The 144179-nt window shown below is 38.1% G+C and overlaps 3 protein-coding genes and 1 pseudogene across 3 annotated transcripts; 2 read left to right on the forward strand and 2 right to left on the reverse strand.

Moving 5' to 3' along the window:
• The first annotated feature begins 3267 nt into the window (after positions 1-3267).
• LOC149846350 (uncharacterized) lies at positions 3268-6388 on the forward strand. Its single transcript, XM_089996313.1, has one exon. The coding sequence runs from the start codon at positions 3615-3617 to the stop codon at positions 5169-5171; it is 1557 nt and encodes a 518-aa protein (XP_089852439.1). The 5' UTR covers positions 3268-3614; the 3' UTR covers positions 5172-6388.
• Positions 6389-21339: 14951 nt separating this feature from the next.
• LOC149846351 (uncharacterized) lies at positions 21340-36315 on the forward strand. The gene is made up of 9 exons (XM_089996314.1): positions 21340-21642; positions 32002-32193; positions 32367-32446; positions 33128-33181; positions 33958-34218; positions 34296-34358; positions 34628-34696; positions 35811-35856; positions 35946-36315. Exons 1-9 carry the CDS (start codon positions 21609-21611, stop codon positions 36005-36007), a joined length of 861 nt encoding a protein of 286 aa, XP_089852440.1. The 5' UTR covers positions 21340-21608; the 3' UTR covers positions 36008-36315.
• A 5000-nt stretch (positions 36316-41315) lies between these two features.
• On the reverse strand, positions 41316-109666 carry LOC149846352 (uncharacterized). Its single transcript, XM_089996315.1, has 11 exons — positions 109459-109666; positions 104508-104683; positions 102173-102354; positions 101358-102032; positions 100978-101034; positions 98814-99138; positions 98453-98649; positions 97574-97650; positions 41870-41971; positions 41606-41789; positions 41316-41522 (listed from the first exon to the last, which is right to left on the reverse strand). Exons 2-11 carry the CDS (start codon positions 104680-104682, stop codon positions 41427-41429), a joined length of 2070 nt encoding a protein of 689 aa, XP_089852441.1. The 5' UTR covers position 104683; positions 109459-109666; the 3' UTR covers positions 41316-41426.
• Positions 109667-131468: 21802 nt separating this feature from the next.
• LOC149846353 (exocyst complex component EXO70B1 pseudogene) lies at positions 131469-133190 on the reverse strand (annotated as a pseudogene).
• Positions 133191-144179: the final 10989 nt, after the last annotated feature.

A 144179-nucleotide genomic window follows, 5' to 3' on the forward strand; every position in this document is an offset into this window, starting at 1 on the left:
GAGGGGCTTGACAATGATGTGGTGGAGTGTAGGATTGTCAAACAAAGATCCAGAGTTGGTCTAGAGGCATGTTGAGGCTGCCATGAGAGTAGATATTGGCTTAGCATCGAGCATGTTGGTCTGCATTGAAAGATCCAAGATGTATTTTTGTTGGGAAAGAAATAGGTCATTGGAATTTCAAACTGCCTCAAATCCAATTCAGAAAATAATGTCCCCAAGGTCCTTTAAAGCAATTTGCAGACAAAGATATTTGACTTAACTTTGGTAGGAGAATTCCCTGTAACCAATATATGGTCAGCATAGACTAGAACATGCATAAGAAGTTCACATTTAATCATAAAGAATATAGCAAAGGATCCAAAAACCATGCGACAGGAGAACGAATCTAAGATACTGAAAAACCAAGCTTGAGGGGCTTGTTAGAGGTCATAAAGAGCTTTACAAAGCTTGCAAACATGGTTTAGAAGGTGAAGGTTTTGGAACCCATGAGATTGAGCCATATAGACAGTTTCTTCTAAGTCACCATTAAAAAATGCATTGCTAACATCTAATTGGTGAACTGATCAGGTATGTCTCACAACAATAGTAAGAATAATTTTAGATGGTGGTGGGCTTGACAACACTGGTGAAAGGTTTCAAAAGCCATCTACTTGACAATTGACTTTGTACACCCACTTGCAACCAGCAAGATTTTGAGAGGGATGAGCTGTGATGAGGCTTCAAGTTTGGTTGTGGAGAAGAGCATCATACTCGGTTTGCATAGCGGCTTTTCATTTAGGGTCTTGAGAGGCTTGTTTGAAGGTGCTAGGTTCAAATTCAAGGTGAGTTAATATATGTGGTAGGTTCAACAATATCATTGTGAGAGAGTGTGATGTCACGGCTTGGGACTGATTAGGAGAGAGGGCAGACCGGTGTGTGTGGTTGAATAGGAGGGGTCGGGATGACAAAAGGAATAGGTGGAGTGGGTAAGATAGGTGGGGAAGAACTAGAGGTCTGATTTTTGCAAGGAAATAGAGTTTCATAAAGAACATGACGACATACAATGGTTTTGTTGGACTTGAGGTCCAAACAGAGATAACAGCTGTGAGTAGAATTATAACTGGTTGTCTCCAAGATTTATCATCGCAAAGAGAGAATGGAGCACTATCACATCTAATGAATGGAGGAGACACTTTTGAAATTGTCCACCCTGCACCCACCCCCCGAGTATATGATTCAACATGAATCACATAGGCCCAAACTTATCACAAAGCTGGCACACACAGGTATGCGGTTCTGATCTGAACCACTGGCTTGAGCACTACGTACGATCATAGGACCGATCGACTAAGAAACAGACCAGAAAATCTCCCTGTGTTCCTTCATATGGATATCGATTAGAAGAACCACCTCTATACCCTCTATTGTTTCCTCTAGAACCGTTACTTTTCTAAATAATATTGGCTTCCACTTGCTCCGGTTTTTCTTGACCATCAAGAAGTTCTTCGTCATGGGAAAGCAAGAGGTGATGGAGTTCATTGAGGGTTATGCGATCACGCCTAGTGGAAATGGAAGTATGGAAGGCAGAATTCTCCCAAGGAGGCCCTCTTAATATGAATGCCCTTAGATCGTCATCATCAGTTGGCTTAGAAGCCATAGCCAGTTGACGAGATATCGTTTTAGCCTTTTTGAATATGTTCTTCTTTTGTCTTACCAGCTTTTCTTCATAGTCACCTTGGCTCGAGAAAAAGCAGCGTAGGACTCCTTGAGTGCCTGCCAAACTTCAAAAGACATTCTCAACCCAATAATTTGGGTGTGCAGTCTCAAAAAAGACACGAGAGAATCCAGCTCGGGAGGAGTTGAACTCTTTATTTCCATGAATCATAATCAGGGTTAATTAAAGACCATCGAATGATCACCTTGTTTGATGAATTGTTCAGGACAAGGGTTCCAGTGGTCAACAAATCTTTGCAGATCATAGAAAATCAGCAAAGGTTTAAGTTGTGATTCCCAGATCACATAATTTTCAGCGGTCAGTTTCATTTTCAACAAGTATTGTATTGTAATGCATGAATGAACTTAATTATTTTGTCCGTATTTTGATTGTTTATTGACTGTGATCCATTGGTAGATGCTATGCTTTGCCCAGGTTGATGTTCTGATACCATAAATGAGCATCAGGTGATGGTGATCACAAGCACACACGTTAATGCACGCAGATGAGGACAGTGATCGCAAGCACACACGATATCGCACGAGCAAATTAAGGGCACCACACTTTTACGAGACTTCAAATCTGAAAGACTTTGGATCTGGTTCTGAACTGTAGGATCCAAACATGCTGAATTCATTGTCTTGACACTAACCCCCTAGAAAGTGAACCCTCATATATATTTTAGATTTAGATCATGTATGAATCACCCTAGCTGCCGTTTCATATGGATCAGATTCAGGAAGCCAGATCTGAACCGATCCAACTTCCCAATGTATTTTGGGATCCGAGAGATTAGATCTGTTTGCAACACTACCCTTAGCTGATCTCTTTGCATCTCTAACCTGATCCCAATAGGCAGTGTTGAACAAGGAACTAAGTAACCTTACAAGATTTCTATATCCAAAGCAGGGACGGTATTGGACATGGAAAAACAAGCCAAGATCCAACGGTAATGTATCGGGAATCCGGACCCGGATGAGATCTCAATCAGCCCGAACCGTCCGTGATTCTCGCGACTCCTAGAACGCAAATCGCGGACCTCCTTCCCCTCATCGACTACGAGCCTGGCCGCGTGGGGCCCACCACCTGCAATATTGTACATGTAACTTTTCTTTTTGTATTTTTTTTTTTTTTGAGTGAATTCCTTTTGTATTTTCATGTCAGACTTTCTTAACACAAAGATTTGGTTCAGACGGTAGAAATAGAAAGTTACTTCTTCTTTTTTTCCCTTATTTTTTAATAATGATATGACAGCCTGTCACGTGAAAATATAAGCCACTATTTATCGATTGACTTGCCCTTTTAGAATTTTTTTTTTTATTTTTTTTATTTTTTGACGTAACTTAGTCCTGTCAATTTTGGGTTGCTGCTTGTCATACCAGTTGTTGCTCTCCTTTCCGTCAATACAAACTGTATAATACAACATTTTACACTGATACATAATACGGAACACAACCACCACGTCACCCAACAAATCCGCTTACGGTTACCGACCCCCGAGATACGTATTATATTATAAAGTATGATGCCTTACTATCCTTTCCTTTCCCTCCCCGCTTTCATAGAAAGAAGAGAAAACCAGTGAAGAGAAATGGATAGGTGATAAAAAGAGAATCAGGGTGGGAAAGGGAAATACCATGGATCCCTTTTGCCTCCAAGCCCTTCTCTGGAACCGAATCGCTTCTCTTTCCCACCTTCCTTCTTCTCTCGTCGGAGCCAACCACACATCCGCTCGTTTCTGCTCTCGATAATCCTTCTTCCTTCTCATTTTCCTTCCCCCTTCTTGTGAATCCACACACACAAACAGAAAAGAAAGAACCGAGAAAGAAAGGAGAGAAACCCGATTCTTTTCTTTTCCTTTCCAAACGGTAATATAAAGAAATTTTGTGTTTTTTTTTTCTTTCTCTGTGATTTTGGTAAAATGGAGCCATTGGGGGGTCACAGGGTGACCAGCCCGCTCAGGAACGCCATTGTCCGGGTCCTCCTCTTCGGCGTCGTCGCCGTCGTCCTCCGGTTCGCTTACGTTGTCTCCACCACCTCCTCCCTCCGCGACGCCGTCGGCCTGTCCTGCGAATCCTGCTTCCTCTCCGCCTCCCCGAAGCTCAACCTCGTCGGGGACGGCGGCGACCGGCCCGCGGCGGAGCAATTCTCCGTCGATCCTGCCATCAGGAAGCTCTGGACCAGTAAGGAGTGGAGGCGGAGGATCGATGCGCACTCCGCCCTCTTCCAGAACCTCACTCAGCAGGGCCTCCTCTCGCCGCTCTCGAAAGTGCTCGTCGTCTTCGGCGGCGGTAGGGAGGAGGCTGCCGCGCAGCAGGTCCTCGCATTGAAGGAGATTGGGGTCTCCGATTCGATCGGCGTCGGGAAGAAGCCGTTCCGCCCGCTCGTCATCTCCGGGGACCCATTCGGCCGGCTGCCTTTCGAAGATGGGGCGTTCGATCTGGTGTTCTCCGGCGAAGGCGGGATCGATTCCGCACCGAAGAATGCGGAAGCGTTAGTGGCAGAGATGGGAAGGACGCTGAGGCCAGGCGGCATCGCGGTAATCCGTGCCCTCGACGCTAATGATGTGTATAGTATCAATTCTTTCATAGATTTGTTCAAATGCTGTAAATTTTTGAACAGTAGGAAATCTGGTTCTTTTACGGAATTCATTTTGAAGAAGCATTCAATTGGTGGCGATCGCGGCGAGGCCGGAAAATCGGCCGCCCGCGGCAGCTGTTCGGACAATAAGAGCAGCATTTGCTCTGTTCCTCTGTGGAAGAAAGAACTCGTCAAAAAGGCAGAGCCTTTGATTATGGAAGAGCCATTGAAACCATGGATCACACTAAAGAGAAACATCAAGAACATTAGGTACCTCTCATCAATGGTGGGAATTGCATATAAGCGTAGATACGTTTATGTAGATGTAGGAGCTAGATCGTATGGTTCGAGTATTGGGGGCTGGTTCAAGAAGCAGTACCCCAAGCAGAACCGAACATTCGAGGTTTTCGCGATCGAAGCAGACCACGCATTCCATGAAGAGTATGGGAAGAAGAAGGGTGTGCAGCTCTTGCCGTATGCCGCGTGGGTGCGGAACGAGACGCTTGTGTTTGAGATCAGTGGTGGTGGTGATGGGGAGAAGGGGAGGGGGATGGGTAGGATTCGGTCTGGTGGGGAGGGGACAGAGTTGGAGGAATCAAAGGAAGTGATGAAGGTTCAGGGGTTCGATTTCGCAGAATGGTTTATGGGGGTTGTGAGAGAAGGGGATTTCGTCGTGATGAAGATGGATGTGGAAGGAACTGAATTCGATCTCGTGCCGAGGTTGATCGAGACGGGCGCAATATGCCTGATCGATGAGATTTTTCTGGAATGCCATTATAATCGGTGGCAGAGGAGCAGTCCTCAGAGGACTAAGAAGTATCACAAGACGTACTCTCAGTGTTTGGATCTGTTTACTTCTTTAAGAGGGAATGGTGTTTTGGTTCATCAGTGGTGGTGAAGGCTTGGTCGGAGAAGATTCTGCCCTGGCATGATCCTTTTGATGATAACTAGTGTTTCTCTGTTATTACTGGAAATAGCTTGTCAGTTGTATCTTCCTTTCTTTCTTTTCTTTAAACTTTTTTGGTACAGATAAATGTGCTGATGTTAAACAAAGCTTTTACATTCCATAGAATATAATTCCTGCTTCATTTGTTACGTATTTTGTATTTGTTATTCCACACGTATCAGCAAAGAAAAAAAGAGATATGCCTGTTCATTTTAATTTTCTGAATAGATTGCCTGTTGAATTTGATTCGAAGCAATTCACAACTCACACTTGTCAAATATGCATCTACTTATGCCATTTCGAAAGAACCTTCATTCTTGGTTGAAAAGGTTTCCTGCTTGAGGTAACAAAATATTTTGAGAGAAATCAGGTGGAGTGTAAGTTCTGTAGTCATGTAGCAATGCTGTCTTTATATGTTGAGAGGCAGTTATAGCTTGGAGCCTTGTCAAATACTTTCTTGTCTCAGTTGCTTACTGTGAAAGTGACGACTGTTCTTTTAGTTCCTTTTAAAGGGCCTTTTTTATAATGGTGATGACAATGAATCAGTGACTCTATATGTTTCCCTTGTATGTTTTGAAAGAATTCATTTCAAGTACATCAAAGTTAAGCAAGTTATTGAATCTTCTGTCCATGAATATCTTTCAAGTGTGAAATCCTAAAATAACATAATTAACTAGTTCATATTGTTTCTTATTAATTTCTGAATTATACGTCACTTGGTGCCTTTAACTGGTTGGCTCCGGAAGGGCTTGGTTGTCGGTGACCCCATCTGGTATTTACTTCGCACTGGGCGGGGCCCGTTAAGTAACTCGGGGGCCCTTAAATAACCCTAATCATCAAAACAAAAATCTTGAACTGTTCAATTTTTTGTAAAAGTTGCCTGCTGCTAGTCACCAAATAAGTGTGTTTTTTTTCTCTCTTTTTTATGAGGAAGAAAAACCCTCTCCTATAACCAGGTCACTTAATGGGCTTGTCTCCCTGCGAGGTGAAACTCCAGGTTAAGGACACCAGCACCCACCCAGTCACCAAATACAAGTCATGGATACCCAACTGTTCAGAATGCTGTAGTCTGAGATTTGATCATGTGGGTTGCTGTTTTATCATTCTGTTTTCGTCTTCATTAAGTGGGAACACCCCAACTTAGCCTTTATAACTTGTGTTTAACTATACACTCCCTCTAGTCATCCTGCGGCAATTAATGAATCACAACCAAGTATTATCTTTCATTTGTTTATTTGATTCAGCTAAACTTATTTATCTACTTGTGATTTTGAGATTCATGCAATCTATAATTAAACTGAAAGTGAAGCGGAAATATACAGACATTCACTGATGTGAAATGGCTTGGCTCAACCATGCAAAAGTTTTATTCTGGATACTGTGCAAAATTGGTTACCACCGAGGTGGTATCCCATGTGGTAAGTGGTAAGCGGGGTCCTGTGCCAAGGCCCAGGTTCAAATCCCTCTGCCACATAGGGCTTAAGAGATATCTGGTAGGGGTCTGCCTAACCCCAACTTGCCTATCAAAAATAAAAAATTTGATTATAATTTTAAGTTTTTTTTTTTTCGCTACAGATTTGCTCCCTTTTCCTTTTTTGACAAGCAAGCTGGGGTTATGCAGACCCTTACCAGTTATACAATGATACCATTGGGATTTGAACTTGCAACGTCCCAAAACAAGCACTAACTGCTCCTACCAGACAAGCCGAGCCCCGTTGGTTTCCTTTCGCTTTCTTTACCCATTCCTGACTTTCTGGGTATGAAAAAATATTCTAAATTGTGCCCAGGGATAGCATATACATTGTTGTATGCAAGCAAAGGCAGTAAATAATGCATTTGGATGTTTCCATGGTTGATCAAAGTTTACAGGTATTCATGTCATTATTGACAAAGACGTGGCATAGATATCTTCTTCGAGGATGACAAAACATCGATTTGGCTTTTATTTGGTAATTTGGTCTAAATTCTATTGGACCTCCATACTCAATCAAAATGAGCAAGAATACCATTTCTCCAAAATGAGAGAATCGGGTCAGAGGCACATCTTACAGTGGCTCATTGTGTGAAGACCATCACCTCTTTATTTTACATGCATTTTCGCCCAAATACATCCTGTCTTTTGACCAAGGTAACTTGGATATGTAAACCATCAAAATATGTAAACTGTTATGCACCGAGATTTTCATAGCTTTTTTATTCATTGATTTTTCTTAACTCAAAAAACCCGATCCAAGGTCGATTCCCACTAAATCGACCATGATAAACACATCTATAAGGTTGGATTGATTCAAAACAACTTCAATAATGAGATTCTAATTAGATTGTAGCTACAATCGAATGTATTAACTATTAAATGTATACTCATTAAAAAATGGTATCCAAATAATCATCCTTTTGTCATACTTTTGTAGCCATGGCCCATGGGAGCATATATATATAGGTTGCCAAAGACAGCAAAAAAGAGTTGGAACTCTCCATCTCTCCCCTGTCAGTGGGGTCTTTGGAGGGGTGTTCAGAGTCTTTATCTTGTAGCTTCTTTTATTTACTCATAAAAGAGAAAAGGAGTTTGAACTCTTCCCCTAGAGAGGAGATGTCATTCCCTAACTCCACTTGAGATGCTTTTTGAGCATCTTCTTATGCCAACCACCATCATTCAACTGCCTCCAACCAAGCCCCCTCTTTATATTTATGGTGTATAATTTGCACAATGCTGTGAATGTTGTTATATGTGGGCTTATTTTTCCTAGTTATCCAGGGTGAAATTGTTGAGTGACAGGTGGGGACGAACAATCCCAGTTGAGAAAGTAGCAGCTGTGATTGTTGGTCACAAGGTCAATTTTGTAACCAACTTTCACAAGATACAAGAGAAAAGCAATTACAGCTGGCAATGACAATCACAACTTTATACTTTTTCATGTTTCATTAACCTTGAGAAAGTGTTGTGATTATAACGTAATCTTGAGAAAATTCAAGAATCACATACCATTGCAAACATGCCCCCAAAAGAAAAATGATTTACTGTGATGATTTTTCTATCAACTCAAGGGGTTGACAAATGAATTCAGTGCAAAAGAACTGACTTGAATCCAATTCCTGCAATGCCTTTGCGCCTATACTTGTTCACTGAACTCTTTGAAAGGCACGAAAACTCTTAATTTGGATGAGTGAAGGAAATACGAAAATCTTTTCTTAATTCCCTTTCTCCCAAACACCCTCCTTGAATCCTTGTATTCATCCAAGACTCTTCTGGCCAGTGGGCACCTTCCTAACAGAACAAGCCCCTGACTTTCATTTCATGTTTTTTTTCGATAATCAAACAGGTGCAGCCCGCATGGAATTTAAACCTAAGACCCCTTGGTTGTGATAATGCAACCCAACCATGCATCTTCTAGTTCAACTTCAAGCTTTGTTTCATTGTCGATAGATGGAAAAAAATTGATGGATCGAAAATTTATTATTTGGTGAAACAAATATTCATGCATCGTCTATGAGCCCACGGGCATGGAAATTGACAGCCTAACTTCCACCATTCTATTCCCATAAAGCGATATTGTCTGGCCACACAAAAGTGATGAAATGTAGACCACTACTTCGTCAAAATTTGACCCATATATTGTTGGATTCCTGATTGAGGAAATCATATTTCTTGATTCCTAAATTTGTTCATGCTAAATCATTGAAAAGATCAGAAATAAACAAATAAAACATAATGCGGAAGCGTACCTGAATCCATTGTAGCACCAATAGATCTTAATAGGTTAGATCTTTCAAAACCTCTATAGGTGGGCTTTCCTTCTTCTCTAAACCTAATGAGAGAAGGACAATTTTCTTTCTTGATAGGGAGGAGAAAGAGAACATCCACTATATATGGTTTTGGATACCATAACCTAATTGTAACCACCCTATAGTCTTATTTCCAATTTTACCCATTATAAAATCAAAAATTAACATGAGGGCACATAAGGTATCTAAACATTAATATAATCATACTTTATAAGATGTCATATAGCCGAAGATCACTTTATATGGGCCTTCACCTTAAACAGTTATAATGTGTGATCAATTATATATGTAGGCACACATGAAATATCTAACAATCTCTCACATGGGCCACAAATGTTACCATACAATCACGCATTATACAATATCCTTACGAGCTTAAAAACATTGTCTTACCTGATGATATTTTCAACAATCTGGTCAATCGATCATGTCATCGTAATTAGACCTATCAATGATCATGTATATTAACATAACCAACGATATAGATCAAGTATGGATGTAAAGAATGAAAATTACATGTGCTCAATAAGCAAACTTGACTATGGTTTATGTCACAAACATGGGCGAAAGTTGACATATTCTTTAAAAGTGCAATATTTTTCAAAATTATCTCTTATTTTGAAAATAGCATGTTTTTATCACAAAGGAATCCTTAAAGTCTCCCATTCATCATCAAGGCAAGATCACGCATTTTAAAAGGGTATTTTGGAGATCCCATTTGTTAAAATGCATTTCAAGATATGTTTCTATAGATTTTCGGTATTTTTTGAGTATTTTTGAAAGGTAATTTGGTTTTACCAAATTTTTTATCTTTAAGATAACATATTCAACCTCTGTTAACCAAAATTAGAGATATTTAACTTTTTAACGAGCCAAAAAATCACTTTGATATGATGTTAGAGTGGAAAGTTATGACCAAAACATGTTTTTGGTTTAAAAATAACTTGTTTGAAAAGTAGGGCCCATTTTAAGAGCATTTTTATCCTATTAAATGTTGAATTTGTTTCAAACATAAAAGACTGATCATAGCCAAAGGATGTTAACTTATAAATGCCATAAACTGTTTTTCAAATGGATTAGTAAATCCCAAGATATAGTCATTTTTTCACAACATATCTGATCAAGACTACTTAATCAGTTCAGGTTTTGACCCGAACTTGATCTAGACCCATTTGGGTCAGAGCTAGTTTAATAGACTATTGCAGAGACCTAGGTCTTCATTAGTCAATTCAAGTGGCAAAAATCCTGAGGATTAGATTTGGTTCGGATCTGGACCTGATCCAATTGGATCAAACTTGTTTGGGTCTGTGCTAGTTGGATGGACAATCCCACTAGCATAGATCCTTTGGGTAAAACCTGGATAAGGTTTTGAACCCAATCCGATTGGCCTAGACTTAATTGGGTATGCACCTTATGGAGTGATTGGCACACACCTTTTGGATAACTAATACAATCCTGATCCAGGGGAAGAAGGTCTACACCAGGCTTTGGTCTACACAAAATATCCTATTTGGCACAAACCTAACTATGTGCCAGACAACCTATCTGGTGAAGACCTTGAGAGCTTTTTGACATAGAAAACTATAAATACCTCCTTTGTGACCCATTTTTTATATATTCTAAGTTTAGATGAGCTCTTCTACTTGAGTGTGTTCTCTGGTGCAAAATTGGGAGTGTCTACTTTCTTTCTTTTTGTCCTTCATTTCAAGGAGCAACCTCTTGAGATAATTTTCTCTTTTTTTCTTCTAGGCTAGGTAGATTTCCTAAGCTGATAGTTTTTCTAAGTAGTTTTCTTAGATTAGTTTTTCCTACTTAAGTAGCTCTCAAGTTAGTAAAAGAGTAGGGTGTCTATCACTCTACAATATATAGGCTAGTTTGCTTTGTCGCTTTGTTAGAGTAGTTTTTCTATGGAGAATGCCCTTCCCACATAAGAATTTCGGCTAGAGAGGGGAGACTTTGCTGGATTCAAGGCTCATGGTTGAGTGGGGAGACTCTGTCGGCACAATGAGTCAAGGCTAGGGCTTCACGTAGCCTAAGTAAGTATTCTCTCACTTTCTTTTCCTGTTTTTTTTTGTGAATTCATTTTCTATCTGCATGCACTAACTTGCTCACAATGTTTTTATTTTGTTTGAGCCTTAGGTGGATCTACTGGCCTAGGCTTATTGCACAGGTGTTTGAAGGAGACTAAGGAAGCTCATTTTCTCAGAAAATCTCAATCGTGATTGGATTATCTCTCACCATTTGGGGAGCAACGATATGGCCTCGTACCAATGAGAATCCCACAATTGTTTTGTAAGAAGTCAGTTTCCAAAGATAGTATTTCTCAAATAAAATCTCTTATTTTTGAAAGGTGGGATTTCACTCATATATATATATATAAGGTGCAGGTAGCTGCTAACCATCATGCTAATCAGGCTTTCAAAAGGTTTTTTCCATGTGTTACTTAAATCTGACTGTACAAATGTGTTAAACATGGTTAATTTTCTAGGAAACGATAATTGGATCATGTTTTTTTTATGAAAAACATATTTTTTTAAGCTTATGTATGAAAACTATGAATGATGTTTGCTAGGATTGAAATTTTTATTTATTTATTTTTAAATAACATGAATATTTAATTAGGTTTTAGAGTTTGTTTGTTTTTTTAATAGCATTTAGATTTTTATTTTGTTTTTAAATAAGATGAATATTTAATTTAAGTATTTTTTGTTTTTTAGTTAACATTATACATGATCCATATGCTTGAATTTAGTTAGAAATTTAGAGGTTTTGTTATCTTTTGTTTCAATTAGCTTATGTATGAAAACTATTAATGATGTTTGCTAGGATTGAGGATTTTATTTTATTTTTTTAATAGCATGAATATTTAATTGGGTTTTAAAGGTTTTTATGATTTTTTGAATAACATTTAGATTTTTATTTTATTTTAAATAAGTTGAATATTTAATTTGTGTATTTTTGTATTTTTTAATTAACATTAAACATGGTTGTGCATGCTTGATTAGCATAAATTCATAACTAGAATTAGGGTTTTGATTTTGTATTTATTTAAATGACATGAATTTTGGATCATGCTTTTACGATGTTATGTATTTTTTCTTTTTAATTAGCATTAATTATAAATAATGGATACTTAACTTTGGTTAGTACTTAAAATTTTAGGTTTTTGTTTTGTTTTAATTGCATAGATGAGAATTTTAGTGCTTTCCTATTATTTTTATTATCTTTTGTTCATTGGATTAGTGCTTTCATTTATTAACATTATGATAAATTTAAATTGGTGAAAAACATAAAATTTATTAAATATGTTTGATGTTACCTTTAGTTTTGAGTGTTTTGTACTTTTTTTAAAAATATTTATAAAACATTTATGATGTTCTTTATAGATTTTTTAAAACATTAACTAATTAATTGATTATTTATTTGTAGTGTATTTGTCCTGTGTCGCATCTTGCTGAATTCATTTTAAGATAGAAACTTGAACTTAGTAACACTGCATTATTCATATAAAGTTTTTTTTTGTCTTTATATCAAATAAAGCTAAATTTTAGAGTATACATACATGTTATTGCGATACTTTGCAGATCTTAAATATTTTTTTTGTTTTTGAAAAAAAATCTGTATCGCTGCCTGATTATCACAGTGCATTTTCAATAAAGGTTTTTAATTATGAATACGATACTTTGTAGTTCTTCAAATGGATTATTTTCCTTTATGACTGGTGGGTTAGGGACAGGTGGAAGCTTCAAACACCCGTGGTTGGACAAAAATATGCATTACTTTCTCATAGCTCTGGCAGATTTCTATGAATATTTGATAGCTTACCCCCTGAGGGTTATACTGTCGCTGTCTTGGCTTTATTCTGTTTAGGAGGTTTCTTACTGCTTCTTGCTTCTTGCTGGAAACATCAATACACAACAGGCTTCAAAAGGAAAGGGATCCAGCTGGTTAACAGATGCCTTCTCTGTCTCAACAATCTAGGTGGCTTGGATCAAACATATCCATCCTATGTGAAAGGATGGGATCATATTTTTATCCCATACGGGGGCTCATATCATGTGGGGTTGTTCCCAAATAAGGGTGCAAATAAGGCTGGTAAACAAGCTGAATAAACCCAAGGGTGGGTGTTCAAACCATAGTCAATTTTTTGATGAGGATATTTCTCGGAGAGATTTTCAAAAGTTGATAAATCTTGGGAATATCTCAAGAGTTTAAAAAATTAAAAAAATATCAATAACAACAAAAAAAACTAAGAAAATAATAAGTTTTGAATCATTTTTCTTTCAAAACTATAGAGAAACATGTTTTAAAGGTTTTAAAATATAAAAGAAACAAAAAATAGGAAATCCAAACTTAAATAATAATAAAAAAAAGAGTTTTTCCCAAAAATATCGCTATATTATTGCGATAATATGTGAGATATTACCTTTGATATCTGTGACCTTAAAATATCTTTATTTCTCACGATATTTTCAAAATATCATTGATATCAGTGACAGTGGTTCAAACTCGGCTCATTCTTATGGCAACACAACCCAACCTCAACCTCATGGTGAGCTCAAGTTGATCCAGCTACGTTCTTTTTGAGAGAAAAGGCAAACGTTCTTTATTGATTCATACTCCATCATTTTTTACATAATACAGAAATGAGAATGTTAGTACAGTTGAGTTGGTCAATACAGAGGGAGTCGATGAACACTCTTGGATCCTTAACCAAGTTAGGCACACAATGCGCAAAGTAGAGAGGCCGATGTTTAGTGTTGCGTCGATGCCATAGTTGCAGACGTCTCTCTGAGCGCCTTTACTATTCTGTGCTGTAGTATCGGTATATTTGGGACCTCTCCATCGAAGATATATATATATATATATATATATATATAATGGTCTGGCGGTGGCTGGCCGGCTGCAGTCGGCGGAGGTTGCCAGGGAAGAGAGCATAACCTCTCTGCAAAAAAAAAAAAAATCAGGGGGTTGTCTCACCTAAAAAGGTTTTTGTGTATTCAATAATGGTGGCTCGAGCCAAAATGATGGACCTAGAGCATATTTGGTTGGCTCCAAATGAAAATTAGTTTTCTCGTAATGGTGAGAGAAGGATTCTTATTTGCCTCAAACAAAAAAACCAAACCTAATAGGATTGCGCTTTAATTGGCCCCACCCTATAATGGAAACTCTAAAAGAATAAATCGGCCCTGCGGGGTTGCAACTTTGACCTTATGAGAAAATCGAACTCGTAATTTATGGGGGTTTGGACATCTTAACACACCACCCTAACCAAATAGGCCACTACGCTTGAAGAGAATCTCAATGCTTCACCACTTGATTCATTATAAATTATAAGTTACCTTGTAGGCCCATTAAGTGACTCTGTTCTCGAGGGCTTTTTTTTTTTTTTTAAAAAGGCAAGCTGGGGTTAGGCGGACCCTACCAGTTATACAAACCGGGATTTGAACCTGCAATGTCCCAACACAAGGTGACGTTCCCTAGGCTGCTCCTACCAGACAAGACAAGGGGAAACCCCTGTTGGTTTCGACGATAGGTCATAAAAACAAAAAATTACAATAGTTAGAAGGGAAGGACGTGTCCTTAGATGAATGTATTAACCATTGTTTTTTACAGAGAGATAGACCAATTTTTCCACACTTTTGGCAATGTTGTCAGTTCGTATTGCATCGTATTCGGCAGAAAATCGATATGCATTACTCTTGAATCGGTTACTTTTAAAAATACTTAAATTTATTTTTTAATATTATTTTAATATCTTTAACGCGTGTCAGGTCTGATTGACATGTAATGTTTTTAAATTATTTTTTGGCTGATTATCGGTATCAGTCCATTCACCTGAATCGTTGGCCAAACGATAAAGGGCCGATACCAAATACTGACAACATTGCTTTTGGGGTTAGCTGACTAGAGCTTACCAACCCCGTGGACCCAAATATTTGTCCCGTTAATTTCTGGTAAGAAATTAAGAACTTTTATATTCTTAGTTTTTTTTATCAGCAAAATAAAAATATAGAAAGTCAAAAAATACTTGAAGAAAAGGTGATACACAATAAAACATGTAAAAAAACATAGTTGTTTTTACTTTTTACCCCAAGATATCGGGGATAAGAACGTAGACATCGGTTATCGCAATAAAAAGCAATGTTGTTAGCAACGGTGCATATGGTATTGCCAAAAAATTGATATGATTTATTTTTTAATAAATATAAAAAATAAATTCAATAAATGTTTTAATATTATTTTAATGGTTTTAACAAGTGTCACCTTCTGATTGACGCATAATATTTTTTAATTATTTTTGGCCAATTCAAAATGATACACTTGAGTTTTAATGCCCCAATATTTAAAACTTGAAAACACGAGGATTTTTTTTAAAGATTACACAACAAAAATCAATTATTTGTTTTGGTTAAAAATTTTGAGCGGCTTATAGATATCATAACTCAACATGAGTCTGTATCTAATTCTCGTATTGAACTTGGGTTCAACTTCAACTCATGATTCGGTTCTTACTTAAGAATTTGATATTCGAATAGCAATTAAGCAATAACATTCATGAATTTAATTAAAATATTTAAGAAACATAATCAAATTAAATACAAGTAAAAAAATCATAAATTGTTTCCAAAACAATCCAAGATCTAAGAATTTTTATCATTGGCACCCTCCGCCATCGCTTCAGCTTCCTATTCGTTACTTGAACATTGGTAAAGTAGGGGGTCAGACTTCAATGAGTCTCAATAGAAAACACCATAACTAAGCATGTGTATACGAAACTAAGCAGACATAAAATCAAACATCATTTAGAACATGCATACTACAACAATTAAATCACAAATCAATTATCAAAACATGCATAACCAATATTTTTATGCAACATGCCACAAAACAAGAACAATTTCATAAGTATGCATCTGAATTATTAGGGCATATTTTCATGTATGTTTTTACAAAATAAATTAATGTGATCAAGTTTAAGACATTATATTTCTCTTTATTAATAGCAATATTCATTGCATTTTATCACATGTACCATTAAACATTTAGCCCTTGGCCAAATAGTTCAAGTATCATTGGTTACCACTCTAGGATAATTTTTTAGCATTGCCTTTCTTGGCATAAACATCCTACCCCCGCATGAGGTAGTTTGTAGTATACTTTTGCTTACCGCTCAAAGTTATTACCTTTCATAGCATGTACACCCTACTCCTGCATACCGCTTCAGAGTATTGCCTTTCAAGACATGAATATCCTACCTCTGCTATAATACTCACAATTTTTTTTTGGAATTTTTAAATAATAAAAAAGAAAAATTTCAGTAATTATTCTGGCATTTAATTCAAATTATAATAAATAACCTTTTTTGGATAATTGATTAGCAATTATGTGTCGGTTATATTTAATTGATGAATTAAATATTTCAAAGAGAGTAAATGTAAAATTATCTAATTTGGATCTACAAGGTTGAGAGGGGTATTCAGATCTAGATCTTGGTAAGGATCCGATAAAATATCCAATTATAAACATTGAATTTATGAGGTTTTGAACAAATCAATTAAGCTTGGATCTTAGTAAGGATCCAATAAAAATTGACCAGCGTTATTTTTGAGTTGAAAGATCCAATTGGATACACTTGGGCTCATTGGATCTCAAAACTCTTTTTAGGATCTGAATGGATCAATACACTTGATTGAGATTGGATCTCAAAACCATTTGGATACGGATCCTAGTGGAGATTCAAGATGACCAACCCAAATAGGTTAGTTTTTGAACCCTGATAAATAAGGATCCACACTATTTGGATCCTAGGGTTCTTGGATTTGGACCCAATTCACACAGATATGCACTGATTTAATCCTTCACACCCTTCATATTGGATCTATTTAGTGGATCCAATCCGTATTAACAAAATAGATTATAATATATATACATATATACTTGGGATATGGATCTATATCCATTGAGACCTAATTGGATCTCATTTCAAACCATCCCACTAACTCACTTGTGATGGGTTTGGATCCAATTGGACCCAACCTAAAAAACCATCCCTTCACCTCTCACCTTAGCCGCATACACCCCTTTTTCTTCTTTAAATCCCTCCCTCCCTCACATCACTCCCCTCTTTCACGCGCACCCTTGAACCCCCTCTCTCTATAAAACCCCCCTCTCCCCCCCCCCCCCCCCCCCCATCTCTCTCATGTCACTTGTATCTCTCACTCTCTCATTGTGACAGAGGGAGGTCAGTGCCAATGCCACCTCCTCCTCCTCATATTTGGCTGCCGATGGTAGTGAGAACCACCACCATCGCTACCTTGTTTGTGCCAGCCACCAGAAAACACTCCCTCTCTGTCGCAACTCCTTGTCGGACATCACCTACTTTCCCCTTTTGTTTGTTGCAGACCTCCTGATTATTGCCTAAACCACCATCATTCCCTCTTTTCCTCTCGGTTTGGAAGGCCATCAGAAGGTCCACCTCCCAGCGTCTTGGTCCAGCTAGCCAAGTGGCTGACACCACTGCTAACATCTCCCTTCTTCCTGGTCGATCTCCCTTGTTTGCAGCTCCAGTCGAGCACAGGCCAGCCATGGGCGCAGCCTGGCGCCGCCACTGCCCACCTGATCTTTGTCGCCTCAAGCTGGGAGCTTGATAAAGCTCGGTCTTCGCTACCTTGGCGCCGCCTTCACCACGGCTGCCTTCACCACCTCAATCATCATAACCATGTGGTGGTGGACTGCACGCACTGCCACTACCCCACGAACTCCGGTCGAAGTCACAATCCATCATATACTTTTTCTCTCTTTCATATTTATGACATGAGCACCGAGGTGCACGCTAGTCCTCGCCTGCGTTTGGACCGTCAAAGGACGTGATCCATGCCAAGCATTTCTGGAAGAAAATTCCTTTGGATATTATGGGATTTTTGCTTCATGAAACCTCACAGATTTTGAGGTAAAGAATTTCATGCTAATTATCGGTAATTATATAATATTAAAATATAAATAATCACATAAAAATACATAAAGTATATACATATGAGTATATATATTCAATAATAAAATCTAATATTTATGTATGCATGTGTCAGATACTTTACGTTCGCATGCGTTGAATATTCTTCAAATATAATATAATATTTACATTCGCATGTGTTGGATAATTTATGTTCGCATACAATGAATATTCTTCAAATAAAATATACTAGTCAGGAATAACATATCAGTCATCACAGATTTAGATTTCTCAAAAAACTTTTTTATAAAAACTCTTTTTAAGATCATAAAACCTTTAAAATCTCATTATTTTAGATTTGATCAGATTTAATATGGATTAACTTATGAATAACACCATCAATAATCAAGATATGAGTGAATCTAATACAAAACAATGAAGAAACCCTATTTAGGCATGTTTTTCAAAATCATTTTTATGTAAAACTCATGATTCATTCTCTTCGAATCCAATAACAATTTATTCAATAAAGAAAATATGTATAAAAGATCAAGACATGTAAATATACTGCTGAAAATAAAAAAAACTCAGATATGCATGCTTAATGCACGTAAAAAGAATCTACTACGTAAATCTTATAAAAAATGATAGATCTTGAAAACAACAAGGATATTGGGTAGTCCAATCTCTACGCCACCACAACCACCGAAGTATGTGCAAGTTCAATGGTTACACAACCCTACTCCAAACCTCCTAGTCGTTTCAGGAGAAGAGAGAAAGTAACAAGTAAAAAGGAAAAAAGAAAATAGATAGAGAGAGAGAGGGGGGGGGGGGAGTATTTATATCCTTTCTCCACAGCCCTAACCTTATGAGAAAGGACTCTCCCTCTCCAAAATCGTGTGGAGGGGGAGAGGAGTCCTTTATAGAAAAATTTCTAACTTCTAGACTCCAATTTTTTACTTATTTGATTTTTTCTAATTTTATTTAAATAAAATAATTAAGTTTGATTATTCAACAACCAACTCTAGCATGTTCAAACTTATGTGGACCCTTCTAGAGGTGTGGGACGTCCCACCCTCTTAATCTCTTTAATTATTATTTTAAAAATAAGTTTAAAATTAAAAATCTTAATTATCGCATTTTTTATTTTTATTTGATTTATTGGTATGAATTTAAAACTAGAAGATATTCTAATTCATATGGACTCCTGGATCCAAATGGGGGTCCACATAGGGTGTCCCCTACGAGGGTCCAATCGATAAAATTGGATCCAATTAATATTTAGATTGGATCCAAACCAAACTGCACCCCAGATCCATCTTGGATCCAAATGACGATTTTGGATCTAAAACTGAAGTTCAAGATCCAAACCACACCAAACTCATATAATCTCCACAATTTATCTTTTTCAATTATTCTTGAAATATTATTCATAACCTGAGACAAAGGTTCATAATTAATCGAAATCAAGAAAATAAAAAAAATAAAAAATTCACAATTATAGCCATACTCGCTTCAATAATCCATTATTTATTCATTTTAATAATTAAGAAAACCCCAAGTTTTATAACTTGGGCCCACGTGAATTAAATGCAAGAATGAGCAATTGCATTACATTGCTTGTTTCAAAGTATGTTCATTATGATTACTATACCTCAGGATTAGGTGTTGATATTAAACTGAATGTCATTAATTTGTATTTCGAATATATGTCAAAAGTACAAGGATTGTCAGTATAACTTTGAATAATGTTGTATAATATTTATGAACTTCATGTGAAATTATGATTGATGCGAACAATGCATGATATCATGTTATATTGTTTTCGAATACACTGTCCCTTTTGTCTGATTGCGTTTATGAATATCGGAATTGATGAATGGTAGTATCATTAGAGTGTATGTTTTGATGTTGTGTAATTATTTGTGATCTGGTGTACCTACCAGACTTTCACAAGTCTAAGCCCTTTAAAATTTTAGATATTGATTAGTTGTGATGATACGATGATGAAACTTTGAACTAGACTTCTATTCATTTTGAGGTTTCTTAGGACTTGTTTAAGAAAATACTTTAAATATTTGGAAACTATCAAATGAGTTTTCACGACATTGGTATTGTCAGTTTTATGTTTAAATTGCATGAGTTTAAAATGGATATGAATATCTTTTCCTGTTATGATTTGGAATTTGATTTGTAAATTTAAATTTACTATGGTGAACCTAAATCCAAGTTCTAATGGAAAGTGGATCTAGTCCTACGTTATTGATAAACACCTGAAACCCGCCCAAGGTTTTGCTAACTTTGATTAGTTAAAAGATTTCTGTGGTGCTATCATTTTGGTTTTAAAAAATCAATTGCAAAATTTAAATTTTTTTCTAAATTTTTCAAAGTTAAAAATTTTGGGATGTTACATCCGCATACTGCACTGAGGTAGTCTTTAGTATACCTTCGCTTACTACTCCAAGGTATTGTCTATCAAGGCATGAGCATTCTACCTCCGCTTACCGCTCTAAGTTAGTTGCACATTTTTATATGCTTACTAAATTTGGGTTTTTGATTAACTTAATTAGAATAAGGTAGGTAAGAGGGGGCATATATACTCCTCCCTTTTGGATTTCTTAACTAACTATGGTTCACCCTAATAATGGACCTTAGCTCCAAGAAGGGCCCAGAGAGGGGGGCGTTCCACCCTATGGATCCACTTTCTTAATTAAATACAAATTTTTAATTTAGATCCAAATTTTATTTTAGTTAAATCTATAAGCGATCTAAATTCACATTTAATTAAATATAAATTCAATTAAATTCTAAATTTAAAATTATATTTAATTTAAATATAAATTAAATTAAATTTCAAATAAAATTCAACTAAAATTGAAATTAATTCTCAAATAAAGTTCAATTACAAATTGAAATTAAATATCAAATAAATTCAAATCAAGTTGAAATTCAAACTCAAATTAATATTTTAATTTAAATAAAAATTGAAGCTAAATTCAAGACATGAAAATTCATCATTAATTATTTAATAATTATAAAAAATTTATAGGTATTACGTGAGTATCGATATAGACTGATCTACATCTATCGTTGGCCAAACGATTCAGGGCCGATACTGATACTGACAATAAGTAAAAAAATATTATTTACAAAATGGTACCTGTGCCACGTGTGAAGTTACACGTTCATGTTGGGCTTTTGCTGACACCTTTCAACTTTTACCTCCAAATAGACCTTCGCAATCTGCACGTGTGGCAGCTCATGGTAAATGGTACTTGATTTTTGCGTGTGCTTGGATTGCCTTTAGGACGATCCCATCAATCGGCTCCTTCAAGCGAAACGTAACCGAGTTCATAAATTATACGATAGAGAAAGCTGGAATTCGTGATCTTGGTCATTTTACGTAAGCCCGAAAGGCCAGGTGGGGAAAGGGCCAAAGGGGGCTTTCAATTGGCGGAGTTTACGACGATTAGCTCAACCGTTTCCTCTCTCTCTCTCCAGAAACCAAAAGGAGTGAAGGGTTTTGTGATCCATTCCTTGATACCCATTTGAGGAAGACGTAAGAGTAAGCGAGAGAGGGGCGAGAAAGGGGCGAGAAAGGTGGTTAAGGTTTCTCTCTCTGTCTGTCTCTGTGTCTCTCTCTAAGATCCATCATGGAAGCCTCTGCTGCTCTCTCTTCAACTCGCTGTGAGTCTCTCTCTCTAAAAGAAAATGCATGATCTTTCTCCTTTTCCCTGTTGAATTTGTTTTGGGTACATGGTAACTGTGTTTCAGTCTTTTCTACTGATCTGATTTGCTTTCTCGTGGATTTCTCTAGCTACCAATCTCTTTTGGCCACATCTCTTTTCTATTTCACAGTTGTAGCAAACGAAATGGATAAGTTCTTGGAGTAGAAACGAACTGAAATAGATGGGTTTGTGTTTCCTTTGTCACACTTTGATTTAGCACATATGAAAAATGATTTCTGTTATCCATTTTAGATATTCTAGATGTTTGCATGAAAAATATTGATTATTAGTTACTCTCATTGGAAATCTTGTATTCGGTTGGAAAACAAAGATAATTTGGATTGGTACAAGATCTGGCTTTGTAATCCAATGTTCACCAAAGGTGTGATTGGTGCGCCACTGATTCAGATGAAAGGGATAAGCTGGCACTATGCTATCTTGCCCTACAATGCAGTACCCAGTTCATCATGTTTCTCTGGATAAGTCTGTGCATCCGAACAATGTTTAGGTGCTATTATTTGATTCATTGGGGACATGGTCGGGGCACAAAATGGCATTGCTTAGGAAATCATACGGATGGTAAAAATGCATCCGCTTTACTTATCACGGTGGACCTTCAAATATTGACTTGAATGACTATTCTTCGGTTGATTATGTAATAATCTACTGCTATTGCATTGAACCTCTCAATATTGAGGATAAACATGAATAGGATAGTGTCACTTTGAACAAGCTGCGATGGTGAAATTGGTAGATGCGTTGTTCTTAGGCAGCAGTTCTAGAGCAGCTCGCTTCGAGTCTGAGCAGTGGCAGCCTCTAAAGCTAAAAGACACAATGGATGATTTAATTTGATCCCGTTTTGTCAACAGACACTCTCTGCTTTTCTTTGCATCCTTCGCCTTAAGAGAGAGTTAAATTACTCGTGCGATGAGAGTGACTGGAACTTGACATCTAAGACTGGTTTTTGTAGATAACTGTGGTGTGCTTATTTTCTAGTCACCTTGGTAATTTCTCCTTTTCATTTTAAGGGTTGTTCAGGTGCAACCAGTGAGATATGTTTCTGGCCACATTCAATATCACTGGAGGTTGGTGATATTGAACCTCAACTGTTGATCAAACTTCACATAGATCCCACCATTGCCTTGTGCAGCTTCACTATCAAAGTACATTCTACAGATGCTACCACTATCAACTAATAATGGCTAATAACCATTGAGATTCAATGTCACCAACCTGTGGCAATGCTGAATATGACTGGATCTCTTGTGCGAACCCACTTATCCAGAGAACTAGGATTTGTGAGGATACTGCATTTTACTGCATTATGGAGTATAATGCCGACACTATCCTGTTTATCTGGGTAAGTGACCAAACAATCCTTTTAATATGTGTTATCTTATTACAAGGAAAAGCTGCTTTGCTTTGAGAATATAATTTTTTTACTGTTCTACTTTTCAGTTTTTTCATTTTTGCTTTCAAAATCTCCTCTACAACCCCCATCACCCCACCCCCCCCCCCCCCCAAAAAAAAAAACAAAGGAAAAATGAAAACATTGCACCATATTCTTGTATTAAATTGTTTCAACTGATGATCGATTTCTTTTGATTTGGTTGTGCATGATAACTATTGAATAATAAATTTGCAGTAAAAGCATGTTGTATATTGTGCTTTTGTCGAGGTTTTTCATTTGTGATGTCATCGTTGTTGGACTTTCATCTTCCAAGTTGTTTAGTTCTGCTTATGTTGGTCCAACCAAAGAATGCAAATTCCCATCTCATTATAAAAAAAAGGGTGCCCCTTCAGGTTTTGTGACTTTGGCTGGAACTTATTATATTTTGGTTTCCCTTGCCACAATGTTGGCAGGGGATTACTCATCACAACCCAATAAGAAAAAGATGATAGAATCTCAAACCATGGGAACATTGGAAATTATTGTCATTACCATAAGAGTAATATGAACTCCGCCTGTGTAGTTATACACTGCCGGTCCCAAGCCCGGATAAAGGAGGAGGGTTGCGGTAGGCCTGTGACAGCCAGCATAAAAACTTTGTCATATCCTATGAAAATGAACCAATATGAGAATTTCGTTGGGGCGTTCCCTACTGAGCGACGCGCTGTACTCTCTAGGCCCGGAGGCAGTGATAAATGTGCAAGGGTTGCTAGGTCGTCGCCCAGAAGCGACGCGTCACACCGGCGCCCGGGTGTGGTGTCAAATAGGCAAGGGTTCCCTCACTTTGTTGGACGGGTGGGGGTAAAGAAGTTAGTCCAAGACCATAAAATTAGGTTAGCCACTTGGAACATAGGGTCTTTAACTGGTAAGTTGGTAGAGTTAGTAGATGTTATGTGTAGGAGAAAGATTGATATTTTATGTCTTCAAGAGACCAAATGGGTAGGTGAGAAAGCTAAAGTGATAGAACCTTGGGGATATAAGATTTGGTATACATGAATAAATAGGAATAGGAATGGAGTAGGGATTGTTATGAGTCGTCAGTTTATAGATAATGTAGTTGAGGTCCGTAGGAAGGGTGATAGAATTTTACTTATTAAATTAGTATTAGGTACGGATATTATTAATATTATTAGTGTTTATGCACCTCAAGTAGGTTTAGATGATTCCATTAAGCATCAATTTTGGGAAGATTTAGATGGAGTAGTACAAGAGACATCCTATGGAGAAAAGCTTTTCATCGGCGGTGACCTTAATGGACATGTAGGCATTAGTAGGGATGGATTTGAGAATATCCATGGAGGCTATGGTATAGGAGAAAGAAATGAAAGTGGAGAAAGGATTTTAGATTTTTGTTTGTCCTATGATATGATCTTAGCAAACACTTGGTTTAGGAAGAGGGAGTCTCACCTAGTAACATTTAAAAGTGGGGTTAATACGAGTCAGATAGATTTTTTCCTACTTAGAAAGAGAGATAGGGGTTGTTGCATCGATTGTAAGGTTATACCAGGAGAAAGTGTAGCTACACAACATAGAGTCTTAATTTTAGATCTTAGAATTAGACAATGCCGCAAAAGGGATAGACATAGGATAGATCCTAGAATTAAGTGGTGGGCACTGAAAGGAGCTAAACAAGGAATGTTTGTAGAGCAGGTAGTTAAGGAAGTTGATTGGTGTCTCGAGGAGGATTCAGAATCAATGTGGAATAAGATAGCGGGTGGTATGAGAAAAGCAGCTAAGGAGGTATTGGGTGAGTCTAAAGGCGGTGCACCACTAGGTAAGGATACATCATGGTGGAACGAGGATGTCAAATTAGCTATTAAGGTTAAAAGAGAGTGTTATAGAAATCTAAGTAAGAGTCGTGATAATGAGAATTTGGAGAAGTATATGATAGCAAAGAAGGAAGCTAAAAAAGTTGTTCGAAACGCGAGGGCTAAGGTATATAAGGAGGTTTATGACAAGTTGGATACCAAAGAAGGCGAGAAGGATATTTATAGGCTTGCAAAGATGAGAGATAGGAAATCGAAGGAGTTGGGTATGGTTAGATGTATCAAAGATGAAACGCAAAGGGTTTTAGTCAAAGATGAGGAGATTAAGGAGAGATGGAAAGATTATTTTGATAAGCTATTTAATGATAGTCATGCTCAAGATCTTGGAGACTTCTCCATTCCTTTTCATGAGATAAATCGTGACTTCATGCGCAAGATTCAAAAGAAAGAAATTGCAGAGGCTTTGAAGAAAATGAAATCAAGAAGGGCAGTTGGCCCAGATGGTATACCTATCGAGGCTTGGAAATGCTTGGGAGAGAAAGGTTTAGAATGGTTGACAAATCTTTTTAACTTGATTTGGCGAACAAATAAGATGCCTAATGAGTGGAGGAAGAGTACTTTGGTGCCTTTATATAAGAATAAGGGTGATATACAAGATTGCACAAACTATCGTGGTATAAAACTCATGAGTCATACTATGAAACTTTGGGAGAGGGTGATTGAGTCTAGGTTGAGGAAGGTTGTCATGATATCGGAGAATCAATTTGGTTTTATGCCTGGAAGATCAACTATGGAAGCTATACATCTTCTTAGACAACTTATTGAAAGATATAGAGAGAGGAACAAAGATTTGCATATGGTTTTTATTGATTTAGAGAAGGCATACGATAGAGTACCTAGGGACGTTCTCTGGTGGACAATGATGAAGAAAGGTGTTTCTCTAAAGTACATTAGTATAATTAAAGATATGTATGAAGGAGTAGTAACCAATGTCCGCACTTGTGGAGGGGTGACAACCAATTTTCCGATAACGGTTGGGTTACATCAAGGATCTGCTTTAAGCCCTTTCCTATTTGCGATAGTGATGGATGAGCTTACGAGATCAATTCAAGAAAATGTACCGTGGTGTATGTTGTTTGCTGATGATATTGTTTTGATTGATGAGTCTAGAGCTGGGGTTAATGCTAAGTTAGAATTATGGAGACAGACATTGGAAGCTAGAGGTTTTAAGTTGAGTAAGAGTAAGACTGAATATATGGAATGTCGGTTTAGTAAGCAACGAAGTAGGGATGGGAGTGTAGTGAAGCTTGGTGAGCAAGATATACCGGTGAATGATTATTTCAAATATTTGGGATCCATCATTCAAAAGTATGGAGAAATTGATGGAGATGTAAATCATAGGATAAAGGTTGGGTGGATGAAATGGAAAAGTGCTACTGGAGTGCTGTGCGATCGTAGAATGCCATTGCGGTTGAAGGGAAAGTTTTATAGGACGACTATTAGACCCGCTTTACTATATGGTACGGAATGTTGGGCTGCCAAGAGACATCATATTCAAAAAATGAGTGTAGCTGAGATGCGGATGCTTAGATGGATGTGTGGAAATACAATAAAAGATAAGATTCGGAACGAAGAGATACGTAAGAAGGTAGGTGTTGCACCCATTGAAAATAAGATGCGAGAGAATCGTTTACGGTGGTTTGGACATATTCGGCGAAGGCCTAATGATGCTCCAGTTAGAAGGTTGGAGAAATGGGAAAATATATTAGTTAAAAGAGGTCGGGGTAGGCCTAGGAAGACTTGGATGGAGATGATAGGAAAGGATATGAATGCTTTGAACCTCACCGAGGACATGGCGTTGGATAGAAATGATTGGAGGAAAAGGATTCATGTGGAAGACCCAAAATGAATTTCTTTTTTGGTTCATATCGCTGACCCCAATTGTTTTGGGATGAAGGCGTAGTTGTTGTTGTTGTTGTACCATAAGAGTAATATGCTTCATGACATGGTGATGCCAAGGGGGTTCCTTGAAACCAATGTTGTGAAAAGCGTTGAGGCGTAGCGAAGCGCTCCACCAAAAACGGAGGCGAGGCGTAAAGCATAAGCCTCAATTTTTTTTTTTGAAAATTTAAAAAACTTTAAAAAATATCTAAAAATACTAATAAATAAAAGAAATATTTTATTGATAAAGCAACAATCAATAATATATATAAAATCTCAAATAAATATCGAAAAATATGAGATGGACATTTAAAATAGTAAAAGTAACATTAGTGCAACAACTTGATCTATGTAAGTATCTAAGAAATAAAATATGAGCATTCAATAAAAAATTAAGCAAATAAGGATCCAAAAAACATATAAATGCCCATAGTCCTATGATATGAATTAGGGCTTAGGCTCTTCTTGTGTCTCGTCATCATCAATATCTAAGCCTTCAATGTTATCATCTAAGGAATCCATATAAACAAGTTCTTCTTCATCCTTATTCTCTGACACATCATCTGCACTTTCTTCCTCTACATCCTTAGTCACTTCTTTTGCTTTTTTTCTTCCTTCTATAAGAAATCATATATTAAATACTTATTGTATATAATTAAAAATATATATTTATATTCGTAGCTAGGTAAAAGGAATATAGCTTTACCTCGAGCTCGTGAAGACTTGTCTTGCCTAAAACTACTTTGTGAATCATGATGTGAAGTGACTTTTCAATAAGCGTTTATGTCGATGTCCTGGTCCAACCATGAATCCTCCAACCAATTGGGATCGCTAGGCAACACTGGATCTTTCTTCTCCATAATTCACTCATCACCTGAGTCTATATGATCTAGACATATAGGGTCTTTGATAGCCCTCCTCATATTTTTCTTCCTTAACTTCATATTGTACATGACAAAAACCAATGCATTCATCTTCTCTTGTTTAAGTTTATTCCTTCGTTTTGTATGCACCTATAATTCTAAATCATTGGTAATTAATTATAAAATAATTAAATTTATACAAATGTATTTCAAAAACAAAATACAAAGTCACATACCAATGATAAGGTATATCAATTTCTCTCACAGCCTGGTGCACTACACGTCAAACTTAAAACTTGAATTGAAAAATTCATCAATTCTGGATTTTTATGCCCAAATGAACTCCACCAATCAGCTACATTCAAATAAAACAATAAAAAATGATAAAAACATTAAGAATGTCACAATTAACAAAAAAATTAAAACATAAAAATAATATTAACAAATAACAACATAATTGCAAACTTACCAGAACTTTTTATTTTCCTTGTTGTAACGATCGCCTCTCTACTAAACAACCCCTTTGCCTTTTTAAATACATCGATTTGTGTTATAATTTTCAATCGAACATTTACATTAGAAACCAATTTTTCAACACAATTATAAAAACCACTCATAACTTCTCCATCCGGATTGAAGTTGTCAACATAATGAAAATGAGGATTTAAATGATAGGAAACTGCATGCAAAGGCTTATGGAGTTGCAAGTCTCATTGTCTGTCAATGATGTCCCAAATAAATTTATATTTTCTTTCAACATTATCAAGATTTAAAGCAATTTCTTTTTTTTCTTCTATCCATTGCCTCGTACAAAAATCGCATAGTAGGTTCATCCGCATCCACTAATCGCAATACTTTCACGAGAGGCAGCGTAGCTTTAATTGCATATGATATGATAACCCAAAACTTATGATCATTAAAAACAATATAAGCAATGTTCTTAGCATCAATTTTCTTATAGCAATTAGATGATCTAAAATTTGAAGACAAGAACATCGACTTCAACTTTTTTTTGTAACATCTAATACTACGAATAGTGAGATATGATGTGGCAAAACGAGTGACGGCTGGACGTAAAAGTTCTCTCTTCTTTGTAAACTTTCTCATCAAATTTAATATCCATGCATCATTATAGATATATCTTATAATTTTCTTTGCTTTTTCTGTTGTATCTTTAAAAATTGATATCTTTTCAATATCTTTTAACATCATATCCAAGTAATGTGCCGCACATGGTGTCCAAACAAATGTTTTTTCTGTTGTTAACTGTTACATAATTTGGTACATTATTTGTAATGAATTGTACCACATTCTTTTTATCAACTTCTTTAACAACTTCTTCAAACAACTTACACAAATTTACAATAATTTTTTTCATGTCGCTTATGTCAACAAACTTCAAAAATATTGTCCCTGATGAGCTGTTCACAAGAAAATTAATTAAGTTTTTTTTCCTTCCCATCTATCCAACCATCTGCCATAATACTTCTACCAACTTTTGACCATTCTTTTTTTAACTCTTTTAAAATTTTATGAGTACATTCTACCTTATCCTTCAAAATTCACGTTCTGATATCGTGGTAAGAAGGTGGTTTGAACTCTCACCCATAATTTGCAATAGATTCTACCGTTGGACCAAAATATGGATTGTTGCAAAGATTAAATGATAGGGCATTGAAACAAAAAAATCTCTCAATGGCACGACATACATTTTTTCTCTCTTTCCTTTTGAATGCAGTGTTTATTGTGGTTTATCAGGTTTATTTGTTTACAAATTGGTCCATGGGACCAGCTGTTCTTGTTTTTGCAATACTACATGATCCACTGGCAATCATATTATCACATGTTCATGATCCAAAATAAACACTCCTTCCAATTTCTAACTTGCTTTGTTTTTCGTCTTGTTTTTTTCCTTTTAATCCCTTAGATGATTCTGAAAAAACCTTTTTACATCAGGTGAAACCTTTTGGCACAAGCTTAGACCATGTTTTGTGTCAGCTAAGTGATGTTTCAACCTTTCAACTTGTAAATGCCTCGTGTAGTTTCTTTATAACAGTAATTGCAAATTACATGTCTTAGGAGTTTGAGATCTTTAGTGGGATTTGGAACTTTAGTACCATGATCCCATCTTACATCTCTTCCCATTGTTCAACTGCATAAAATACATATATATATATATATATTAACAGAGGAATTTATAAAAACTCAAAGAGTTAAAAAAAAATTGAGTCAATGCTTTATATAATCCAATGAATTCAGATTCATATTCAATAAGAATCAACATATATTTCCAATTAAACATCCAGTAAGAATTTCATGTTGAAACAGATTATATAACTGAGAAATTGATTATATAACTGATAAACTGATTATATAATTGAGAAACTAATTATATAACTTAGAAACAAATTATATAGCTGTGAAAAAAACTAAAAAACTACACAATAGGATTGACATAAAAATATAACGTCTTAAAGTGTATGTATATCTGTTTTTCAAATAAAAACACAGATTTATATAATTAATTAAATATAATATATATATATATATATATAACTGAGAAATTGATTATATGATTGAGAAACTAATTATATCAGTATCGCTTAGAAATAGATTATATAGATGTGAAAAAAATTACACAGCATAACAGGATTGACAGCAAAATATAGTGTCCTAACGTGTATGTATATCTGTTTTCCACACAAATACACACAGATTTATATAATTAATTAAATATATAACATATATATAACTAAAAAACTGATTATATAACTGAGAAACTGATTATATGATTGAGAAACTAATTATATCAGTATGGCTTAGAAATAGATTATATAGATGTGAAAAAAACTACACAGCATAACATGATTGACAACAAAATATAGTGTCCTAATGTATATGTAATTATGTATATATGTTTTCCACACAAATTTATATAGTTAATTAAACATATAACATATATATAACTGAAAAATTGATTATATAACTGAGAAACTGATTATATGATTGAGATACTAATTATATGACTTAGAAACAAATTATATAGATATGAAAAAAACTACACAACATAACAAGATTGACATAAAAAACATATTATATAATATATATGTAATATACACATGTCCAAACACAGAATATATATGTATATAATTGAAAAACAGAAACTGAAAATGGAAAAAAGAAAAAAGAAAGGAAAAAAGAAGAAGAAGAAAAACAAAGAGAGTGGCAGGCGAGAGCTTAGAAGAGGAGAAAAAATAACAGGAAGAAAAAAAAGGGAAGGGAAAAGAAAAAGAGGAAAAAAATGAAAAAAAACTATGTACCTCGGTTTGATGGGGTCCTTCTCGCAGTGAGAGGAGGGTCGAGAGAGGCAGTGGCTCAACTCTGGTCCTTCTTCTTCCTTTTGACCTTCCTTTCGGCAGAGAGAGAGAGAGCTGAGAGAGCAGTGAGAGACGGGAGAGCAGTGAGAGACGAGAGAGCAAGGAGAGGCAAGAGAGTAGCTAGAGACGAGAGGGCAGGGAGAGACGTGCACCTCAAGGCACAAGGGCCCTTGCCTTGAGGCGAGGCATGCTTTTTACGCCTTGAGGCACGTTTTTAACATCACTGCTTTGAAACATTAGTTAATATGTCAAATTAGAAGGGATGCTACATAGTTCTTCAACTATATTTTATTTTGAGAATCTGAGATGAAGTTACACGAGGTGAATTGAACAATAAAGTGGATACAACAACAACAACAACAACAACAACAACAACAACTACGCCTTCATCCCAAAACAATTGAACAATAAAGTGGATCTGGTCAGATATTTTTAACTGTGATATATATCGTAACGATTGTATTATCATTGCTTTCTAGATTTTCATAATCATGAATTTGTTTTTTCTTTCTTTGACAAGAGTACCACCTTTAGCTTCAGTGGCTTCTTAGTACCTGTTTTTAGAAGGCTGCAGTTTTTCTGTGGGTTGACACCTTTGTGGGACGCAAGATTCTTTCCATGCGCACTTCTCCACCACCAAAGGCCCCAACTTTCTCCTGGTTCATATGTTTTTTTTTCCCTTTCATTATGCAAACTTTCTTAGAGGGCAAACCGTAGTTTGTTAATGCATCTTATTTTCCTGAGTTGGTCAAAGAAATCTGGCATCCATGGATAACAGTATCTCAAGTATCTATCTTCTCATGTTTTGTCCGTTGTCTATGTCCAGTTATTGTTACTGCTTTCTTTTATTCATAGTGAAATTTTGGTAAACTAATGCATTACTGCCATTTGTGGCTTGTTTCATTGACTGGCGAATCACAGGGTTTTCTGTGACTAAATTACATTCTTTTTCACTCTATGAGAACCCTAATGCACGCCACATATTTAAAGTTGGGTCACATAAGCCATCCCAGGGTTTCGGGAGTTTGTTGATCTCTTCAACAGTGAACCAAAAAAGGTCATCCTTGTCCTATATAAAGGCTTCAGAGACTACACAAGGATTGGCATCTGGCAGTGAGTTTCTTAACCTTTAGCTATTGCAATCTAATTTTCGTTAAAATTCTCAGTGTTCTAACAATGTCCATTCACTTGGGGCTCAAGCATATTTTTTATTCTACCCTACAATATATGGTGGAAAAACTTCTTAGTAGTTCTCATGGTGTCTTGGTCATTCAATCTAACTGCAGAAGATGTCAGAGACAAGAGTATAAAGGGTGAAAATTTGAATCAAAACCTGCACATGACAAAATTTCCTAGTGGGTTTGAGGTATGTTGTGTTTGCCAAATTATGTTTTACTTGTTACTGCTCACTAGTTTCAGCAGATGATCATTGTGATTTTAGTTCTGTCAATGTCCAAACTGTTTAGTTTATGAGTAAAATGTGGTTGAATGACGTAATGACTGGAACCTTAAGCTTCTGAATCTTGAACATATTTATACATCTTCTCAATAATATTTTACCCTTACATAATGGAAAAATATTCATCATTATCATCCATGTTTCCTTCTCTGAAAAACATACAATATTTTCTCAAAAGATCATACACTTCTATCTGTTGAAGTAATCGTGACAAAAACTGATCTGTGATGGAGTTTTTAAGTTTTGTTTGTCATTGCCCATTAATTGCTATAATCCCATGTGAATGTGACATTAGAAACGTCCCTTTTGGGCCTTCATGGTAAGTCTCAGCATTTCTTCAATGTGATTTATTATATATTCAGAAATGAGGCCAGGTAATAGGCTAGGGGTGAAAGGCAGAAGGAATCAAATGTGTGAAGCAACAGCATCTGCTCCTATTTTTGAGTATAGCATACTGCCATTTGTATTGATATAATGTTATATTTTAAAACTTCATTTCATGTTCTTTATCTGTTTGTTCTTCCTTTGTTTCTTTTTTTACTAAAAGCTTCCGTGAGATCTAATTCACATGGGATGTTTTCACTGCAGGCATTGATGATGGAAGTTTGTGATGAGACCAGTATTGCTGAGCTTAAATTAAAGGTTAGTTATTTGTTTACATGTTTTGGCTTCATATGTTTTGATATACCTAATGGAAATAAATGACACCAACTAAAATGACAGAATAAAAGAGAGGAAACAACATTGTAAAGGTCAATTGGATATTTATTGTATAAGCAGGTAGTGTGTGACTTGGATCTCTCTGGTTGTCAGTATATTAGGTGAAAGTAGCATCTCTGCTCAAGATGTTTTCTTTTGTCGCGTGACGATTTCTGGAAAGTGAGTTAAGAGAATAGATAGACACTAGACAGGAAAACAAAAACACTATTTGAAATAGCTATCTTTTTATTTGGCATTCTGAGCTGTCATTTTAACCTTATCTGATATGCATTAGTTGTCATCCGCAAGTCAATCTTATAGAGTTTGTTGTACATAAGACATGAAAAAGTGATACATAATCTTGATTGCTTAAAGCTGCTTTTACCTTGTGAGCTACATACATAAAAGTGAAATAAATAAAGACAAATATACATTCATATGTACATATATATAGATAAACATACTCTTTACTTCGCTCTGTACTTCTATCAGAAGTGAAAATGTTCTACCTTCATCAGTGGTCCGTCTTGGGCCTCTGAAAGCATCCTCTGCAGTTTTCTGTTACAAATCACTGAAGTTTTATGTGGATATAGCATTATTCTGGTTGAAGTTACTGGAGGTTTGCTAATAACCTTATATATTTTTATTCTTAGTAGTCAGCATTTCTGATACCAGTATTCTATTTTTATCATGTTCCAAAATCTTATAGTTTTCTTCAGGTGGGAAACTTTGAGATGCATCTTAGAAGGAGTATAGCATCAACAAAAGCTCCACCACATATTGTGTCCACTTCAGCTCCACTACCTGCTCCAACTAAGCCAATGGTAGAATCTGTAGCTTCCGCACCACCAACTGTACCAGGGAAATCCTCCCCATCAACTACAAATCCATTTGCCAATGTCTCACAAACCAAGACTTCCAAGCTAGCAGTTTTAGATGGAGTTGGAACTAATGCATATGTCCTAATACATTCTCCTACGGTATGTGATGTGTTCTAACAGTTTTCAAATGTTGACTGACCCCAAATATAAAATTGTGTACGCTTCCACCTTATTAGGTTGGCTCATTTCGTCGAGGGAGAACAATTAAAGGGAAGAAACAAGCCCCCATATGTAAAGAGGTATTGCTGTCTGTACTTTTTGGTTGCAAACTTGCAATAACTGTAACCACATCACTACTAAGTACCAATTCTTCATCTAAGTATATGTCAACAAAAAATGTAATTCTTCAACTGGAAGACTTTTCCAGTTTTCCTTTTCTTGAAAGATGATTTGAAGAATACTGGTTTACATTTCAAATTTGTTTTTTGATCTTTCCTGTTCTTCTTCACTAATTACTAAGGAGTATTAACTTTTGATTTGTCGAATTTCTTTTGCTTTAAATAACCAGGGCGATATGATCAAAGAAGGACAGCTCATTGGATATTTGAACCAGTTTGGCACTGAGCTGCCTGTGAAGGTGATTTTCTTTCCCTTTTTGCTGCTCCATGGTGTCTCTCATCAGTCAACAAGGTCAGTCGATGCTCTGGTTTTTCAAAAGTGCCCATCCATCCCTGTTAGATGATGGTAGGAGAACTGGCCCTTTACGCTAACCCATTTTATGCCAAAATGCTTTTTATGCCTGTTTCTTTTGTTGAACTCATATTCCATGGAAACAAACTACTGTTTTGACCCGTTGGCATCCTCATTCAGCCAGCATTCCTGGCTGCCCTTTTCTCATTTTTGTGGACATGAACATATATTCAAATAATTCAGAAAGACTGAAAATTTGAAGTTCCTGAAACTTTTCAGTTACTTTCGAGTTGTTGCTGGGCAATTTTGGTTCCCTGTGACTCTTTAAAATTTGGTGAGATATATGCCTATTCTGGAGCATGATACTCATCACACTAAGAATTGAAAAGGAGATGGTAAGAGTCATTTCACACAAAATTTGACTTTCAAGTTAAAATCACTTAGAAGCAGTATGGGCATTTGAAAATTTTCCTTAGTTTCCATTAACAAGAGTGATGGAGCCGGCCAAGCAGAATCTAAGCGAGGATCCTATGGATCTTCTAAAGGGTAGTAGGACTGCTGTCTTTTTTAAAAAAAAAAAAAGACAAGTCAAGAAATTTAGGATCTGCTGTTTCTAAAGATTTGGATAGATATGGGTGTTTTTTTCACCAAAAACAGGAACATGTATTACTCTAAGAGTAGGAAATGCAGGTTCTGACAGAAACTAGGACCAATATGCATCTCTCTCTCTCTCACACACACTTAGAAGCAGTATGGGCATTTGAAAATTTTCCTTAGTTTCCATTAACAAGAGTAATGGAGCCGGCCAAGCAGAATCAAAGCGAGGATCCTATGGATCTTCTAAAAGGTAGTAGGACTGCTGTCTTTTTTTTTTAAAAAAAGACAAGACAAAAAATTTAGGATCTGCTGTTTCTAAAGATTTGGATAGAGATGGGTGGTTTTTTTCACCAAAAACAGGAACATGTATTACTCTAAGAGTAAGAAATGCAGGTTCTGACAGAAACTAGGACCAATATGCATCTCTCTCTTCAAATGCTAATATTTTTTCTACTTCTGAGCAGTCAGATGTGGCTGGGGAAGTTATTAAGCTTCTGTACAAAGAAGGAGGTAATCATTGTAGACCTATAACATTCATTGGTGTGTTCTTCCTGTTTTTCCATTTTTCACTTTTCACTTCACTTTTGAATCGTTTGCAGAGCCAGTTGGATATGGTGACCCTCTTATTGCTGTCTTGCCTTCCTTTCACGAGATTAAGTGAGCATACATCGGAAGGCCTAAGAGGACTCTCCATTGTTTCATGAACCAGGAAGGCCATCTAAACTTGATTTTCATTAATCAATTGTTCTGCCTGTCAGTCCGTTGTTTATCTTTATCCGGCATTTGTTTTAGTTCTCTGAGGTGAAAGTTTTGATTATCCAAAACAGTTCATGAATTTTTTTCATATTACAATCTTAAACTATCTTATTCGAAGCGCAGGTAAGTGGGATATGTGTGTGTGTGCGAGCAATAGCATGCATGTGTGTGCATGTTTATCACTGTTGTGGCAATACAGGGTTTCTATTTTGTTTCGTGGATACTGGTCAGTTATAAATTTGTTCTTTTAGCTGTTGTCATCGGTAATGGTTAAGATTTGGATGTCTGCCCATTGCCATCTCTTAAATGCATGGTTCTTTTGTAGGCAGTTCAATTTGTTGTTTCCAATATCACCTAATATCGTAAGAAGGTTTGCCAACCATAGTTAAGGCAGTGCATTGACTTCATCTAAAAGGACTGGCCTCTGGAGTGGGGAGCTGTCTTACTCTAGGTTGTAAGCACGTTTCTTCTTATTCATGTCATCAATGATGCAATAGGAGGCTGATAAATCCCAAGCTCGACCATCAATGAGCATGGGGAAAATGGACTTTGCAATGTACTTTATATTGGCTAAAACATAGTTTTGGTTTTGCATGGCATAAGCCTTGATGCCAATCCTCTTTTTGACAGAAGCACTGCGGTTTAGCTTCCCATTGGTATTAGAAACTGTGACCCCTTGAAGGCTTCCATAAAATTTCAGTTGTTTCTTACAACTTTTGTGAAAATTGTTGAACAGGAGATAGGAATTGGAACCTTTTCTTTGTTTTCTCTTTTTTTTTAATCTTATTTATCATTTATCTGCGGGAGTTAATTCCATTGGTAGTTGATACCGTCAATCCTAATGAATAGACATATGAAGCAATCAGTACAATTTTATTTCTTCTGACATTGTCATTGTATGCTACTTAAAAAAAAAGAGTTTTCTTTCTTATCATCTATTTGAACATGAATTTGTGCACAAGTCCACATCAAGTTAAAGACAGTTATGACATGTATCAGGCATATTAAGTGAATATAGGGATGGTAGTTTAGTTATAAGTTATAACAAAGCCTTTGCTTCCCGAGTGTCGAGGATTTATATCATTTGTGAATGCCTTTATTACAGGAAGCAACGTATCATCATGAGGCAAATTCTGAATCAACTCCGTCAGATTGTTAGTTCATTGCCAGAATAAGGTTATCTATATTCTCAGTATCATTGGAACTACGCTGTAATTGGTTGGATTTGCTTCGGATACCCCACCTGAACCCGATTACCCAGGTATATGATGAAAACTTCATACCTGGATATTACTGAGGTTGACTTGAACCCAACCCGAGCAACATAATCAGGTTCGGGATATAACTCTGCTCCGATATCCAACCTGACCCTTTTGATCCAAGTATTTTATAAGTATCTTTTAACTGTAAATATACATATTTTAAACACCCTTAAATTATATGGTTAGGGTTTGAGGTTCATTTTCTTGACCTGACCTGTCAGCTTGTTATTTGGGTGTGTTCGAGCAAACCCTGGTGACACAAACCCGACCTGTTGACAGCCCTAATTGGATCACACGCAAATAATCACTCCACACACTGTACCAACCATAAGGTTCTGGCATATGATATGTTTAAGCATGACCTTCACAGGACTCAGAAGGTCCATAGGGTTTGTAAGACATCCCATGAAGCCAAGGTTAACCACCCATAGGCATCTGCCACCGGCCAAATACATGAATGATAATAGAAGTGTTGGACGCGGACTTGGTGCCTTTGTTTGCTACATGAGATCCTCAATGTACATTTTTAGCTTTTCTGCAATACCGAAAACATAGATGCAGCAAGGTTGACCATGACCATGATCCAAGAAAATCCAAGAAACTTTGGGATTTTCTATGGCATTCTGCGGCCCAAAATCTTGTAGCTGTGGTGATATAAATTTTGAGCAATCCATTAGCAACAGCAAGCTTGAGAATATCGGTTTTGTAGAACTCATCAGAATATGTGCTTGCAGGATTTACACCCATGCCCACAAATAGGGGTGTCAACGGGTTAGGTTTACCCGGACCAAACCCTACAGGCTCTGGGTATGGTGAAAAATAAGAAGACCCACCAAGACCCAGTCTGGATCCGAAGGTCCTGTTAATACGTGGATTCGGGTATACTTTGTTAAATTTTATACCAGACTCAAGCCCGACCCAAGTTCCGATTAAGACCCATAAATTTTTAATGTAAAAATGATAAAAATATTATTTTACCAGGTATGGTCCAGGTCTGGTTTATGTAGTTCTTATCGGGTCCGGGTATGGTTTCTTTTATAGTAGACCTGATAAGACTCGTGTCCGGACTGGTCCAAGTCTGTTCCACCTGGGTCACAACCAAACCTGACCTGTTGAAACCTCTACTCACAAAGAAAGACTTGTAAGAGAATTGATTGAAATAGAGCCTCTGTTATATGAGCGCCATGCCCAAACCATCCCATTTTTCGGATTGATCCATTTCAAATATAGGTAAAGGTTGTGGCTCGAAGAGCTGATTGGAACTCAACCAGCGTTGTAGGCTGTCAAGTGGTCAAGTCTTACCTTTGCTCAGCCTAATATGCTCATCTGATTAGATGAACAAATTTTTTTTGACAGTCCAATGGAAAAACCGCTCTCATAATTGACCGCACATTGGTTGGCCTACAGTTGGTAAAACCCTTGAAGTCTCCCCTGCCCACCAGGGGAGTACACCCAGCTTCGGCCTTGTACAAAGGGATGTCACCCATGGGTAGGGCTGGTAAACGAGCTGAACAAACCAAACAGGGCATGTTTGGGCTCGGATTGTTTACCAATGAAAGGAGCTTGTAGCTCGGCTCGTGCTAGTGTTTAGGCGAGCTGAGCTTGAGCTTGGCTCGTCCCTGAATGAGACGAGCCCAACACGAACTGGCCTCGTGTAAAAACATTTCATTTTATTTAAAACAATTTACATTAACACGCTGACTTTTAGCTTATTTACAAACACGCTCAACGTTTGAGTTATATTACGTTTAACCGCCTGTTTTAAGAAACTATCTTGCAAACAGCCACTCTTGCAGTTTGAAGTTTGTGACGGAAAGTGTCATTTTGCACGTAAAATTACTGTTTTAATCCTCTGCATAATTCTTTGGTTATACCATCAGCCATTGAAGTACTGAGGTCTGGTCGTTCTTGCTATGGTGGGGAGCTTAATCATTCTTGGGGCGCTCTATTTCTCTTGATCGGAAACTTAGCATGTTTTGCAGTCTTCTGATCCTATTTTATGGCGAGACTTGGTTGCTGTGTAAATCCACCGTCTTACCATCGGAGTGACGTTTCATTCCATGAACCATTCATGGAAGCCAAAGGATCCCCACAGCACTTTTACCCAAAAGCTTGAATCCCTAATTGCCGCTTTTCTTCATCGACATTTTGATAAGCCTAGGTTTCAAAGTCTACACTGAAAGTGTGTGAGAAGACTGGAAACAGAAACAGGGCAAGCAATGAAAAAAAAAACAAATTTGGTGGAGTGGTCATCCAGAGCATGTTTGATGAAAACACCATTTTCTTTTCTCTTCTTTCCCTAAAACCCTAGATTTTGAAAGCTATAAGAAAAGATCAGAACTAAATGAGAGAAAAAGTAGGTATCTTTTGGATGACTACCCTTGCAACCCAGAAAAGAACGAGTACGAATCAAGAAAATTTGGGCAACATTTCTCCTTCGGATTCCTGATTGTCTGTATGAGAGGGGAGGATTAGTGATTGGAGAACTTAAGAACAAGGAAAAAATAAGTGAAAATTCTATTCAGTTTTTCCAACTGCAGTGAAAAGTTTCGGGGTTGCTACTCAGGAGAATAAGAGCATTATGCAGAGGGTAGAACAGTAATCTTACATGCAGCAGGACACTTTCCGAGCAGGTGTAATCTTACACGCAGGACACTATGCAAGCAGGTGGTTAAACGTAATATCTCAAACGTTGAGTGTGTGTTTGTAAATAAGCTAAAAGTCAGGCGTGTTTATGTAAATTGTTCTATTGTTTATATATGGGATACATATATTTTTTACATATTACACTTATAGTATATATTTTTTATATATTATACTTAATATGTATATATTTTCCATGCATCCTCTTTGTATATATATTCTATGCATTCTTTTCTTTATATATTACACTTAATATATATATATATATATATATATATGAGCTCTCCCAAGCCGAGTCAAACACCATGTTCAGGCTCAACTCGTTTAAGCTATTCGAGCTGCTTGTGGCTTGGCTCATAGCTATACGAACCGATAATGAACAAGTTTGTGACAAGCCGAACTGAGCTGAGTCACGAGCTGCTCGGCTCGTTTACCAGCCCTACCAGTGGGTTTCGAACTCCATCCCATCAACCTGGTGACATAAACGATTCGCCCCTAGCCCCTACCAGATGAGCGGAGAATTTGTGGGCGGATTAGATGAATAATTACTAGACAGGTATTTATATTGCTATGTGCATGTTTAGGTACAGCTACTATGAACTACAAAGGAAGATCCACATCAAATGTAGATAAAGGTGATGGATGAATTGGTCGAGAGCCTCAAATGAAGCCCAACCCGATAATTGGATCAGAATTTAGTATCCTTAGCTTAGGTTGTCAGTTGGTCAGGTCTTGACTCAACCAGCAAAGCTGGTCTTAATTAGTTGAACAATTACCACGCAGGTTGGATCTAGTCTATCTGTTCCAAATTAGAGATGGATCTGTCCAAAATTTGAAAAGATGGTAGGGCATCAACCAATGAACCGTACAACCAATCAACCAATGGTCAATTGCACAGAATTGCAAACAAGTACTTATCAGATTCTAGAAAGAACCAATTTTTTTTAGGAAAAAAACAACAGAGTTCCTACTCCAAAATCCGAATTCCTTACCATTTAACCTATAGTTGTCTAGACATGGAAATTTTACTCATGATCTGCTGGGTCCAAGTAACAGCAGTAAGAGTAACCCCAGTGAGATAGCCACGCTTGATACTCCTAAACAAACACTCAATATTTTTTATGCTGGCATCAAGTGCTACCGCAGGCTGTAACAGAAAACTCAATATGAAATGCATAAAGTCAAATTAAAAGGAAAAAAACTACAATCTATTCCGAGGTAATCACAGAAGAATTGCAGTTGCATAATGTTCTTACATCTTGTAATTCTCTGCTTCAGCCAAGGAAAAAATAAGGCCACAGAGAGTCATCCCAAAAAAGCAATGATATTCAGTAAACGGATATATAAATTTATGTACAAAAGGCAAAGTAAAACAGTGCTGCCAATCTATTGCACAAAGTTGCAACCTTACCCAATATATTAACAGTCAATAACAGTGGCAGAGTGGAGACAGCGCTTACCTAGACTCCTTGCCCCAATATTGCGCCACCCATGCCCGTCCTTGAAACACTCAACCTGAGAAACACGTATATTAGTTCATTAACATTCAAGTTGTTTTGGAAATATGATAAATACCAATGACCAAGGAATTTACTCACAGAGTCTGTTAGATCAGCCCCTGTAAGCCCTCCAATAACATACAAATAAACTCCAAGCACTGCGACTGCAGCATATCCTCTGCAACTGTTCATCGGATCAGCCATCATCCAAGATCCAGCACGAGGATCAAATACTTCCACACTTGACAAGAATTGGGTACCATCAAACCCACCGAAAGCATATCTGAGCAAACTGCCATGATCAAATTTACCAGAACATACCAAATAACCAAAAACAGAGATGAAGATAAGCTTAAAATTTACATTTTGTCATTCAAGGTAGCCAAGCAATGGCACCCTCGTTTCGTAGACATATCCTTAAGCTGCATGCAGGAGGCTTCTCTTGGATCATATCGCTCGACTGTTCTGAACATCACAACTTTTACATGAGAACTTTTTGAGGGTATCTAGCTCATGTTTATCAGCTAAAAATAATCATGTATCTGGACGATTGTACTAGAATAACAATTATATATTTAATGAAATTCAAAGATGAAGTGTTCTATATGTTTTCCTTGTTCACAAGTGGATTGAGAACCAATACCCAGCTTCTATCAAGATATTTTCTGAGACAATGGTGAGAAATTCACCTCCCACTGATTGGCAGAATATAAATGAAAAATATGATAAAGCATGGATCCGCAAGTTTACACCATGACTATGACACAAAATGAAACTTTTGGTTGAACCATACTAGATTAAGACAGACTATTCTTTTGGTTGAACCAAAGTTCCCAGAAGCTTCTTAGGTAAGTGGGAAGCACGCTTGTTAGAAACTCACTTCGAAACGTGATACTCCTCGCTATCGAAACTTCATCGGAATCTCGATTCTTCATGATTCTCCTATGTTTTCCACATGAATCATTCATGCTTCGCTACAAGCTTCCTATACGCTTTTTTCACATTTTTTTTCATGTTTTTCATGTACTTCCTCTCATGCTTCTACTCACTTCCCATGTGCTTTCTATGAATTGGTAACCATCATTGTTAGAATTTAACAAAAATTTAATTCTTGCACTAAAAAATCATAAAATATAAGAATAGTCATTTTTCTTTTAGTTTTTATTTGCTTCCTGTTTTATTCCTATTCAGTTTCTATATTGCTTCCTTGTTTATTCTTGTTTGGCTTTCAAATTGATTCCTCGCTTCTCGCTTCCTATAAAATTTAAAATGTTTCTTTTCTCAATCATTTTCCACTTTTGATTTCTAGTCAGGAAACCTTGGGTTAAACAATACTGATGACATAACATAAGCTATTCTTAAATGCAAAGAGTTTATAATATGACCAATTACCTTTCAAATTGAAGCTATAAAATAAATGGCATTATAGATTCACGAGTTAGTTAATGATGCCATTGTTAAAAATATAAATATACATATATGTATTTATATGTATATACTATGTCACAGAAACTCGGCAAAAGGGCCCTCGCACCTGCGTCGATGCGATGCGATGTGGGTGTGGGTGCTGCATCCGATGCGGCAAACACGTCAAGAGAGAGAGAGAGAGAGGGTTGCCTACCCATAGAGAGAGGGAGGGCTGGGGTCGTCCTCTTTCATTTCGCTCTTGTTACGCCTCTTCCTCCTCCGAGATTTTGCCCTCTCTATCTCGAATCGCAATCGACCCAAATAAATAGATATTTTAAATATCATAAAAAAAGTAAAGAAAATCAATCAACAGAGAGAGATCAGACCCAAAGAACGAGAGCGATGTTCGGAGATTGCAGGAATGACGAAGCCGTGATTTCAAGAATAGAGAGAGAGAGGGTTGCCTACCTACACACACACACACACACAGAGGGCTGGGGTCATCCTCCTCCTCCTCTCTCTTGTTCCGCCTTCTCCTCCTACATTTCTTCCTCCTCTCTTGCTCCCTTTTGTGTCTCCTCTTTTTCCACCCCTCCTCCATCTCCTTTTGCTTCCAGTCTTACATCAGTAACGTTTTGAATACCATCGATTGGTTGGGTTGGATCTGACCCAGCCCATGCCCTAACCTGATATCTTACCAGGTGTCACATGGAGCCCAATGGCTGCCCCAGAACCCACAGACAAAAGGCAGACATGTAAAATACATATGCAAGGGAGACAGATCCATTCTGCTACTAAGGTTCGAACAGTAGGATATGGGCTAGGTCATAGCATATCCAAATCTGAATCATCGTAGATCCAAATATGTGTTACAAATCTTCTCTAGAACCTGCCTGAGAGAAAGAAAAGATAGGAGAAAGATAACTGCGGCTGTCACGATTTCAATAATGAAATCGTGACCTAAACTTGTGTATTTAAGTTTACATTACAGAAGTATGGGTCCGGGTCTGGTGTATCCAGACCCGATAAAAGCAAAGGGTTACATGATCTTTACATGGAGCGGGTATGATCCTTTGCACCTTTTTCACCCCCCCTCAAGTTGATCATGGTTTTGGACCATGAACAACTTGCTTTTAAGCATCCAAAAGTGATCCTTTGTTAACCCTTTGGTAAATATGTCTGCAACCTGTCTTTCAGTACTGACAAACTCAGGCTCAATCTCTTTTTCTTCAACCTTCTGTCTCACAAAGTGTTGGTCGATCTCAATGTGCTTAGCACGACTGTGATGTACTGAATTGAATGACATGTTGATAGCACTTTGATTGTCACAGAGCAAGGTAATGTGGGAGATCTTTTCTCCTACTTCAGTTAGAAGATGCTTGATCCATGTGACTTCGGCAGTAGCAGCAGCCATGGATCTATATTCAGCCTCAGTGCTTGATCTAGCGATAGCCTTTTGTTTTTTACTGCTCCAAGAGACTAAATTTCTTCCAATGAAGGTATAATATCCTGATGTAGATCTTCGTTCGTCAGGATCTCCTGCCCAGTCTGCATCACAATATACAGTAATTTCGTGCTCGTCTTGGCCATATGACTGTGGTAAATATATCAATCCATCCCCAATAGTCCCTTTCAGATATCTAAGGATCCTCTTGACCGCTTCCATATGTCCAGTACGTGGCGCATGCATAAATTGAGACACTTGATTGACTGAATAAACAATATCAGGTCTAGTGAATGTGAGGTATTGTAACATTCCTATTATGCTGCGATACCTGGTGGGGTCATCACACAAATCTCCATCATGAGCACTAAGTTTTTGATGAAGTACACTCGAAGTTCCTAGAGGTTTGCAGTCTTTCATGCCTGCCTTGCTGAGAACATCTACGGTGTACTTGTGTTGAGTGAGTGACAAACCATGAGCCTGGTTATCAACTTCTACACCAAGGAAATAACGTAGAAATCCAAGATCTTTCATTTTGAACCTCTGACCTAATAAGTCTTTTATTTCTTGGATGTGGGCCGCAGAGTTTCCTGTGATGATAATATCATCGACATAAATTAATAATAGAGTGGTCACAGGCTGGCTTTTAAAAATAAATAATGAGTGGTCCAGCATAGAACGTGAAAATCCATGTTTCTGAATCTCTAGCGAGAAGCTATCAAACCAAGAGCGAGATGCTTACTTCAGGCCATAGATGGCTCTTTTTAACCTGCATACATGGGTTTTACAATTTTGTTCTTGATATCCAGGGGGTTGTTCCATGTATACTTCCTCCTTCAAATCCCCATGCAAGAATGCATTTTTTACATCAAGCTGACTCAACTTCCATCCATGTTCAACAGTCAGGGAAATGATAATTTGAATCGTTCCCATTCTTACAACCGGACTAAAAGTATCATCATAGTCTTGCCCCGCTTCTTGAGTGAATCCTTTTGCTACAAGCCTTGCCTTATATCGTTCAATGGTTCTATCTGGCTTGTACTTGATTTTGTAGACCCATTTGCATCCGACAACATTTTTGTCAGGTGGTCTGGGAACAACTTTCCATGTTCCACATTCATGCAAGGCTTGCATTTCATCATTCATGGCTTCTACCCATTTCATAGAAGCGGCGGCCTGATAATACATGATGGGCTCTTCGTCCTTATTGATGGCAGTTAAAAACAGTTGAAGATCCAAGGAGAAGTTGTTATAACTAACCCACCTGTCAATAGGATGTCGTATGCGGTTTGATTTTCTGGCCTTAAGAGTATGAGAAGGAGTAGGATTGGCGACTGAGACATGATCTGAATGGCTTGATGTTGTCGGTCTCTGTCTAGAATAGACAATGCCTTTGTATCTGCCCGGTACTTCCTCTGCATTTGTGACCCCGACGTCCCACTGTTCTCAAACACCTCTTCTTCTTGTTGCACGCAATCTGAGAAACATGCTTCATTGGAGCCAACAAAAAGTTCTGAGCTCAGCCAAGGATAGTAAATTTCAGTTGACATATTTGTTGTATCAGCTCCGTGATCAAAATTTTGTTCATCAAAGACAACATTTCTTGAGGTTCTGATGCGTTTGTTGGTAGAATCATAACACCTATATCCTTTGTAGTCATCTGCATATCCCACAAATCTACACTTTTGGGCTTTGTCCTGAAACTTGTTTCTCAGGGACTGATCGATATGCACATAGCAGACACATCAAAAAACTCGCAGATCATAATAACTAGGATGAGTTTCAAAAAGACAGTGATAAGGAGACTTATTTTCCAGAATAACCATAGGCAGTCTATTTATCACATGCACGGCAGAATGGAAAGTTTTTGTCCATAGGTTGATAGGAAGATTGCTGTCATGAAGCATACTCATGGCACTTTCAACGACATGTCTGTGTTTTCGTTCAGCAATTCCATTTTGTTGAGGGGTGTGAGGACAGAACACCCTTCTTCCTATTCCGTTATTTTGAAGAAAAGAAATAAAATCACGGGATGAGAATTTCCCACCTCCATCACATTGAAAAAATTGAATGGACTCAGAAAATTGATTTTTGACAAAGGAAAGAAAATTTTGAAACAAAGAGAAGACTTCCGACTTATTTTTTATGAAATATATCCAAAGTGTATCGAGAATAGTTATCAACAAATATTAGATAGTATTTTCTCCTAGATCCAGAGGCAATTAGGGCGGGTCCCCATACATCAGAACAAATTATCTCAAAATGTTTTGAAGCTCTCTTATTAATGGAATGAAAAGGCAATACATGACTCTTGCAGGAAAGACAACTGGAACATTTGTGACTGTTCTCATCCCTATTGAGACTTTCTTTTGGAATGAGATTATTAGAGACAAGTTTCTCAATAAAATGACTCCCACAATGTGCTAATCGACTATGCCATAAGAATGGCTTATTACATTCAGAAATACTAAAAACATTAGCAGAAGAGGATGAACACGACTCTAATGAGGGCTTTGAATTCAGGTGGACAAGGCGAACAACATGACAAGGAGCTTCTTCAAAGACATACATATTGCCTCGTCTCTTTCCTTCAGCGAATGTTTTCCTCGTGCGTAGGTCCTTGACCTGCACAGAGAAGGGAGTGAATTCAACTGAAGCATTATTATCATCAATAAGTTTGGAGACAAAGACAATATTTTTCTTAATGTCAGGAGCATGAAGAACGTCAGAAAGAGTAAGAGTGAAATATGACATAGGAATGACAATTTTTTCAACATGAGAAACAGGATGGTGGGATCCATCTCCAGTGACAATCTTACTTTTTCCAAAACAAGGAATGGGATTAGAAATCTTACCTGCATCACCTGTCACATGAGTCGCTGCCCCTGAGTCGACAAACCAAGTGCTTTCATCACTCTGCTTCAATTTCAACTCTGACAAGGCAGATATCAGCAAATCTTTAATCTCTCCACTGGCTCCACTATTTGAGAATTTCCTTTTGGTTTCTGTCTGTGGACCCTTTCCTTTATTCTCTGGGTTATGCCAATAATTCGCCTTGATATGCCCCTTTTTGTTACAAAGGAAGCAAGTAGAAATGAATCTTGATCCCTACGCATGAGCTAACATATTTGGAGTGGGAAGCAGACCACGCCCTCCGTGTCCACTTCGCCCTTGTTCTCCTCGTCCTCGTCCTCTACCATAAGTCACTCCTGTGGCAAAAACTTCTTGAGAATTTGTGTGAATGTGAGATTCCTCAGAGAACCCTTTCAGAGTCATCTCATACTGAATCAATTTTGCTCGCAACTCATCAAAGGTAGGAAGGGCAGGGAGACACAATAGTGAAGTAACAATCATATTGTAGTCGGATCCCAATCCACTCAGAGTCTGTTGTACCATATCAATGTCACTCACTGCGCATCCTATAACTGCAAGTTGATCTGTGATAGTCTTCATCTTGTTCAGATATTCCATGATGGTCATGGAATCTTTTCTCAGCATCTGAAATTCCCTCTTGAGAAAAACCATTCTCGCCTGCGAAACTTGTGAATATGTTTGAACCAATTTCTCCTAAAGTTGCAGAGCAGTGCAATTGTCGAGAATTGCAACAAGGACCTCTTGGGACAGGGTAGAAGTGATATATGCAACCACTGACTGATCTTTCCTTTCCCAGTTGAGGTACTCTACATTTCTTGACATACACAATTGAACTTAGTCCTTTGTCATCTTTTTCTTCTCTCGTAACAAATTCGAGTGGAGCGGGAGTGGTTCCATCAAGGTGACCTAAGAGACCTTGACTCCTTATAAAAGGAATGATTTGTCTCTTCCAAATCAAGAAGTTTGAGGTAGTTAACTTTTCAGAAACGAGTTGAGTGAGGAAACTTAAAGAAAGATTGGATGAAGAAGAATGAAGATCCATGAAGAAAAGAGTTTTAACAAGAAAAGGAACCTTCCTTTTTTTTTTGTTACCAGAGTATTCACAGAGTGCTCAGTCTGCAGCCAGAGTGGTTTGCTGATCGTCTTCCCCTTTTTTTTTCTTTTTCTTTTTTACGACTGAGTAACTCAAAGATTGGCGACCAGAGGCTGTCAGAAGAAGGACTGAGTTTTCTCTTCTACCTTCTGTAAGGTTGGATATGTAAGCAATAAAAAACAAAATTTCAGACTGTATTTTCAATGTGGATCCCACTCGTAACAGTCAGAAAGAATATGATACGAGAAAGGACAAATGAGAGCAAAAGGAATGAGAGTCAAATCAAATAAAAAAGGATGTCACACAGCAGGCTGGACAACAAAAAGGTTTAGAATCCCAGATTTGATGTCGCAGGTCTGCCTGAAATGCACGATCAGACCTGGATATCCAGCCCAGTAAAAGAAGGGATACACAGAAAAAAAAAACAGATTTGAATAAAGAATGAAGGGTGGGTTGGGTTATAATCCGATCTTAGTGTTTCACGTGGAACAAGAGATTCACGTGAAACGAGCTTTTTCCTCTTCTTGATGTACAGGGTTTTCGTGAACCAGGATTCACGTGAACTCCTCGTGAACAGCTTAGGGATTCACGTGAAACGTGAATCCACTAAAGAAAAAAAAGAAAAGAAGACTGGGAAAGTAGAAAAAGGAGAAACGAGAGATGGAGATTGGGAATGGAGGTAGAGAAAGAAGAAATCTGAAGAAGAAAAGAAGATGGGAGATGAACGAATCCTCAAACCTTTGATCTGTCGCACCTTTGGAGTCCTCTTCAACCCCTAGATGGATCTCTGCTTTGATACCATGTTACAAATCTTCTCTGGAACCTGCGTGAGAGAAAGAAAAGATAGGAGAAAGATAATTGCGTCTGTCACGATTTCAATAATGAAATCGTGACCTAAACTTGTGTATTTAAGTTTACATTACAAAAGTATGAGTCCGGGTCTGGTGTATCCAGACCCGATAAAAGCAAAGGGTTACATGATCTTTACATGGATCGGTTACATGGAGCGGGTTTGATCCTTTGCACCTTTTTCAATATGAACTATAGGAGCATCAAGTAGATTAATCTAGATCTGAAATTTATACTGCAATAATGTACACATTAAAAATGGTTGAAAACAAAAAGCTTTACATGTAAAACGTGCATAAGATCCAGAGACAAATGCAAAAGGAATTATGATCCAAAATAAAACCTTTGATTGAGGAAAAGTCCGATTATATAAGCCCAAAATTTGTTCCATATACATATTTGGATCTTACTTTAAGATCCATATCCTATAACAATGCAGCAGATTCTGATAAAAGGCCTTGGACTAAATTCAATCCATTTGCCCCAGTGGTTGGTAGGTCATGGTCTGTAAGGATGTCAATGGTTTGAATTAAACTCGGGTATGACTGAATCCAAATCCATCGGATTCAGTAGAAACAACACTCTTTGATTAATAATTGGATTCAGATTCGGTACAAGTATGCCATTCGAATATGAAGCCAAACTGAATCTGGCTGATATGCAAAGAACACTTGTAAAAAGAAAGTTATCAAAGTGGGATCCAGATCAGGTGTTAGCATTGCTCATTCTAATATGAATCTGAGTCCAAATCCAATTAGGTAGGATTCATTAGTGTCCACACCCAAACTCAATGCAGCCTTTTACACCCCTGGCCATCGGTCTTAGTCCTTGAAGTCCTACTTAGGTCTCGCTGGGTATACAAAGCCTGGGTCAAAGTAAACCCAGGTTTGAATTAGTCTGGGCATACAGAGCCAGGTCTGTCCAAGTTTTTTTATATATATATACACCCTCCCGCACCCCCACATCCAAATTTTTTTAAAGTACCGTATTGCTGAACCTGCACCCGCACCTATGTGACATAGTCTATATATTTATATATACATGTAACTAGGTTAGTACCTAGGATTAGGTTAGTTCCTTTTTTTGGTTGAGTTGGGGACTAGCCAACACCAGTTGACAAGTCAAAGCTAAGAGTCGTTGGAGGTCCAACGGCTCTATCTAGAGTTGTTGGACCTCCAACGACTCTTTTGGGACTCTATCTTTGTGTATGTATATGGGGCAAAACCTCTCTTTTCCAATGCTTTTTGCATGGTTCCTACAACAACAACAACAACAACAACAACAACAACAACAACTATGCCTTCATCCCAAAACAATTGGGGTCGGCGATATGAACCAAAAAAGAAAATCATTCGGGGTCTTCCACATGAATCCTTCTCCTCCAATCATTTCTATCCAATGACATGTCCTCGGTAAGGTTCAAAGCATTCATATCCTTTCCTATCATCTCCATCCAAGTCTTCCTAGGCCTACCCCGACCTCTTTTAACAAATATATTTTCCCATTTCTCCATCCTTCTAACTGGAGCATCATTAGGCCTTCGCCGAATATGTCCAAACCACCGTAAACGATTCTCTCTCATCTTATTTTCAATGGGTGCAACGCCTACCTTCTTACGTATCTCCTCGTTCCGAATCTTATCTTTTATTGTATTTCCACACATCCATCTAAGCATACGCATCTCAGCTACACTCATTTTTTGAATATGATGTCTCTTGGCAGCCCAACATTCCGTACCATATAGTAAAGCGGGCCTAATAGTCGTCCTATAAAACTGTCCCTTCAACCGCAATGGCATTCTACGATCGCACAACACTCCAGTTGCACTTTTCCATTTCATCCACCCAACCTTTATCCTATGATTTACATCTCCATCAATTTCTCCATACTTTTGAATGATAGATACCAAATATTTGAAACAATCATCCACCGGTATTTCTTGCTCACCAAGCTTCACTACACTCCCATCACTACTTCGTTGCTTATTAAACCGACATTCCATATATTTTGTCTTACTCTTACTCAACTTAAAACCTCTTGCTTCCAATGTCTGTCTCCATAATTCTAACTTAGCATTTACCCCAGCTCTACACTCATCAATCAAAACAATATCATCAGCAAACAACATACACCACGACACATTTTCTTGAATTGATCTCGTAAGCTCATCCATCACTATAGCAAATAGGAAAGGGCTTAAAGCAGATCCTTGATGTAACCCAACCGTTATAGGAAAATTGGTTGTCACCCCTCCACAAGTGCGGACATTGGTTACTACTCCTTCATACATATCTTTAATTATACTAATGTACTTGAGAGAAACACCTTTCTTCATCATTGTCCACCAGAGAACGTCCCTAGGTACTCTATCGTATGCTTTCTCCAAATCAATAAAAACCATATGCAAATCTTTGTTCCTCTCTCTATATCTCTCAATAAGTTGTCTAAGAAGATATATAGCTTCCATAGTTGATCTCCCAGGCATAAAACCAAATATTATTTTTTATGCTTGTGTTGGCCACCTTTGGTGGGTTTGGTGTGTGAGCCTATTTATGGCTTTTGTGTGTTCATTTTGGTGTTTTGGTGGAACTCTTTTGAGTGTCCACTTTGATGATTTGGTCAAAATCCTTAGAGGAACTCATTTCCTTACATGGTATTAGAGATTGGTGATCAAACTGAAATTATGCATTGGGAAGCGTGCTACTCAAAATCTAAAAGTGTTAAGCTCTTCTGCAAATTTTATTCAAGTGCTAGTGATATCGTGATTGTGCTTTAAGTAAAGGAGTGTCCCTGCTCGTGATCGGTGATGCTTGCTTGGTGGTAGAGTAATCACGATCTTCACTTTGTTTTTTTCCTCTCTCTTCATTTTCTTTTCTATCTTTTTTCTTTGTTTTATCTTTCTTAACTCTCGTAAAAATGGATGACAATGAAAATGTCAGCGTAAAATCCATCAAACTCAATGACTCAAACTATGTAACATGGGCTTTAATTATGAAGCACCTCATATGGGAAAATGAGTTGGGGGGACCAGTGGATGAGACCGATCTGGAACCTAAACTAATTCTCACTAAAATAAAAGGTAAGAATAAAGTACCTCTTACAATGGTAGAAAAAACTAACGCAATAGTTACCTACGAGTAGAAGTGGAAGGAATGGAGAATGGAGCATGCCAAGATTATGTCTTGGCTTATTAATAGCGTTGACATTAAGAAATGCTCTAGCCTTGCAAAATTAGAACATGCAAATAAGGCATGGGATTATCTTAAGAGAATGTATTTTCTTAAAGATATTGCACATGTATGCAACTTACAAGACAAAATTCATATTATGACCCAAGAAAGAAGCATTAGATAATATTTTAATGAATTGTCCGATCTTTGGAATGAGTTGGCTCTTCTTGAACCTAGATGGCATTATCCCGAAGATATAGAACTCTGGCAAAAACAAATAGATAGAGAATACTTCTATCAATTTGTGAATAGCCCTAAGATCGGAATTTGAATCAATAAAATCAGCTCTTCTCCACAAAGAAAAAGGTACCTCTATTGAAGACACAATTGAAGAGCTAAGTAGGGAGGAAAATAGACTAAAGAAAGACTTCTAAGAGTAAGGATGACTCAGTTCTAGCCGTATCTAGGCCGAAAAACTATGTTCATACTTACAAACCACCACACTATGGAATGTCAAACAATGATCATTATGAAAAACAAGGCAATGAGTTTGAGAAGAAAAAAGTTATTTGCTATTATTGTCATGAACTTGGACACGTAAAAACCTATTGCCCTAAGTTGAAAAGGCCACCTTATGTGAAGAAGATAGCATCGGTTGCACAAGATTCAAGTGAGTTCAAAACTATATAAAAAGCATCTATTGGGAATATATCCTTGACTCAACTAGTAGAGGCTCTTCAACCTTTACTTAAAGAAGCTTCATCAACTGGAGTCGAAGTCTCTTCCTTTGGCATCACTGATCCTGGTAAATCTCTTTGGCTTCTTGACTCAGGTGCCTCATTTAACATGAGGCCAAATTGTGATATCTTATTTGAATGTTATAACTCAAGTGGGTCAAATGTGTTTACTGCTGATAGGACATCTTTTGAGATAGAAGGAATAGGGAATTTCAAAAATATTTCTCAAAATTCAAAAAAGTTTTTTATTCTAAAAATTAGATATAGTCTTAAATTAAATTCAAATCTTTTGTTTATTTGTCAATTATCTGACCATGGGTGTAATATTTTCTTCTCCTCTATTGATTGTCAGGTTCCGGATCACCAGTCAGGGAAGCTGATTGGGGAAGGCCATAGAGAATGAGGTTTATACTACATGGATTTTTTTGAAATACTCAAGAATACTTTTTGTTATAATGTTCATAAACTAGATTTAGATTCATGGCATAAAAGACTTGACCATCCTAATGTATCAAAATTCAGTATTTTTCAAAGATGAAAATTTATTGTAATTATGAAAATTTTACATGTAAAGATTGTATTCTTGGCAAAATGAAGATATTGTCATTTCAAGAAAGAACCTTTATCTCTACATTGTAATGAAACCAAGATCTCTCCACACACCTCAAACAAGAGGCCAATACAAATCCCACAAAGAGGGCAAAAATACAATAGCCACTTAGGAGCTTAGAGGGATACACAACAATAAAAAAATAATATTTATTTCACTTGAAATGCACACAAAATGCATTGCTTTACAAGAGGCTCAAGGCCCATATTTATATACAAAAGGATTGACATGCTCCAAGAAATAGCTGTTGGGGGCTCCCCAAGGCTAGAAATCTAGTTGTTGAGAGCTCCCAACAGCTATAATATTGTTGTATTGTCAAGGATAAAAATGTCGTTGACAATGCAACAATGTACAATAAAATAAAAAAAGACAAAAGGGGGCAACACCTATTATAGTAGTCAAAAGACCAAACACACACACACACACACACACACACACACATATATACATATATATATATATATATATATATATATATATATATATATAAGTGCTCTTCGAGGAGGAAAGAAATCGGATGCCCACCGAGAATTAGTGTGGCTTAAGCTTCTTCTTTTATTTCAATAAGTTTTCAATAATAAGGGGAAAACAACGAGCAATAGGGAATTAAATGAAACAGAGAGTAAATGAAAAGGAAAAAAAAAAAAGCAAAACAATAAAAAAATGACTACTGAGTCCTCAATCTTCTCTTCCACAAAACCCTAGGAGAGGGTCTTTTAAAGACTATTGCCGGACCCGGGTCGCGGGTCCAGCCTTGGACCCGAATCACGATCCGGGTCAGCTTCAATCGGCTGCTGGCTCTGTGATGTTCGAACCGCACCACGCCTGTAGTAGGTGCGCAAGGGTACATCCCTGCGTCGCGGCTCCGTACCTGCAATGGGGTCGGACACGTGGGTCCGATCATCTGCCCTTTGTGGTGGATCGGGTGGCACGATGGGTCCAATCGGGTCCTGCCCTGCATCATTCTCCCCTGGTTGGGAAGAAGTCGGCTCTGACGACTTGTTGTTTCCACAGTAAGCATATAGATCAGTCACGTTGAAAATAGGGAAAATATGTCAATCGTCAGGCAGCTCAAGGAGGTAGGCATTCAAACCCAATCGTCGAAGGATCTTAAAAGGACCATACTTCTTAGGACTCAATTTGTTATGGGTGCCTACTGGAAAGCGCTCGGGACACAAGTAAACCCAGACGAGTTGACCAACTTGAAACTGGACATCACGACGACTCTGGTCTACAAAAGCTTTGTAGGCCTCGTAGCTTTCAACAAGTTTGGTGCGGACTTGTCTGTGGATGTCACGCATATATTCGACGGCATCAAATGCGTCTGGAGCTGGAGCTGGGAGATCGAACACAGGGGCTAGGTCAACGACATGGGTGGGTGACCGACCATACACCACTTGGAACGGGGATTTACCTGTAGAACGGTTAATGGAATTATTATATGCGAACTCGGCTTGAGGCAATACGAGGTCCCAAGTTTTGACATTCTCCCCCACTAAACTCCGTAACAGGTTTCCTAAGGTGCGATTGACAACTTCGGTTTGGCCATCTGTTTGGGAGTGATATGCACTATTGAACTGAAGCTTGGTTTTCAATAAAGCCCATAACGATTTCCAAAAATGGCTCATAAAACGCATGTCACGATCATAGGTGATGGTGCGGGGTAAGCCATGGAAACAGGCGACGTCCTTGAAGTAATAGGAAGCTACTAATGAGGTGTCACTGGTTCGCTTACACGGGACGAAAATAGCCATTTTGGAGAACCGGTCAACAACGACTAGAATTGAATCAAAATGACATGGAGTTCTGGGAAGACCTACGATAAAGTCCATGGATACGTGCTCCCACGGTCGCTCAGGGATGGGTAACGGAGTATACAGACCACTATTCTGACGATGACCCTTAGACACTTGACACACATGACACCCTTGAATGAACTTGACCACGTCTTTGCGTATTTTGGGCCAAAAGTATCGTTCATCTAATAAGGCGAACGTCTTATCATGTCCAAAATGTCCAGCTAACCCTCCCTCATGTAACTCGGAAATCAACTGAAGCCTAAGGGAAAAATCAGGCACACATAACTTGTTCCCACGAAAGAGGTAACCATTATGAATACTAAAACGGTGGTCGACGGGGTGATCTGAAGAGATGCACCCTTCCCAGACTTGTTGGAAGTCAGGATCCGTCGGGTATAACTCCTTGCACTGCTCGAACCCAATAACCCGCACTGACATAGTCATCAGAAGGTTGTTTTTTCTACTAAGGGCGTCAGCCACCTTGTTCAGAGTACCCGATTGATGGCGAATCGTGAAAGTATACTCTTGCAAGAAGCTGACCCACTTGGCATGACGAGCACTTAGCTTCTTCTGACTATTTAAGTACTTCAATGCCTCATGATCCGTGTATAAGACAAACTCCTTATAAATGAGATAATGCCTCCAATAACGAAGGGCTTGTACAACGGCACAGAACTCAACATCATAAGTGGAATACTGGCACCTGGACTGAGTCAGCTTCTCACTAAAGAAAGCAACAGGGCGGCGATTTTGACTCAATACGACACCAATTCCCACTTTAGAGGCGTCACACTCAGCCTCAAAGACTGCACTGAAATCAGGGAGGGCTAAGATAGGGGCACTAGTCATTCTTTCTTTGATGATCGTAAAGGCTCTTCCAGTCGCGGGCGTCCAATGATAGCTAGTACCCTTTAGACACTCCGTGATGGGGGCCATGAGGGTGCTAAAATTTCTCACGAAACGTCGGTAAAAAGTGGCCAACCCGTGGAAACTACGGATCTCTCCTATAGTCTTTGGGGTAGGTCAATCGACAATCACACGAACTTTTGCGGGATCTGCCTTGACTCCATCAGATGACACAATAAAACCTAAGAACACGACACTGGACGTCATAAACTCACACTTTTTCGCATTGGCATACAATTTTTCTTTCCTCAAAATTTCTAAGACTTAACGCAAGTGACTCAAATGATCGGACAAAGGCGAACTATAAATCAAAATATCATCAAAGTAGACAACAACAAACTTCCCGATACACGGACGCAAGACTTGGGTCATCATGTTCATGAAGGTACTTGGGGCATTAGATAACCCAAATGACATGACTAACCACTCATACAGCCCATCATGTGTCTTGAATGCCGTTTTCCACTCATCCCCCTCCCGTATACGAATCTGGTGATACCCACTTTTTAAATCTATTTTAGAGAAAATGAAGGCATCAGATAACATATCAAACATATCGTCCAAACGGAGGATGGGAAAACGGTATTTGACTGTGATGCAATTGATCGTGCGACTATCAACACACATGCGCATGGACCCATCTTTCTTAAGAGTGAGCAAGGCGGGTACTGCACAAGGGCTAACACTCTCGCGAATGAAACCCTTTTGCAGTAACTCCTGAACCTGTCTTAATAACTCGGCATGCTCGGAGGGGTTCATGCGATATGCGGGGAGGTTGGGTAGACTCAACCCCGGCACAAAGTTAATGGCATGCTGGACTACCCTTGTCGAAGGTAATCCATCAGGTAGGTCATCCGACATAATGTCACGGAACTCCTCTATAAGAGGGACAACGTCCGCGGGAATGGACACTGAGGAACTCATCAAGGGCTTTGCCACCAGGGCATAACAATAGCCATCTTCCTGACAATGGTTCAAGAAAAGACGGTATGAGAGGCCTACTAGCCTGGGAACTCGCTCAGGCTTATCCACGGTGGGAAACCCGGTCTCCTTGATAGGGAGAAAGACTATCTTATGGCCATTAAAGATAAAAGAGTGTGTTCTTGCGGCCATCATGAGTTGTCTGGCGATCAAACTGCCAAGGACATCCCAAAATGATGTGACACGCATGCATAGGGGCTACATCACACCACACCTCATCGTGGTAGTGTTCCCCCATGGAAAACCGGACTAGACATCGCTGAGTGATGGGGACCTCGTTTCCTTTCTTGAACCAAGCCATCTTATAGGGTTGGGACAGTTTCTCGGTGTTGAGTTTCAAGGTAGACACTACACTCTCAGACACCATGTTCTCGCATGCCCCGGTATCAATGATAACATCACATGCGTGACCCTCACAGTTGCACCGGGTCCTAAAAATGTTATTCCTCAACCATTTCGATGGGGCCGATTCTTGGGGTGTGGTCAACACATAACGGATGGACAACAAACTTTTGACGTTACCGTCGAACTCTATAACTTCTCTCTCATCCTCGTCCTCAACTAATGACTTGCTCTCACTCTCAGATGTTGACTCTACAATACCTTCAACAAGATGGGTGTTCTTGCTCACGGTGGGACACTTAGACGCGACATACCCTAACTCCTGACACCTAAAACAACGAAGGGTCGACTCACTAGGTTTGGCTTTGGACCGGGTATGGAAAGCTGGTCCTGACTGGTCAGGTTTGCTAAAGTCTGCTCTAGGCTTTGAGTCACTAGGGGAGCTTGTTCCCCTGGTTGGGAAACCCGACTTAGGTCGACTGGTGGGTTCACTACGGGAGGTCCTATATGTTAAAATGTAAAACTGTACATATATGTATATATAATAATATTATATTATATATATATATATACATTTTTCATTTCTTTCTTTTCTGTAATTTTTTTCCTTTATTTTTTATTTTTTGTCTTTATGTCATCTAGTTCAGTTTGAACTAGAATGACTGTTGCTAGTCAAGTCCTGTCCAGACTTGACTAGCAATAGAGCTGTTGGACTGACACAGTCCAACAACTCTTAATAGAGTTGTTGGACTGACACATTCCAACAACTCTAAATAGAGCTGTTGGACTGTGCCCAACATCTCTATTGAGTCCTCTTTCAGCTGTGTATATAAAGGGGTGCAGCCCCTCTTGTATTTTACTCCAATGCTTCTTAAGCAATTGGTTTTTCATATCAATAAAGAATACATTTTTATTTTTATTTTGTTTCCAGTTATACCCTTTTTAAGGGTTATGCTTTAGTGTCATTCTTGACACTTGCTCTTGTTAATCTAAGCTCGTGTTTCGAAGATCCCCATTTCATTTCATGGTATCAAAGCCGCGAAAGTACTAAATCTTGAGGAAAAGCTGCCTCGGTTTCCGTGCCCGTTTGCAAAAGTGTTCGCCACTTGAAGAGAAGTGTTTTATCACTTCATTGGAGAAGATTTCACATCTTGTTGTATTGTTTTTTTTTTCTTTCTTTTTCATTTTCCTTGTTTCTCTTCTATCCCTATTCTTTCTCTCCTTGTAATCGATGGATGACAATGATAAAGTCACCATCATGCCTATGAAACTAAGCGATACGAACTATGTAACATGGGCTTCAATCATGAAGCACCATATATGGGGAAAAGGCTTATGGGGGATTGTGGATGGTTCTGATTCGGAACCTAAGCTATCTCTTACTAAAAAGGAGGGAGATAAAGAGGTCCCTCTATCGGAAGAAGAGAAAATCAAGGTTATTGCCTCATACGAGAAGAAATGGAAAGAATGGAGAATATCTCATGCGAAGATAATGTCATGGCTTATCAATAGCGTTGACATTAAAAAATGCTCAAGTCTTGCCAAATTTGATCATGCCGATAAGGCATGGGAATACCTTAAGAATATGTATTCCCTTAAAGATATTGCACACGTGTGCAACGTAAGATTTTGATATATGTGGGCTGTAACAAAAGAGAGAGATAGAGAGGGAAATAGGAAAACCTGAGAGAGAGGAAGAGAGGAGAGATAAAGTGGGGCGCAGAATACTTCTCCCCCTTTGTATCATTCTATTTATACTCAAAATGTACATTTTACAAAATACATAATAAAAAAGAATGTAATTACAAGTATGCCACCGCCTAGAGGCGCGTGTCTTAGGCGGTGTTATGGATTGGATCAAGATCTGATCCAATCCAAATGTGTCTTCTTAACAGCCCCCCTCAAGTTGGGCATGGGGATGAATCATGCACAACTTGTTCTTCAAAGCCCAGAAGTGCTCGCCTGTAAGTCCTTTAGTAAACAAGTCTGCCACCTGTTGTGATGTAGGAATATATGTTGGAGAAATGACCCCGTCTTCAACCTTTTGACGAATGAAATGTTGATCAATCTCTATGTGCTTGGTACGACTGTGAGAGATGGGATTGAAAGCCATTTTAATAGCACTCTGATTATCACAAAGGAAGGAGGAGCTGGCAATGGGAAGTAAGAGTTCTCCAAGGAGGTGTCGTAACCATGCAACTTCAGCAGTGCCGGCAGCCATGGCTCTATATTCTGCTTCTGTGCTTGACTTGCAAATGGCCCGTTGTCTTTTGCTACTCCAGCAGACGAGATTGGAGTCAAGAAAAACACAATAACCCGAAACAGACCGTCTCTCATCTGGATCACCCCCCCAGTCAGCATCAGTATAGGTATAAAGATGATGTCCATCCAAGACATTTGAGGACCTTGTGTAAACGAGACCATCTCCAATAGTAGCTTTGAGATAGCGTAAAATCCGCTTAACTGCTTCCATATGCTCTTCTGTGGGAGCATGCATGAATTGAGAGACCTGGTTCACTGCATATACTATGTCAGGACGGGTAAAAGTGAGGTATTGCAACATGCCAACAATACTTCGATAAAACCGAGGATTAGGATATGCATCACTTCCATCAAGAGCACGCAACTTGGAGTTAAGAACACTGGGAGTATTTATGGGTTTGCACTGCGACATCCCTGCCTTGTTTAATATGTCAAGAGCATACTTATGTTGAGTGAGAGTCATCTCATTATCCTTTCTATCAAGTTCAACCCCCAAGAAGTATCGTAGCTCGCCAAGATCTTTCATTTTAAAAGCCTCTTGTAGGACCTCTTTAACATGAGCGATATGAGAGGAAGAGTTTCCCGTGAGTACTATATCATCCACATATATGAGAAGCCAAGTTACAGTTTCACCTGACCGATATAAGAATAAAGAATGATCAAGAGCGCTTCGAGTGAAACCAGCCTGCTGAATATGGAGAGAGAACCTGTCAAACCATGATCTAGATGCTTGTTTGAGCCCATATAATGACTTCTGTAGTTTGCAAACCCATTGAGTAGGATCACTTGATGCATACCCTGGAGGTTGCTCCATATATACTTCTTCTTTCAAATAGCCATGAAGAAATGCATTCTTCACATCCAACTGATATAAAGGTCATCCATGTGACACTGCCAGTGAAAGAATAACTCGTATTGTCCCCATCTTGACAACTGGACTGAAAGTTTCATCATAATCCTCACCATACTGTTGAGTGAATCCTCTGGCAACAAGACGGGCTTTGTATCGATCAACACTGCCATCGGGTTTATATTTAATCTTATAAACCCATTTTGAACTCACTACATTTTTCCCGTCTGGTCGAGGAACAAGAGCCCAAGTTTGACATTCATGCAAGGCAGACATCTCCTCATTCATGGCATCAATCCAACGTCTATCTTGAGAGGCTTGATCATAACTCTTGGGCTCCTCATTTTTGTTCACCTCTGTCATAAAGATCTGAAAATCTAAAGAAAAATTGTCATAGCTGACCCACCTGTCAATTGGATGTCTCACCCGTTCTGATCTGCGTGGAAGAACATCGGTTGTGTCTGAAGCACGGATAGAGGGAAGCCTTCTACTATAAGTCATCCCTGAAAAATAACCAGATGGTCGAGGATCACATGTGGATGGTTCTAAATCAACTTGGGATGAGGCAATGGAAGTGTCATGACATATTGGAGCCGAAGATTGATGTGGATCACCCTGTGGAGATAAGATTTCAGCACTAAGCCATGGATCATAAGACTGAGGATCAGCATTGGATTCCACAAGTGTGTCTGTCGAGTCCTTGAATCTGAGTTCATCAAAAACAACATGACGGGAAATGTGTACACGCCCAGTTTTGGGATTGTAACATCTATACCCTTTATAACTGTCAGAATAACCAATAAATCTGCACATAATAGCCCGATCCTGAAATTTGTTTCGTAAAGAGACATCAACATGAACATAACAAATACACCCAAAAACCCGCAACACATTGTAATCAGGGTGTTCATGATGTAAAAGGAAATATGGAGAGTTTCCTTCAAGTAATGACAATGGCAAACGATTGATGATATATACGGCAGTATGGAAAGCTTCAGTCCAAAGAGTCATGGGGATGCCAGTATTATGTAACATGCTTAATGCAGATTCAACTATATGTCTGTGTTTTCTCTCTGCTATGCCATTTTGTTGAGGTGTATGTGGACAGAAAATCTGTCTAGTGATCCCATGATTTAGTAAGTACTCAGTAAATTCTTTTGAGATAAATTCTCCCCCACCATCACATTGGAAATGCACAATATTAGAGGAGTATTTGTTGCGGACTAAGGCATGAAATTGAGTAAACAAGTGAAACACTTCGGATTTATGCTTCATAAAATAAATCCAAGTGTATCGAGAGTAAGAATCAATGAAAACAACATAATATTTGCTCCCAGAAGAAGAAGAAAGAGGAGCTGGTCCCCAAACATCAGAATATATTGTCTCAAATAATTTGGAAGCTCGTTTATTTATCAACTGAAAAGGCAAGGCATGGCTCTTACAAATATGACAATTAGAGCACATGTCTGACTCATTGGCAGGACTCAGACTGGACTTGGGGATGAACCCATTCTTAACAAGATCACGAATAAAAGAATGACTGCAATGACCTAAACGGCCATGCCAAATGAATGACCTATCATACTCTGTTAAAGCAACAGGATGAGGACTAGGAGAAGACGGAACAGAGACACTTGACGCAGACATTGTTGGAGCTTCCTCAAGAACGTACATGTTGCCCTTGCGAACACCCTCAGCGAATGTCTTCTTGGTTCGAGCATCCTTGACATAAACAGAAGATGGAGTAAATTCAACAGAGGAATTAGAATCATCAATAAGCTTAGAGACAGAAATAATATTTTTCTTGATATTTGGAACAACTAGAACATTTTTCAAGGTTAAAGAACAGTGAGACAAAGACACTTGTGCATTTCCAATGTGGGATATCTTATGATGGGATCCATCTCCTGTAACAACTGAGCCTTGAGCTAAATAAGGGAGAGCACTAGAAAGTTTACCTGCATTATCAGTCACATGAGTTGCTGCACCAGAGTCCACATACCAAGTTCCTTCCTCATTCTGTTTAAAATTGATCTTGGACATAGCAGTCATAAGAATTTGTTGCACATCTGGAGGAATATGGTTGCCTGGCACATGTGAACTCGTCTGCGTGTTATCGCGTCGAACCCCTTTGCCTTTGTTATGCGGATTGTGCCAACACTCAGACTTTACGTGTCCCTTTTTGTTACAATAAAAACAAGTAGGGATCCTCCGTGGGATATTGCCCTGTGTGGTAGCCTGAGGAGTAGGAAGGATTCCTCTTCCCGTCCCTGGTTGCACATGGAACCCTCTAGCACGATTCCCTGGATGAGAATAAGTGTTTCTAACAAGAACATTGTGTTGATCATGCGGCAATAAGTCCTGACGTTGCAATCGGCTGGCTTCATGTTGAAGCAGTTTTGCCTTGAGATCTTCAAATGAGGGAAGGGAAGGCAACACCTCTAAAGCAGTACAGAAGACATCGAAATCAGGTCCCAACCCACTTAGGACTTGTTGAACTTTGTCTTTATCGTTAATAGGGTGTCCCACAATGGCCAGTTGATCGCTAATATTCTTCAGTTCAGTCATAAACTCCAAAACTGATCTAGTACCACGCTTGCAATCTTGAAATTGCCTCTTAAGTTGAAGAAATCGGGCTTCAGAAATTTGGGAATATGTTGTGGCTAAGGCCTGCCACAACTCCATTGCAGTGAGATCATCATCAATCCCTGCGAGCACTTCATCTGAAAGGGTTGATGTAATATAAGCAACAAGAGCTTGATCATGTGCCGTCCATGTATCATAATCCGGATTAGGCTCAGTTAATGTGCTTTCAACTTCCCCGGCAGCATTCTTCACATCAGTCACATTGAACTCAGGTGGTGCAGGAAGAGAGCCATCAATGTGGCCATAAAGCCGATGACTCTTGATAAAGGGGATGATTTGACGTTTCCACGTCAAATAATTGGTTTGATTGAGTTTTTGAGAGATAAGTTGAGAAAGAAAGCTGGAAGAGAGGGCAGCCATAGAGGGATTTAAGGTAAAATTAGACGAATTTGGGATTTAGGGCAAGATTAGGGCAAAATTTGAGAAAATTAGGGGCGGATTGAAAATTAGGGCAGAAATTAGGGCACAGTAGAGACAAAAACAGATGGTGTTTTCGGAGTAAAAGGAGATCTTCACGGTAAGAAAGAAGAGAAATAGGGTTATTTGGGAGAAAGAGGGATTTACGGCAAGAAGGAGAGAGGTTTAGGGATTTTGGGAGAGAGGAACTTACGATCAAGAGAGAGATCCCGCACGATATGTCTTCAGCCCGAACCTAGCTCTGATACCATGTAAGATTTTGATATATGTGGGCTATAACAAAAGAGAGAGATAGAGAGGGAAATAGGAAAACCTGAGAGAGAGGAAGAGAGGAGAGATAAAGTGGGGCGCAGAATACTTCTCCCCCTTTGTATCATTCTATTTATACTCAAAATGTACATTTTACAAAATACATAATAAAAAAGAATGTAATTACAAGTATGCCACTGCCTAGAGGCGCGTGCCTTAGGCGGTGTTATGGATTGGATCAAGATCTGATCCAATCCAAATGTGTCTTCTTAACATGCAACCTCCAAGAAAAAGTTCGAATGATGACACAAGGAGACAAAACTATTCTTGAATATTACAATGGGTTGTCCGAACTATGGGAAGAACTTTCCCTTTTAGAACCAAAGTGGCATTGTGTCGAAGACATCGAGCTTCGTCAGAAACAACTCGATGCCGAACATTTTTACCAGTTTATCACTGGATTAAGGCCGGAATTTGAAACCACTAAATCGGCCCTACTTCACCGGGGAAAAATTTCTTCTATTGTTAAAACTATTGAAGAGTTAACAATGGAAGAAAATCGTCTCCGGAAAGGTTCTTTAAAAATTGAAGATGATTCTGTTTTAGCCGTGTCTAGACCAGAGAATCATGTTCGATCATATAGGCCTCCTCACTTTAACCGACAAAATGGTGACTATGATAAGAAGAAAGTTATTTGTCATCACTGTCATGAACCGGGACACTACAGGCCACAATGTCCCAAACTTAAGGAGCTGAGAGAAAAAAGAGCTGCAATTGCTGGATCGGAGCCTAAAGATCAGGATGCACCAGTTTCCCTGGCCCAACTCATGGAGATTCTTCAGCCTCTCATCAAAGGTGCCTCTTCCTCATCTGAAGCTTCAACCGGCGCAGCAGCCTCATCTTTTTCTGATCTAGGTAAAATTTCTTGGCTTCTTGACTCTGGTGCATCTTTTCATATGACCCCAAATAATCAAAGTCTATCCAAATGTGTTAAAAATAAAACAAGTGTGCCAAAGGTCTTTACTGCTGATGGGACTTCTCTTGAAATAGAAGGAATAGGAAATTTTGAAAAAATTTATAAAACAAAAAATTTTTTTATTCCAGAAATTAGACATGTTCCCAAATTAAATTTAAATCTTTTATCTGTATCTCAAATTTCTGATTATGGGTGTAATATTTCTTTTTCTTCTCATGGTTGTTGGGTACAGGATCGCCAGTCAGGCAAGCTGATTGGGGAAGGCCATAGAGAAGGAGGACTCTATTACATGGATTTTTTGGAAATGCCAAAGAAAGCTTTTTGTTATAATATTCAAAAAATAGAGTTGGAACTGTGGCATAAGAGACTTGGTCACCCACATATAGCCAAAATCCAACATTTTCCAAATCTAGGGAAATTTTGTAATTCTGAATCATTTGATTGTAAAGATTGTATTCTCGGCAAAATGAAAAGATTACCATTTCAGAACAGAACCTTTTTCTCTTCAAGACCACTTGAATTAATACACTCGGATGTTTGGGGTCCTGCACCAGTAATTTCTAAAGGAGGATTTGTTTACTATGTTATTTTTGTCGATGATTTCTCCCGACATACATGGATGTACTTTCTCAAACATAAGTCTGAAGTATTTTCATACTTTCAAACTTTTCATAATATGGTTAAAAACAAGTTTCAAAATGATATTACTATTTTTCGCACAGATTCAGGGGGAGAGTTCTTATCCACAGATTTTCAAAATTATCTTAAATTGCATGGCATCACACATCAAAGATCTTGTCCTTATACACCTCAACAAAATGGACTGGCAGAACGAAAACATCGCCATATTATAGAAACCACTAGGACTTTATTAATAGCAAATCAAGTCCCGAAAGACTTTTGGGCAGAAGCTGCCTTAACTGCCACATATCTCATTAATAGGATGCCATCTTCTTCGTTACAAAATATCACTCCCATTGAAAAACTTATGAACATTTCTCCAGACTACTCTAGACTAAGAATATTTGGGTGCAAATGTTTCATATTTACTGACAAAAATGATAAACTTTCCCCTCGTGCGATTCCCTGTGCCTTTTTAGGATATGCTGAAAACCAGAAAGGTTATAGATGTTTTGACTTCAAAAATAATAAACTATATGTGTCTAGAAATGTTTCCTTTCTTGAAAAGGAGAGCTTCTTTGATTTTAGAAAATTAAAAGACGTCACTGAGTACTCCTTTTTGCTAGATCTAACATCAACATCTAATGAATATGACCTTGACTGTAACTTTGATGATGATCAAAGAATTATTGATCTTAATGTTGAAAATGAAGAAGTTCATAGAGATACTAGTATTCAATATTCCAGGCGACAAGAGTCTAATCCTCCATGTGCACTTGAGAAATATTCTAACATTCCAACTAGACAATCAACCCGAATCTCGAGGCCTCCAGGAAAGTTTGTATCATACGAGTCTTTCTCACCCACATATAGGGCAGTTATTGCATTAATTCACTCATATGAAGAACCATCCGCATATTTTCAAGCAAAAAATGATATCAAATGGATAGAAGCCATGAAAGCTGAATTAGATGCACTTGAAAAGGCTTCTACATGGAATATTCAAGATCTTCCTCCAGGGAAGAAAACTATAGGATGTCGATGGGTTTATAAAATTAAAACCAAGAGTGATGGTACGCTTGAAAGATATAAAGCCCGTTTAGTAGCCAAAGGTTATGCCCAAGAATATGGGATTGATTATGAAGAAACCTTTGCTCCGGTGGCTCGTATGACTACTGTTCGAATCTTAATTGCTTTAGCTTCTATCAAAAAATGGTCTATTTTTCAAATGGATGTCAAAAATGCTTTTTTAAATGGAAAGCTAGTTGAAGAAATATATATGGAACCCCCTCCTGGTCTAAGTATTCCTAAGGGTAAAGTCCTCCGCTTAGAAAAAGCTCTTTATGGACTTAAACAAGCACCAAAAGCTTGGTATGATAGGTTTAGTCGTGTTATGATTGATATTGGTTTTCAATTTTGTTTAACTGACACTGCTTTGTTTATTAAGAATTCTGATGCAGGGATCATTGTGCTTCTTCTCTATGTGGATGATATGATCATCACCGGAAGCGATAAACAGGGAGTTAAAACAATCAAAACACTTCTTAAATCTCATTTTAAAATGACTGATTTGGGCTTGTTGAGATATTTTTTAGGCATTGAAGTTGCTTATTCTCCTAGAGGATATTTATTATCTCAGACTAAATTTGCTTTTGATATTGTTTTCAGGTCTGGTATTACTGATGATAAGAAAGTCGACACTCCAGAAGTTGTTAATGTTAAAATGAAGATTGATGATGGAGAACTTCTTGCAGACCCTACTCCTTACAGACAGCTTGTCGGGGCACTTTCCTATCTATCCATTACCAGACCAGATATAGCACATGCTGTTCATACAACAAGTCAATTTCAACATGCTCCTACTTCTGTTCATATGGGAGCAGTCATGCGTATTATCAGATACATCAAGTCCTCTCTTTCACGAGGACTTTTCTTATCTTCCTCCTCTTCTCTTGATTTAATTGCATATACTGATGCTGATTGGGGAGGTGATCCCAATAACAGACACTCAACCACTGGCTTTTGTGTCTTTTTAGGGGAATCATTAATCTCGTGGAGGTGTAAAAAGCAGCAGAAGGTATCTCTCTCATCCACCGAAGCTAAATACAGAGCCATGGCAACCACGACCATGGAAGTAGTTTGGCTCCGACGACTGCTTGCTGACATGGGAGTTGAAGCAACAAAGGCTTCACAAATGTGTTGTGACAACAAAAGTGCGATCTACATTGCCAGTAACAGAACATTCCACGAACGCACCAAACACATCGAAATGGATTGTCACTACGTCAGAGAGGAATATCTACACGGGATAATTGATCTGCCATATGTCACTTCAGAATATCAGTTAGCAGACTTCTTTACAAAGCCTCTCGCTGCTCCCCGATTTCACTTTCTCTTAGACAAACTTTCGCTCATTGTACCGTAAGTTTGAGGGGGAGTGTTAAAATGTAAAACTGTACATATATATATATATAATAATATTATATTATATATATATATATATACATTTTTCATTTCTTTCTTTTCTGTAATTTTTTTCCTTTATTTTTTATTTTTTGTCTTTATGTCATCTAGTTCAGTTTGAACTAGAATGACTGTTGCTAGTCAAGTCCTGTCCAGACTTGACTAGCAATAGAGCTGTTGGACTGACACAGTCCAACAACTCTTAATAGAGCTGTTGGACTGACACATTCCAACAGCTCTAAATAGAGCTATTGGATTGTGCCCAACAGCTCTATTGAGTCCTCTTTCAGCTGTGTATATAAAGGGGTGCAGCCCCTCTTGTATTTTACTCCAATGCTTCTTAAGCAATTGGTTTTTCATATCAATAAAGAATACATTTTTATTTTTATTTTGTTTCCAGTTATACCCTTTTTAAGGGTTATGCTTTAGTGTCATTCTTGACACTTGCTCTTGTTAATCTAAGCTCGTGTTTCGAAGATCCCCATTTAATTTCACTATATTCTTGCCTCCTTTTCAGCATTTCCTCGACATTCATGGCGTAACTACTGGCCTGATCTAATGTCTCAACTGTGACATAACTAAAATCAACAGAAATAGCAGGGTGGAAACCCGAAATGTACCTCGTGACCTACTGGCGGGCGGTTTCCTCGATCTGCACACGTAGGGAAAGGCGATGGAACTCTGCAGTGTACTCTGTCACAGTTCGGGTGCCTTGACGCAGGGTCAGGTACTCCTTGTAGGCTCTCTCGGCGTGATATGAAGGCATGAATTTTGACTGCATCAATCTTTGCATCTCCTCTCATGACTGTACGCACTCTAATCCCTGCCGCTCTCTCGATCGATGCAGTTGCTCCCACCATGTCTGTGCTAGGCCTCTCAGTCGACTAGACGCTAGAGAGACACGACGGTGTTCAGCGACGGTGTGGTAGTCGAAGAAGAACTGCACGACATAAGACCAGTCAAAGAACTGCTCTGCGTCGAATCGCCCCGCAAACTCCGAAAGATCCAGCTTCACTTTGTAGGTGGAGGAGTGTTCTGGTGCTCTCTGTTGTCGAGGCTCCACCATTCTTGCAGGATACTCGTTCCAGAAAGCGTCGTCGTCCCATACTGCTTCATCGCCCGTTGTGCGGTACTGCTCACCTGGATGCTAGTGCTGACGAACTCCACTGATGGGTGGTTGGCGCTTAGGTCGCACCGCTCCCTGTTGATTCTGCCTCGGTCTGGCTTGTCCGTGGACGGGAGCCATCTGCGGCCGGCGTTGGGGCACCGGAACGACAGGAGGTCCAGGGTAAGGTGGGTGGGTCTGGTGGTTTTCAGGTTCTAACTGGGTAGGAGCAGGGTAATACGGGTTTGGGTTATGATAGTGTTGTTGAGTCGGGTGAGGTATCGGGTTTTGGATCGGTAAGGGGCTAATGGGTTGGTTGGGGTTTGGGTATCGGGTTAGGTTGGGATAGGACTGAGATGATTCGCCCAATTGGATATGGGTCGGGCCTAATCCTAAACTATTCGTCGGACCCAGATTTGGATAGGTTGGATCGTGGGTCGAGTTGTGGGGATAAGAGGCTCGAGTTGAACTCGATCCGCGATCCATATGATGATGGGTCTGGTTTTGACCCGACTCAAATCCAAACTGGAGCTCCGTCCGGGTCCGATATGGGTCTGGGTCGGCAGTGGATCCATCTTGGGGATAAAAATTAACGAGTTGGATCTGGCTTGGGGCAGCCCACGAACCGGACCCAACTGGGTAAGCCGGGTGAAGGGGTTCAGGATTCAGACCCGCTCCCTGAGACCCAACGGGCGGTCCCAGCGAATCGGGCCTGTGCCCTGTAGACATGAAGGCTGGACCGGACCCTCCTGGGTTCGATCCACTCAAAAGGGGCCCACCTGTTCTAGTGCGCGGGTACGCTGTCACTAGGCCTCCACGCACTAGGACAGGGGGGTATAAGATTTCCTTCCCGGGTCGAGCCGACAGAACTGGGCCCGACGAGGGACCCAGCGTGACGCTGGGGCTCTGTCGTCCCGACCCGACCGGTAGTGCCACCAGATGCCACGAGCTTGGGCCTACAGGTGGACCCAGCGTAATGTTGGGGTCCCATTGACTCGGGTCGGCCTGCAACGTGATCGCAGGGTGTTGATACCCAGACCCGAACCTGCAGGTGGACCCAGTGGGACGTTGGGCCCCTGCAGGGCCGGTCCAACCTGCGACGCAGCCACATTGGTTGGCTGCCTTGGTTGTGATACCCCCACAGGGGGAAGGTCGCTTATCAAAACACCCTGGTGAAACTGGAAACTACCCGGATCGGTGGTGGGCATCGGAGCCGACGAGAACGAAGTGACACGACCATGCTGAAGTTGGGTCGGCTGACAGGATGCAGAAAGATTGGGGCTCACGCCTGCAGTCGCGCCATCCACCCGATCTGCACCTGCTGCTGCGTGTTGTTCCCTGGGTGATTCAAGGGCCACAAGACGCTCATCAAACCCATCCAATCGCTTTGACAGGCCGGCGATGTCCCTATTCATTCGCAGCATATTCTCCTGGATTTTCGTCAGCACATCCATCACACACAGCATTGGATCTTCGCTGCCAGCCTCCTCACGCTCCTTGCCTCGTGCCGGATCGGTCCGTGCTTCAAGAGTCATCTCGCTGATGAAGGTGGACGCCCGCTCTGATACCACTTTGATGCAGTGCTCTTCGAGGAGGAAAGAAATTGGATGCCCACCGAGAATCAATGTGGCTTAAGCATCTTCTTTTATTTCAATAAGTTTTCAATAATAAGGGAAAAACAACGAGCAATAGGGAATTAAATGAAACAGAGAGTAAATGAAAAGGGAAAAAAATAAGCAAAACAATAAAAGAACGGCTACTGAGTCCTCAATCTTCTTTTCCACGAAACCCTAGGAGAGGGTCTTTTAAAGACTATTGTTGGACCCGGGTCGCGGGTCCAGCCTTGGACCCGAATCGCGATCTGGGTCAGCTTCAATCAGCTGTTGGCTCTGTGATGTTCGAACCGCACCACGCCTGGAGTAGGTACGCAGGGGTACGTCCCTGCATCGCGGCTCCGTACCTGCAATGGGGTCGGACACGTGGGTTCGGTCATCTGCCCTTTGTGGTGGATCAGGTGGCACGATGGGTCCAATCGGGTCCTGCCCTGCATTATATATATATATATATATATATATATATATATATATATATATATATATATATATAACAACTACCTATATTTTAACACCCCCTTCAAACTCACGGAACGACAACCGAGAGTTTGCCAAGAAGAAAGTGGGATCTGGGAGATGGTAGCGCCTTAGTAAAGAAGTCCATCAGTTGATACTCAGATGACACATATGGTAAAGTGATGGTCTTCTTTAGGAATTCTTCACCGACATAATGACAATCTATTTCGATATGCTTTGTTTGCTCATGAAATGTATGATTGCTTACAATATAGATGACACTCTTGTTATCACAGCATAACTTTGAGGGCTCATATATGAAAACCCCCAAATCTTCGACTAATTGTCGCAACCACACCAATTCAAAAGTCGAAGTTGTAATAACCGCATTTTTTTTGGGAATTAATTGGATTTTTATAGATATAATGCGTAAACAGTTTGATTTGGGTCTGGGATCCAAATCTCGGATCCAAGACCCATAAAAGGATATAAAATAAATTAAATATAACACGTGGATCCAATCCGCGGATCCACACTATTGGAGAACTTCGGACCCAAATCGCGGACCCAGGTAAGCAAAGGATCCGCTGATCCAGATCGCAGCAGGCTCGCGGGTCTCGAATCCGGACCCGGGTCGCGCCCTGCGATACTGATAAGTAATAGTAAAAAAAAAAAACGTAAATTAAAGGGCAGGGGTCTGCCCGATAAAATGGAGGGAAGGCTGCGGTTAGGGTTCTGAAAGAACCCTAACACGATGGAAGCAGGGGGCGGGGTCGTGCGAGGCCGCCGAAGGGAAAGGGGGGAAAACCTATCCCCTCCCTTTTCGTGTGCTGCCCTCCTGCAAAAAGGGAGTCCTGGATTTGTTGCTCTCCCTCTCCGCTGCCCCTCATCACCCTCTCCACCGGCATCGCGGCTGCGAAACAGCAGGCCGACCATCGACAGGAGCTCCGTCGTCGGCAAGCCTCCCGGCCACCTGCTGCCGCCATCGCCTGCCACCAGAATCGCTAACGACCTTCTTCTTGCAGCAACGTCAGCCACCTCCTCCTCCAATCGCCGGAACAGGTAGGATTTCTGCACTTTTCTTGTTTGGGGTTGATTGTATCTCGTGTGTGTTGTGGGTCGGTCAAGAAAGCACACCTATTGCATGCTCAGTCGTTCTTGATAGGGTTCTTGGTTGCCAGGAAGCAAAAGACAGTAGATGATTTGGGGGTTTCATATTCTAGAGTATGATACACATAGGTTTGGAGAAAGGGTTCGATTCTTGGTGTTGGGAGACCAGAATCGGGGTTTTCTGGGGTGATGACAGTGATTTGGGGGTTTCTGACTCTTGGTGTCAGATAACCCCAGATTTGGGGATTTCGGGTCGGTAACCGAGGGGGAACTTAGCAGGACAGTTCCACTTTTATTTTTTGCCCCAAGTTTATCTTGATTGGACTGTCGACATTAGGGTGTGAGGTCTGTAGACCGAACCCCAGCTGGTAGTTAGGTAAGGATATTAAGCCTTTCATTATATACAGAAAAAAAAAATTGGTTATGCATAAAATTTCAATTCTTGCAATTGTATGGGTTCTGTGATATTCAATTTATTCGATTAAATTCTGTTAGTTGTCTATGTAAACCCTGTGTTGTTGTGATACACATGAAAAAAAAATCAAGGGGCTATACTGTATCTGTATATGTCCAGTGATGCCCATTCTATCTGGTGTAACTCTATTAGTTGTATGTTGATCATATTTGTTTCTTGATCAGATTAGTTTTTCTTGATCAAACCCTATTTCTTGATGAACTGCATGGGCAAATTCCACATCTGATTTTAATCTTTAAGCAAATTTGTATATGTTTTATTGCTTATCTAATCTTGTTTGAGAATAAAACAGATACATTATTAAGCCTACCTTTTTTATTGATGAGTTATGTGGATGCAGAATGTTTGATACTGTAATCGACACCCTTAAAACTATACATGATGGTTTTGAATCTTTTATTATTTTTGGATTAGCAAGAGATGGCGACTTCATGTTAAAACGAAAAAGTATCCTTAAGATCATTATTATTTTTCTTATATACCCTATTAGCAGTTAATTCTAATAGTGGACATTAGCTGTATGTAAGAAATTATTTCAGTTCATGAATGACCTGAATATTGGCACATTTGGAGCTGTTATCAGATCTCATCTTATTTTGGTTGTGACTGATTATTGAATCTGGCTGAAGAAGTAACATGTTATCTGTTTTCTTTAAAAATTAGTTTGATTAGATACTGCACTCTTATGCATAAAATGTTATATTTCTTTTAAATTCCATCAAGGTGTGTTTCTGAACTGATTCTGTGTTTAACTGCATTCTATATTGAACACTTGTTAGCAAAAAGATAGTTTACCACAAATTTCAGGATAGCTTAATTGCTATTTTTTTGAAAAGACATTTAGCTGGAAACAAATCGGTTAGAACAAAATCTTAAGTTATATGATACTTTTGTTAACAGAGCAACTGAGTCATATTTATCAGATAGATAACTATGATGGGTACTCATGTTTAGTATATGGGGAGCAATGGGTATAACATATGACAAGAAAATTTTGGGAATTAGTTGGATGTTTAGCTAGGAGGATAGCGGGTTCGGGATTGGTAAAGCAACTATCGTCCCTAGCATATGCAGAAACTCATCCTTCTGTCGGATGTATATGAAAAATGTTATCTTAGCTTTTCAATATACTGCTTGTGCAATCATGAAGGTGATCATGGTTCAGTTATTAACATTTTTATTTGAGCATGTATGCTTGATGTGGATATGAAATTTTACATGTACACTCCCACACTCAAAAGAGATATGCATTGGTTAATACCTGTATATGATGTAGGTGACACACGTAGTGAAGATGCATATGATTGAGATATGACATGCTTATGATTGTGTTAGGGTTGCATGAGTGCACATGCTAGCATGCTTTTTAGTTTGTAACAGGTGAGGTATTTGATGTCTAATAATATGTCATGGCAAAGTTGTTTTGATATAGGCGCATACATGACATGAATGTGTGCAGCCCTGAAGTTTCAATTGCTGAATTTGGGTTATGTTCATGTGTGTGGATGTTAACACATGAAAATGTTTCTTGTGCCTATATTGATGGGACATGTTTATTTATCGTGTATTTATGGATTTGTTTTTAGTACATGTGCATACACGAAATCGATGTGTGTTTAGCATGTAAAATCAGGTATAAATGTCCTTATGTGCTTATGGATGATGGATGAATGCATGTGTGTTAAGTGATTACATGAAAGCACTTACACATGGATGGTGAACACATGCATGTGACTGTGGAAGCTCATGCACATTGTTAAAATGGTATGAATGAATGTCATTTGGAATCATGTTGGTATTATTGCATACATTGCAAGTTGTTATGATTTTTGCATACGATGCATCGATGGTCTAGATGAATCATCACAGGCCTGGAGAGCCTTGAGCTTGGGTTTGCTTTTTCTTTAATTGTTTAAATGCATCGCAAAAATCATACTTTATATTATTGTTCCATATTGCACTGTTCGATGTGTTTCCACGGGCTGGAGTCTCGTGATGGTTCTCGCAGGGGTTGATGCGAGCTTTTGCCTTGTTTTTGCATGTGGAACTGCAAAACTCAATAATTGGCTCTTAATAAAAAGATAATGAATAAGAACAGTGTAATATACATTCTGGGATATCTCATCTGGAGTATGAGAATCTTGGATATCTGGTCTTGGGGAGACTGTGAGGATACAAAAACTCTGTGTGCTGTAATTTGGTCCCATGAACCCGATATTGAGGTTCTTTCTCCTGGCCACGGTTTTAGGGAGAGTCTGTCACTTTACCCGGGAGTGGTGTGTTGGTCACAGCTATGAGTTTGTTTTGGTACCAAGGAAGTGACACTTGTGGGCGTGGGGTGACCCTTGTGTACCCGACATTAGATGTGGAAGTCTAATGTTCCGATGGATGGTGATGTTTCCTGATATCGGTCGAGGGCTAAGTTGGAACCCAGTAATAAAATACAAATTGTGTGTTAAACTACCCTGGGAACCTACTTGACCTCGGGGTTTGTACTCGTTTGGTGTATCCACGGGCAACAGTAATTAAAAAGATGAACTTAAATTGTATGCATTTAATAGGGCATGCATATGAAAAGAGAAACTTAAGGAAAGATAATAAGAGAATTCATGCATTACACATAAGTCATGCATTTTCCTGTTATGCATTAGAACATGCATACATTATCTGTTTTCCTTATTTGTTATATCTTTGGTGGATACGTGATGTTTAACTTTCAATGTATGTTAAATGTCTTGTTGTACTAAAATTGTGCATCATGGTATGGTTTAGTGTTTCTTTATGCATAATGGATGTACCTTGAGGTGTGAATACGTACCTGAATTATGAATTGTCATAATTGCATTTCTTTGAATAATTGTGTGGATTTATATTGTGGTGGTGTGATATATATAAATACTGCTATTAATGTTACCTGTCAGTTAATTTTTGATAAATTGTTGACTGTCATATTATAGACCTTTGTTTATTTTTGGTATATATTGAACATCATACTTGACCCCCCCATATCACATACTGGATTCATGATGTACCACATTAAAAGTTACGGATTTCCTACTTAGACAGTTGTAGTCTAATTCCTATAAATTTCAGGTGAAAAATTGGAGTTAGGAGCGACTGCGAGATGAGGCTTCAATCGAGATTTTGAATTTACTGTTCCAAGAATAGTGTGTGGACTCTGATCTTAATTTTCATTGATCTTGAAATGAAAAGAATGTTTTGGTCATGCTCTACCTGTAATGTTCTGTTATGCTTAGCCCTATGGTATGATTGGTTTCCGCTGTATTCAACAACAACTACGCCTTCATCCCAAAACAATTGGGGTCAGCGATATGAACCAAAAAAAGAAATTCATTTTGAGTCTTCCACATGAATCCTTTTCCTCCAATCATTTCTATCCAATGTCATGTCATCGGTGAGGTTCAAAGCATTCATATCCTTTCCTATCATCTCCATCTAAGTCTTCCTAGGCATACCCCGACCTCTTTTAACTAATATATTTTCCCATTTCTCCAACATTCTAACTGGAGCATCATTAGGCCTTCGCTGAATATGTCCAAACCACCGTAAACGATTCTCTCGCATCTTATTTTCAATGGGTGCAACACCTACCTTCTTACGTATCTCCTCGTTCTGAATCTTATCTTTTATTGTATTTCCACACATCCATCTAAGCATCCGCATCTCAGCTACACTCATTTTTTGAATATGATGTCTCTTGGCAGCCCAACATTCCGTACCATATAGTAAAGCGGGCCTAATAGTCGTCCTATAAAACTTTCCCTTCAACCGCAATGGCATTCTACGATCGCACAGCACTCCAGTTGCACTTTTCCATTTCATCCACCCAACCTTTATCCTATGATTTACATCTCCATCAATTTCTCCATACTTTTGAATGATAGATCCCAAATATTTGAAATAATCATTCACCGGTATTTCTTGCTCACCAAGCTTCACTACACTCCCATCACTACTTCGTTGCTTACTAAACCGACATTCCATATATTCAGTCTTACTCTTACTCAACTTAAAACCTCTAGCTTCCAATGTCTGTCTCCATAATTCTAACTTAGCATTAACCCCAGCTCTAGACTCATCAATCAAAACAATATCATCAGCAAACAACATACACCACGGTACATTTTCTTGAATTGATCTCGTAAGCTCATCCATCACTATCGCAAATAGAAAAGGGCTTAAAGCAGATCTAACCCAACTGTTATCGGAAAATTGGTTGTCACCCCTCCACAAGTGCGGACATTGGTTACTACTACTTCATACATATCTTTAATTATACTAATGTACTTTAGAGAAACACCTTTCTTCATCATTGTCCACCAGAGAACGTCCCTAGGTACTCTATCGTATGCCTTCTCTAAATCAATAAAAACCATATGCAAATCTTTGTTTCTCTCTCTATATCTTTCAATAAGTTGTCTAAGAAGATGTATAGCTTCCATAGTTGATCTTCCGGGCATAAAACCAAATTGATTCTCCGATATCATGACAACCTTCCTCAACCTAGACTCAATCACCCTCTCCCAAAGTTTCATAGTATGACTCATGAGTTTTATACCACGATAGTTTGTGCAATCTTGTATATCACCCTTATTCTTATATAAAGGCACCAAAGTACTCTTCCTCCACTCATTAGGCATCTTATTTGTTCGCCAAATCAAGTTAAAAAGATTTGTCAACCATTCTAAACCTTTCTCTCCCAAGCATTTTCAAGCCTCGATAGGTATACCATCTGGGCCAACTGCCCTTCTTGATTTCATTTTCTTCAAAGCCTCTGCAATTTCTTTCTTTTGAATCTTGCGCATGAAGTCACGATTTATCTCATGAAAAGGAATGAAGAAGTCTCCAAGATCTTGAGCATGACTATCATTAAATAGCTTATCAAAATAATCTTTCCATCTCTCCTTAATCTCCTCATCTTTGACTAAAACCCTTTGCGTTTCATCTTTGATACATCTAACCATACCCAAATCCCTCGATTTCCTATCTCTCATCTTTGCAAGCCTATAAATATCCTTCTCGCCTTCTTTGGTATCCAACTTGTCATAAACCTCCTTATATACCATAGCCCTCGCGTTTCGAACTACTTTTTTAGCTTCCTTCTTAGCTATCATATACTTCTCTAAATTCTCATTATCACGACTCTTACTTAGATTTCTATAACACTCTCTTTTAACCTTAATAGCTAATTTGACATCCTCGTTCCACCATGATGTATCCTTACCTAGTGGTGCACCGCCTTTAGACTCACCCAATACCTCCTTAGCCACTTTTCTCATGCCACCCGCTATCTTATTCCACATTGATTCTGAATCCTCCTCGAGACACCAATCAACTTCCTTAACTACCTGCTCTACAAACATTCTTTGTTTAGCTCCTTTCAGTGCCCACCACTTAATTCTAGGATCTATCCTATGTCTATCCCTTTTGCGACATTGTCTAATTCTAAGATCTAAAATTAAGACTCTATGTTGGGTTTCTGCTGTATTAAAAAAAAAAATCCTCAAAAATCTGGGTTAAGTTTTCGGGGTGTTACAGAAGTGGTCATAGCACGATATTCAGCTTTAGGACAGGGACACTTTCTGTTGTTTCTTGCACCTCCAAGATATCAAGGAATTACCTAAAAAAACACCAAAACCAATGGTTGAGCAATGATTATTAACATCTCCTCCCCAACGAAAGTCGGTATATGAAATAACATCTAATGGGGATGAGTATGACAAAAATAAACTATGATTAATAGTAGTTTTAACATATCTAACTATTCTCATTACAACACTCATATGTACTGTAGTGAGAGAATGTTCGAATTGATTAACAATATTAATAGCATGAGCAATATCAAGACGAGTAATGAAAAGGTAAGATAAGGCGTCAATCATTTGGAGATATAGAGTTGAATCTTCTAGAGGTTCCCCCATCATCTGTCCTTATTTTCACATTGATAACCTCTGGGGTGTCCACTCTCTTTTCATTCGTAAGGCCTGACCTTTAAACTATCTCGGCTACATACCTAGTCTGAAACAAAAAATACCCTCGAAGTGAGTAAGCAACTTCTATCCCAAGAAAACATCGAAGAAAACCAAGATCTGTCATATCAAAGTTCCTTTTGGAAACATCCTTAATATGACTAACTCCCTGTTTATCACCTCCTGTGATAATCATATCGTCCACATAGAGGAGTAAGATAACTATACCTACATCAAAGAACTTAACAAACAAGGCAGTATCAGTATAACAAGATCTAAATCCTAGTTGAACCATCACATTACTAAAACGATCATGTCAAGCCTTGGGAGCTTATTTTAGACCATACAAAGCCTTTTAGAATTGAAGAACTTTTTCATGTGCCACATTCATGGTGATTTTTGGCCTCAATATAGGAAGAGGGCTTGACGTAAGAATGTATGGCCATAAGACAAGCTCTATAGTGCAGTTCAAAAGACTCATAGGATACAAACCTACTAGGTGCTTGGGATATCCTTGTACATCTTCTATGACTAGATTGATCTATGTCTTGACTTTGGGTATACCTTTCTAATGCACATGGTGGTTGGCCCTGTGTACGACGAGAATATGTTTGAAGTCAAACAAAAATGAGTACTCACATGGTTTCTTAGACTCAATTTTTCCAAAGCCATTTTCTTTTTCAAGAAAAGTTACATTTCTTGAAACATAAAGCTTGTTTTTCTCAATATCATAACACCTAAATCCTTTTTGGTTTTTGGCATAGCTTAGGAAAACACAAGGAATGACCATAGCGAAAAGTTTATCATTTTTTTTGGAACGAACAAAACATTTCCAACCAAAGATTCTTAATCTTGAATACTCGGGAGAAATTTTAAACAGTTTTTCAATAGGAGAAGCGTTTCCGAGAATAATGAAAGGCATTCTATTGATTAAGTAAACCGTTGTAAGTGCATCTTCGACTTAAAACCTTTTTGAAACATTTTTGGATACTAGAAGAGTCCTAGTGGTTTCAATGATGTGTTGATGCTTTCTTTCGGCCAACCCATTCTGTTGTGGGGTGTAAGGGCAAGATTTTTTATGAGTAATCCCTTGTTGATCAAAAAAGCTTTTAAAATCTTTTAATAAAAATTCTCCTCCGGAATCGAATCTAAATATTTTAATAGATGTTTTGAATTGATTTTTAACCTAACTACGAAAATTTTGAAAACATTCAAATACTTCAGATTTGAGTCTAAGAAAGTAGATCCATGTGTGCCAACTATAATCATCCATAAAAATCACATAATAAGAAACTCCTTTGGACATAACCGGTGTCAGTCCCCATACATCCGAATGTATTAACTCAGAAGCTTTTTTAGATACAAATTAGCTATTTCCAAAAGGTAAAGATTTTATTTTTCCAAGTATGCAATCTTCACAAGTCAAATCCTTTTCATTATAACTTTCAAGAAAAGGAAATAAATACATTTTTGACATACTTGGATGTCTTAATCTCTTATGCCGATGTTCAATACTTTTCTTTTCAACAAAACTACAAAAATTTTGATTTGATAGTTCCAACTTGTTCATGTAGTAGAGGTAGGGGTGGCAAAACCTGATACGACCCGCCAACCCGCCTCTTAGGCGGGTTCGGGTTGGGCAAAAACGAACCCGTTTAATAAACGGGTCGACCCGCCTAACCCGTTTATTAAATGGGTCGGGTTCGTGTTAAGGGTATGCCAACCCGGCTGACCCGTTTAATAAACGGGTTAGGTGGGCGGGTCAACCTGCCAACCCGACCCGCCAACCCGCCAACCTGACCCGCCAACCCGTTTACCGACCCAACCAGTTTATTAAGCAGGTTGGCGGGTCGTGTCAGGTTACCCGTTTAATAAACGGGTCGGGTTCGGGTTGAGGTATGCTGACCCGCCAACCCGACCCGATTGCCACCCCTAAGTAGAGGTCTCCTCTTCTATGGCCTCGCCCAATCAGCTTCTTGGATTGGAGATCCTATATCAAGCAATCATTAGATGAAAATGTGACCTCACACCCATGGTCGGTAATTTGAGAAACAGATAAGATGTTTAGGTTAAGTTTGGGTACTACTCTAATGTTTGGGATATAAAAATTTTGATTATTTTTAGAAAAAAAAATTAAAGTATCCAAGCTTTTAATTTTTAAAGATGTTCCATCGACGATTGAAACATAAGAATCATTTGAGTTAATTAAACATTTAGATAATATGGACTCATTTGGAGTCATATGGAAAGAGACACCGGAATAAAAAATCCCAGAGTTCTTACTAGGATCCACGCATGTTGATACGACCGCACTAGAGAGAGAGGAAGATTGACCTTTGATTAGTGGTTAAGGATTACCATGAGTTAAGCAAAGGAGATGTTCTTGATACCTTCATCTACGCCACTCTTTTGGCTTGATGATCCCAGAGAGGCCACTTTCTTTTCATTTCTCCTTTTTGAGCAAAATGACTTGATGTGGCCCAGTTCTTTGCAAAAAAAATGGTATATTAACTTACCACTTCTCTTGTATTCATAGTCACTTGAATTTCTTTCATAGTTATTTGAACATTTTTTATAATCACTTGAGCTCCTTTCATAGCCATTTTGGCCTCTTCCAAAGTGAGGAGGCCTATATGCTTTTATATGATTCCCGGGTCTTGACATAGCAAGCACCGATTTCTCATCTTTGGTAGGGAAGGTTTTTTTCAATCTATTATCTTTCATAGTTAGTTCTTCTAAAGTTTCTACTGTGGAAGGAACACCTCCTCTATGAAGAAGGTTGATTTTGTTCTTTCAAATTCAGACCTAAGCCTATTTATGAAATGATAAAAATGCTCTGAGTTGATTTGCATCTCTTGGAGTTCTATGTCAAGTGGACAATGTCACTTAGGCTCCAAGAGAGCCAATTCATCCCAAAGTAGGGAGAGAACATTGTAATATTCTCTTATGCTCATATCTCCTTGGGTCATGGTTCTTTCTTCCTTTTGGAGATTACATATATGAGCTACATCTCTTAAAATATATATATATCTTGGAGATATTTTCAAGCATCACTAGCAAATTCAAACTTTGCTAAGCTAGAACATTTCTTTATTTCAACACTATTAATGAGTCATCTCATGAATTTGGAATGACCCATCTTCCACTCCTTCATCTCTTTTCATAGTCAACAATGACTTTATCCATCTCATCTCCTTGAAGTGCAATTTATTTGCACGTTTTCATTCTTGGTGCAATTTATTTGCACGTTTTCATTCTTGGTGAGCACAAGCTTTGGTTCCTTCTCGGATCCATCCACCAAGCCCCATAGACCCTTTTCCCAAATCTTGTATTTCACCATGGATACCCAGATCACATAGTTTGTGTCATTGAGTCTCACGGATATGGTGACAATCACTTCTCGTTCATCCTCCATAGGTATAAGAGAAAGATGGAGAGATAGAGAGGAAGAAGAAAGTGAAGGCGAAATTCTTTTGGGCACCATGAGTCCAGGATCATACAATCCACGATCAAAACAAGATACCATGTAATGAAACCAAAAGCTCTCCACACCTCAAACAAGAGGCCAATAAAAATCCCACAAGAGGGCAAAAGCACAATAGCCACTTAGGAGCTTAGAGGAACATACAATAATAAAAAAATAATATTTATTTAACTTGAAATGCACACAAAATGCATTGCTTTGCAAGGGGCCCATATTTATATACAAAAGAGGGAGTGAGATGCTCCAAGAAATAGTTGTTGCGGGCTCCCCAAATCTAGCCGTTGGGAGCTCCCAATAGCTATAATACTATTGTATTGTCAAGGACAAAAATTCCCTTGACAATACAACAATGAACAATAAAATAAAAAATACAAAAATACAGAAGGGGATGACACCTATTACAGTGGTCAAAAAACCAAAATACCCCTGTACTGTGTATGTACATACAAATATATATATATGTATATGAATATATATATATATATATAATAACTACCCATATTTTAACATACACGACCACTTGAGTTAATACATTCGGATGTTTGGGGCCTAACACTTGTTGTATCTAAGGATGAGTTTGCATACTACGTAATCTTTGTTGATGATTTTACTAGACATACTTGGATTTATTTCCTTAAAAAGAAATTTGAAGTTTTTTCACATTTTCAAATATTTCATAATTTGGTCAAAAATAAATTTAAAAATGATCTCTAAAAAACGACCACTTGATTTAATACATTCGGATGTTTGGGGCCCAACACCTATTGTATCTAAGGGTGAGTTAGCATATTACAAAATCTTTGCTGATGATTTTACTAGACATGGATTTATTTTTTTAAAAATAAATCTGAAGTTTTGTCACACTTTCAAATATTTCATAATTTGGTCAAAAATAAATTTAAAAATGATCTCTATCTTTCGCACTGATTCAAGGGGAGCATTTTTATCAAAGGAATTTAAAGATTAGCTAGATTTTGTTGAGACTAATTGTCCTATTGAGGTTTTAAGCTTAAGCTTTCTTAAAAAGTAGGTTATTTGATATTTCATAATTAAGGAGGGACTTGTATGTAATTTTTTTTATTGGCTTCTCTCTATTTAACTTAGAGGAGATTAGCCCTAAGTAAGAAAGTAATGAGTTCTCTCTCTCTCTCTCTCTCTCTCTCTCTCTCTCTCTCTCTCTCTCTCTCTCTCTCTCTCTTCTTCTTCTGCCTCGGTTCTGGTGCACCTCATTCAAGTCTCCACATGATATCAGAGCAGTGGATCTCGGGAGCCTGAGAGCGTGATCGATCTACACCAAATCGTAAACAGGTGTGGTTATTTTTTTTATCTAATTGCATAGATCTGATCACAAATCTGACTAATGTCATGACACAGATCTGTAATCAGATCTACAGATCACGGTGATAGCATGACAACTGGATCGATTGCAGCAAAGTTGGGTGTTACGGCAGAGTTGCGTTCCTTTGTTGTCTTGCCGTAAAACACATTTCGTGGGAGCAGTTGTTGATAATATTTTTATCTGTGTCGTGGAAGCAGCATGTTGATAAGTTTTTTTTTTGTGATTTCTGTGTCGTGGAAGCAGCAGGTGTGATTTCTGTTTCGTGGAAGTAGTTTTTTTTTGAGCTGTCGTGGGATTTATGTGTCGATTGTAGTTGCTAAAATCAGACCATGAACAAGATGTCGTGTTTGACGTTGTTCTGGCTTTCTCATATCTATGTTCCTGATCTGAATTTCCCATTGTTTCTGATGTGGGTTGAATAGTCAGATGTGGTCGTAGAATTGGCTGACGCGTGATCGTGAAACACGTTTTCTGTGTCAGCTGTCGTGAATTTATTTCTGGTGTGGCAGCCTTGTGTAGTCGTGGACTTGGCTGACGTGTGATCATAAAACACGTTGTTCAAGAGAGTGAATCTGATATTTTTTTTGCAGTTGTATTAGCATCAAATATCTCTCATATCCTGTTAGTACTATTCAGTATGGGTGAAGCTTCAAAATTTGATTCCAAAAATGAGGTTATTGGGGAGTATAAGGCTTTTGCAAATCCCTTCTCGTATGGTTCTTCTGTGAGATTGAATGAAACAAACTATGCCAGGTGGTCCAGAACTTTTATGATGTCGATATCTGGACATCGTAGAAAACATATTTTGTTGGAAACTGAACCGAATGAAAAGGTGGGAAAATACATTACTTGGGACGAGGATAATGACATCGTTATGTCATGGATCATGAATAGTGTCGAACCTCATATTGCAGATGGTCTAATTTACTATAATACAGCAAAACAGATGTGGGACAATCTTCGAGATACGTACTCTCAAGAAACTAATGTGAGTCGTATCCTACAAGTCGAACAGGAGATATATAATTTGCAGCAAAGAGATCAGACCTTGGCTTAGTATTATGCTTCCGTCAAAGCAGCAGTTGAAAGACTCAATGCCCACAGGTCTCTGTGATGTTCGCAGCAAAAGGATCATCAAGAACAGACTATGGTAGCTCGGTTTCTCACAGGTTTATCTTCAGAATTCTCTGTTACAAAAGTACAAATGTTGACTGGATCCGATGTACCTACTCTTGCTGATGCATACAATCGTCTGAGTAGACTTGTGATTTCTCTTCCACAATCTCACACTGTGTCTCAGTCATCTGCTCTAGCTGTCTCATCTAGTTATGGACGTGGAAATATTCAGAATATTAGAGGACGAGGTTGTGGAAGAGGTATTGGAGGCAGAGGCAAACTTCAATGTACCTTCTGCGGAAAATCTGGACATTTAGAAGATCGTTGCTGGGATAAGCATGGCCGGCCAATCCCTTCTTCATCAAGGCATAATGTTCCAAAAGCTAATGTTACTACACTAGAGGTAGCAAATGAAAATGACAATACTTCTGCAAGTGATTGTATCACCCTTAGTCGATCAGAATATGATGAGCTGATAGCTTTTCGTCCTTCAAGCTCCTCTTCTCCTGTAGCTGGTGTGGCCTACTCAACAGAGAATCATCTTCATCTGAATGATAGTAAGTGGATTATTGACTCTGGTGCATCCAGACATTTGTGTGGGAATTCGCTTTTTTTTCAGATCTAAAGGATATTATTGTTCATCGAGGAGTCTCATTAGCAGATGGGAGTTCCTCACCAATTGTTGGTCAGGGAAATTTTTCTATATCCTCCTCTTTGTAGTTGAAAAATGTTCTTCATGCTCCCTCATTTCCTCTGTTAGTTGTCTTACCAAAGAACTAAACTGTAGAGTGATATTTGACCCGATGGGTTGTCATTTTCAAGATTTGCTGACGGGGAAGAAGATTGGTGGAGGCTATGAAGAAAATGGAGTCTACTACCTACATCATCCAGTGAGCAATGTTTATGCTACAGTAGAACATTCATCCAACCCTGTTCAGTGGCATCGTCGTCTTGGTTATCCTTCATTGTCAAAGCTTCGTTATGACTTTCCTCAAATTCCTTCTACTACATCATTTCAGTGTGAAGCATGTCAGTTGGGCAAGCATCATCGTAGTTCGTTCCCTTCTAGTCAGAGTCAGTCTAGTCATAAGGTTTTTGAACTTCATGCAGATGTATGGGGTCCTAGTAAGATTCCTACCCGGACTCAGTGTCGTTATTATCTTGTTATTGTTGATCATTTCTCGAAGTTTTCATGGGTGTTTTTAATAAAAGAAAGATCTGAAGTTCCAAGTATTATCAAATCCTTAATTCTTGAAATAAAAACTCAGTTTGAATCTGTTGTCAAGATTGTTCGCACTGATAATGCTCGAGTTCAAAACAAAAGCCTTGTTGCAATTTTTTCAAGACCATGGCATTCTACCCCAAACTACTTGTGCATATTCCTCTCAACAAAATAGTGTGGCTGAGCGAAAACATAGGCACCTTCTTGATGTCGCACGTACCCTTATGATTCAATCAAATGTTCCTGCGTTATATTGGGTTGATGCGGTTATCACTGCTTGTTATTTGATCAACCACATGCCTTCATCTTCAGTGGGAGATCAAATTCCACTACATATCCTAAATCCAAATGCCCCTCTTCTCTTTCTCACCTAAAATATTTGGATGCGTTTGTTTTGTGCACAAACTTGGACCTGACTGTGATAAATTAGCTGCTTAAGCTACAAAATGCATGTTTATAGGTTTATCAAAAAAATCAAAAGGGATATCGATGTTATGATCCAATTTCTCGGCGAGAGTATGTCAATGCGGATGTATCTTTCTTGGAATCCATTCCATATTACTCTAGTACCGGTACTCAGATGCAAGTTGATCCAACCGAGTTTTTTCCACTTCCTGTACCTCCTTTTCCTTTGGAATCTATGCCCCCATTACCGAATCAAACTTTATCATATTCACAATTTCATAATCCTCCATTGGTATATGTGCGTAGAGATCCACCCCCTCCAATGCCTTCATCTTCTTCTCCTGAGGTAAGTACTACTGACAACAGTGATCTTCATGATGATGATAACAGGCCAATCGCTCTACGAAAGGGGACACGACAATGTACCTTATATCCCATATCTCATTTTGTGTCTGATACCAGAATTTGAAATTAGATGAAAGCTTTTATTTCAGCCTTATCTGCTGAAACTATTCCTCTGAACTATCAACAGGCAGAGCTCGATAACAGGTGAAAGCTGCCTATGCAAGAAGAAATGGATGTCTTATTGTCTCAACATACATGGGATCTAGTTGATTGCCCAGTAGATGCTGACATTGTTGGATGCAAATGGGTATATACAATAAAATACAAATCAGATGGTTCTATTGAAAGGTACAAGGCCAGATTAGTAGCAAAAGGGTATACTCAGACTTATGGTATTGATTTCTTTGAAACTTTTTCTCCTATTGCACGGATGGGTACCATTCGTCTTGTTCTCTCAGTAGTTGTTCACCATTGATGGAGTTTGTGTCAATTAGATGTGAAAAATGCATTTCTATATGGGGATCTGTCTGAGACAGTATACATGCAACAACCTCCTGAATTCAAGGTTGAGGGGGAGTGTCAGAAGGTGTGTAGATTAAGAAAGACGATATATGGTTTGAAACAAAGTCCGCGTGCATGGTTTCAAAAGTTGTTTGAAGTGATGTCAAGTTTTGGCTTTAATAGGTCGGCGACAGACCATACATTATTTATTAAGAAAACTAACTCAAGTATAGTTGTTATGATGGTATATGTGGATGACATCATTCTTACAGGAGATGATATGAAAGATATTAAAGCTACAAAGGCTCATCTTCAAAAACATTTTGTTACAAAAAACCTTGGTTCACTTAGATATTTTTTGGGTATAGAAGTTGTCAGGAGCCGTGAAGGGATGGTTTTGTCTCAACGGAAGTATGTTCTTGACCTATTAAAAGAAACTGGAATGTTGGGAGTGAAACCAACTAATATTCCCATGGACTATAAAGTTTAGTTGTTTGAAGAAGGGTCGAAACTTGTTGATAGCAAAAGCTATCGCTCACTGGTAGGGAAGCTACTATATGTAACTGTGACCAGACCAGATATTGCTTTAGCAGTAAGCAAAGTTAGCCAATTTATGGACAAACCAACTGACGTACACTGGAATGCAGCAATAATGATTCTCAGGTACTTAAAATCTTCTCCTGGAAAAGGGTTATTATTCAAGAAAGGTGGAACCCTGAAAATAGTGGCTTACTCTGATGCTGACTATGCAGGATCTGTAGTGGATAGAAAATCTACCACCGGATTCTGTGTGTTTATGGGAGATAACCTGATTTCATGGAGAAGTAAGAAGCAAAATGTGGTTGCTAGGTCGAGTGTAGAATTAGAATATAGGGCTATGGCCCAAACAGTTGCTGAATTAATGTGGGTTCGTACTTTACTAAATGATCTTCAGGTGAAGATTTTCTCTCCCATGATAATGATGTGTGATAACAAGGCAACCACATATATAGCGAACAATCCTGTCTTTCATAAGAGGACAAAACATATTGAGGTTGATTGCCACTACGTAAGAGATATGGTTCAAGTTGGTCATATCGCTACCAAATATCTAAAGTCGGAGGACCAAGTTGCAGATATGTTTACAAAGCCTCTTGCTAGACCAAATTTCTCAAAATGTTGTGACAAGCTGAGCATGAGTGATATCTATGCTCCAGCTTGAGGGGGAGTGTTGAGACTAATTGTCCTATTGAGGTTTTAAGCTTAAGCTTTCTTAAAAAGTAGGTTATTTGATATTTCATAATTAAGGAGGGACTTGTATGTAATTTTTGTTATTGGCTTCTCTCTATTTAACTTAGAGGAGATTAGCCCTAAGTAAGAGAGTAACGATTTCGCTCTCAGCCGACCTCTCTCTCTCTCTCTCTCTCTCTCTCTCTCTTCTTCTGCCTCAGTTTTGGTGCACCTCATTCGAGTCTCCACAGATTTAAACTGTATCACACATCAAAAATCTTGTCCTTACACTTTACAACAAAATGGTTTAGCTGAAAGAAAACATAGACATATCATAGAAACCACAAGAACTTTGCTTATTGAGAACCATGTACCTAAAGATTTTTGGGCCGAAGCCACGTTAACTGTAGTTTATCTCATTAACAAAATGTCATCCGCCTCTTTAAAAAATGTATCACCAATTGAAAAAAAAATTAAACTAATTCCTGATCATTCTAGATTAAGAGTCTTTGGGTGTAAATGTTTTAGTTTTACTGATAAAAATGATAAAACTTTTCCCTCGTGCTATTCCATGTCTTTTTGGGATATGCGAATAACAAAAAAGGCTACAGTTACTTTGATTTCAGAAATAAAAAGTTATATGTTTCAAGAAACACGTCTTTCTTAGAAAAACATATTTTTTAAAATTAAAAAATCTAAGAAAATAATTGTGTATTCTTTCTTATTGAATCTAATTCCAAAGTATGACAATTATGATGTTGATCTTGATGAAGATCAGGAAGTTAAAAATGATATAGTAAGTAAAGAACCATCTCGTGATAATGAGATTAGAGAAGAGAAGAGCAACTTCATAAGGATCAAAGTTGTATCCAATATTCTACGCATAGCAATTCTGAGCATCCATATGTCTATGAAAATTATACTGATAATGAAAACCATATAAAAAATACAAACCAGAAGGTCATCTAGAGTATTAAAACCTCCTAAGAAATTTGTGTCTTATGATTCATTTTTACCGAAGCACCAAGCCAACATTGCATTAATACATTCCTACATAAAACCCTCAACCTATGCTCAGGCAAAAGAACATTCTAAATGGGTAGAAGCAATGAAAGTAGAATTAAATGCTTTAGAAAAAACAAATACTATTCAAGATATTCTCTCAGGAAAGAAACCTATAGGTTGTGGATGGGTCTATAAGGTAAAAAACAACAGTGAAACTCTTAAAAGGTACAAAGTCAGATTAGTTGTCAAGGGATATTCCAAACAATATGGAATATATCATAAAGAGACATTTGCCTCAGTTGCTAGGCTGACTATAGCTAGGACCTTAGTAGCCCTATGAATGTTAAAAATACATTTCTTAATGGTAATTTGGTTGAAAAAGTTTATATGGAAGCACCACTTGGGATAACTATTCCTAAAGGAAAAGCTCTTCACTTAGATAAAGCCTTATATGGTCTTAAGCAAGACCCAAAGGCTTGGTATGACCGATTTAGTCAAGTTATGCTTGATGTTGAATTTCAATCTTGCCTGACTGACACAACTTTGTTTATTAAGATTTCTTATGCAGGAATTATTATTCTCCTCTACGTGAAAGACATGATTATCACTGGAGGGGACAAACAGGGAGTTGGTCACATTAAGAAACTTCTCAAAACACATTTTGAAAAGACTGATTTGGGTTTTTTAAAATATTTTCTTGGTATTGAAGTTGTTTATTTTGTTAGAGGGTATCTATTGACTCAATCTAAATTTGCTCTGGATATTGTTGCCATGTTTGGAATTTTGGATGATAAGAAGGTTGACATTCCCGAAGTTGTTAATATCAAAATGAGAATTGACGATAGAGAACCACTTAAGAACCCGATACCATACAGACAGTTTATCGGGGTGCTATCTTACCTTTTAATTACGAGACCTGACATTGCACAAGCACTTCACACAGCTAGCCAGTTTCAGTATGCTCTCTGTTTATATGAAAGTGGCTTTACGCATTATTAGATATATCAAGACTTACATTTATCGAGGCCTTTTCTTATCTGCTACTTTATCTTTAGATTTAACTGTTTATACTGATGCTGACTGGGGAGGTGATCCCAATAATCGACACTCAACCACAAGTTTGTATTTTCTTAGGTGACTCGTTGATCTTGTAGCGATGTAAGAAGCAATAAAAGGTCTCTCTCCTCGACGGAAGCAGAATATCGAGCCATGACTACGACCACTATGGAGGTGGTGTGACTAAGAAGATTGTTAGCTGACATGGGCGTATTAAAATGTAATGTTCTATATATATATATATATATATATATATATATATATATATATATATATATATATATAGAGAGAGAGAGAGAGAGAGAGAGAGAGAGAGATACATATACATATATATAGTATATATATGTATATGTATCTATCTAAGTATATATATATATACATTCCAAATCCTATAAGGGTATTTCGGTCATTTCCCACATTTTACGCATATTCTCATTTGAGAATATGATTGTATTTTCTTTCTTTTTTTATTTTCTTTTTAGTCTTTCTTTTTTTTTGTTTTTTTTTGTTTTTATTCAATGTTGTACATGGGGGGGCCACAACATATACGTTGGAGCCCCCCTCCAACGGTTATATTTATAACCGTTGGAGGGATGGAGGGACTCCAACGTATATGTTGGAGCCCGCCCACTTTTCCAAAGTGTATATATAGGGGTGATCCCCCTCTAGCTTTTGTGTGTTTTTTGTAAAGCCCCTTTGGGATTCAATATATTAAAGTTCATATTTTTTCCATGCCTTTGTGCATGTGTATCCATGCCCCTGTGCACTTGAGAGTTTTTCATATGACTTTGTGCACACTTGTCTCTAGCATTGTGTTTGTACACAAATATTCTTTTTATAGAGATTTTCACATGGTATCAAAGCAAGGTTGCTTGGAGAAAGAAAATCTTGCGGTTCTTCACCATATCGAGTGTCTTGAAAAGCGTGATTTCAACTTTTTGGTGATTGGCATGAAGACTCCTCTCTATCCAAAATTTAAGAAGATTACTACAATAAGATTTAAAATCTTATTGTGGTACGTATTCTTTTCTCTCATCTTATCTCTCTAATGGGTGAAAAAGACTCTCATTTCTCTCTTGGCTTTAAGCTTAATGGCTCCAATTATCACATGTGGGCAAGAAATATGGAAGCTCATATTAAAGAAAAAGGACTTTGGGGTTACGTTCAAGGCTCGATTCTGGAACTGAAACCTAAAATCACTTTGGTTGAAAGAGGGAAAATCAAAATTCTTGAGGGAGATGAAAGAACTAAGGCTCTTGAGGAATATAGCAAAAACATGAGTGGGAAATGAAGAACTTCAAGATCTTGTCATGGATCTTCTCCTCCGTTGAGACAAGAATCAACGTCAATATTATAAAGTTCAAAAAGGCATCTCAAGCATGAGAGTACCTTGAGAAGATGTACACTTCTAGGGACTTATCCCATAAGTATTACCTCCAAAAGAAGGTGATAACCCTTCTTCAAGGGAAAATAACTATAAAGGAGTATTTTGCCGAACTCTCTTCCATTTGAGATGAGCTTGCTATGCTTGAACCAAAAGTGGAGTGGAGAAGCCATAGAGCTTCGTCATAAACAATTAGAAGAAGATCGATTTTTTAATTTTTTGAATGGACTAAGGACCGAGTTTGAGCAAATTAGATCTTATCTTCTATCGTCCTTCACCTCTCCCTCTTTTAAAGACGTTATTGCAAAATTAAATGGAGAGAAAACTCGTATGGGCATTAGCAAGCAAAATCCAAGTCTTCTTGCAATGCCTACAAATCAAGAAGAGTGTGATGGAGCGAATGTCGTTTCTAGGCCCTAGAACAACTTGAGGACATATAAACCTCCTCATTTTAAAAATCAAAATCAAGGATCCAATGGTGGACAAGGTGGAAGAAGGGACTATAGCAAAATTGTGTGTCACTTTTGCAAGGAACCAGGACACATCAAACCGGTTTGTCCCAAATGGAAGAAATTAGTAACTATGACAACTACATCCCAACCACAAAAAGAAGAAACTTCATCTACTTCCACAAATAAAGCTCTCTCTCTAAATCAAATTATGAAAGCTCTTCAACCTTTTCTTAAGGGAGCCATTTTCGGTGCCGCCATATCTACCCCTTCCCCTCCAGGTAAAACTTCTTGGCTTTTAGACTCGAGTGCTTCATTTCATGTCTCCAAACATTTCTTCTCTCTCCGAATATTCTAAAAATTCGTCACCATCATTTGTTTCAACCGCGGATGGCACTTTTCTTGAAATAAAGGAGATTGGAAACTTTGAAACCCAAAATTAGATTTATAGCAAAATTAAATTTGAACTTACTTTCCGTTTCTAAACTCTCAAACCTTGGATGTGACATTCAATTCTCATCTAAATAAGTGTTTAATACAGGATCACTGGTCCAGGAGGTTGATTGGGGAAGGCTCTAGGAAGGGAGACTTGTACTATGTGGACTCTCTTCAAAATCCTAAAACTCCTTTTTGTAGCGTGACCCAATATAAAGACATAAATGTGTGGCACAAAAGACTTGGTCATCCCAATATTACCAAGTTATCCTATTTGCATTTTGTTAAAAATCTTTGTAAAAATACTCTCTTGTAATGATTGCATTCTTGGAAAAATGAGAAGTATGCCTTTTGAACAAAGATCTATATTTACCACAAAACCTTTTGAAATTATTCATTCAGATGTTTGGGGACTGGCACCCGTCATATCCAAGGGAGGCTTTGCCTATTATGTGATTTTTGTGGATGATTTTTCTCGATATTGTTGGATATATTTCCTTAAACATAAGTATGAAGTTTTTTCATGTTTTAAATCATATCATATGATAATTAAGAATCAATTTAATAATAATTTAAAGATATTTATGACTGATTCTGGAGGGGAATATCTCTCCAATAAATTTAAGAAATATCTTGAAGACTATGGTATTGTCCATCAAAGATCGTGTCCTAAGACCCCAAAACAAAATGGGTTGGCTGAAAGGAAGCATAAGCATATCATTGAAACCACTAAAACTATTCTTATATCCCAAAGCATTCCAAAAAAAATTTGGGTTGAGGCAGCTCTTGCATCCGTTTATCTTATTAATCGTCTTCCATCCAAAAATTTAGAAAAAAATTCTCCTTTTGAGACTATATGGAAAAGAACCGGATTATAATAGATTGAGAATTTTTTGTTGTAAGTGTTTCATCCTTACGGATAAAAATGATAAACTCTTACCAAAAGCCATTCCTTGTGCTTTTTTTGGCTATTTCGAAACCCAAAAAGGATTTCGATGTTATGATACTAAGAATAATAAGTTATATGTCTCAAGGAATGTAACATTTTTTGAAAAATGATAGTGGTTTTGAAAAGAATGAATCACATAGAAAATGTCAACTATTCCTTTCTATTTGATTTATTATCTAAAGATGATATCTCTAGTGATGATGAATTAACATATGATAGTGACAAAGAATTGGTTGAAAACAATAATTCTAATTCTCCTACCTCTCAAGAAGAAAATATAACTAGAGACCCTATCACCTATACTCATAGAGATAGAAGTACCTTTAGAAGTGCTATTGAACAATATAGTGAACCTAGCGAATCTATCTCCACACATGATACAAATCCTAGAAGAACTGAAAGAACTAGAAAAACTCCTCCTAGATTCGTATCTTTTAATTCTTTCTCTCCTAAATATCGGGCTTGTTTAAGTGTCTTTCACTCATTTTGAACCAAAAAATTTTGAAGAGGCCAAAAGATGTGTCGAATGGAGAGAAGCCATGGAGAGTGAACTCAAAGCGCTTAAGAAAGCCAACACTTGGGAATTTCAAACGCTTCCCAGTGGAAAAAAAAACTATAGGATGTCGATGGGTGTTCAAAGTCAAAACCAAGAGTGATGGATCTCTTGAGAGGTATAAAGCTCGTCTTGTAGCTAAAGGGTATAGTCAAGAATACGAGATTGACTATGAAGAGACATTTGCTCTAGTAGCTCGTATGGTTACTGTCAGATGTCTCATCATCATTGCTTCTATTAGAAAATGAAATATTTACCAAATGGATGTCAAAAATGCTTTTCTAAATGGTGATCTTAATGAAGAAGTCTATATGGATGCTTCACTTGGTATGAAAATCCCTAAAAATAAAGTTATCCGTCTTCATAAAGCTCTTTATGGCTTGAAACAAACTCCCAAAGCTTGGCATAATAGGTTTAACAATGTAATGATAGAAAATCGTTTCACTTCATGCTATATTGATACTGTATTGTTTATTAAGAAAACTGATGCAGGAATTGTTATATTACTGTTATATGTTGATGATATGTTAATAACAGATGATGATACCAAAGGAATCAAGAGCATTAAATCTATCTTGACTTCAAATTTTGAAATGTCAGACTTAGGATTTCTGACATATTTTTTGGGAATTGAGGTTGCCTATTCTCACAGAGGCTATTTTTTATCTCAAACTAAACTTGCTTGTGATATTCTTGATAGATCAGGAATCACAGATGACAAGGTCTGTGAAACTCCTAAAATAGTAGGTTCGAAGATGAAGATTGATGATGGGATTCTCCTAAAAGATCTCACACTTTACAAGCAACTGGTTAGATCTTTAACGTATCTCAGCATTACGAGGCCTGATATCTCTCATGCAGTACATGTTGCTAGTCAATTTCAACATGCACCTACTACAGTTCATATGAGCGTCATTCTCCGCATCATCAGATACATAAAGGGTACAATAAATAAGGGGGTATTTCTATCTTCTTCTGAATTGAATTTAATTGCTTATACTGACTTTGATTGGGGAGGTGACCTGAATAATCGTCACTCCACCACTGGTTTTTACATCTTTTTAGAAGAATCTTTAATTTCTTGGAGATGCAAGAAACAACAGGTCTCACTCTCATCCACAGAAGCCGAATATAGAGCCATGTCATCTACTACCATGGAGATTGTTTGGATTCGCAACTTGCTGAAAGATATGAATATTCAAGTTCAAGGGCCCACAAAACTATATTGTGTTAATAAAAGTGCAATTTACATTGTCAAAAACACACATTTCATGAGCGCACGAAGCATATTAAGATGGACTGTCACTATGTTCGTGAAGAATACTTTAGAAGAACCATAGACATCCCATATGTAACATCAGAATATCAACTGACAGACTTCTTCACCAAAGCGTTGTGCTCTCCAAGATTTAATTTCCTTCTTGGCAAACTTTCGGTTATGTCACCCTAAGTTTGAGAGGGGGTGTTAAAATGTAATGTTCTATATATATATTCCAAATCCGATAAGGGTATTTCGATCATTTCCCACATTTTACGCATATTCTCAATAGAGAATATGATTGTATTTTCTTTCTTTTTTTATTTTATTTTGTCTTTTTATTTTTTTGTTTTTATTCAATGTTGTACATGGAGGGGCCCACAACATATATGTTGGAGCCCCCCACTTCTCCAAAGTGTATATATAGGGGTGATCACCCTCTAGATTTTGTGTTTTTTGTAAAGCTCATTTGGGATTCAATATATTGAAGTTCAAATTTTTTCCCTGCCTTTGTGAGAGTTCTCCTTGTGCCTTTGTGCACACTTCTTGTCTTTAGCATTGTGTTTGTATACAAATACTCTTTTTATAGAGATTTTCACAGGGTGTTCATATTAAATGAGTATCGTGAATATACAGTAACAACAAAAGTTCCATTTATATTGCCAGCAATCGAACCTTCCACGAATGAACCAAACACATTGAGATAGGTTGTTACTATGTACGAGAAGAATATCTAAATAGCACTATCGATCTTCCCTATGTTACTTAAAAATATCAATTGGCAGATTTCAGATTTCTTCACCAAACATCTTGTTGCTCTTAGATTTCACTTTCTCTTAGACAAACTTTCGGTTGTCCAACCGTAAGTTTAAGGGGGTGTTAAAAATGAAAATATACATATATGTATATATATGTATTTATATATATACATGTAACTAGGTTAGTAATTAGGATTAGGTTAGTTCTTTTTTTTTGGTTGAGTTGGGACTAGTCAACACCTGTTGACTAGTCAAAGCTAAGAGTCGTTGGACCTCCAACAACTCTTTTGGGACTCTATTTTTGTGTATATATATGGGGAAAACCCCCTCTTTTTCAAAGTTTCTTGCATGGTTCTTCTTCAATAAAATATTAATTTTTATGATTATGTTGGCCACCTTTGGTGGGTTTGGTGTGTGAGCCTATTTGTGGCTTTTGTGTGTTCATTTTGGTGTTTTGGTGGAACTCTTTTGAGTGTCCACTTTGATGATTTGGTGAACATCTTTGGAGGAACTCATTTCTTTACAGCCATAAGGTGCCACTCTAATTACAAAAAAGCTATAACACTGGCAGAATCCTCATATAACTTGGAAACTACCACCACATTGAGGTAAGGAGTGATAAGGAAGCAAAAATGAATGACAAATTGTTTAAATCTTAATATTGCAGGTTAAATGATAAAGCCTGCCATATATTAGCATTATGCTCAAGATGCACTTTCCTGTGCAGAGGAAGCATAGAACATCAGTAGCCACTGCGGCATCCATCTGCTCACATGCTTGTTATGCATACTGTAGTATCATTTTCAGATCTTATTTCTGCTCTCATAATTCAAACACATAAAAGTGAAAATGCACGCCTCACATTGAAAATCCATATAAACAAGATGTCAGGTGCTGAAAAAGAATAGTGCATTGTCAAAACATGTCCAGTAGATATGCAGATACGTTGCAGCCTAAAGCCAAGAACCTACTCAACAAAGCTCTGGGACTCTCAACAAAACAGCTTCAATAGTACCTTGATGAAAATGCAAAACCTATAAGCTGGGTTGTCACTTCCACATTGCAATTAAAAAAACAAACAGAGCTTTTCTCTAAGAAATTAGCTCAACCATAGAACCAGAAAAAAATATCCAGTGCATCAAAGTACAACTTACTGTAAGTAATTCGTTCCATCATGACCACCAACAACATAGATTGCACCATTGGAATCTACAGCTGAATGAGAAAATCTCTGAAAAGAAAACCAATCATAGTGAAATACAAGTGTTTGGGAGGTTTGGTTGCTATTAAAACATGTACCATGAATCCTATGATTTCAAATAGCCCTACAGGCCCAAGTGCAAGAGTAAATAAGAGAACAAGTATCTGCAGGCTAACCACCAGGAAGTAAATTCAACATCAAGATCTTATAGAAAGTTATACAATTTGCTAAACTTCCAAAAAGAATCAAAAGCCAAGCACTGTTTGTAACTAAGGACCATCAGAACAAACAAGTGTATCTACAAAGAGTCAAAGATCTAATGTTTAAGTTAAAAAATCATTTGGCCATGGATATCCAAGAATTGTCTAATTTGAACAAATTAGAACACCTCTCTCTCTCTCTCTCTCTCTCTCTCTCTCTATCTATCTATCTATCTATCTATCTATCTATCTATCTATCTATATATATATATATATATATGACACCAACACCCTTGTTACTATCCAAGTAACAAAGATTTTAAGTATAATGGCAGATAGTTAGGCCCAAGTTACTATCATCCTTTTTTCCTCCCCACTTTGAGCTCACCCCACCCATACCAATGTGATATATAGCTCCAGGGAGATTTTACTCATATAAACACTATTTATAGCAGTATATCTTGCACGGCTAGTCTTAAAGATACTAAAAAGAAAGAAGCAAATAACAAACAGACATAAGGATATACTGCCACACTTGACTGATGACTTAACCAATTTTTTATTCTTTGGCAATCAGAATATTGTGAATTATCAAAAATATTATCAAGGCCAAAAAAACCTTAAATATATACCTCTCGAAGCAATGATCCATTATTAATCCATTTTCCCAAGTTTGGATCATACATCTCTATGGCAGATAAAGCTTCTGCTTCACGGCCACCCAAGACAAAAATCTTGTCTTTCAAAGGGGCTCCTGCTAAGCATCCTTTTTTACATGACAAGGGTGGGCAAGCACTCCATGTGTTGCAGCTTGGATTGTAACATTCAACTTCACAAAAGAAAAACTCGTCAATACAAAAGGTTTACAAACACTGGTCAACATAAATTCTAGATTACCCCAACCACCAAAACTGCCAACCCTTGGTCAAAAAAAAAGAAAAAAGAAAGGAATAAAAAAGAAATGCCATCAGTGAAAGAGATCAAGAATAAGACCTGTATCAAACCATGATGTTCCATTCCCGCCGCCTATTACATACAGGGTACTATTCAGGGATGCCACAGCCGCAAATGAACGAGGTAAAAGCATTGGCTTACGGGGCAATAAGGTGTCTTTAGATGGTGAATATGCCTCAAAATTGGATAACCAACCTCTTCCATCATTTCCTCCAATTATAAAAATAGTTTCCTTAAGATCCACATTTTGCTCCTTGTGTGAGATGTTTGATGGGCCAGCCACATTTAACCTTGAAACCTCCAACTTGGACAATAACCCCTTTACTTGCTCTCTCAATTGCTCAATAATCATATCGGTTTCAATCTGAGTTCAATAGACAATGTTAATCATGGAGGGAAAAAAGTACTATTCAAAACCAAAGATGTAAATTTCCTTGTGTCAATTGTATCATATGTTTGTATTGAACGCATAATTGTCATGCATTTGTATGTTTGTATCTCATATAACTATCAGGGTATTCTTGTAAATCAACATATAAAGAAGTTTATATATATATATATATATATATATATATATATATATATATATATCATGGAAAGTCCCTAGTGACTCTAGGGTGTCATGTTTGGCTGTGTTCTTCTCTTTGCTTCTCACATCAGGTTATGCATGATTCCCAAGGTAAGGACAAGTTTGTCATCTTTAACGCTTAAAATATTTAGAAATGCCAAGACAATTTTATGCATTAACAATCACCATTTATGGGAATATTAATAAATTTATAATAGAGCATGCGCAACAGACACCCACAATATGCACATGCACATGCATACACACAAACGCATGCTTGCACACACATGCACCCCAACCAGAACTAATTTCCAGGCCTGTTTAGTTAGCAGGTAGGGCTGCATCATGCCATAATCAAGCTAAGTAGCAGCAGTAATTTGTATTATGCTACACTAAGAACCATAGTCACCAGTATCATTCTCAACAATTTCTCGGAGTTTTTTTTTTCAAAAGTTAGTTTTACTCAGGAAAATCTCGGAGTACTGATAAAAAATAATGAAATAATAAATAAAGTTTTTGTATGTATGTAAATCTGGTTCGGAAGGGTGTTTTTGACTTTTCTTCCTTCCCACCAACTCTCTCTGGTGGACCTGTCATTAAAATGATAAGGAAAAGAAGGAAGAGGGTCTACCAAAACCACCTCCTTTTCCTTGTTTACTAAAAGAAGAGTAGAGGAAAAGGGGTATGGACCCCTTTCCCTCCTTTACTAAAAGAAGAGAAGAGGAAAAGGGGTATGGACCCCTTTCCCTCTTTCTTTACTAAAAGAAGAGGAAAAGGGGTTTTGTACTCCCTTCTCTCTCTCGGAGCCTGCTCCAAGGAGAAGAAGAAAGAAGAGTAAATGTATGCTCCCCCCTCCCCCCCCCCGCTCTCAAAAGAAAAGAAGAATGTTGGTTTCAGGATGGGTCCGCATCAGATATTTTATATTTTAAAGTTAAAATATGTAAAAATAAGATAACATTTTTAAAATCTCATGAAAATATTATAATAATATTGTTGCAATATTCATCTTGTGGTGATATTTCAAAAATATTGTGATATGTTGCCGATATTATTGGCTTACCTAAAAAATACCTATAATATTCTGATATTTCCAAAATATCAATGATATGGGGACTATGCTAACATGTGACAATCAAAATGTATTAGCTGTATCTGATAAGCTCATATTTTGAGCTCAGAATGATACTGAAAATACAGGGAACTATGCAAAAGAACATGATCAAATGATTCTAATAATAAAGATGAGAGGTATGGAAAATTACTCATTATCTAACAATGGAACACCATTTGAACTTATTTATGTCGTTTAATTTTGAAATATACCAAATTCAAGTAAAACTATCTGTGCATTCAGCAGTCATGTATATGCATGCCTAACAAACAATCTGAGATACTGGATATGTTTGAAATGCAAATCCTAAATAATGTCTTTAAGAATTTCAAAGTTCATTATCTTAACTCTTGATATTTACAACAGCTAACACTTGTAAAAGAACATCCAGATTAAAAAAGTAACTTCAAGAAGATTAGCAAATTTCAGCATAAATTAATGTTCATAAATCATAACCATACCAAAACGTCTCCAGCATCATAACAAAGATTAGGAAACCAAATTAAATAGTGAGAGACTTTTACCTGCTTCTCTTCCATCATTCTAATCCGCTGGTCTTGCTCCAGTACCTTTCGACTTAACTGCAAATATTAAAGCAAGAACATGTAATGCATCAAATCAAATCCAAAAACAGAAAGCCTACAAGCATTTGAAGGAACTAGAATATACAAAAGCATTGGAAATGCCTAGTTCACATTCCGATTCACATATTTCCAGTTAACATATTTTAGTGACCCTATATATATATATATATATATATATATATATATCAACATGTAAACTAGGCAATAGATAATGGAAAAAAAATCCAGTAGGTACAATTAATTAGACAATAAAGAAAGAAAGCTACAATATAATCACAACAAGATTGATATAACATGCAGTAGGCTTGACCACAGAGCACCTGTTGAATGTCAAAGTTAAGTACTGGCGGATGATTCTCCATTGAAACTAAAGGCCCATCGGGAACTTGATTATGTTGTAGAGCTTTGATCTTCTCATAAACAGAGTCAGTACCATCCAAGCCATCATCACATGAATCGACTGTTTCTGCAAAGTCTTTCACCAATTTGTGCTCGTAACTTGATTTTTCTTGCAAAGGACAAGTAAAAGCTGGTGCTTGGTCATGTTCCTCTGTATACATTTTAAAAGTTACAGAGCTACCCTCTGAAATGATTCCCTCAGCAAGATTTTTCCACCAACTCATATCACCACCTTCGTAAGTATCAGAGGGTTTACTTGAGCAGCACCCTTCATCATCCCTCCATTCATTAAGATCTAACATTCCCTTACCTTCCATCTCAACCAATGGTGGTTCCAATATCTCCTTTAAGCCTTCAGGACGATCATCAAGTATTATATCATTCGGCTTACTATTCAATTGAGATTTGTTCGTACCAATAACTTTAGGAAGATTAATTCTGTACTCATATGCTTTAAACAATTGAATTAGGCCCTCAACCTGGGCATGGTCCAATTCAAACCAAAAATGAGAGGAAGAATAGTAATTTCCATTGATAATAGGCTTGAACTCCTTCTCAGAAATGGCATGGCACTCAAGCTCCACAATCACTCGAACCTTAACAATGACAAACACAAAAGGAACTGAATATTCAAAAAAATCATCAAAAAAGAGGGTAAACCACAAAGACATGGATTTTTCATGATTCTCATGATGGCATATGATTCATGATCCTTGTGATGGCATATCAAATGTACCTGAGCTGGGAATTTGGTTCCTTGTGAAGAGTTTGTTGTCCAGCCATGAGGATCAATATTCATCTTCCCACAACTTGCAGCTCTAAATATCCCATGCAAAGTTCTATAGCTATAGTTGAACAAGAACAAAGGCATCCCGATTGTAACCATCTTTACATATGAAATGTGACCTGCAGGTAATCCTGTAAAAAAAGCCAATTGTTACATCCTATTTAAAATGTGCAGGTAATATTGTAAAAGATCCCAATGTTACATCCTATTTAAATGTTTAGTGCAAATTGAAATGAAAGTTGAAAACTTGAAAAAAATAACCAAGATTGGAATTAGTTCAGATCTTTAAACTTCATACTTTTCCATTCACAATTACTAATTCACATAGCAACTGCACGTAACAAAATTCCCAAGCGCTAGTGTAAGATATAATCTTACAACTATGAAGAAGAGGAATAAAGGAAGACTGAATAGATCAAAATACAACCACAAACAGCCTACAAATGGAGAATAGAGGAATACTACTAAGCACATAAAGAAGAGATAAGCTGGGCAAGAATAAAAATCAATTCAACATTGTCATATGCTATGGCATGTGCAGACCCAATTTCTTATCCCATTTTCATTTAACATGATCATATTTTTAAGAAACTCATTATTAAAGGAGATGTCATCTGTTTACATTCTTCTTTCAAATTTCATTATTTTTCTAATTCTTTAAAAGCTGAAAATGATTCACTTTTTCTAATTCATCCTAAGAAAACCCCATCCCAATATCATCACTGTACAAATTTTGTTCACATATACATATGTTTTAAGGTAATAAAAACTTTTACATGTAACCCTTGATTCAGATATTCTAACAAAAGCAACCAAGTCAAAAAACAGAAAGTACTGCTATTAAATTAAAGAATTCTTTGCTTGAGAGTTAATACAAAAACATGACATGATTTAAAAATTATATAATAAAATTTCTTGTGGACATCGACAAAGTTAACAACACACAAAAATGTATGCTTTAAATCCCGTGCAAGCAACAATTAATAAATACATACATACATATATATATATACACACTATATGCTATCTATCTGATGGGCCCAGTAAACCGAAGTCATTGTTTAATAGTTCGCTTCAATTTCCCGTTTACAAAATCGAAGATCTAGTTATGATTAGAATTACTCTTATATCTTCATCCATGGATCTTTTACTAATGAAATTAACAAAATCAAAAGATGGCTAGTACAGGTATAGTAGCTAGTTCTAGTTTTGTGCAATTGTTTCTCAGCCACTCTCTTGCTCTATTCATACTTATTCACTATTATTCCTATATAATTCCAATTAATGACAACAAATTAGAAAGAAGTTTGTTGTCTTCTTATATGAGGGAGAAAAAACTTTATATGTAATAACTGAAATCCATGAAATTATGGGATTATTAGGTGGTTTTCCTAGGGACTCCCCGAAGAAGCAAGAGGTAAATAATATATATATATATATATAGAGAGAGAGAGAGAGAGTAGGGTGTAACGTCAAACTCACAACGAGTACATTGTTACATCGGACGTGTGCACGTCACTGACTCACTGATCGCGTGCACGATCAGCGGTGTGCGTGTTTATAAAAAAATAAGACCTTTAGCAGTGGTCACGACCTTCGCTAAATGTCTTTTTTCCACCCAGGCATTTAGAGGCGATCAGAAACCGCCACTAAATGCTGTTATCCACCAGATGAATGCACAGCACACATTCGATGGTTTGTTCGACGGAAGGGAGTTTGATGTTACCCCCTTCTGTATATATATATATATATATATATATATATATATATATATATATATATATATATATATATATATATATAATCATCAAAAGATGGATAGCATATTTCTCAAATATACAATTCCTTAGAATTCTTTAAAATGTTATCTCAACAAAAGACTCCAATGTGAATGGCTTTTGCCAAGCACCTCATGCAATTACTTGGCCTACATGCAAATTGAATGTATAAAGATGCACAATGTGTTTCTATTGTGACTTGTAAGATAACAAGCCATAAATAATTCTCTTATGCATGCTTCTGTCCATTTACACCATGGACTTCCATCCATTTAGGCCATGGACATGAAGCTAAACCTAGACTTAACAATCCTGTCAACAATTTGGGTCACAGATCTGTCAGCAAGATTACAAGGAAACAAAATTATCAATAGGGAAAGCAAAGTGCAGGGACAATCATGGATAGTGATCAGGAAAAAAACATAACAAAATGAGGCATGATTTTAAGGAGAGATAAAGTCAGTTGCAGAGAAGGGCATAATGCACAAAAGAAATGTATAACCCACCAAAAAGCTTCTTCTCCAGACATTGATTCATTGTTTCTTGTGTGCACCCAAAAATAACACCTCCAAGACCCTTCTTTGGAAGACCTCTTGAAGGTATCATAGAAAACTTGTTTGATGAGTAGGAAGTCGCATCATCTGTACCATGAAATGTCTGTGTTTTTCTTCCAGCACCCATTCTTTCAGCAAAGAGAAGAAATATCAACAAGGATATCTTTTCATGATCAAAAGAAAAGAGTGGCGAAAAAAACTTGATATTCAATACCAATTTGTTACAAAATATAGTATCAGACAGAATAAAGAAAATTAGCAGATTACTTTAGTTTCTAGTATCCTTTTCTAACACCAATACCACGGTTACCATGGAGGAATTTCATCAATACAAATAAAAAATAAGAATGAAAAAGAATCAAGTAGTTAAATTTCTTTTCCTGGTTATCAGAGAATAAATTGATGTCCCATTCAAAGAGAATGAAACAAAGATTTATTTCCAAAGCTATGTAATGGTTTAATGCCGCTACCCCACTCTCAGTCTCACCCTTGGCTGCTACATGTCCTCAGAATTTGGTGGCTTACATAGCAGTTCACTTTATTTTTCTTGGGAAGCAATCAAAGTGATTTATTATTAAAAGGTCAGAGTCATAGTTCATAATGAGTGGTCAGGGATAAGAATATGAGAGAACAATTAGAAGGGATCCAAACACCAATTCTAGTTGAAACAATCCATGGAAGGTCACAATTGAGCCATTTTGTTGCAACCCAAGCTAGAATATCCCTCTGAACCACGTGATGAGGGGCTGCATGATGTGAAGATTTTTCCTTGAAGGTTCTGTTTTTCCTTTCCAACCACATAACTGACCAAGATCATAGCAGCCACCATTTCCCAATCAATCTCCATTTCTTGTTTTTGGACAATTTTGGGAGTTGTTACCAGATGCTATGGTTCATATCAGACGAGGCCATGCCAAGTTGAGCTTTTGAAGAATGATCTCGCTTAGCTTCAACAAACGCAGTCTGATAGGATTAAGAAGTATCTAAGAATATAACGATATAACTTCAGAGGAAACTGAAATAAATCACCCCGAGAATGAACTACTTTTTAATGAACCAAGAACATACTTCTACAAACTTGTTATTGCATAGAAGCACTCAAGAATGAGTTGGGAATACAAGGCCACAAGAGGCCAATATATAATACAATGGAGCCAATAGGGTGCAGCTCCATATGGCTGTTGGGGCAGCACCCAACGGTCATAAATATAGCTGTTGGGGCAGCTCCAACAGCTATATGGAGTTGTCCCATCAAATCTGAAAAAGACAAAAGGTGAAAAAGGAAAAAGACAAAAAATAAATACATGAAATAAAATACAGAAATGTCAGCCCCTAATAGGCTGACGCCTGTTACAGAGAAAATACCGAAATACCCATTAGGGGTATTTCGGTTAACAATAAACACATATACATATATGTATACGTATACGTATACATATACGTATACGTATATGTATATGTATATGTATATGTATATGTATGTGTATGTGTATGTGTATATGTATATGTATATGTATATGTATATGTATATGTATATGTATATGTATATGTATATGTATATGTATATGTATATGTATATGTATATGTACATGTATGTATATCTTAACAAGAGAGTGTAGTGCGGATGAAGGAGATGAGAGGGAGATAATATGCGTAAATGGGGAAAATATGGGGGAAATAGGTTTAAACAAAGCCCCCTTAAATCTCATGATTACATGAGATTAAGCAATCCCAAATCAATCGGTGGGGGCTGAGTTATTAGATTTAATGATAGCTTCCCCTGCCAAAATACCCCTTGTAGCTGGTTTAATTTCCCAACTTAACCTTCCTATACCAAAACTGTCCTTATTTATAAACCTATTTACCAAGCTTCCATTCCCAATAAAACCAAGAACTTTTAGGTAAATCCTTAACATGTCCCTTGACAAAATAGTCCTTCACCTTTTCTAAAAATTTTGGTCATGTCCCTTGCTCAAAAATTACAGTTTTTTCCTTGTATCAAATCGGATCCGATCCAAACCCATATTCGAATGTTTTAGGATCCAATTTCAACGAGGAACCCTTATTCATCAATATAAAATATAAATTCCAATGCAAAGGCTAACAATTATTAAATAAATCCCCTTTATAAAGGGTCAAAAAATCCGGGGCGTTACAAGCTTGGAGTTTAAAAGTGTACAACATAACTTTTGGCTATCCATAATCTTTCACAATTACAGTCTTGATCTCCACTAATAGAAAGGGCAGAAAATAAGATATGCTTTGCATGTGAGTGGGATTTGTAATTTTTTAAGAGATTTTATACCTAGAATCTTGGAAAGGAATGAAGACTTAAGAAGCCTAATCGTTCATCATTAGCGAGGGAACTTTTGATGAACATTTCAAGGAGGAAACATGAAAAGTTCATGTCTTGGTCATAGAAATAAGTCTTCCAAATGGAACCATGGATTACAGAAAGCTTTCCATGGCCTTGGGAGTATATTCATACAGATATGGACTGAGTTCATGACATGATTTGACATGTCTGGTGCAGAAATATATTCAATCAAATTGTGGAAGTTAAGAACCACAAGATTGTGGCCATTGATGAACAAGCAAGGTAGCTTCCTGAATTGCACTTCACTCCTTTTTTCTTACAATTCCCAAATAATTCAAGTCCAATAGGGACATTGAATTGAAGTTGGGAAATAGTTGTTTAACATGATATTGAACTTTCTGAAGATAGACACCCATTGTCGAGTTAGAACTCACAAGTCACATTGATCAAGAAGAAAGCAGATGCTGATTACCAATTTAGAGGAGAAAAAAGCTGATCAAATTTACCTTCTCAAATGAGATAATGCTTCTTCGTAGCCAGCCAGTAGTCCAAAGGAAACCAGAATCTTGACAATCCTAGTATCCTACTAATATGCAAATTAATTGAATGTGAAGAGAAGCACCACACGTGAATATTTATGGAGATAGTGATAAGGATGACATGACCTCTCATGGGAGGATTGCTGCTTAAAAAGATAAAGATGGCAGCTTAACTATGGAGGACAAGATCTTGATTTTGAACTACAATTACAAGTTGAGTGCAAAATAAATGAAACATATTGTGTGTGTGTGGGTGGGTGGGTGGGCCATGGAATGGGGTCCGCCATATGAACAACCATGTAATTGGTTTTTATCTACAAGCACATAGATCAGTAGATGGACAGTCTATCACACACGAAATTTTTATCTCCAGCAATCTTATAGTATCTTCCAGTCTCTCACACACGAAATTTCCTCCTCCTTTCTTACCAAGAAAGTATTGAATAATCCCCTTGTGAGATCATCTACATTTTGACCAAAACTAGTAATATAAATAAACAAAAAACCTATTTCCACAAATGGTTTAGGAGTTAGGACCAATATTTGCATTTTCTTGCTGATATTTCAAACCTCATGCTCCTTATCTCAATTTAGTTTAATAAACTACGGACATCAAACTAACTGATCATTTAAAGAAATCCCTCCATTTACAGGTGGAAATTAAAATCATACTATCATCGTTTCCTCATTCCTGCCATCAAGTTCCAGGGATATTACACATCAAGAATCCATAACAAGATAGCTAAAACTTGTTCAATTTAATCCTGTGGCACCACCACCATCAACAGGTATTGGGTAGTCCAGTAGCCCCAATAAAATCCCATACGTGAGTTGATTTCTTGAAATTCCTAAGGCGTTGTTCGTCAGTTCTAGGGTATAAACCTTCAGTAACAGCTACCACACAGAAACAAGAATGAAAAGCAAGCATTCTATATTTGTAAACGAAAAGAAAGTGAAGAAGAAGAATAAAGCAACTAAACAATCATTTAAAAGAAATAAATCCAATCGTTTGCAACAGGTTGAAAATAAAACCATACCATCAATCATTTAAAAGAAAGTGAACTAACCGAACAGGGCATGTTCGAGCTCGGCTAGTTTACCAATGGATTGAGCTCGTGTCGTGTAAAAACATTTCATGTTATTTATACATGGAATATATATTTTATATATCACACTTAAAATATATAATTTTATATATTACACTTAATAGTTTATATATATATATATATATATATATATATATACGAGCTCTCCCGAGCTGTTGGGCTCGACTTGTTTAAGTTAAACGAGCTACTAGTTTCTTGAATCGCCAGCTATACGAACCGATCATGAACGAGTTCGAGCCGAACCTAGTCACTGAGCTGCTCGGTTCGTTTAGCATCCCTAGACGCTACACATAAAAAATAAGAACACATAACAAGAAATCCGAAAGCAATTCAATTCTGTCTCACCATCTATCTTCATCAACAAATTATTTGGCAATCCAAGAAAAAAGAAAACCCCAATAAAATCCCATCCGTGAGTCAATTTCTTGAAAATCCAATAAAATCCCATCCGTGTGTCAATTTGTTTAAAACCCAATAAAATCCCATCCGTGCGTCAATTTTTTTTAAAACCCAATAAAATCCCATCCTTGCGTCAATTTTTTTAAATGTCTCAGTCGTTCTTCCCCGTTTCTTGGGACACCAAATGTTCGATATACGGTACCCACCTTCAAATGACCGAGCCAAATGGAAACAAAAGACAAAAAAAAAACCCGAACAGAAAAGAGAGAGAGAGAGAGAGCAAACAAACATTCCGAATTAAAAAAAGAACCAACCAGGCATTTGTTTATAAACAAGAAGAGGAAGAAGAAAGAGAAAACGCAACGAAGGACAAAGATCATAATGCAGAAACAAAACGAAAGCCACCCACGCCCTGCTAGCCTCCACAAGCAACAAACATGAACTACCCAACAGAGGGACTCACAGACACGTATATACACATGTACGTTCAAGATGACTCCATGACGTGAATCAAAAGAAGCAAGCAAACAGAGGGCACCCACCTGCCGCGCGTCGAAAGACGGAGAGGAGAAGCGAGTGAACGAGCGAGAGAGAGAATTGTCGCGTTGTGCGTAGACGAGCAGGGAGAGCGCAACAACACACACCAAACTCACGTTCAAGACAACGACGACTTCAGGTCGTGCGCCAAAAATTGCAAACGAAGCCAAATATAGAACACCCACCTCCACCAGGCGATCATGAAACCAAAAGAGAGAGAGAGAGAGAGAGAGAGAGCAGTAAACGCCTTTGCCTGTTTAAGTAGGCGTTGCAATGCAATGCCTATTGACAGAAGAGCCGCGAGTCGTCTCGGGGTTTGGTTTCCTGCTTTTTTGGATGATTCAAAAAGACTCGAGACTGCGTTTGTGTGTCACAGAAAGTGAGTTGTTTTTCGCGGGCGTGCGTTTTCGCAGGACCTACAGTGACACTGGAAACGTGAGTTTTCACGAAAAAAACCTTGACGAGCGTGCCATTTTACACGCAGGAGAGGTAGGTTTTTCGTGAAAACGGTTCTCGGGGGAAAGGGTTTGATTCTATTTTCGGGGCAGTGGAATCTACGGAAGGGGTTTTGGCGTAGCGAGTTTGGTCAAGGCCGTCAATTCGATGGCTGAGGTTCGAATCTTACAGGCGTCATATCTTCTCCTTAACCCGAACCCCAGCGTAGGGCTTCGGAGCAAAGGTCCTAACTTTCAAGTTTTATTCTGCCGAAACGGTAATTTTATTTTCGGTCTCAAACGCGGTTTTTTTTCAAGTAAAAAAAAAAATAGATACCGCGCTGTTTGGTTAGTCCTAATTATCCAAATAAATGGGATACTAGAAAAAAATCAGATATATTTTTTATAATGTTTAGATGGCAAAATAACATATTAAAAAATCAGATTATTTTAAAAAAACCTAAAATTTGTTAATCCCATGGTTATCCAGATTAATGAAAACATGAAAAACAAATTTCTTAAAACAGGGGCCTACCCCTTAAACCTTTCCTAATGGTAACACTCATGGTTCATTTTGTTATTCCAATCTTGTGAAAAACGGATTTCAGAAAAGAGATTTCAAACCTAGAGGCACGTTCTTAAGATCGCTATCTTTAAAACTTCAATCGCCCCACTCCGGGAATTCCGAAGATGCGAAAAAGGGTTTTATTACGACTGAGTTCCCAGGATACAACTAGGCTTGAACCTCAAGAGAGTCACTGCTTCGCAAGGACAGATGATCTCTACTACACTTTTACTCAGCAAGCCAAATCAAGAAGAAAGAAGAAGAAGATTGGAGAGTCAGAAAATTCTTGTGTTTTTAAAAGATGAAAATAGAAAATATTTATAGACTTTTAGAGAGGCCAAAACGTTTTGCGATAAATGAGATTAATGGTCATAAATTTGACGGTTTGAAAATAGGACAAAAAGGTACCTGAACGGTCACCCACCTTTGACTGTCAATCAAAGGCCTTCAAAACCGTCCAACAGTCACAAAGCGCCATAAACTCAATATAAATGCTATTAAAACCTTTCAACCGACAAAATTTCTCAAAACCGAAAATCCAAAACGGACATTTGCGCCTCATAAGCACCTCGCACCGCTGCGAGCGTGCGAAGTGCAAAGTGCGCCATCAAAATGCCACATTGCGCCTTAAGCGCCCTTGCGCACACACGCGCGCGTGCGTGCGCGCGAACGGCGCATCCGTTGTTGCACGATGCGCAGCAATGTCCGCAAGCCACCCCAAGACACAAGGCTTACCAAAGTAAAGAATAGAGAACAAAGCCTGTATTTAAACCACTCGAAAAACTGATTTCTCTTAGATATGGGACTAAACCTTTTAAAGCACTTTTGGTGGAAAGAAATCACCAATTTTAAAACTTTCCTAACAATCATCCACTAGTTATAAAATATATTTGGCTTGCATAGAAACTTATGCATAAGTGAGAGTGTCTGCATGACTTGAACCCCCACTATTTGAAAGAAAACCTAAATTAACCAAGGTGCTAAGTGGACTTACCTTGAACTTAGCTCCTTATATTGTTAACGGAGTTTTCAATCATACATAGGTTTCCAAAAGTTCAATTGTGTGGATTTCATGTTGGCACATTTAGAGCCTTGTGCTTTCCTGGATTCATGAGTGCTCTAGAGAATTACCAATTCTCATAAGAAACGGCTCATATTTCTACACTCATATAGGTGAGTTTGTCTAGGTGTACTGTAACACACACCTTAGCCTTAAGGCCTACAAACTCATTAAGAGCTATTAGCTCAACCCTCATATTAGTTACAGCTCATGAGCACACATCAGTAATGGGCTTACATAAATATGCTCAATATCTGTCATTCACCAATTCGTTTCTCATTGAACCTATGCATGTGGGATCTCCAACGCTCTAGGTTGGGTATCCTTAGGTGATGACTTAATTGGCTTAATTCCCATTCCCCTCGATGTTTTATTGATGACATCTCTCGAAAGGCCTTTCGTAAATGGGTCTGCCAAATTTTGACATGACTTCACATATTTCAATGAAATAATATTGTCATCAATCATTTGTCTTATAAAACGGTGTCTTAGACTAATATGTCTAGACTTTCCATTGTATTTCATATTACCTGCTTTACATATAGCTGATTGGCTATCACAAAACATTGAAATAGCAGGTATAGGCTTCTCTCCTAGTGGAATATCCACTAGCATATTCTTAAGCCATTCAGCTTCTCTACAAACGGATGCCAAAGCAATAAACTCAGATTCCATTGTAGAATGAGTTATACAGGTCTGTTTCTTAGACCTCTATGCAATTGCTCCTCCACCAAGGGTAAAAACCCAACCGCTCGTAGACTTGGAATCTTCAAAGTCGGTATTCCAACTTGCATCACTATACCCTTCAATAATAGCAAGAAACTCGGTATAGTGAATTCCATAGTCTAACGTATGCTTTAGATATCTAAGAATCCTGTTCACTGCATTCCAGTGTTGATGACCAGGATTATTAGTGTATCTACACACTTTACTCATTGCATAGGCAATGTCAGGCCTTGTGCAGTTCATTGCATACATAAGGCTACCTACAATACTGACATATTTTAATTGTTGAACACTAGCACCATCATTAGGAGTCAATTTCATATTTGGATCATATGGGGTGCATGCTGGTGAACTATTAAGATATCCATACTTTGTAAGAATTTTCTCAATATAATGTGATTGACATAATACAATGTCATTTTTATTTCTTATAATTTTGATTCCTAAAATAGCATCTGCAACACCCAAGTCTTTCATACAAAACAAGGATGATAAAAATGTTTTTGTTTGATTTATGCATTCACTATTGTTACCCAAAATAAGCATATCATCAACATATAAACAAATAATAATAATTGAGCTACTATCTATTTTACTGTAGACACATTTGTCCGCATCATGAATTTTAAAACCATTATGCACTAGAGAACTATCAAATTTTTCATGCCATTGCTTAGGGGCTTGCTTTAATCCATATAAGGATTTCTCAAGTTTGCAAACTTTGCGCTCTTTCCCTAGCACTACAAAACCTTCAGGTTGCTCCAGATATATCTCTTTATCTAATTCTTCATTCAAAAAGGCCGTTTTCACATCCATTTGATGGATTTGAAGCTTATATATGGCAGTCATGGCAATCAGAATTCTAATAGTAGATATTCTGGTTACAGGAGCAAAAGTATCAAAATAATCAATACCTTCTTTTTGTTTAAAGCCTTTTGCAACCAAACGTGCTTTAAATTTATTGATTGTACCATCAACTTTTAATTTCTTTTTGAAAATCCATTTGCAGCCAATAGTTTTGCAACCAACAGGTAAATCCACTAATTTCCAAACATTATTATACATAATTGATTCTATTTCATCATTAATAGCTTCTCTCCAAAAGGCAGCATCTTGAGAAGACATAGCCTCTTGAAAAAACACAGGATCATTCTCAATTAGAAATGTATAAAAGTCAGAACCAAAATTAGTTGGTTTTCTAATGCGTTTACTGTGTCTAACTTCAGTTTCTGGTTCATCAACACAATCATTAGAATATTCAATCATGTCATTTACAGGGTGTTCATCTACTGTAATGTGATTGCCATCAAGAAGAGAATCAAATACATTTTTATGTTCTATGAAAGATGCATCTCTAGATTCTATAATAACATCATTAACAATGTCCAGAAATCTATATGCTTTACTATGTTCAGCATACCCAATAAAAGCACATTTAAATGCTTTAGGTCCAACCTTCTTCCTTTTATTTTCTAGAATTTTAACATATGCTAAGCAACCCCAAACACGAAAATAACTAAGATTAGGTTTCTTACCAAAACACAATTCATAAGGTGATTTTTCAGATTTGGAATAAGGAACTCGATTAAGAATATAACAAGCAGAAAGTATAGCCTCTCCCCATAAGTTGGAATGCAAACCTGTATTAAGAAGCATAGCATTCATCATTTCTACAAGTGTTCTGTTTTTCCTTTCTGCTACTCCATTCTGTTCAGGAGTTTTAGGAACTAACGTTTGATGGATAATACCATTATCTTCACAGAATTTATCAAATTCTCCACCTAAGTATTCACCTCCTCTATCTGTTCTTAAATGTACAATCTTTGTTTCAAACCTATTTTGTACTTCAGCTAGATAAATAAGAAATTTGGAAAATGCTTCAAATTTATGTTTCAACAAATAAACATAACAGAATTTCGAGTAATCATCTATAAAGGTAATGAAGTACCTATTGCCACCACGACTCAAAACATTATCCATCGTACACACATCAGAATGCACTAATTTAAGCAATTTATAATTCTTTTCTACACTAGGAAACGGGAGTCTAGTTAGCTTAGTTTGAATGCATGTCTCACACTTATGTTTATGTTCTATTCTAACATGACAAGGAAGAAGACCAAAGTTATTCATATTATAAATGCAATGAGAATTTATATGTCCTAATCGTGAATGCCAAAGAAAATAGGAGTCAACCATATAAACAGAAGTAGTAGCTTCATTTATGCTCATCTTGAACATACCACCAGTGGCAAACCTTTTTCCTACAAAGTTTTTTCCTTTGGTCACAGTTACAATCCCAGACTCAATAACAATCTTAAAACCATTTCGTGACAGGAGATCTGCAAAGATTAAATTTTTTCGAACATCTGGAGCATAGTGGACATTCTCAAGTGTTAGGACTTTTCCGGAGGTGAACTTAATCTCCACACTCCCTTTTCCCAGCACTTTAGTTGAGGAAGAGTTTCCCATAAAGAGATTGTATCCCTCCCCCACTACTTCATACGACTTGAACAAGTTCATTTCGTTTGCCACATGAACAGTGCTTCAAGTATCCAGGTACCTGTCCTTATTTGCAGCCACCATAAAGGTTTCAGAGATTACAACAACAAGCCTCTCTTCTGACTCATTTGGCTTAGGATCAGTCATCTTCCGTTCTCTGCATTCTCTAGCAAAATGGCCAAACTTGCCACAAACATAACAACTAATTTTCTTTTTATCAGTTAGCTTTTTCCCTTTCACGAAATTCTTTTTTATTTTCTGTTTTTTCATGATTTTGCCACCCTTGTTACTAACAAAATTCACTTTAGGATAACCCTCTTTAGGACTCAAATTCTTTTTGTCACGAAGACGAGTTTCCTTCTTAATTCGGATGTCCTTAAGAAGGCCATCTAAAGTGATTTTCTCATTTTTATGTTTTAGGTGATTCCTATATTCTTTCTAGGAATCTGGTAGTTTCCCAATAATGACAACAACTTGAAAGTCATCATCAAGATACATACCTTCTCCTTTGATCTTATAGGCCAGTATTTGCATCTCATGAATTTGAGCAAGTATAGGCTTATCATCAATAATAGAAAAATTAATATACTGATCTACGATAAACCTTTTGTTACCAGCATCTTCTGTATTGTATTTGATCTCGAGAGCATTCCACAACTCTCCAGCCGACTCCAATGGTGAATACAAGTCAAAGAGAGAATCGGCTAAAGTTTTCAGGATATGCCCTTTGCATCGGTAGTTATCAGTATGCCACTTCTCTCGCTCTTTCTTCTGTTCTTCTGTCTCAACTTCTCCAGCAGCGACAATGGGACAAGGCTTTTTGAGAACATAGTCGATATGCAGCTCAGACAACAAGAAAGAGACCTTAGATTGCCACCGCTTGAAGTTTGACCCATTAAATCGATCGAGTTTTTCAAGGTTACGGCTAAGCAGATTGATGGAGTTGGATGTCGAACCAGAGGCCATAATGAAGTTCTAAAATTGTTATTCCAATCTTGTGAAAAATGGATTTCAGAAAAAAGATTTCAAACCTAGAGGCACGTTCTTAAGATCGCTATCTTTAGAACTTCAATCGCCCCACTCCGGGAATTCCGAAGATGCGAAAAAGGGTTTTGTTACGATTGAGTTCCCAGGATACAACTAGGCTTGAACCTCAAGAGAGTCACTGCTTTGCAAGGACAGATGATCTCTACCACACTTTTACTCAGCAAGCCAAATCGAGAAGAAGGAAGAAGAAGATTGGAGAGTCAGAAAATTTTTGTATTTTCAAAAGACGAAAATAGAAGATATTTATAGACTTTTAGAGAGGCCAAAACGTTTTGCGATAAATGAGATTAATGGTCATAAATCTGACGGTTTGAAAATAGGACGAAAAGGTACCTGAATGGTCACCCACCTTTGACTGTCAATCAAAGGCCTTTAAAACCGTTCAACAGTCACAAAGCGCCATAAACTCAATATAAATGCTATTAAAACCTTTCAACCGGCAAAATTTCTAAAAACCGAAAATCCAAAACGGACATTTGCGCCTCATAAGCACCTCGCACTGCTGCGAGCATGCGAAGTGCAAAGTGCGCCATCAAAATGCCACATTGCGCCTCAAGCGCCCTTGCGCACACACACGCGTGCGTGCACGCGAACAGCGCGTCCGTTGCTGCACGATGCGCAGCAACGTCCGCAAGCCACCCCAAGACACAAGGCTTACCAAAGTAAAGAATAGAGAACAAAGCCTGTATTTAAACCACTCGAAAAACTGATTTATCTTAGATATGGGACTAAACCTTTTAAAGCACTTTTGGTGGAAAGAAATCACCAATTTTAAAACTTTCCTAACACATTTTTGGGTAAAATACCAGCTCTAAATATTTTATAAGATTTGTTAAATCTAGGGGTGGGCCGGGTGGCCATCAGGCTGGCCCAACAGGTCAGAATCAGGCCTGACTCAATTACAATCAGGCCTGGGTCAGGCTCAGACTTGAAGCCCTTCAAGCCAGACACAGTTAACAGGTCGGGCTTGTTGATCCCTATGCATTTTGCACATGGGCCTGACACGATTAGGTCTTAATAATGCAAGTTTGTCACGGCTGGCCCAATTTCATAGAGCCTGGTACCCAATAGCTCATCGGGCACTCAGCCCGATGGCCACCTTTAGTCAAATCTCTTCTTCTAAGAAGCAAAAAAATAAATAAATTGAGGCAGTGTTTTGTCAAATCTCAATCTCTCAAATCTTTAAAAATTTGACAAAATTATGATTTTGCATTTCATTGCCCACTACCAACCTCCAAATAGAACTTAATTCAGCTCCTCCTGATCGTGGAAAGTTATCAAGGGAATGTTGCACCCTCCTCAAGAACCAGATTAGACGGCTCAAAACTTGGACTTGAAAGGAGCCTAAAGTTGGCAACAAACATGTATTCTAGTCAAAGCTCAACGAAAGCGATTGGATCGTGCCTACTATTTCAGCCACTTTGGGCCAGTAGCTGACATGTTTAAGGGGTTGTATATTGGTTAACATGACGTGGTAAGGATCTAAGGCCTCTAATGGTGACAATTTAGGAGGTATGAGAAGCTACCGAGTGAGAATGGCTAAATCAAGTTGGTCAAAGCTAGGCTTGCTACGCAAATCAAGAAGGAATTTTGATCCAAATCTAAAAAATCCTGGTCTAGGGTTTCTAGAGGGACCTAGGATAGTGTGTTGAGGTTTGATATAGTTGCTAGGGGTCAAAGAGGTTAGCATGGGTCGTTGTAGAGGCTGATGAGGTCAAATGAGCAAAATTGCATGTTCTGTTGAATCCACAAAGTGCGATTTTGGTATTTCAGGTTCTAGACGTGGGTAAGGTTTTAGCTAAAGTTGGGATCAGTTCTAGGGGTTGTGTAAAAGATATACGAAATTCCTAAAGGGGTCTACAGATTCAGGTGTGGTTAGGGTATTTGCAGAAGATTAGAAAAGGCAAAACAACCTTCAGAATGGGACTGCACTGCTCCTTCAAGTATGATTTTGACTTAGACGGCTTAGGTGGTTGTAGGGAAGGTTAGGGACTAGTACCAAGGTATGATAAAGGTCTACATAGTGGTATAAATACTTATGACACATTTGTAAAGAAGGTTGATCAGTAGAACCACGATTGATAGGGCTTCTACGTCGATTTTCAAGGTAGGGATCACTCCACAGCAAAGATACGTGTACGAGAAAGGCTTGGGCCTTTAGAATAGAGGAAGGACTAGCCTAGGGAGGTCTGGCTTCGCGTGGATCATAGAGAGAAGCGAGAGAGAAATGTGAGGGTAGAGAGAGAAAGGAGAAGGAGAGAGATAAACATCTAGGGAGAGAGGGAGAAAGAGAGTTATGAGAAAGCTTTAATCTTATTTAATGATTCAATTGGGCTCTCTAGCCCTCTATTTATAGAGTGGAGGCCTGGAGTCCAATCATAAACCAACTATGGTTTTACAAAGAATCCTACCAAGAATAAGAAATTTAACGAGAGAGGCTTTTAGAGTTCAATCTCTATCAGGACTCCTATATTAATTAAAACTCCTAAACAATTAAGAAAGATAAATAATTAATACTCTAGCTACTTAATGATTAATTAATTTTCTATAAGATCAAGGAAGCCTCTAGAAGTGGGGGATGTCTCATGTTGGTCTATGAGTTCATGCCCCCTATGTAGGCCCCTCTGGCTTGTTCTCTTTTGTTCTGGTGTTGACACATGTCACGTGTTGGAGATGTCATCTCAATTGTGAAAACCTCATAGGAAGCTAACACTTGTCTTGAGTAGGGCTCACTCATGATCTGCCACCTAAGCTACCATCTCAAAATATGGGGTTCCCACCTAGGCCTAGATGTTCCTCACTATCTGCCGGGAAAGGCATGTGGATCCTGAAGCTCGAATCTGGATGTAAAATTCATAAATTTTGAAGAATATTTAAATAAAATGCAGTGGACTCTACATATTTTCTGCCCATATTATGAATTTTAGCTATTTATAAAATAATTGCTATTTACTTATTTATTTAGTAATTAATTTATAAACTATATTTAATTAACATTTAAAATATCTTTTTTATCTAATTAAATAATAAATTTAATTAAATATCCATAAGTACCAAAAATCTAAAATGGTTTTAGATTTGGACCTTAGTTGGGACTCGAAACGGTCAACCCATACGAATTGGATTTTTGGATCCGAATCCACTTTGGAAAGAGAGTGAAACAAACGTTCTTTATACTTAACAATTTACTCCCATATTTTTTTTTCAAGATTTCCTTAAATGATTTAACACAGCGGAAATAGACTTATTAAAAGGTTTCTTTTTAAAACACAAAGGAAGACAAACCATGTTAAATTCTCATTTTAAAACCTGAATGATGAAAAAGAAATACCTCATAACTAGGATCTTCCTAGCATAGCGAAATTCAAAACTATTTCATTTATATAAATCCAAATTCCATACAAAATTTTTGTGAACTAAAAGTACCATTTATAAAATCAATCCACATAGGATATCAGCAGTGATAGTTTCGAAATACAAGGGTCTCAAAACCTCAAACAAATCCAAAGCTTACAAATGTTGTCCCAAGAATAGAAGAGTCCAAGTGTAGCTCTAGTGGTGTTCGAAGTTCTCCAGCATCCATTGACACTGTTGCCGCCTACCAGTGGGTACCTGAAAAAGTCAAACTGTAGGGGGTGAGACCAACCATTGTCTCACTAAAAACTCAATCACCCATATCCATATCAAATGGATAGGTCATAACCTAATTGGAGTCCAACTAAGTATGCGACTCAACACGAGTCCCAACACCTAACTCTCTGTGGGTTCTGACTCGGCTCTACCTCTATCCAAGAGGGAGAACAACACACACATGCATATCCTAAATGCAAGAACAAATATATATGTCTTCTTTATTAAGCATTTCTCTTTTGCTCAACATAAAGTAATTATTATACTTGCTTCCATTCTGGCACCATTGCTTGGGCTACTATAATAGGCTCACTGGTTAACACGGGGGTGTAACTTTAAACACTTATATCTACATCCTTTATTAATCTCACATATACGGATCTACCTGTATCAAGAAATACAAAACCCTTCGTCAAGGCGTTCCTTTTTTTTTAGAAGATGTAGTATACTACTGCTAGCATACATAAATGGACCTCCTCCATAAGGAGTCCTCACTCCTTAAGTTCTCACAGTTGGCGATTGGTCCACCCTCAGTGACCAAGACGGGTTCCAAAAACCACCATTTCTGAGAAGCATTTCAATGACAACTCATTAACTGAGAGCGTATCCGTTGGCAACTAAGCATGTCTGAAATTATCACTGAGAGCGTAAATGATGACCATATCATTGTTGAGAGAGTAACCAACGACAACTAAGCCTTTACCATATCATTGTTGAGAGCGTAGCCAATGACAACTCGGCCTTTACCATACCGTTGTTGAGAGCGTAAATGATGACCACTCAGCCTTTACCATATCGTTGTTGAGAGTGTAACCAGCGACAACTCAATATTTACCATATTGTTGTTGAGAGCATAATCAACAACAACTTAGCCTTTATCATACCATTATTGAGAGTGTAATCGATGATAACTCAGTTGCTGAGAGTGTATACGTCGACAACTCAGCATTTTTGCACCATTACTAAGAGTGTAACCATCGACAACTCAGTGTTTTCATACCGTCACTAAGCGCATATTCGTCGATAACTCAATGCTCACCATACCATTGATGAGAGCACAACCAAGACAACTCAACTACTGAGAGTGTATCCGTAGACAACTCGATATTTCACAGGGTTGGTGCTAACTCACTTAACGAGCTGAATCCAAAATAGGTCACCCCATCTCTAAGGGTATAACCTTCACACTCTGCGTGACTTGTTTTATCTATAGTTAACATACATTATTGATTTCATTGCACTCCTTAGGTACACGAGGCTTTGCCCAACAAATGACTCCTAATTCTCAACTTATGAGATAACAATTACTTGTGCAAACACTTAGTTGCACACCTGAGTCACCTTCGTGTCTCAACAACATCATATTCAATAAGGCTATATTATCAACCTCAGCCTCACTACTGCCATAGTAAGCTCACACTTGGGCAAATTTTTTTTCTAAAGTTTAAATCCTCAACACAATGCGTAGTCTACTCAGACCTTCTGAACCACTTAGCAAGGCTAGCACAGGGGTTGAGGTCAATTTCTCCTTCAGCACTCAAAAACTTTCTTCACACTAGGGCATCCAGACATACTTGGATCCCTTCCTCAAAAGTTTCATCATTGGAGTCACAATCCTACAAAAGTCGTGAATGAATCACCAATATTATCTAGTGAGTCCCAAGAAACTCTGAATCTTCGTAATATTCTTGAGTTGCTCCAATGCCATCACAACTTCAACCTTGGCTGGATCTACTTCTATACCATTACCAAAAATTATGTGCCCCAAGAAAGTGATGCGATCAAGCCAAAACTCACACTTTGATAACTTCGCTTATAGCTTATATTCATTCAGTATTTTCAGCATATATAATTCATCAAATTTATAAAAGAAGTTGGGGCATTCGTTAAACCAAATGGCATCACCAAAAATTCGTAATGGTCATATCTAGTCCTGAAGGTAGTCTTTTGTATATCATCAACCTTGATACACAATTGGTAGTAGCCAGACCTCAAATTGATCTTCGAGAATACTCTGGCTAACCTCAACCGGTTAAATAAGTCCTTAATCATGGGCAATAGATACTCATTCTTAATTATCACCTGATTCAACATACGGTAGTCGATACATAGTCTCAACAACCCATCATTCTTCTTCACAAACAACACTGGAGCTCTCCATGGTGACACGTTGTGCCTGACATATCCTTGATCCATCAACTCCTTTAGTTGTTTCTTCAACTTTGTCAGCTCTGTTGGGGCCATTTGATATGGTGCCTTAGAAATTAGAATACTTTCAGCCACTAAGTAGATGGAAAACTCGATTTCTCTATTAGAAGGTAATTCGGTCAATTCCTTCGAGAATATATATATATATATATATATATATATATATATATATATATATATATATATATATATATATATATTGAAATCTCGAACCACCTCTAACTCTTCTATTGTTGTTAACTCATGATTTAATGTTGTAATGCTTGCAAAGAATATCTGACTTCCCTGTTGTGCATACTTTTGAACCTTTAGTGCAAAGATTAATCTCCTATCTATAGAAGGTCTCACCGCACTGAACTCGGTCATGGGATGACCAGACCTCTCCAATAAGACCTTTTGGCCACAATATTTCAAACTCGCAAAATGTTCATAAAGCCAATCCATATCAAGGATTACATTGTAACCTGACATCTCTAGGAGAATAAGATTTGCTGAGAACACCTATCCCTCAATCACTACCTCGATACTTGGGAGGTACTGAATACAATTTGAATTCACACTCAAAGGAGTAACTAGCTCAAAAAAAAATGTCTAACTCCTTCAATGATAGACCAAGAAGTCTTGCAGAATTAAAAGACACAAACGAATGAGTGGCATCAGAGTCAAACAACATATGTACAAAAAAAATCTACAATAATTAGAATACCTTCAATAACCTTGTTGCTCGGGCACACCTCCTCTGCAATGGCCATGTATACTTGTCCAGTTGCCCTCCTATGTTTTAGGTCCTATGAAAGTGGCTGGTTTTGTGGATGTAGTTGATGATGCTATCGTCCTTGAAGCCTTGGTAGCGTTGTCCTCTTCGAGCACTCCCTAAGGAAGTGTCCTAACTATCCACACTCCAAGCACACTCCAGTCTCCATTGGACATGAATGACCATTATGATGTCTGCAACACTTTTGTCAAACCTTGACTATGGCCTGCCTTTGTCTATTACCTCCTCTATGAGTATATGTCCTCTTATACGGTCTTGCTCTACCTTTGTTCTTCAGAAATGGCCTCTTGCCACCCCTCCTGATCCTGATGTCTCTGAGCGCTTCTAGGATTTCCTCGAGGAAACCCAGTCATCCTCCCTGATGGTGGCTGCTTCAATGGCCTCACTTAATGTATAGAGACCACAAATCGATACCTTAGTCTTGAGTTCATCAATCAATCCTCTCATGAACTTCATTGCTTGAGAGCGTTCAATTGTATAAGCGTTCAAACAATAATGCTCAAGATGACAAAATCTGCTAGTACAATGTCAACTCGTTTTGTCATAGCTCTAGAAACTCTTGCATATTATGTTCTCGAACATGCACTGAAAAATAGGCAATGAAAAATGCCTCCTTGAAATTTTCTTAGGCGATCACTGTTGCTCCCACGAATCATATCTCTTGGGTGGTCTCCCACCACCTCTTGGCAACCTCCTTGAGTTGATATGACCCAAAGAGAGTATTTTTTTCTTCAGGGATGTTTACGATATAAAAAATACGCTCGGTTTCTCTGACCCAATACTTTGCCTTCTCGGGGTCCAACCTCGCTATGAACATAGGTGGTTGTAAATCCATAAAACATTGATATGACACTCCCCATGGTTATGCCTCCTGTGCCTGAACGATCTAGGTCAGCATGTTGAAAGCATCCATCAAAAAGTCTCTCAATTCGGTCTAATGTTGAGGTTGATGAGCCTTCTGCTGACTACAATGCAAAAATGTACGAGACATCTATCGATGAAAATGAAAGAATTAAGCATAAATCCTCAAGTAAGCTAGATTTCTAACAATCAAATCAATTCACATACATAAAATTTATAGGTTAACTATCACAGATCAAACATAAACCTCATTCACAAATGACAAAACATCAACATAACACAGAGCTCAGACATTTAGACTGGATCAGAACTGCTCTGGTACCAAAAACTATAAACCCTTGATATATTTAACGTAACATTTTTACTGTTTTCTTTTTCCTTAATTTCTCTTTTTTGAACACACAACAAAAGATTGTTCTTATTTTAAAACTACCTTTTGAATGTAGGTTTCAAAACTAGAATCCAAAATTCACACGACAATTGCACACTTATGCAAAACGTAAGAGTAATTCATTTCATAAAATATATTTTATATAAAATGTTTATCATTATTTACATTTATTTACAAAGTTACAAAACTATAGAAGTAGTCCAAATTCCACATCCCTGAATATCCACGCATTGCCCATGTGTCCTCTGATGCCACATTTGCCTATCGTTGGGTGCGTAAAAATAAAAACAATTGAAGGGGTGAGACAACACGTCTCAATATGATCCCACTACTCAACACTAGCGTCACAAGGTAGTAGCACGAGAACAAGTCAGTTTGAAAAACCATTTTGCTAAAAATTCATTTTTCAAATAGGAAGAGTTGACCCTCAACTCATCAAGTGTTGACCTTTAGGAGAACGCACACTGAAAAAGAGACTCAGGAGCAGTCGACCCTGCTGAACCAAAGGTCGACCCTCAATTGGGGGTTAAAATGTTTCTAAAAGAATAGGGACGAGTCGACTCTCAGAATAGACCTAACCCAAAGTCAAAAAAGGAGTCGACTCTCCCAACCTAAGAGTCGACTCTCAGCTCAACAGAATCACCAAACAAAAACAAGGAAGGACTCAACCCACCCAACATAAGGGTTGACCCTCAATGCAGAACATAATACCAAACATAAACCATGGGTTGTTGACCCACCCAACTCTGGGGTCGATTCTTAGAGAAAAACATAATGCCAAAACTGAAGAGGAGTCGACTCTCCCAACTCGGGAGTCAACCCTTAAGTGCTCCATGCACCGATCACACAAACTCATGTCATGTCTGCCTATATGCATGAATATTTTATTAAATCTTTTCATTTAATTATTGTTGCATTACATGACATGCACTACATACATTTATTATTACGATCATGTTTATAACCAAGAAAGCACCACTCCCTCGGTACTATGGGCATCAATGGGCCATGCAAGGGGTGTTCATTCATCTATTTCATTTATAATTCTGAACTAGTCAACCTGATGCTTGCACCAAAGTTCAAGACTGTTCATCAATGAATCACTTTCCCTGAGACTCAGCGTTCGGGGCCTTATGCCTAACCTTGTAGTCGACGTAGTGCACTATTAGGCATACTGTAATAACTCCACCTTCGCCTCAAGTATCAGCGTCTAGTGTCTTCTAAGCCCCGTGGTAGAGGATAAACTCATTAGATCAAAATGACAGAAGTTCACTCAACTATCCCTAAAATTCTCCAATGAGGTTGGTGCGTCATCTGACAAGCTAACTCAAGCCACAAGAAAATCCGAGCATAAACAATCATTCAGTGTAGCTTGTTATTGATGTATTAATTTATCATGTATTATATAGTACCCTCTTGGTACCATAGAAAAATGCCCACACAAGCCACACTCATAATCAACACCCCAAACATGTTATTGCAACAAGATAACTCTAGGGTCATCACCCTAGAATTCAATTTTCTATGGGCATACAATTTTCTTCTCATTGGTATTACCATCCTTGTAATACCTATAACTGAAAATAATAGGACCTTACATCCCAATGCAATACACAACACATAATATGCATCTATGCACAAAATGGGTCCCTCTTAGACCACCTGAAATCACATTAGTGCTTCATTGTACAAAGGTTGCTAAAAAATAATAAATATTGGTACCACAAATCCATACACAATTATTTTGAACTTGATTCATCGAATCTCAAGCTTAATAGCCCATACCTGAAGTGAAAACACCAAGAAAATCACATTCAGGTGTCTCAGAAGTTGACTCTTCGGAGCCCAAGAGTCGACTTATCAATTCAGAGTTAACTCCCAATACTCAGGAGTCTACTCTTACCTTTCAGAAGTTGACTCTTTACTTACAGGGGTCAACTCTCATTTTTCAAGAGTCGACTCTTTCTATTTAGGAGTTGACTCCCCATATGTAGGGGTTGACCTTGGCACTGCAAGAGTTAATTCACTGAATATAGGGATCAACCCTCTGTTCCCAAAAACGTAGGCCAGAGATAAGAAAGTGAGGTGTCAACCCTTGATCTGCAAGTGTCAACTTTCGGGAACAAAACATAATGCATATCCATGGAGTCAACTCCTATAGAATGCATATCTATGAAGAAGTTGACTCATGTTCTGCAGGAGTTGACCCCAAACAAGGCATAACAAAAAAACTCACCATTAAAATAACAATTCCAACAAGAACCTCATGGATTCTCATTATAAAACACGAGACAAATATTTCTAACATGCATTTCTACAAGAAAACATGATCAAGTTTGCACTTAACGCCATACCCACTTAAAACACACATGCTTTTAGAAACACCATTTTCTAAATATACAACAGTCATGACATGCAAAATTTCCACAAAACTGAAATATAAATATGGTTTTGTGTGTGGGTTGGTGGGGGAGAAGAGAGGAAGAGTGAAGAGATGAGAGAGTGAGAAAAGAGAAAATGAAAAAGAGGTTAAAGCATAAACAAGCGATTAGATTGGATTTAATAAAACCATTAACCCTAATCATATCCCCCTCAACACTTGTCAACATAAGTCACATGGGTGGGGCTGAGCTGACCCTTTTTAAATGATAGCTGCCCCTACCATAATGACCATAATGCCCCTAATGTTTAATAATCCCTCATCTTAACCTTCTTCTACCCATTTTAACCCCTTTTTGCTAACATATTTAACCAAACTGCCATTACCCAATAAAATTAATATCTTTCAAGTAAATACCTATCCTATCTCTTTCCAAATTAGTCCATTTTTCTAAAAAGTTTGGGTACGTCCCTTGACCAAAAATTACGATAATAGTAACCATAAATTGTACTTAAAACTCACATCATTATATTTAAAATATGAAAGTTAAGGGTTATAGAAAAGTGGGACATTACATACAAAACTAAAATCTAATGAAGGAAAGATTTCTTTTAGGTGATTTTTGCTTAATAATCTTCAAAATTGAATGGTTTACAAAATATAACAATTAAATGAATGTTTTTTACACAAGAGAAACTTTGAAAATGATTTCAAATTACTGAAAAATCGCCTCAACCTTTTCTAACCAAGCATGATTACTTAATAACCAAGCATGATTTATCGATTAAACCCGGTTTAGACTTGTCTAAGTAAGTAAACGAGTCAAGCTTGATCAGGTATTTGGGTTCAATTAAGCTCGGTTAATAAAGTTATATAATGGCTACTTTTAGGATATGTACACTTTTGTTGAATGATAATCACAAAAAGAGGTTCAACTCAAGTGGGCAGGGCGTTGGTCATTTGTGTAGGTGGTTTGGGTTCAGGCCATATCCTCTACACACTTGCTTCTATTTAATTTTTAGTAAATCATCCCAGCTCGAGCGTTGAGCCGAAGCTCAGGCTCGTGTGCACCTCCAGATCGGCCAATAGAAAATCCCCCCATCATTGCCTTCACATTGGTAAGCCTGTGGTTGGTAATACCCTAAAAGTCTCTCCTGTTCGTCAAGGAGTACACCCAGCCTCCGTCGGCCGAAACCGGCCATCCTAGGATTACGCGACGTCATCCTAGCCAGGAAGGCCGAGACCTTGTGAACAAATATCAGCATTTTTTTTATAGGCAAGCTGGGGTTAGGCAGACCACCACCAGTTACACAACATACCATTGGGTTTTGAATTTGCAACGTCCCAACACACGGTGACGTGCACTAACAGCTCCTACTGCCAAATGTTCACCACTACTGGTCTCCGCAGTATCTTGGTGAGGCAATTTCTCACTGTTATAGGATTATACGCTGTTCTTGGAAGGAAAATCTCCTTTTGGTGGGACGTTCCAGGTTCAAACCCCAGTGGTACGTTGAATAATAACTGGTGGGAGTCTGCCTAGCCCCAGCTTGCTTATAAAAAACAAAAAAATCTCAACATGTAAAAGAATATAAAAGATGGCACAACAGAGAGAAAACAATGGGCTCTGATTAGAATATTTTTACTTTTTCAAGAAACATGCATTTCTCAGTCTCTTATTTTAAGGCTGAATTGTCTTAATCACATTCAGAAGGTAAATAGGTTGGACTCGGTTAATTATCACATCCAACTTAATGGGTTAATCATAGGTTTGGAACCGAATGTATACTAGCCCAACCAAATATTACTGAAGAGAGCTTTTATATCCGAAATCAACAGAAATCTGTAAAAGATGAATTTGGTCGTATTTGAATTAAATCGATAATTGCTTTGTTAAAAAAAAAAACTTGAAAGCTGTGCTGAAACCATAGTTATCGAAAGCTTCTCCTGATCTCGGAAACTCGCTTCGCAAGATGCTCACTTTGGAAGGGCAAAACTACAAGCTTCATAAACTTTATGAGACTAGCTTTACCATTGCTTCTCTTATATCAAAAGATATACTTTGACATTGTAAATTTATATCCCGTGTTAAAAGAATTGTATTTGTTAAATTTACATTTTATAATAAAATCCATGTATATAACCAATATTTTTTTATAAAAGTATTTAAATTTTTTTTATGACAAAGGAACCAGAACCAGGTCACTTAATGGGCTCGCCCTCCCTGCAAGATAAAACTCCGGTGGAGGACACAACCACCTACCCTTACCTGCCCCAACAGTGTTAAAGCAACGACAGCTCCCATGTGTCACCATTTAAAATTCATTTTCAGCAAAGTACATGCTAAACTTGTGTCATTTTCTACTTTGCTTCCGCTATTATTTCTTACTAACTTCCCCTTGGGCTTCCTAATGTTTCACAGTTCATGTGTTAAGTATTTCCACCTCATGCTTCATGCACGCTCATCAGACCCAGTTATTACGCTGGCATCTATGGTTGAAACAACCAAAACATATAAAACCACCTATTTACCACAATTGTTTTGAATAATAAATGAACATACAGTTTTTGTTGCCATTATATTTCTAGGACAAATAAAAATTTTAATCCCAGGTTTGTGAGGTTCAAAATGGATATATGCTAATATAAATCATATCTGAAAGTGTTTTTTTTCTTTTCTTTGGTTAGATATTGCTATAGTGAGTGGCATAGCTGTCAGGAGGGTTGGTAAATGAACTGAATGAACTGAATAGAAGGTGTTCAAGCTCAGCTCATTCTTATGGCCAGCCAAACCAAGCTCAGTCTCATGGAGAGAGCCAAGCTCAAGCTGACTCTTTACAAAATAAATACATGCTTCAAAATTAAAAATAATAGAATTTAAACTCTAAACCTACTAAGCCAAGCTCAAACTGGTTAATTTACAAAATAAATACATTGTTTCCAAAACTTTATATAAAATACAACAGAGATAACTGTGAACAACAAAGAAGAAAAGAGAAAACCAATCAAACATCCGATAGATCAATTGCCAACTCTTAACACCACAAAAATCCTACTCTGAAAAACACACCACCCAAAGAAAAAGACACAGCTGGGCGCTCACAACAACAATTCTGTTCATCACAGAAGATGAAAATCTCACACCAAAAAACCATGAAAGAAAGACAAAAAGACAATACATTATCAACCAAAAGCAAACCCATGAAAAACAAGAAGACTGCAAAAAAACAACAACCAATATCCACAATTTTCACAAAAACTCAAACAACTCTACAACCCACCTTTTCCTTCAAAAAAAAACTCCACAACCAACCTGCCAAAATCGCACCCCACCAACTTCAACCAAACCAGCATCACAACCTAAGGAAAAAAGTTTCAGTTGCACAAATGATGAAATAAGACTTGCAATGGTGATTGAATTAGGCTTCACACTTGCATCCAACATACTTTGCAACACCTCTAGAGCCTCAACAATGCCTCCATTTTGATAGAAGCCTGAAATAATAGTATTCCACAAACTTTGCTTCTAACAAGCATTTCATCAAATATTTGATACACAAATCCTAAATTTTGCATAAATATCAACAGTCACATTCCAAATTATCACACGGGAGCTCAAAATAACATTTGCACAAACCATCAACATACTAACCACTACAATTTGATTAGGCACCTCACCCGCTTCTTTGAAACACATTCTATGAATACCCACTGAAAAATGAGTTTCTCGATATGATCTCTCTAAGGTTAGGCATCTCAACACCAACTCATACAAGCACTATCACAGTATTGCTCACAAATGCATCGAAAGCAAAACCCAAATTCATGAAACCACCATAGATCTTCCTACTCTTCTCGAAAGCACGAACATCTGCATGCACCTTGAGGAGGAAGGGAGACTCATGATGGTTGGACTCTAGACTGGCTGCAAATCATTCAGTTATAGAATACAAAATCAAGGGTGTGACCGTAGAGTTGGTATGAGCTCAAACGATTAGAGGAAGATGTTGAAGAGAAGGCAAGACGATTGCAGGTCTAGGGCAGAGAGAGAGAGTACCTGAACGACGTCTGCTCGCTCCTTCGCACTCCTTTTCATCCGTGAAGAATGACTCCTTCCCATGAGAAGGAGCTTTTTTCTTCTTCCTATTTTAATGGTTTAATTATGGGTCCACAAATGGGAAGGAGCCCTAAAGTTAACCATTCAAACACCTTCCCATTTGGAATATACTGGGATCCATGCTTGAATGGCCTTCTAGACCTTAAAAAAGGGCACCAAATGTGGCCTTAAACTCTAAACTTATTGCTTGCAAACCAAACACTTTAACCATCTCCTCTATAGCCCCAAGGGGTTTGATGCAAAGTTACCGAAAGCTTCTTAGGTAGGTGGGAAGCGTGCTTCTCGGAAACTCTCATCGAAAGCGCGATACTCCTCGCTTCCGAAACTTTCAGATAATCTCGATTTCCACACATATGGTTTATGCTTACTATATGTTTTTCTCATGTTTCTTTTCATGTTTTTCATGTATTTACTGTCGTGCTTCCACTCACTTCCCATGTACTTTCTCTAAATTGGTAACCATCATTGTTAAATTTTAACAAAAATTTAACTCTTTTACTGTAAAATCATAAAATATAAAAATAATCAATTTTATTTTAGATTTTATTTGCTACATATTTTATTCATATTCAGTTACCTATTTTGCTTTCAAATTGATACTTCACTTCTCGCTTCTTGTATCGTTTCTTGCTTCAGCTTCATAGTTTGAAAACATTGATTTCATGTAAAAGAAGCCATTTGACGGGTGGTAAGGGTTCCATTCCCATAAGCATCAGCCCCTCCTATTAATGAGGGCAAGACCACATATTAGTAAGTCCTTGCTCAGGAGCGCTTTACCAGAGGGCAAGAGGTGCACCACAGGTTTACACAGTCAGGACAGTGACAGCAAGTATGGCAGGCTTAGCCAGTGTGACTAGGTTTTTGATTCAAAGTTGGTTTCCCCCAACTGCATGAAAAATAACCATCTATCTTCTATGATATAAAATATATGTAAACTATATTTATTAGTAGCCAATGAGCATATGCAAGCCGAGTTAAACAGAACAGTTGCTGTTTTTTATTAGTTTGCCAAGCCTATTTTGTGATGCATATGCTCGATATCACTTTAATATCATCAAACCCTGACTAGAACAGATTGCAGAGCAAAAGCTTGGAAATGAACAATCATCATCATCATCATCATCATCATCATCATCATCATCATCATCATCATCATCATCATCATCGTGATAATCAGTGTTAGTCCTATTTCCTAGGACATCCCATCATCTTAATTCTACTTTACATACAACAAAACAAAGAAAACAGAAGGAAAATGAATACCTCGAATCACACCAAGTTCAACTTAGGCGAAGAAGCCGCCGCAGCTGCTAATAGGATCAGCAACCAGGAGGCCGCTCTCTAAAGAGCTCATCCAGCCGGTCCCGGAGCTCCTCCGGCCTATACTTCACCACCACCTCACCGTCAGCACCCCTCGCGGTCAGCTGCTGCCGGAACTTCACCAAGAAGCTCTGGTACTGCGGGACGACCATCTCCCCCACCGAGCTCCTGAGCTCCCTCCTCAACTGCTCGTCCGGCACCATCCACCCGGACTGCTCCCTCACATTCTCGTCGAACAGGCTGTTGAAGGCTCTCATCTTCTCCTTCAACACCCCTCTTGGCACGAGCGACGGTTCCCCCACCGCCACCGCCGAGAGGTCCAAGAGCGCCACAGCCTTCCCCCACGCGGTCCTCTGATACCACGCCTGGTTCTGCTTCAATTTCACCCCCTGCTTCCGAATCCACTCCGGCCCCAAAAGGGAGGCCAGCCCCTCCGAATCCCTAACCTTGCTCACTATGTACCTCCCGTTGTTCAACAAGAAGACGTATCTCTGCGATGGGTCTCTGTGCGCCTTTGATTTGCTCTCCAAATTGCTTACCAGAAGCTCCAGAGTCCACGCCGTTTCGTGCGCAAACCCTCCCGCGGAATCCAAACCCTCGCCACCGCCGCCCGGGACGGCGAAGATCCGGTCGAGCGTCTGCCGGTAATCGCAGGCGACCTTCATGTAATTCATCACGTACCGCGTCAGCGGATGGAGACCCCCGCCGGGAACCGGCGATTTGGTGGGATCCCGCTCGATTGCGCCCTCGAACTCCCGGAAGATCGCCCGGACGGTGTCGCCGATCCGGCGGCGGATATCTGCGGCCTCTGTGCAGAGGAAGGCGCACGCGGCGCTGCTGGAGAAGAGGCCGTCGAGCTCCGGGAGGAGCTCCGTCAGGGTCTCGAACATTTGCAGTATGTCGAAGAGGCACTCGACGGACCTGCTGGAGACGGAAACCTCGTCGGCGAAGTGGAGGAACCGGCTCATCAGGCCGCGCGACACCTCCATGAAACAGAACCCGGCGACGGACGGGAATCCGGCGAAGATCTGGTCGGCGAGCCGCCGCTCGCCCGGGAAAAGGACCCGGACGGCGAGCTTGATCGCCTGGATCCACCTCACGATACCCTTCTGCGGATCGCCCTCGCCGTCTTCCCCCCGTCCGCCTCCTCCTCCGGCCGAACCCGGCCAATCGCTGCCGAATCCGATCCGGGAGGCGCTCTCGTCGAGGAACTCCCTCCGGTGGCTGCTGTAGACGTGGCAGATGTCGTCGCCGAACCCGGCGACCACCATCCGCTTGGCGATCTCGTGCATGTCGGAGACGACGGCCGGCGGGAAGATCTCGATGGCGATGTCGAAGTCGGAAACGGGCTCAGCAACCGGAATCTCCTCCCCGTCATCGTTATCGTCATCGTCGTCGTCGTCGAAGTCGTCGGAGGGATGCATCTCTCTGGCGGAGGCGAGGAGGAGGAATTCGTCGGAGAGGCGGAAGGCAGCGGCCTGGAGGAGGGAGTGGGCGCGGTCGAGGCAGGAGGCGAGGGAAGGGGAGGGGCCGTCGCGGGCGAGGGCGGAGTCCCAGCCGCGGGTGGTGCGGAGGAGGAGGTCGACGGCATCGAGGAAGGCGGAGGACTCGGCAGGGTCGGGCCAGAGGGGGCGGCCGGAGTCCGGCAGGGTCCACCTGGAGAGGCGCTGCTCCAGGGCCAGCAGGGCCTTCTCCGGGTGAGGATGGATCCTCTGCGCCATGGTGGTGCCGGCGAGGAGAGGCGGTGGAGATCACTCCCTCGTCCTCGCTGCTGCCCTTCCTTTCTTCTTCTTATTCTACCGCGCGATTCTTCCTCCTCCTACGGTTCTTGGCTGCAGCATCCCTGCCATCCCTGCTGCTGCTGCGAGTCAGCTTCTTCCTTTTCCCTTTTTCTTTTCTCTTTTTGTTCTGTTTTCATTCTCTCTCTCTCTCTCGTGCTCTACATCACAGGATACTCCAGCATACCTCCGTGTCGTATCCTTTGCACGATATTTTCAATGCAAAATTACACAATTGAATTCAGTGTCCTCCATATCGTATCCGTGTGACATCAAGCTTGCGAAACATGCACCGTGCACAGGAAAAATGATAAGAGAAGGAAGGAGATTTTGGCCGAGGCTTCTTTTTCAAACTCAACATGGCTGTCACGTCTCCTAGAGAAAACGAGATCCTGGAAGTTCTCTGACTAGCAAAAGGGATTAGATATGGTACTATCATGGTAATGTAGGAATTGTAATTAGTTCCAACGAAAGTGGGGTCAATCTGTGTTAGTCAATTAATTGACACATTGTGATTAAGGGATAATAAAATAAATAGATAAATAATTAATTATAAAATAATTGATAAATTGAAGCTAACTTTTTCTAATAACATTTAATAAATAGCGCTAATGTGATCAGTATCAACGCTAATCAGCCTAAATCGCGCATTGAATCGACCCAAAATCAATTATGTAAGTGGGGTTGATTCAGCATCCTTATAAAATTATTGGACAATTCATTCCCGATTCAGGCAGAATCGGGTTGAATCGGCTGATTGTCCTTTTTAATTTTTGTTTTATAGTTTTTAATGAATTTTATAAATTTAAAAAATAAAATTAGCGGGTTCAAGCCTGAACCAGAATCAATTTTAAAACCGATATTGACAACATGGACATAATTTATTACCTTTTTTTCTTTTGAAAGGATGGAAAAACATTTCAAAGAGAAAAAGGCAGCCAATCACAATCACAACTTGCACTTTTCTTATGCTTCACTAACCTTGAGAAATTGTTGTGATTGTGATTTACAATCACAAGATCTTAAAGAAAATCAAAGAATCACAGGCCATTGCAAACATGCCCTAAAAGTTATAGAGATGGAATGATCTTTTTGGGACACACCATGCGAAGCAACACAACACTCGTGGAAAATGCCATTGGGATGCGAGGGAGAATATGAACTGATTTTCGTAGGAAAACATGTGAGACACACAACTTCAAAGATTGAATGTTTGGTTCACTCATGGTAGAAAAACAACACATTTTCATACAAAATGAATCATTTTTTCATCAACAAACAGGCAAATGGTTGATTCACGACTCATTGCCTAAATCACGAATGAGCCCCGGAGTTCGACTACTACGTCAAGTAAATCCCATTAACTATCTAGTTTGCCCGATTAATTTTTTTATTAGTATAATAAGCATTTTATCGATCCATAATTTGTTGGAAAAAAAAACTGGCTTTCCCACAAGTGTGAATCGATGGAGGCAATACAACGATCATAGTGGAAGAAAGGTAAACCAACAACGGAAACAAAAACAGTACACAGAGATTTATGTGGTTTCCTCTCAAACTGAGATACGTCCACGACAACCAATAGGTCAGCACCTTCCACTATTTTCAAACAGAGTTTACAAAGTGGCCAAAGGACATAAGCCCTTACAAACACACGAAGGTGTAACGAAATAAACAAAGAGGATATACCTCACTGAAGAACAAAGAACAAATGCTCTAAAGAACCAGCCTCACGAAACTATCCTGAAAGAAGTGTAACAACACTTCTTGCCTTTGTTCACAACACACCCTTTCGGTGCCATAAAAGTGTTTCTCACACTTTCTTCCTATTTTTCCAGCTCTCTCTTCCACTCTCTCATCCATACCTTAAATAGAGGACGAGAAATGCGCCTGAATTGCCTTATCACAAATCACTATCCGGCGAATACTGAAACAAATCGTTATCCAGCGAATATTGAAACAAATCGCTATGCAACGAATACTGAAATGAATTGCTATGCAGCTTAAAGCACTAACCACAAATCACCATCGACAAATTGCTGATCCTCAAAATTCTAAACAGCTAAATCGTCATTCAGCTGTGAGGACTTCTACAAATCACTATCCTGCAAATATTCCAAAACATCTTTGAGAAGATCAAGTATCGTGCTTGAGAATTTTGCCGCGATAATGAATATGCATCGAACTATTGATGATGCCATAAATGATCATTTATCAGACGATCCATTTTCAAGATAGATGGGTCCCATAAGGAGGGAAACCCAACAATTCTCCCCCTTCCCGGCTTATGAAGAGGCTTCTACCATTCTTGCTAGTAATCGATACTTCTCAAGTTTGTCTTTGGGTAATGCCTTAGTTAACATATCTGATGTATTATCATCAGTGTGAAATTTTTCAAGTTGCAGCAATTTGTCATTCAAGATATCTCGAATCCAGTGGTATCGAACATCAATATGTTTTGATCTTGAATGAAATGAAGAATTCTTACTCAAGTGAATTGCACTTTGGCTATCACAGTGAAGAACATATCTTTCTTGCTTCAAGCCCAACTCTTGCAAGAATTTCTTTAACCACAATAATTCTTTAGTTGCTTCTGTAATGGCGATGAACTCAGCTTCTGTGGTGGAGAGAGCTACACATTTCTGTAATTTTGACTGTCATGCAACTACTCCCCTTGCAAAAGTAATCAAATACCTAGAAGTAGATTTTCTACTATCGACATCACCAGCCATATCAGAATCTGTGAACCCATCGAGAATAGGTTCACCATTTCCAAAACACAGACTCATCTTCAAAGTGCCCTAAAGATACCTTAGAATCCATTTCACTGCTGCCCAGTGTTCTTTTCCTGGATTTGACAGAAATCGATTAACAACTCCAACAGCATGAGCTATGCCTGGTCGAGTACAAACCATAGCATATATCAAAGAACCTACTGTTGAAGCATAGAAAGTTTTCTGCATCTCGATTTTTTCTTTATCATTTGCAGGACATTGACTTGAGCTAAGTTTGAAACGCCCTGCAAGAGGACAATTAACAAGCTTTGCTTTATCCATGTTGAACCTCTCAAGAACCTTTTTGATTTAATTCTCTTGAGATAACCAGATCAGCCCGTGTGATCTGTCATGAACGATTCTCATCCCAAGAATTTGTTTTGCTGGACCTAAATCCTTCATGATAAAAGTCTCACTCAACTCCAACTTCAGCTTGCTTATCCTGCTGATGTCTTGGCCTACAATCAGCATATCATCTATATAAAGCAAGAGAATGGTAAAATTTTCATCTAGAAATTTTGACACAAACACACAATGGTCTGTGAAGGTTCTTGAATATCCATGCTCAATCATAAAAGAATCAAACTTCTTATACCACTGCCTTTGTGCTTGCTTCAATCCATACGAGCTTTTCTTCAGCTTGCAGACAAGGTATTCTTTACCCTTGTCAATGAAGCCTTCAGGTTGCTTCATATAAATTTTTTCTTTCAAGTCACCATGTAGAAATGCACTCTTTACATCAAGCTGCTCAACTTCTAAGTTCATGCTTGCTGCTATACCGAGCACAATTCATATGAAGGACATCTTTACAACTGGTGAAAAGATCTCATCAAAGTCAACTCTTTTTTTCTGACCAAAACCTTTCACGACAAACTGTGCCTTCAATCTAGGTTGAGAGACATTCTCATCAGTCTTCTGCCTGAACACCCACTTGTTCTTCAACACCTTCTTCCCTTTAGGTGGCTTTACCAGATCAAATGTGTGATTCTCATACAATAAATTTATTTTCTCTTTCATTGCCTTGAGCCACTCAGACTTTTTTCATTCTCTAAAACTTCTTAAAAAGTTTTTGGCTCTCCTTGATCTGTAATCATCACATACTCATTTGATGAGTATTTTCTAGATGATTGCTTCTTTCTAGTTGACTTCCTTACCGAAGTCTAAGGAAGTGTCTCTTGGAGTGTTGGCTCCCCTTCAATTTCTATCTCAACACTTTTTTCCTCTGCATCATTATAAGGAGGTGACATCTCTTCCACAAAATCATGAACAACCGGTGCATCAAGGGGATCTAAGTCAACAAGATCACCTTTACTGAACTCTGATGGCTCAAACTTACCAATGTCTTCAATGGTCTGATCTTTCAAGAAGACAACATCTCGGCTTCTGACAACCTTATTATCAATAGGGTCATACAGTCTGTAGCCAAATTCTTCACGGCCATAGCCAAGAAATATGCACTGCTTGGCTTTTGGATCAAGCTTGGACCTCTCTTCCTTTAGAATATGAACAAATGCATTGCAGTCGAACACTCTTAAGTGACCATAAGAAGTGTCTTTCCCTGTCCAAACTTTCTCTGAAACATCTTCATTTAGTAGAAAAGAATGAGACAAGTTAATAAGATCAAATGTTGTTCTCATTGCCTCACCCCAAAATGATCTTGGCAACTTTGAGTGTGACAACAAACATCTAACTCTCTCAAGAATGGTGCAATTCATTCTCTCTGCAACCCCATTCTATTGAGGTGTCATCCTTACGATTCTTTCATGCTTGATGCCATGATTGATGTAATACTGATCAAATGGCCCAATGTATTCGCCACCATTATCCGAGTGAATACATTTCAACTGTCTACCAGTTTCTCTTTCAGTCATAGCTTGAAAATGCTTGAATACATCTAGAACTTGGTCTTTAGTTCTCAGTGTATAAGCCCATACTTTCCTAGAATAATCATCAATGAAAGTCACAAAATACAATGCACCATCAAGTGTCTTGGCCTTCAAAGGTCCATATACATCAGAATGTGCAAGATCTAGAACATAAGATTTTCTAGATGAAATGCTTCTATAGAAAGAAACCCTATTATGTTTACCATAGAAGCAATGAACACATGGTTCCAAAGATGTTTCTACCTCTATTAGGAGCTCTTTCTTGACCAAGACTTGCAACCCCTTTTCACTCATATGCTCGAGCCTTTTATGCCATAACTCTGTGAATGAGTCAGTCTCCACAACATTCACAACACTCTTGCAGATCTTCGCTTGCAAAGTGTAAAGGGAGCAAGTCTTCGTTCTTCTTGCTACCACCAAAGAGCCTTTGGTTAGTTTTCACCTTCTATCACTGAAAGTGTTGTTGTAGGCTTCATCATCTAACTTTTCGACAGAGATCATATTCAGTCGGATGTCTGGTACATGCCTAACATCTTTGAGCAACAATTTGCAACCAACATTTGTTTCCAAGCAAATGTCGCCTATGCCAACAATCTTTGACACATCTTCATTTCCCATTCGAACATTTTTGAAATCACCTTGCAAATACAAAGTGAAGAAATCAGCCCGTAAGGTAACATGAAATGAAGCTCCAGAATCAATTACCCAATCAGTCTCTTGACCGATCAAATCGATGCTAGTACTATCACAAATAACCATGAGCTCTCCATCTGTGATTGCTGTTGTGGCACTTTGCTTTTCTTCTGAGCTTTTCTCTTTGTTCTGCTCCTTGAACTTGAGCTTCCTACACTCCCGTTTCATGTGCCCTTTCTTGTGACAACAATAACACTCGATGTCTTTCTTTGAACTCAAGTGTGAGTGACCTCTGAATTTATCACGATAGTGCAGAGTATTGCTCTTACTCCTTCTTCTACCCCGATTTTCAATCACAAGTGCCTCAGAGAGGGAAGGACCTGATGATTTTCTCATAGTTTCTTTATTCAGAGATTGCTAGTAATTTGACTCATCATTACCGTTTCATCAGGTGCAGAGTTACTAACTATGACCACCAAGGTTTTCCAACTCTTAGAAAGGGAGCTAAGGAGCAACAAGACTTGTAACTCATCATGAAAAGCGATTTTCATTGTGGCCAACTGATTCACAATGCTTTTGATCTTATTCAGACGCTCTGCAATAGAGCTACCCTCTTTATATTTGAGGTTCACAAGCTTTCGAAATAAAAAGGCCTTATTCACTGTCGTCTTTCTATCATAAAGGCTTTTTAGTTTGTTCCAAAGACCATGCGCCAAAGTTTTTGTGGATACATGATAAAAAAACACTATCATCGATCCATTACCGAATGAAACTGATAACTTTTCTGTCTAGCTTTCTTCATTCATCATCTTTCATCTCTTCTGGTTTGCCGCTATCCCCCTCTATAGGTCCATTCAAATCCTTATAAACCAAAATGTCTTCTATTTTTGTTTTTCAGGTCATCCAATTTGTGTCATTTAAACTGATCATACGACCGACGTTGTTCTCCATGACTTCACACACAAATATAATGAACTGAGACTAGAGAAACCAAGGCTTTGATACCAGATGTTGGAAAAAAAAACTGGCTTTCCCACAAGTGTGAATCGATGAAGGCAATACAACGATGACAGTGGAAGAAAGGTAAACCAATAACGAAAATAAAAACAACACACAAAGATTTACGTGGTTTTCTCTCAAACTAAGGTACGTCCACGACAACCAATAGGTCAGCACCTTCCATTATTTTCAAACAGAGTTTGCAAAGTGGCTAAAGGACATAAGCCCTTACAAACACACGAAGGTATAACGAAATAAACAAAAAAGCTATACCTCACTGAAGAACAAAAAACAAATGATCTGAAGAACCAGCCTCATGAAGTTGTCCTGAAAAAAGTGTAAGAGCACTTCTTGCCTTTGTTCACAACACACCCTTTCGGTCCCCTAAAAGTGTTTCTCACACTTTCTTCTTGCTTTTTCAGCTCTCTCTTTCTCTTTCTCATCTATCCCTTAAATAGATGATGAGACCTACATTTAATGCAGAAGACTAAACATCTTACAATGTGTTTGAATCGCCTTGTCACAAATCGTTATCCAGCGAATACTGAAACAAATCGCTATCCAGCTTAAAGCACTAACCACAAATCGCCATTGACAAATCGCTGATCATCAAAACTCTGAATAGCTAAATCGTTATTCAGCTGTGAGGATTTCTACAAATCGCTATCTAACAAATACTCCAAAACGTCCTCGAGAAAATCAAGCATCGTGCTTAGAAATTTTGCCGCGATAATGAATATGCATCGAACTACTAATGATGTCATAAATGATCAGTTATCAGACGATCCATTTTCAAGATAGATGTGTCCCATAAGGAGGGAAACCCAACATAATTAGGGATGACAGTGGGCTGGGGCGGGGGTAGGGGACAAGGTCTCCACCTCCGCCCCATCTCAAAATCCCACCCTCCATCCCCGCCTCTATACCCGCACGGGTCTTGATTTTAACCTCCATTCCCATTTCATGTCCTCCATCCTCGGTGCAAATGGGGCAGAGCCCCATTTTTCCTCCGTCTACTGCCATCTCTAAAGAAGGATCGAGGATGGGACAGGGTGGGGAAAAGCGTAAGTCCATCCCGGCCTCCAACCCCACATAGGTTTTGATTTTAACTTCTATTTCTGCCTCCATCCCTATTTCATGTCCTCCATCTCGGGTCCAAACGGGGCAAGGCGGGACAGGATCTCGTTTTCCCCTGGTCCACTGCCATTCCTATCCATAATCCTTATAGCTGTGATACTCCATAGTTTATTTAATAAAAAGCATGTTTATTTTGATGTTTCAACAGATTTCTTGATGACAACTGAAAATAAATGGCCCCAATGCACGAAAATGTTATGTTGAAACAACTCAACAAAAGGATGCTTTATAATAAAAGCAAGGTGTGATTGAGTAGATATTACATGCAATTAAGACTTTATACTAGACAGTACAATATTATCTTTAATACAAAAAATCTAATTCGATTACATTTCCAAATAGTGTTTCCTTTCCAATGTGCCATCTTGATAGAAAAGGCAACGATAAAAAAAAAGGACCCGCTTTTTTTAAAAGATTTTTTTTTTTGAAAAGATAAAAAAAAAGAACCAAGTCCAATGTTCCAAAGAGTGTTTCCCTTTTTAGACTTGCAAGTATGGTTATAACATGTGTCCAATACAAAAAAAATGTTTTGGATCTACATCTTAAAGTATAAGGTCACCTTATTTTAGGTTCATAGAACCATACTTAGTTACCATGCCAGGTTGGCATAAGGTTATACATTTTTAAATGTTATGATAAATGAATAAATAAAAAAAGAAAACTTGACATATAAATCAATGAGAGAGAGTGTGTGTTCCAGACTGCCATGCTTTTAAGTTTTTGTTCCTGATGTATATACTTTTTTGACACTCTCCTATGCTTGTATATGACTTTTTGGCTTAAGAACCTTGAGTATTGAGTTTCTTTCTCCTTTTTTTTTTATGTTTGCTTAAGTATTGTTATAAAAAAGTTTTATGCATCCTTGCCTTCTAGATCTTTCTTTGGGTTTGTTCTTGCTCCTACTTTTGCATGTGTTGTGAGTTTGCTTGTGCGCTTAAAAGACCTGATTTCGGTGTTTGTAACTATCTGAAAGAGTGCAATTAAATAATCTCACCGTGCCAAATGATGTCTTACATTTGAAACTGGTCATTTGATGAAAACCATTTGCTTGTTTCATGTTTCAATTGGGGGTAGGGCTGAGCGAGCCTAATGAACCGATCCAAGGCTGTTCAGGCTCAGCTCGTTTACAGCCGTATAGTGTTCCGGCTTGGCTTGTGCGATCTGAGTAGAGCTCAGATCATGTGGGCTCACACAAAACGAGCTGAGCCCGAGCTGGCTCGCTTAAAGATAAAAGATTTTTTATCAAAGGGTTCGCAGTGAGAATGAAACCCTTGACTTGTTATATACAAATATACCCAACCACAATTAATTTGATGTAAAAATGAGATTATTTCATCAACAAGTTTTTGTGAACTATTAATCATTGTCTTTTTTAATCTCCTCAAAAAGCACAATTGGGCATTAAAATGCTTAATTAAATACATGATCTCTATTAAGTAAACAATTATAAACACATCCATCAGATCAAGGAGATGTTGGAGCCTGTTTTATACCTGGATATAATTTCTTAATTTCACATATCCCACAAACAAAATTTATTTTAATGTAATTGCCCATTTTCTGGTTTTACACATTGCGATATTAATTTGGTTGGGTTGTTTATAAGATTATTATTATTTGTTGCTTCAAAGCAATGTTACAACTTACAAGTATCGTCATTGGGACTTTTCTGGGCCAAAAAAAAAAAAGACTTGATAAATTAAAACAATTTTTGTTTAAAGGAAATTCTGAAAATTATTGGTTTGACCAGCATTCAATGTTCAAATACTCACCAAAGACTAGAGCATATTGATTGAACCCACTGTAGAGATGGGAACGAAGTCGAGCAGCTTGGTTCGTCCCAGGCTTGTTCATGTTCGTTCATTTTGATGGTGAGTCGAGTATGTGCTCTCTCATGAAAGATAGAAGCATAGTTAACAGCATAGTGACAAATATCGCCAGAAATTGCCCGAAAGTTTACAAGGCAATTTCTCGCGAGATTTTCAAAATATTGCGAGATTTATGAAAAAACATAAATACCACCATTTAAATACGATATTTATGTTTTAAATGGTTATTTATCGTGAACAAACCATGTGTTTTTATTTTTTAAATAAATTTTATTAATATTTTCTTATAAAAATTAATTAATTAATTAATTTTTTATTGACAAGATTTTGCCAAAAAATGCAAGATTTATGATTTTTTTTCAAATTCTCACTAGTTTTTGAAAAACTACATTTCACCGTTTTAAACTTTTGTCACCATGGTTAACAGAAAGCAGGAAGCGAGTGTTAAAAAAAGTAGTATAAAGCGTGAAGTGGGATTTCCTTGTAAAAGTGATTATGGGAGTATATGACAATAGAAAAAGAAAACGTTATAGAAACAAGTGAGAAGTGAAAAAAAAATAATAATAATAACCTGAAAATGTTAAAAGAAGCATGATATAGCTCAACTGGATAGATGGATATATTTGTAACCACTAGATCAGGGGTTCCTTAAATGAGCAAGCTCAGGCTTGGCTCATTTGGCTCAAGCCTGTACAAGTTAATCTAAGCTCGGCTTGCACAAGCCAGACAAGCTGTGCCTGAACACAAACTAGCTGTAAAATGAACTGAGCCCGAACAATCTCTACTGAATTCACAATCTCTGTTGAATTCTATGGCTTGCTAAACAGCTCTAAACTCAAATGGTCTTACAATTGGGCTATTGCTTTAGAGAGAGAGGAAAGGACCCTTCAAAAATCATTGTTGCAAGCATTTCTTTTCTTCATCTAAACATTTTAATGCCTTACCATACTTTATTTTGCAAAAAACATGCATAGATTAGGTATTTTTTGTTTTTCGGAAAGATAAAGAATAGATGGGTCATATCGCACCAAAAACTTGGTCGCAAAAGGTTCAAGTTCTTTTGTTAAATGAATTTGATCCAGATTATTTTTTTAGTAAATAATAATAAACATATCTGCATGTTTAGATTATGGGAAAGTCGCCAGCAACTATTTTTTTTAGTTAGGGTACCAAAAAAACAAACAAACAGTGCGTGTATGTGTAGTGAAAAGAGGGTGCATATGGCCTAAGTGCGTGATAAATGTGGACAGATCATTTTTTGGGTTTTTTTCTCAATATTTTTTTTTGTGTAAAATATGTCTATACAAATGTGATCTACATGCTTGATTTTTTGCAAAAATCAATTCTTGAATCCTCAAAGTGTAACACGTGAACAGTTTTTTTAGAGCTTAAGGGTATGTTTGATGCGCCGTTCCTAGCATGATTCAAACGGAAATCTCAATGAGAATAGAGATAACAAACGTTGGACGTGATGAATGGCGTTTCGCACATACGCCGCATCCATATACATGTGATATTTTCATTCCACCCTCCCCGCTGTTACAAAAGTAATAGGGATGAGGGAAACAAAATTTCCTCGATGGGTGTGCCTCTCTCGCCCGACGCGCTCTCCCTGCGACTCACTGAACAAGAGCCTACCGAAGATGAGCAACGAGCAGCCAGCAGGGTGATCAT

This window comes from Nuphar pumila, chromosome 2 (genome assembly GCF_984573655.1).
Source record: "Nuphar pumila chromosome 2, dmNupPumi1.hap1.1, whole genome shotgun sequence".
Taxonomy (NCBI): Eukaryota; Viridiplantae; Streptophyta; class Magnoliopsida; order Nymphaeales; family Nymphaeaceae; genus Nuphar; species Nuphar pumila.

What these genes read in the sequence shown, in the direction of transcription:
- LOC149846351 (XM_089996314.1), top strand. Translation starts at nt 21,609, where the DNA reads ATGGAAGCCTCTGCTGCTCTCTCTTCAACTCGCT. An exon ending in TGCTCTCTCTTCAACTCGCT is followed by an intron (nt 21,643 to 32,001) that starts GTGAGTCTCTCT and finishes GGCGAATCACAG; the next exon opens with GGTTTTCTGTGACTAAATTA. An exon ending in GCACTGAGCTGCCTGTGAAG is followed by an intron (nt 34,697 to 35,810) that starts GTGATTTTCTTT and finishes ACTTCTGAGCAG; the next exon opens with TCAGATGTGGCTGGGGAAGT.
- LOC149846352 (XM_089996315.1), bottom strand. Translation starts at nt 104,682, where the DNA reads ATGGGTGCTGGAAGAAAAACACAGACATTTCATGGTACAGATGATGCG. An exon ending in TCTGGAGAAGAAGCTTTTTG is followed by an intron (nt 102,355 to 104,507) that starts GTGGGTTATACA and finishes CTTTTTTTACAG; the next exon opens with GATTACCTGCAGGTCACATT. An exon ending in GCTACCTTGAATGACAAAAT is followed by an intron (nt 41,790 to 41,869) that starts GTAAATTTTAAG and finishes CAGTTTGCTCAG; the next exon opens with ATATGCTTTCGGTGGGTTTG.
- LOC149846350 (XM_089996313.1), top strand. Translation starts at nt 3,615, where the DNA reads ATGGAGCCATTGGGGGGTCACAGGGTGACCAGCCCGCTCAGGAACGCC.